At 40.1% G+C, this 144,179-nt stretch overlaps 1 long non-coding RNA gene, 1 other non-coding gene and 1 pseudogene across 2 annotated transcripts; 1 reads left to right on the forward strand and 2 right to left on the reverse strand.

Annotated features, from left to right (window-relative positions):
- Positions 1 to 4,904: 4,904 nt before the first annotated feature.
- Positions 4,905 to 115,491, reverse strand: LOC118490481 (annotated as a pseudogene).
- Positions 58,638 to 63,630, forward strand: LOC118490646. Its single transcript, XR_004889760.1, has 3 exons — positions 58,638 to 58,972; positions 59,413 to 59,486; positions 63,407 to 63,630. It is a non-coding gene; the product is annotated as an uncharacterized LOC118490646 (long non-coding RNA).
- Positions 96,852 to 96,957, reverse strand: LOC118490941. Its single transcript, XR_004890166.1, has one exon. It is a non-coding gene; the product is annotated as a small nucleolar RNA R71 (small nucleolar RNA).
- Positions 115,492 to 144,179: the final 28,688 nt, after the last annotated feature.

The raw sequence follows: 144,179 nt of genomic DNA on the forward strand, positions 1-144,179 counted from the left end.
AGATACAAATGGCCTTGGGTGATGAAGACAAAACGGCATTCGTGACAAACGAAGGACTTTTTTGTTATACCAAAATGCTGTTCGGATTAAAGAATGCCGGAGCAACTTATCAGAGGTTGATGGATAAAGCATTTAAGGGTCAAATCGGAAGAAACCTGGAAATTTATGTGGATGACCTAGTCATAAAAAGCGACGCCGAAGATAACATGATTAATGACATACTCGAAACCTTTACTAGGCTTCAGAGTATCAACCTCAAGTTGAATCCTAAAAAATTTTCTTTCGGTCTAGAAGAAGGTAAGTTTCTGGGAGTATGGATAACTCAATCCGGAATCCAGGCACATCCGGATAAGTTTCAAGCTGTCATCTCCATGCAACCTCCAAAGACAGTTAAAGAAATCCAGTCTCTAAACGGCAAGCTTGTAGCTCTTCACCGATTTATCTCCAAAGCGGCTGATCGTACCATTCCTTTTATGAACGTACTAAAAAAGCGAACTGGTAAAGGTCAGGTAGAATGGACAGAAAAGGCTGATTCGGCATTTCAAGAGTTAAAAGTTTGTCTTGGATCCTTACCCATATTAACCGCACCAATCACCGGAGAAACTGTCACCCTATATCTCTCCGCCTCCCATTTCGCCATCAGTGCAGTACTAGTAGTGCATCGCAATCAAGCTCAAATACCGGTCTACTATGTAAGCCGCATCTTAAAAGACTATGAAACTCGGTACCCAATGATAGAAAAACTGGCACTTGCCCTGGTACACGCATCCAGACGACTCCGAAGGTATTTTCAAGCTTTCAACATAGAAGTACAAACCAACCTCCAAATTCAACAAATCCTAAGAAAACCGGAGGTTTCCGGGCGGCTCACCAAGTGGGCAATCGAGCTCAGCGCTTTCGATATTACCTATCGAACCAGAGGTCCAGTAAAAGGTCAAGCAGTAGCGGATTTTCTTGCAGAAGTTCCCACAGGAGAAATCACCAAGGAAAAATCTAACTTACCAAAAGTTTGGAATCTGTATACGGACGGAGCTTCTAGCAAGGAAGGGTCCGGAGCATGTCTAATCCTAATAGACCCAGAGGGGATAGAATACACTTACGCTCTGCGTTTTGAGTTCAAAACGTCAAACAACGAAGCAGAGTATGAAGCTCTTCTGGCCGGACTCCAAATAGCGGCAAAGGCAGGTGCAAGCTCCGTCCTGGCCCACGTTGATTCGTTACTAGTTGCCAACCAAGTCAACGGAGAATACGAGGTGTGAGAAGAAAACATGATTCAATATCTAAGCCAGGTCAAAAATTTGACGTCTGCGTTCGATTCATGCAGGGTGGTTCATATCCCCAGAAGTAAGAATAAGAAAGCTGATGCTTTAAGCAAGCTTGCATCCGTCACGTTTTGTCACTTGTCCAAAGAAGTACTAGTCGAGACCCTACAAGCTCCGGCCATCAATCAAACGGAAGTCGTAATGTCAGTCTCCATTCAAGAAAAGTCATGGACAACTCCGATCTTGGATTACTGATGTCTGTCGTTAAGGACATGCAAAAACCAACTAACTCTATAGCTAGGGTAAATCGGATATCGAACCAGAGGAGGATTGTGGAAAGTGTGTAATGCTCAGTTTTAATTAACTACTAGTGAAAAAGTAAAACTCAGTTGTTGGTTTGATTGTTTGATTAACTAACAAACTACGAAAATACGAGGTTGTAAACAGTTGGAGAGAACAATGGTTCCTCCGGATTTCAGGTTTGTAGCTAGATTCAATTATGTGTTTAATCGAAACACTCACATAGACATAAGTGTTTAACTTAATTCATCAATTGTGATAATCAACGACTAAGTACTCCGGTCAATACATAACGGGAGGTTATCAAATAATTATCAGTTACAATTACCAACCCTAATCCCATAGCAAATATATCCCAATTACTAGAACTCTCGGGAACTGAATGATCAAAGATTAAAGTTAAATAAAATGCAAGCGGTTACATTTGATTAATCAAATCAAAGGTGAAAAGCATCGAATGCTTAGATCACCGAGTTATACGATTGTCAAAAACACATAAAATTATCCAACTTACAAAAACCCTCCATCCGGAGGAAACCATAAAAGACTAGCCGCTCATCTTTGCACAAAAGATCTTCAAAAGCTTGATACCCGGTTGAAACCCTCATTAATCTAATAATAATCAATATACTTCGATTAATGATAATGATATGATGTTGTCGGCTACTTTTCACGTGAGTAGAATTGATGATGTGTTAAGGTTCCCTCCAAAAGTCCTCCTCTCTATGCGTGCCTCTTCCTCTTATCTGCCTATGTTCGCCGCCCAAAAACCTTTGCTGCCGTCAAAGAGAATGATGATGATGTTGGACGATGTGATGATGATTGATGGTGTTCACAAGTGACGGCTGCCAAAAAGATCCCCCCAAAATTCTCGGTCAAAGATGATGATGTGATGTTTATGATGTTGTCACCATATATCGCTGCCGTCCAATCCAATCCCTCCTTCACACATATGCGGCCCACTAAAAATCCAACAAGTCCACTCTATTTTCAACTATAGCCGCCCTTGACTTTTTAGTGCAATTCCCTTTTCTTAGCAACCGTAATCTACGAAAGTGAAACGTAAGCTACGATTCGTAGCTTCTATTTCTTTTGATGATTGCTGCCTTTTTACAACCGTAGGCCACAGTTAAAATTCCGTAGCCTACGTCCATTCTTTCAAACTCACGTAAAACCACTTTATGACTTTCACTTAATGACCAATTAGCCCCTAGACTTCAATGTTTCGCGTTTCTTGTATGTTCAAGCTACGTTTCAGCTGCGAACCAGTCCCGAATGATATGATATCTCTTTAATAATCATTCATGGTTGTTCCGTTTCATCACTACGCTCACTAACTTCATCTTTAACCATCGTAAATGCATCGAGTTATGTGTTTAACTTGAAAATCAACAAATTCTCATAGTTACTTCATTCTAAGCAATAAACACATCAAATATACATAAAACATCATATTTAGACACTCTAAAGCTCGGGTTTCACCCTCTCCATCACATTCCCACACTTGCATTTGCTTGTCCTCAAGCAAACCAATTAGAACTAATCACCATAGCAACACCACCTCTAAACTCCCTAACCGGTTCAACCTATTCAGTCCCAAATCATACCCATCCCATAGACTGACACAATCGAGATTGACAGTCTGACAAGTAATTGATGCACTTAAAAAAAACATTACGACTTGTCTATCTAAAACTAACATGTTTACAATTAGACACATGCTACACACCCCTCACAATGTACTCTCCTCTCGGGTTAATATCTGGACTAGCGTGTAATGTGCTAGTATATAAACACTCAATAAGCAAACATGAAATCCTGCAATCATAGGTTTGTATGACAATCACACCTCCACTGTATCATCTAACTTGGCACATATCAAAAGGACTTTCGGGTTTTGGCTTAGGGTAAAGGTAGGAATATATTTTTAGGTTCTTTTTCTTTTCTAATTGGCTTACAAACAATAACCAAACCGTGATACTTTATTCAAACACATCTTATACTATTGGGTTGGTTTCTGCCCAAGAACATAAACTATATTCACAATACTTATATTTTTTTTCTTTCTTTTCTTTTTCATTTTTTTTCACATATTTTTTCTATTTTTTTCTTTTTCAACTTTTTTTTTCTTTCTTTTTTTATAGCAATATCATCACGGCCAGTTTTTCACAATAGACAATGGGTAAACAAACGAAAGGTAGATAGGCTCAACAGGGCTACTAAGGGAAATTTGGTGAATAACACAAACGAAACACAAACACAAATGGTGTAACAGGAAAATCCTAATGCCTTTATCACACATGTGCACATGTCAAACCCACAGTCTCAGCATGCATCGAATCATACAAGTTCTAACACAGAATGACACGTAGCCTACACTCAACAAATGAATTCAGCATATAATTATCCTATCCATCTACAGGCTCAAGATCTCACCAAGAAAAGGTAAAAAGGTTGACGACATGTAGCATATGCAATTAAAACATGTTACCCCTAGATAGACATCTCTTTTCAACTTGTTTCCTATAAAACACTTGTCAAACCTACTCTCATGAAACTTAAAGGGATAACCATGACAAGGGACTAATTTAGTCTACTACCAGTAAGAAGCCTCTTAGTGATTGAAACTTCAGATTTTCGTATCCAATTAGCTTGTTTAAGGTGATGAAAAATTTTAAAATTTTCAATTTCATTTTCATCGATTTCAACCACTTTCAATCGCTTCAAAGCTTTATCCACAAATCCCTTCCCGGGCTCCCCCATCCCCACACTTGGGATACATTGTCCCCAATGTATGGTGCTTTTAAAATATAGCCCGGGAAAACAAACAAACTATCCTAAATGAACGGCTAACTCATAACAAAACAAACAAAACACATCCCCTAAACAAAACAAAGTTTCACACCACCCAAAACAACAAAACACACCAAAGACAAATTAAGATAGATAAACACATGCACCTGATCATGTGTCTGTAGTGATGCGACTGTTGTGCTTTAACCGGAATAGACGTATTCCATAGATTCTTTGACATCTCACCGGGGATGTTGCGAAACATCCCCACACTTGAATTATTGCATCCGTGAAGATAGAATCAAGAACCTGACAAAACACAAACACAACACCAACACAAAACAACACAAAACAAGGTACATTGCTCTACATCCTCGAGCTGCCTCCCGAGAGCGCTAAGTTTTAGGTCTTCAGCCAGACCTCTCAAGACCCTCAGTCAGTCGTGTATTCCGGTGCGCCTTCAAGAAAGCTCACCTCTTCGGGTAACGGATTCAAATCATCACCGTCTAGATACGGTTTCAACCGATGACCATTAACTACTTGTCTTCGTTAGTCCTTCGGATCCTCGATTTCCACATCTCCGTATTGTCCGACTCGTGTAATGACGAACGGTCCGGTCCATTTACTCCTTAATTTACCTGGAAACAGTTTAAGGCGAGAGTTAAATAACCAAACTCTTTGACCTACTGAAAACGTCAAACACCTCAGCTTTGCATCGTGCACCGCCTTCATCTTGTCCTTGTATGCGGCTGCGGTGTCATACGCCTCATTGCGTAATTCCTCTAATTCACTCAATTTTAACAACCTGTGGGCACCTGCATCAGAATAGTCAGTATTCACTTGTTTAACAGCCCACAAAGCACGATATGCAATCTCTAAGGGTAAATGACAACCCTTTCCATACACCAAACGATAGGGTGTAGTGCCGATAGGAGTTTTATAAGCGGTGCGATATGCCCATAAAGCGTCATTCAGTTTACATGACCAATCCTTACGATCAGTTCTCACCGTCTTTTGCAAAATTTCTTTAATTTGCCTATTCGACACTTCAACCTGTCCACTCGTTTGTGGATGATATGGTGTAGCAATTCGATGGTCAACGCCGTACCGTTTTAAGAGTTTGCCAAAATTAAAGTTTTTAAAGTGGGATCCTCCATCACTAATTATCACCCGAGGAACCCCGAACCTGGAAATGATGTTTGAATGGACAAACTTGCAAACAACGGTATGATCATTTGTCTTAGTGGCAATTGCTTCAATCCACTTTGAAACATAATCAACCGCCACTAAGATGTATAGGTTACCATTCGAATTGGGAAACGGTCCCATAAAATCAATTCCCCAAACATCAAAAATATCAACAACCAAGATTGGTTGCATTGGCATTTCATCCCTTTTTGAAATCCCACCCATCTTTTGACAATTCGGACAATGTTTAACAAACTCAAATGCGTCTTTAAACATGGTTGGCCAATAAAGACCAGCTTCAAGAACTTTATGGCCTGTCTTTTGTCCGCTAAAGTGACCGCCACATGCAGATGAGTGAGCATGCTGTAATACTTCCAAGAACTCTGTCTCGGGCACACATCTTCTAATAATCTGATCAGCACCAATTCGGAACAAGTCCGGTTCATCCCAAATATAATTCTTCACCTGCGGCAGGAATTGTTGCTTCCTACGCTTATTCCACGCATCTGGTATCGTACCTGAAACAAGATAATTTGCAAAGTTAGCATACCAAGGTCCGGAACTCGCAGCCATTATAAACTCATCCGGAAAATGCTCATTGATCTCGGGTGTGAAATCCTCCACTTCAACCGGTAGTCGTGACAGATGGTCAGCAACTACATTTTCACACCCCTTCTTGTCTCTGATTTCGAGATCAAACTCTTGCAACAGTAGGACCCACCGAATCAGTCTCGGTTTGGCATCCTTTTTCTCCATTAGGTACCTGACTGCACTATGATCAGAGTAAACAATTACCTTGCTTCCACAAATATAAGACCGGAATTTATCCAAAGCATAAACAACAGCAAGCAACTTCTTCTCCGTTGTGGTATAATTCAACTGAGCATCGGAGAGGGTTTTGCTTGCGTAGTAGATAACTACCGGCTTCTTATCTACTCGTTGGCCAAGTACAGCCCCAATAGCGAAATCACTTGCATCACACATTATTTCAAACGGCTTTGTCTAATCGGGTGATTGCAAGATTGGGGCTTGTACCAATTGTTCCTTTAATACATTAAAAGCATTTAAACATTTATCATCGAATTCGAACGGAAAATCTTTTAACAATAGATTACATAAAGGTTTCGTTATGACACTAAAGCCCTTAATAAATCTATGGTAAAATCCAGCGTGTCCTAAAAAGGAACGAACGCCCTTGACATTAGTAAGGGGAGGTAAAGTAGAAATGACTCTCACTTTTGCTCTATCGACTTCTATCCTGTAACAACTCTCACTAAAAATAATACTTAGAATAATAATTATCTACTAAGGAAACCCTAATTGAGACACCCAAGTGATTCTGCATTAACCCAAAAAAATTTTCAGAACAATCGGAATCAGGATCAGGGCCCCTAAAACTCAGGGGGGTAAAACCCTAGTGACGATTATCAATAAATCTCGTTGTCAAAATTTTAAATTTAAAAACTGTCAACTCAGCATAGCTAGTCCCGAACCTGGCTAGCCTATAAATAGACTGCTTCCCTTACGGACCGTAAGGGAAGTGGCTTACGGTCCGTAAGCGTGTCCAAAAATCAATATAAATAGCAGACATTGGGACTTGCATTCTGTTGTTAGTTCGACGAAGAAATTCGTTGTGTATAGTACGTTATAAGCAGAAACAGTCCATAACACACACAATCACGAAGTACTGCCACAATCAGGGTAATAACTCGATCGCTATTACGATACAACGTCCGATCGATTATAACTATCCAACGATTGTCCGAGTGCTGCTCAAATTGAGCTTGTACTTTGATTATTCGTCGTGATTTCGACTTGAATATTTGAGTGCTGTTTGAATTCGGACTATGCTTTGTTATTCGTCGTGAATCCGTTGAATTATTAAGTATTGCACTTGTAAATCATTGTGAGGGTTTAATCTCGTGAATTGTCGTAACTGCTGTATTAGTTACTAACCCGTTTGTGTGTGCATTATTGTTAAATTAGGTTAATCAAGGCAAATCAGTAGGCTTGTACTTTGCTCGTTAATTCTGCAATGTGAGTCATTCTCTTTTTATCAACTGTTTTACAAAACTCCAAATTATTTTTCAAAGTTATAATTACAGGGATTAAGTCTTTGTAATCACCAAGTTACAGCCGGTATGTGGGGTTTTGTATACATTACTTGATAACTGTCACTATTGGACAACGAGTTAGCCAATGAGTGATATGACCATAGTCACAGACACCATCGGGCAAAGAGGCTACCGATGGATGTTCGAGTGACAAGTACTGTGGGTAGTTGGTTTGATATCAGAAACATTGTAATCGCTCTTAATACTGTAAATTATAACAAAAGTAATGTTTTCAGTAAAACTGAATGATTCACTCAGTATTTCCCCGCTGACAAAACCTTTTCCAAACATGTTTCAGGTGATCTGTTGTGATCCAAGGAAAGTGCCGTAAAGCACTACAAGCTCAGAGAAGTGGCTCAATGTGAATAAATAAAAAAAAAACATGTTTTGAGAAATAAAGATTTCCTTATGAAATCATCTTATTGTAAATTTTGGGATTTTATCCCTAAAACTTTATGTAATATATTAAACGGACATTTTTAGGATTAAAAGATCCTGTGTTAAAAGACTTCCGCTGTCACCTAAATTAAATACCACGGGTTTCCTGTCCCACGGCTCTTGAACCGGGTCAAACCGGGGCCGAGGGCCGTGACAGGAAAAGGTGGTATCAGAGCCACTGATTTAAGCCTATAAATTAAGTATTTAACAAAATACTTAATTTTACTAATTGCTATTTTGTGATTATATGTGATTATTAACTGATTATTTATTAGATACAGTATTTGTAAACAAAAGCTTTCTGCTATCTACCACAAATTAGACACTACAACCACAGAAAAAGGAACCTCTTCCTCCAAACCCCCAGCAGATCTAAAAGAAGGAATTTTTGTTCGTAAAGCAAATTATGAAAATCCTCTTACCCCAGAGAAAAGAAATTCAATTCTTAGGAAGGGTCAGGAGAAAATAAAGAAACCCCAAGTCAAGAAAGTGAGGTTTAATCCAGAAATCCAGGAATTTGTTACTAGTCCACCTTGGGAGGACGAATTAGATGAAAAATGGGCAAATCTCTATATGCTAGCCACCGTAGCAGAAAATGCAAACCTCTAAAATACCCATAGGCCTAATCTAGTAGAAAATCACTACTCCGTAAATAAATAAATTGTCACACCCCGACCACGTAAAACAACAAAACGTGGCGGAAACGTCGGGGAGTGTTGTAACAGAATTATTGTTTCACAACCATGGATTAAACAAATTTCGTTTTATTAAATTAAATGAGTTACAATGTCTTAACAACAAGGAAACACAACATAATTAACTAGTCTTGCATCTTTTAATGTCACTAAGGCCTTGTCCATTCCTATGTGAGTATACACCAATATCATCATCATATATCACCAACTATTGTACCTGAAACACATGTGAAAACACGTCAGCATAAAAATGCCGGCGAGTACATAGGTTTTGTTGAATTAGGATTCATGACTTATAAGTTGAGAAAAAGTTGTTTAACAAAAGTCAGTCATGATCCTTGTAAAAAGTTTTGTTTTATAAATCGTTTGAAAGGCGATGATAGATATGTATAGTAAAAAAATGATGTAAGGTTAAATAAATAACTAAGTAAAATGAGTTTGTATAAAACAAACTGTTTTGTAAAACAAGCCTTGTGAAAAATATGTTATTTGTGTAAAAATGTATAAGTCCAAATTGAATGAATTAAATAACGCTACGGCATGTAATATAATACAAGCACTTATATATAGGAAGTACCAGCGGCGTATCCACCATGCTTATATCACATTACATACGTCTCGTTACTTAAATCACTTACCCAAACAAACCTCCAATGTAAATTGCCCATGTCTAAACCAATTGTCAAATGTCTTTGTGAAAACAATGTCAAAATGTTTATGTCAAAATGTAGTCCATGGAATGTGTATATCGATATCAAAATGTCTATGTCAAATGTCAATCAAATAATGTGTAAACATAATGTCATGTATGGCAAGTGTAATATGTATCAACTAAACCATAGGTAAAAATGTACAAACAATGTACTAAGTAAGTGACAAATGGGCATACATAGCATGTGATGTAAAATGTACTAAGTATGATGAACATACAAAGCATGAAACGTCATGTAAAACGATGTAATAAGTATGCACAGAATGGGAATACATAGCAAAAACATAGTGAAATCATGTACTAATAGTGTACTAATGAAAATAGCAAGTGTATGATATAAAACATGGAAAGCACGAAAGTTAACAAGTAGGCACATGTGTTTCACCCCAATATGTTTGGAAAACAGTAAAAGAGGGGACTATGTACTCACTTGAGATTGCTTAGAAGTCCTAGGATAACCACCAAGCAATGCTAGAAGATCACGGAATCAAACGACACCTAGTATAGGTAACTACATTAATAACCGGACCTAACTCGGAAGATCGGATAGTACGAGGGTTCGTAAACCAAATAAGTGTGGGAACTTATGTAGTATGGTTTAACAAAGCCTACATACTAAAACGAAACTTATCCTAAGTGCTTACGACCCATTACGACCCGTTTGGGTAGCTTACGCTACTTTAACGCGTCGTCTGCGTAAAACGCGTTTGGAATGCCTAACTAGTCCTATGACAAGTAAAATATGCCTTAACATGTTTAATATTGTTGTTAAATCAGTTTAGATACCAAAAATTATGTTATATAGGCTTAAAATGAATTTTGGCGTAAAAGGGCATTTTGGTAATTTACCTAAGGCATAAGAACTACTTATCATACAACTACTTAAACGACGTGACCATAAGGTATAACCTCGGAAGGTTATTCCCTATACAACTATGGTCACCTAAAGTGTTTGGTCGGATCCTAATGATCGACCAAATGGGTCGGGTTCGAAAGTTTAAGCGATTGATTAGATCGCTTACCTTTACGACCTTAAACAAGCACAAATCTAAAAGCGACGAGCTAAACACGCTAGAACATGTTTAGTAAAGTTAGAAAACAGGTTTGGTATTAAAACAAACAGTTTTAATACCCTAGAGTAGTTTGGTTACAAAATACGCGAGGAAACGCATTTTGGCCGAAACTACGACTCGTCACTGAGCCTAGATAACGTGGAAATCAGTAGGTATAGTCATTAGGGACTATAACCATCGTGATTACGCTCACGTTATGAAGTTCAAAGGAACTTCGCGTTGACCATAAACTGGTCAAAGCATAAAGTCAAACGCAGTTTGACTTTAACGATAAAAACGAATGAAAAGAACGAAAGAATACTTACAAAAGGTCCCCGCAAGCTCTTGATCCGATTTACTCTCAGGTATGAAGCATAAACTTCAACTTAGAGAGCCAAAATCAGATTCAAGTGTGCTTTGGGAAGAAAGTGAGGGTGGGTATTTATAGATTTCCTTGAACCGTTAAGATCGTTCGTCGAAAAACGTGATTTAATCTCAACTGTACACATGTGCCCATGGTTTTGTAATACCATGGGCACCCCTAGAATGGCCCATAGTATTTTATAAACTATTAAATACCAGCCCATGGTTTTGCAAAACCATGGGTTAAAACCATCAACCCTTCAAAATTGGACTAGGTTCATTGAATCTAGTCAGAAATTTCAAAAATGGCCCCTGCACTTGTAAAACTTGATTTTTTTGCACTTTTAAGTCCCGTTAACCCCATTTCAAGGCTCTAAAATAAAGTTAATGTATAGGGATCTTAAAATATGCTCAAAACATCTCGGATGTCGGTTCGTTTGGTCGTACGGTTGCGTTGTTCGGTTAATTACGACGGAAATCGTAATGAACGCAAAAACGATCCAAATTACGCGACGAATGGAATTTTATCATGCCAATCACTAAAATAAAATATTTTAATAATTACATAAATTTTTGGATGTCCGGATATATTCAGAACGTAAGATATGCGCGAAAATGCAAACTTATGCACTTTTTGACGCTTTTAGTCCCTGAATGGCATAAAGTTTATTTTAGCACACCGAACACCTCAAAGCCTATTTCTAGGATATGTAAAGGATATTTAGGGTGTGTTTAACTTATGATCAAGTTCCGGAAGGTCTGTTACAGTACAAATTGACATACTTTCGCAGTTTGTCGAATTTAGTCCCTGTAAGCGAATAAACTCGATTTCGGCATACCAAACCATCCAAAACTTATTTCTAAGTTATGTAAGGGTTATTTAAGGTATGTTAAGCCTATTTCACTGTTCCGGAGTGTTTGTTGCATTAAACTGGTTATTTTTACGCATCAGATCGCGTATAACCTTCCAGAAAGCGATTTAAAGCCCGAAATCGAACAAGAATTAATATGTGCAAACGATACACATATTTATACAAATCCCAAGTATGAAATACAATATTTCATTGATTTGGTATTTGTTTGATGGTTGAAGTGACACAGGTGTCACATAAATCAAAACATAGTGTGTTCTTTTTCCTGATTATCCTTTGTATAAAGTGGTATGCAATAAAACTTCAATGTTTATTTCTTAAACTTTGTTCCAAAGTTTTAACTTAATATTTTTGTGCATTTTGCATATATGCTATCCAGCATGAATGAGATATCGGAAGCATTCCAGAAACTCAACCTCTATCCAGTACCAATTGAAGTCTCCCACGACTTTACTGGTTACATTGCTGACATAGAGGAACCCCTGGAATTCCAAGCTCCACCGCTGGAAAAAGCCAAACCTAAAAAGAGAAGAAGATATGTAGGATGGAGAAAAGTACGCAGGAGGAAGCCAGCCACTAGGAGACTTCCTAAAATAGAAAATCCTATGAGCAAAGGAAAAGAAATAGAAACTGGAGAGAGTTCCAAACAAGCAGAAATAGAAATAAGGGAAGATAGGAAGCAAAAGGGAATAGAGATCGGAGAGAGCTCTAAACAACCTGAGGAGATCACATTCCAAGACGAAATAGACCGTCTACTGGCGAATTGTGATGTCATAGAACCTATTAACAATAATCTCTACTCTTACCCTGCCACAGCCCAATTCCCAATAAACTTAGAACCAGCTATTCCAGACCCCTAATCCACACCCGACCTTTAGGCCAAATGGAAGAGTGGTGGACAAATGATTGGCAATTCCAAAATTTGATTAATAGTCCCTATACTTTACTTCCTCAATTTGATCTAGAACCTATCCCCAACCCGCCAATGAGCTATGAAAACCTGGCCGAACTTCATCAGTTTGGTGAAGAACTGATAGGTACAGGAAATAGGATCCGAGAAATAGGGGAACAAATCTCTTGGAAGTATGACGAGAGGGAACGTCACTACTGAACTGCCAGTTGATCAAAGAATAGTGGGGTTGGAAAGTCTGTTTGTATAATAATAGTAATAGTGAAATCTAACTCTGTAAAATGGGAAATAAAACATTGTAAGAAAGATAGTGTGTATTGACGCCTATATAATTTATCAAACAAAGTAGAAGTCGAGAAAATCGACAATTTTGGTTATAGATATGTGTTGTAAGGTTTTATGTGTTTATGTGTAATTGCTTTGTCATATTTAACTAGCAATTATTTGACACTAATAAATTACACTTATACCAATTATCAGATGGAAAACGCTAGTAATGAACCAGTTAATGAAGAGAATCAATCTGAGCAAAATCAGGAAAACCAATACATGACTAGTCAAGATATTGAAAATATCATCACTCAAGGGATAGCTAATGCTATTCCTGTAATCATGGCTGCTGCTCAGAAACCTGTTGAACCGCAGCAAATCATTCCTAGTAAACGTACCCAAGAAGACAATTTTAGTCATAGTGTAAATGGAGGCGGCAATCATGACAATAATAATCCACGACAGGCTCCACCGCCTAAGAAAATGAAAGCTGCAACGCCTGGTTGCACTTACAAGGAATTTCTTGCTTGCAAACTTGCTGAATTTGCAGGTAACGAAGGAGCAACTGCAGTACTGCGTTGGTTAGAGAAAACCGAAGCAGTAATTGCAATAGGTAAATGTGCTGAAGAAGACCAAGTGATGTATGCTTTGAATCTATTCAAAGAAGGGGCGCTAGAATGGTGGAACACAGTGCTACAAGCAAAAGGAAGAAGGGTGGCCTATGCGATGAATTGGGAAGAATTTAAAAGTCTGGTAGAAAGAAAATTCTGTCCCGAATACGAAAAGGAACAAATGGCCAACAAGTTCCTGAGTCATCGTATGATAGGCGTAGATTGTCGGGGATATACTTCGACATTCTTCGAATATGCGAGAGTGGTACCTACCCTGGCTTCGCCAGAACCGGTACTCATTTCCCGTTACATTTGGGGATTAATTAGTGAAATCCGTAACATCGTTAAGGCTGCAAGACCACGCACTATTGACGATGCTGTGGAGTTAGCTAATACTTTAACCGATGAACTGGTACGCACGAGAGAAGAAGATCGAAAGAAGGAATTGGCTCAGAAGATTACCCAAGGATTTCGTGTGGGTAATACTAAGAAAAGAGGAACAGGGCAATCATCGTCACCTCCTTTCTGCAGAAATTGTAGAAAGAAACATTTTGGAAGATGTAACGTGACCTGCAATTTCTGCAAAATGATAGGACATCGTGAGGAAGATTGTAGGAGAAAGACCAGGGTCTGTTATAACTGCGGAGAAGCGGGGCATTTCAAACCCGACTGCCCTAAATTGATTAAACCAACAGATAACAAAGGCAAACCAACTGAAGGGACAACCAAGAAGAATGCCCGAGCATTCCAGTTGACCACTCAAGAAGCCGAACTCATCCCAGATGTGATAGCTGGTACATTCTTGGTTCACGACGTATTTGCAAAAGTATTATTTGACTCTGGTGCAAACCAAAGTTTTATTAATACTTCATTCTACCAAGCTCTTAATTTACCTTTAACCACCCTTAGGCAGATTTTTACGGTCGAAACCGCAGAAGGGAATTCTGTTAACATAGATAGAGTTTTGCAAAAAGGAAAAATAGAACTATTAGGCCATAAGTTTTCTGCAAACTTATTACCTATGAAATTAGCCGGATTCGACGTGGTATTAGGAATGGATTGGTTAATAGCCAACCATGCTCGAATCCTCTGTGATAAGAATTCCGTAGAAATTCGTACCTCCACAGGAGAAGTAATTCTAATTACAGGAGATAGACATCGAAAGCCACTAAAATTCATCTCGGTAATGAAATTGGCTAGCTACTTGAGAAAACAAGAAATGGTGTATATGATTTCTGTAAGCATTAACACTAAAAGTAAGGAACTCCAGGATATCCTTGTAGTTTCAGAGTACCCAGATGTTTTTCCAGAAGAATTACCTGGGTTACCACCCGATAGAGAGGTAGAGTTTAGAATTCATTTAATCCCGGGTACTACACCAATAGCCAAGGCACCTTATCGATTAGCACCCACCGAAATGCTAGAACTGAAAAAGCAATTAGACGAATTACTAAGCAAAGGATTTATACAACCTAGTTCATCCCCTTGTGGAGTACCAGTGTTGTTTGTGAAAAAGAAGGATGGATCGATGAGAATGTGTATCGATTATAGAGAATTAAATAAGGTTACAATTAAGAATCGATACCCATTACCTAGGATTGATGATCTTTTTGATCAACTTCAAGGAGCTAGATATTTTTCCAAAATAGACTTAAGATCCGGATATCACCAACTGAAGGTACAAGAGGAGGACATACCTAAAACTGCTTTCAGAACTAGGTATGGTCATTATGAGTTTACAGTCATGCCCTTTGGACTAACGAATGCCCCAGCAGCATTCATGGACATGATGAATAGGATCTGTAAACCATACTTTGATAAATTTGTGATCGTTTTCATCGATGATATACTTATTTATTCCAAAAGCCAGAAGGAACATTGCGAGCACCTACATGTACTCTTAACTTTATTAAGAAAAGAAAAGCTCTATGCCAAATTCTCGAAATGTGAATTTTGGCTGCAAGAAGTGCAATTCTTATGTCATGTGGTAAATCACAAAGGAATTCATGTAGATCCTGCTAAAATAGAAGCAATCACTAAATGGAAGGTCCCACAAACAGCTATGGAAATTAGAAGTTTTCTAGGCTTAGCTGGATACTACCGAAGATTTATTAAGGATTTCTCTAAGATAGTTGTACCCTTGACTAAGTTGACCTGTAAAGCCGTTAAGTTTGAATGGGGACCTAGACAAGAAGAAGCTTTTAAGATTTTAAAACACCGCCTGACAAATGCTCCAATTTTAGCCTTACCAGAAGGAATAGAAGATTTCGAAGTATATTGTGATGCCTCAAGGTTAGGATTTGGATGTGTGTTGATGCAACACAAGAAGGTAATTGCGTATGCCTCTAGGCAATTGAAAAAGCATGAAGAGAATTATACGACTCATGACTTAGAATTAGGAGCCATAATTTTTGCCCTTAAAATCTGGAGACATTATTTGTATGGAAGTAAGTTTACTGTTTATACAGATCATAAAAGCTTAAGATACATATTTGGGCAAAAAGAGTTAAATATGAGACAAAGAAGATGGATGGAAACCCTAAGTGATTACGACTGTGATATTCAATATCACGAAGGAAAGGCAAACGTAGTCGCGGATGCCTTAAGTCGTAAGTATCATGAGAAGCAAAAGTGAGTCCGTGCTCTTAGATCAAATCTACAAATAGATTTAATGGAGCAATTAAAGGAAATTTAGGAAACAGCAATCAAGGACGAAGCAGAAGGAATGAAAGGTTACATTAAAGAACTAGAACAAGGAAATGATGGAATTTGGAAATTCCATAAGAAACGAATTTGGGTACCTAAGCAAGGAGAATTAAGAAATAAGATTTTAGAAGAAGCTCATAAATCTAGGTATACTATACATCCAGGAAATAATAAGATGTACCAGGATTTAAGGAAGAATTTCTGGTGGATAGGTATGAAAAAGGATATAGCCGAATACGTATCTAAGTGTTTAACCTGTTCCCAAGTTAAAGCCGAACATTAGAAACCTTCAGGACTACTACAACAATTAGAAATGCCTGTATGGAAATGGGAACTCATAACAATGGATTTTATTACTAAGTTACCCAAAACCAGAAAAGGTAATGATGCGATTTGGGTAATTGTGGACCGATTAACCAAATCAGCTCACTTTCTACCAATGAAAGAAACCTTTAGCATGGAAAGGTTAGCAAAGTTGTATGTAGATGAAGTAGTATCTTTACATGGAGTTCCGCTCTCCATTGTATCAGATAGGGATAGTCGTTTCACTTCCCATTTCTGGACTAGTTTCCAGAAAGCAATGGGAACCCGACTAAATCTGAGTACTGCATATCATCCACAAACCGACGGACAAAGTGAAAGGACGATACAAACTTTGGAAGACATGCTCCGAGCATGTGTAATAGATTTTGGTGGTAATTGGGATAACCACTTACCTTTAATTGAATTCTCCTATAACAATAGTTATCATTCAAGCATTGAAATTGCTCCATTCGAGGCACTGTATGGACGCAAGTGCAGAACTCCAGTATGTTGGGCAGAAATAGGAGAAAATCAACTATCAGGTCCAGAAATCGTACAAGAAACCACCGACAAGATAACTCAAATCAAGGAAAGACTAAAGACGGCTCGAGATCGTCAGAAGAGCTATGCAGACAACCGTCGCAAACCATTAGAATTTCAAATCGGAGACAAAGTACTATTGAAAGTTTCTCCTTGGAAAGGAATAGTACGATTCGGTAAGAAAGGAAAACTAAGTCCAAGATACGTAGGACCATTCTCAGTGATCCAACGAATAGGACCAGTTGCTTATCGTTTACAACTACCAGAAGAACTAGCTGGAGTACATGATGTATTTCATGTATCCAATCTCAAGAAATGTTTATCAGACGAATCCCTGGTAGTACCTCTTCAAGATGTAGAGGTAAACGAAAAACTAAAATTCATAGAAAAACCACTACAAATCGAAGATAGAAAAGTCAAGTTTCTCAAGCACAAACGACTAGTGCTGGTCAAAGTCAAATGGAATTCAAAGAGAGGACCAGAATACACTTGGGAGCTAGAATCAGAAATGAAACACAAATATCCTCATTTATTCCAATAAATCTCGAGGACGAGTTTTTTCTTAAGGTGGGGAGGATGTAACAACTCTCACTAAAAATAATACTTAGAATAATAATTATCTATTAAGGAAACCCTAATTGAGACACCCAAGTGATTCTGCATTAACCCTAAAAAATTTTCAGAACAATCGGAATCAGGATCAGGGCCCCTAAAACTCAGGGGGGTAAAACCCTAGTGACGATTATCAATAAATCTCGTTGTCAAAATTTTAAATTTAAAAACTGTCAACTCAGCATAGCTAGTCCCGAACCTGGCTAGCCTATAAATAGACTGCTTCCCTTACGGACCGTAAGGGAAGTGGCTTACGGTCCGTAAGCGTGTCCAAAAATCAGTATAAATAGCAGACATTGGGACTTGCATTCTGTTGTTAGTTCGACGAAGAAATTCGTTGTGTATAGTACGTTATAAGCAGAAACAGTCCATAACACACACAATCACGAAGTGCTGCCGCAATCAGGGTAATAACTCGATCGCTATTACGATACAACGTCCGATCGATTATAACTATCCAACGATTGTCCGAGTGCTGCTCAAATTGAGCTTGTACTTTGATTATTCGTCGTGATTTCGACTTGAATATTTCAGTGTTGTTCGAATTCGGACTATGCTCTGTTATTCGTCGTGAATCCGTTGAATTATTAAGTATTGCACTTGTAAATCATTGTGAGGGTTTAATCTCGTGAATTGTCGTAACTGCTGTATTAGTTACTAACCCGTTTGTGTGTGCATTATTGTTAAATTAGGTTAATCAAGGCAAATCAGTAGGCTTGTACTTTGCTCGTTAATTCTGCAATGTGAGTCATTCTCTTTTTATCAACTGTTTTACAAAACTCCAAATTATTTTTCAAAGTTATAATTACAGGGATTAAGTCTTTGTAATCACCAAGTTACAGCCGGTATGTGGGGTTTTGTATACATTACTTGATAACCGTCACTATTGGACAACGAGTTAGCCAATGAGTGATATGACCATAGTCACAGACACCATCGGGCAAAGAGGCTACCGATGGATGTTCGAGTGACAAGTACTGTGGGTAGTTGGTTTGATATCAGAAACATTGTAATCGCTCTTAATACTGTAAATTTTAACAAAAGTAATGTTTTCAGTAAAACTGAATGATTCACTCAGTATTTCCCCGCTGACTAAACCTTTTCCAAACATGTTTCAGGTGATCTGTTGTGATCCAAGGAAAGTGCCGTGAAGCACTACAAGCTCAGAGAAGTGGCTCAATGTGAATAAATAAAAAAACATATTTTGAGAAATAAAGATTTCCTTATGAAATCATCTTATTGTAAATTTTGGGATTTTATCCCTAAAACTTTATGTAATATATTAAACGGGCATTTTTAGGATTAAAAGATCCTATGTTAAAAGACTTCCGCTGTCACCTAAATTAAATACCACGGGTTTCATGTCCCACGGCTCTTGAACCGGGTCAAACCGGGGCCGAGGGCCGTGACATATCCCCTTACTTGACACGACATGTCCTAACACTATACCCTCTTGAACCATAAAATGGCTCTTCTCCCAACTGAGCACTAGATTCGTTTGGACACATCTCTCTAATACCCTAGATAGTTCATCTAAACATGTATCAAATGATGACCCAAAGACCGAAAAGTCATCCATAAATATCTCTAGGGCGTCCCCAACCATATCCGAGAATATGCTCATCATACACCTTTGAAAGGTGGCTGGGGCATTGCACAGCCCGAATGGCATTCGCCTAAATGCGAATGTGCCATAGGGGCATGTGAAGGTGGTCTTTTCTTGGTCATCAGGGTGGATAGCTATCTGATTGTACCCTGAATAACCATCAAGAAAGCAGTAAAATTTCTGACCTGATAATTTCTCGACAATCTGGTCAATAAAGGGCAAAGGAAAGTGATCCTTTGATGTGGAAGCGTTCAACTTCCGGTAGTCAATACATACCCGCCACCCGGTTACCGGCCGGGTGGCTATCTGCTCGCCATTATCACCCTTGACAATTTGAATGCCTGCTTTCTTCGGCACCATTTGGGTTGGACTCACCCATGCGCTATCTGAAATGGGATATATGATCCCATGGTCCAACCACTTGATTACCTCTTTCTTTACCACTTCTCGCATGTTAGGATTAAGCCTCCTTTGTGTATCCCGTGCAGGCTTCACATCTGCATTAGTAATAATTTTATGCATACACACAGAAGGACTTATACCTTTCAAATCAGCGAGAGTCCACCCGATCGCAGCTCGATGGGTCTTCAGCACCTTCAGTAGTGCTTCTTCTTGTTCCTTCTCCAGATTAGCTGCAATAATTACCGGGAGAGTCTGATCCTCTCCTAAGAATGCATACTTTAGATGCGCGGGCAGCTCTTTCAGCTCTACCTTTGGTGGGCTGATTAGTGACGGTTTCAACCCCGAAGAGATCTCAGCTAGAAGGCTCTCCACTTGGTGGGACCATGGAGGCCTTCTCTCTTGCACTGCTTGTGCCTCCAACTTCCGAACTTCCTCTTCCAAATCACACATGTGATTTTCTTCTACCCTGTCACAAAACAAACAACACTCGGGCATCTCATCCTCGACATGAGGATCGCATCCATCTATAATATCTGCCATGAAACATTCATCACTTTGAAACATGTCAGAAACATTAGAAAACACATTTAATCGGACCTTTCTATTGCCGAATGTCATGTCGACTGTGCCGGTGCGACAATCGATCTGAGCATGTGCAGTGGCTAAGAAAGGTCGGCCCAAGATAACATTTGGTTGATAGTTTTTATCAGTAGAAACATAGTCAAGCACCAAAAAGTCAACCGGGAAAAAGAATTCTTCCACCTTAACTATGACATCGCGAACTATCCCTCGAGGAAGCTTAGGGGTCAAATATGCCAACACAACAGTTGTGTCGGCACGACGCAGTGGACCAAAATCATATTGGTCGTACAAGCTTCCCGGAAGGATACTCACGCTAGCTCCGAGATCCAACAACGCCCTACTCATTTTAAAATCGCCAACTTGTATAGAAATTAAAGGCGTCCCGGGATCTCGTAGCTTAGGTGGAAGGACCCCATTCAATACAGCACTAACTGCATCAGTGAGATCCACTTTTTTAAGGACTTTGTGCTGCCGTTTTTGAGTGCACAAATCCTTTAGATACTTAGCATAAGCCGGAACCTGTTTAATGGCATCAATTAAGGGTAAGTTGATTTTTACTTGTTTAAATATCTCTAAAATTTCCTCTGGTTGAGGTCCCCTTTTATTGATTATTTTCGTGTTCCCGGATCCTTCAAGGCTTCAGGAAAGGGAGGTAGAATAGGTTCCCCTTCCTTAGCCTTGACTGGCTCAGAAGTTGTAGGTCGGGTGTTTTTACCATTACTTTTAACAATGTTAGGCTCCGACTCATCGTCACTCTCACCATTTTCACCTAAATCCTCCACCACACCATCTATGGGCTGTGGTGGAGTGTCGACCTTGTGATAATTCCTACCACTACGTAAAGTACTTACCTGACCGACTGGACTGCCCTTCTTTTGATGAGCGGGATTTGGTGTTGTATCACTTGGTAATTTCCCACTATTCTGCTTCAGCTCCTTCACATCAGTTGCAAGTTGAGCCATTTGTGTGTTTAGTGACTGAACAACTTTATCTCGCATCTCCTCCTTCTGAACAAGATTTTTCAATTCAAGTCTTTGATTCTGTAAGTCAAGCTGAATTGATTTCAACATCTCCATCATATCGTTACTCCCCCGAAGTGTTAGACGACCCAACTTGTCCTCTTTGATCATTTTGGTAGCCACCTTGAAAGTTGCCCTGAAATCGGTTCTGATTGAAGTTTCTTTGACCACCAGACTGATTGTTGCCTTGAAATCCCGGATTTAGCTGATTATTCACATTCCCATAGCTAAAATTCGGGTGATTTCTAAGGCCCGGGTGATATGTGTTGGATTGCATGTTGAAATTTCTTCCACCACCCCCACCTTGCACATAGTTCACATCTTCATTTTCACCAATTATGCCTGGGCATTGATCCGCTATATGCCCTAGATCTCCACAATGTCCACACAATGGAAACTGACCATTTACCTCCGGTGGATTCTCTACTGCTCTCACTGTCGAATGTCGTGCACTTCTAGAGGATTGAGCTTTGCGTTTTGACGCCCTTGCGGTTCTTTCCAAATATTCCCAATCATCCTCTTCTTAATTCATTCCAAAAGTACCATTGGATATTGAATTTACATCCCTGGCATCTTCATCTGTTAGGCCTTCGTGGAATGTATTAATAAGCTCCCATAAATATATCTCATGATGTGGACAGTTCTTGAGCATCATTTTGAAACGATTGAATGCTTCGTGAAATAACTCACCGGGCTGCTGTCGAAACGCTCGAATATCTTTCCTTGCATTGTTAGTACGCAAATGAGTATAGAACTCATCTAAAAATTGCTGCTGCATTTCGCCCCAGGTGAATATCGAAGCTGACGGTAGCGAATGAAACCATTGTTGTGCTTTGTCTTCAAGTGTGAATTGGAAAAGTACCAATTTCACATCATCAACTGAGAACCCTTGGCTGCTGATTGTGTTGCAACGTGCATCATATGCAGCAATGTGTAAATATGGTTCTTCATGTGCGTGACCATGAAACTTAGGCAGACTGGATATTGATTGCGTTCATACTTCAAATGGCCGCCCTCCTTGCAATTGCGGGATCACAACCGGTGATGGATTGTTAACTATAGCAGGCCTGAAGTGGCTTTCTATACCTCGAACTGGACCTTGATTATTTCGACGTGGAATTCCTTCCGGTAAAATCACTGGTCGGTGTAAGTTTCGTGGCAGCGGTCTTGCCTGACCCTGCATCTGAGGTGCCGGCGGTGGTAATGGAATGTCCACTACCGGCCTTCTCGGAGCAGGCTGCTGATTGAGTGGGTCAGGTTGATGATACTGTTGTGGCATCTGTTGTATAGGCGTTGGTTGCACATATTGTTGATACCCTACGTTCCCTTGATTGACTCTCTCGGCCGCACCCAATCCGACTGTTTGCCTCTCATAGCTACCCGTGTTACCCACTTGTCTCTCGTTTTGACCCATGTAGTTATCATATTCCTCATAGCCATCATCAAAATCACCTGAGTTATTTCCTTGATCATAGATGGTTGATCTATAAAGATTTGGCATTGGCTGACTTTGTTGTGAAATAACCGGTCGAGTGGCTTGTGGAATTGATGTTGCATTAGGTGCTTGAGTTTGAATCGGTTATGGAGTGTCATCGGGAATGATTCTAACGTAAGGAGACGACTGCTGTAAATTGACAGTCTGGGTTGTAGTTAGGTGTTGAAGAGATGTTGTTTGGGTGGAAGTTGATTGATTGTTATCAAAGTTTGGGAAAAAGGTTGAGAATGATGGTACTGGAGATGTAGAAGTAGGTTGTGTAGACTGTGGTGGTGGTGGTGGTGGTATGGTAGTGTTTGGTGAAGGTTGGGTAGGTGTTGGCGAGAATTGTTGCGGTTGTGAAGTTGCGGGTTGTTTCTCCGGTGTTGCTAAGTTCTCCATTGCTTTAGATGTTGGTATAGGTGATTGTAGAATCTTGTTCTCACGATGTAGTACTCGTTTTGTATGCTTTACTGTTCTCTCGATCTCTGGGTCGAACACTAATGGTGATGACTTCCCGGAATTTCGAGTATGATGCATACACTTACTAGATCACCTGCACAAACAAAAACAATAAAACCTCGCGTAAATCCGAACAAAACAAAACAAACTAAAAAGACACTATTTTTGGATTTATGGATATTTAACTAAACTAGAACTTAACACTAAGCACTTTGCGCACGCCTCCCCGGCAACGACGCCATTTTGATGTCTGTTGTTAAGGACATGCAAAAACCAACTAACTCTATAGCTAGGGTAAGTCGGATATCGAACTAGAGGAGGATTGTGGAAAGTGTGTAATGCTCAGTTTTAATTAACTACTAGTGAAAAAGTAAAACTCAGTTGTTGGTTTGATTTTTTGATTAACTAACAAACTACGAAAATACGAGGTTGTAAACAGTTGGAGAGAACAATGGTTCCTCCGGATTTCAGGTTTGTAGCTAGATTCAGTTATGTGTTTAATCGAAACACTCACATAGACATAAGTGTTTAACTTAATTCATCAATTGTGATAATCAACGACTAAGTACTCCGGTCAATACATAACGGGAGGTTATCAAATAATTATCAGTTACAATTACCAACCCTAATCCCATAGCAAATATATCCCAATTACTAGAACTCTCAGGAACTGAATGATCAAAGATTAAAGTTAAATAAAATGCAACCGGTTACAATTGATTAATCAAATCAAAGGTGAAAAGCATCTAATGCTTAGATCACCGAGTTATACGATTGTCAAAAACACATAAAATTATCCAACTTACAAAAACCCTCCATCCGGAGGAAACCATAAAAGACTAGCCGCTCATCTCACACAAAAGATCTTCAAAAGCTAGATACCCGGTTGAAACCCTCATTAATCTAATAATAATCAATATACTTCGATTAATGATAATGATATGATGTTGTCGGCTACTTTTCATGTGAGTAGAATTGATGATGTGTTAAGGTTCCCTCCAAAAGTCCTCCTCTCTATGCGTGCCTCTTCCTCTTGTCTGCCTATGTTCGCCGCCCAAAAACCTTTGCTGCCGTCAAAGAGAATGATGATGATGTTGGACGATGTGATGATGATTGATGGTGTTCACAAGTGACGGCTGCCAAAAAGATCCTCCCAAAATTCTCGGTCAAAGATGATGATGTGATGTTTATGATGTTGTCACCATATATCGCTGCCGTCCAATCCAATCCCTCCTTCACACATATGCGGCCCACTAAAAATCCAACAAGTCCACTCTATTTTCAACTATAGCCGCCCTTGACTTTTTAGTGCAATTCCCTTTTCTTAGCAACCGTAATCTACGAAAGTGAAACGTAAGCTACGATTTGTAGCTTCTATTTCTTTTGATGATTGCTGCCTTTTTACAACCGTAGGCCACAGTTAAAATTCCGTAGCCTACGTCCATTCTTTCAAACTCACGTAAAACCACTTTATGACTTTCACTTAATGACCAATTAGCCCCTAGACTTCAATGTTTCGCGTTTCTTGTATGTTCAAGCTACATTTCGGTTGTGAACCAATCCCGAATGATATGATATCTTTTTAATAATCATTCATGCTTGTTCCGTTTCATCACTACGCTCACTAACTTCATCTTTAACCATCGTAAATGCATCGAATTACGTGTTTAACCTGAAAATCAACAAATTCTCATAGTTACTTCATTCTAAGCAATAAACACATCAAATATACATAAAACATCATATTTAGACACTCTAAAGCTCGGGTTTCACCCTCTCCATCAATTACCTAAAAAACGACACGCTCCCGGAGGATAAGGCTCAAGCAGGAAGATGAAAGTGAAGGCACTACAGTACCAAATTCATGACGGAAAGCTTTATCGGAAGACGTTCTTAGGACCGCTCCTAAGATGTCTAACTCCGGAAGAGGCCAGCTATGTTATAAGAGAAATCCACTGGGGCATCTGCGGCATCCACTCCGGGCCAAGGATGGTTGTAGCAAAAGCAATGAACGCCGAATATTTCTGGACGTGCATGCATCAAAGCGCTGTTAACGAGTTGCAAACATGTGAAGACTGTCAGCGGCACGCTCCCATCAGCCATCGGGCCAAAAACAAACTCGTCCCTGTGACTTCGGCGTGGCCGTTTCAGAAACGGGGAATCGACATCGTCGGTCCTTTGCTTGTTTCCACAAGAGGAGTAAGGTTCTTGCTAGTAGCCATTGATTACTTCACAAAATGGATCGAAGCCAAGCCTCTTCGATCCATCACTGGAGATCAGATACTGAGGTTCGTCTGGGAAAATATAGTATGTAGATACGGAATGCCGTTATGTATCGTTAGTGATAACGGGAAGCCGTTTGCAGAAAAAACCGTTCAAAACCTGGTCTGAAAGAATGCACATTGAGCAAAACTTTGCTTCGGTCGCCCATCCTCAAGCTAATGGACAAGTAGAAAAGGGCAAACCGCAGCATCGTTGATGGTATAAAGAGGCGTCTAGGAAAATAAGGAGTCTCCTGGGCAGATGAGCTACCGCATGTCGTGTGGGTACTCAGAACGATGCCTAAGACAAGCACCAGAGAAACTCCCTTCAGTCTAACATATGACACGGAAGAAGTCATTCCTGCCGGAGTTAGTATCCCTACCCCTCGCATGCTCCTAAGCAAAGTTAATAACGAACAACAACTCCGCATGAACCTCGACTTGGCCGAAGAAAGAAGAGAACTCGCGGCCATCCGAGAAGCCAAATACAAAAAAGAGTTGGAAAAACATTACAACTCAAAAGTCAAAGAGGTCCGATTCAAAGAAGGAGATTATGTTATGTGGAGGAATGATGCGAGCTTGGCCGAAGGTACGGGAAAGATGTCTCCGAAGTGGGAGGGACCCTACCAAGTTAAAACCGTTGGAAAGAGTGGTGCATACACGCTCATGAAGATGGACGGAACTCCTGTTCCCCGCACTTGGAATGGGATGCACCTCAAACGATGTTTTCTCTGAAGAACTTTTAATATTTCGAAATAAATTTGTAATACCGAGGCTACGGCCCACGTTGTTCTTACTTTCCTTGTAATGCGGAGGGTGTTGCCCGCACAACTATTTTATCTTTCCATGAACTGCGGAGGGTATTACCCGCAGAGTATTATAATGTTTTTACCAAATATGTGTTAACTGGAGAATATACTCCGGGCTAACTGTCACACCCACCACATGTGGAATCCCCCGCGAGGCGTGTGATGTACCAGGATCCAAGCCACCAATCACATTGAACTCATAAATATAATTAGATAAAACTTTCATTCATTAACGTAAAGTGTTACAAACATTACATATCATTCATTGTATACAGCGGAAGCATGACCCATTTATTAACTGTTTCGTAGACCATGTGTACATAAACCATTAAGCTTGTATTGAGATTCCATGTAGCTCGACCCATGACCACTCCAGCATCCCAGACAGCAAGTTCCCAAATCCAAGATATCTAACGACCTGCGAGCATGCAACAAGTGTATCAGACAAGGCTGGCGAGTCCACAGTTTAAGAGAACGCTTGTTACCAGTTGAATGTAAAATAGTTCAATAACCAATGCAAGTAATATTGTTAATATCTCAATTCCGAACAAGACGGCTCCTGATGTACATGACTGCCCTTTCCCACGTACTCCTATCCAGTACTGGGCCCGACTGGGTCATTAGTTCACATCCGTCCTCTCTAGGAGCGGTGTGAGGGTGCCAAACCTAAGTAGCGCTGCCAACTAATACCCGTTACCCTCCAGGTAACATAATAAGGGACTTACAAAAATGATAGATGAGAATATTAACCAATATACCCGTTTTTTTACCCAAACCACTGACTGTCCCCAACCACTGGGACGCATGCTCGAATGTAGTGAACTCACCTTGGTTTTGCTCGGTAAAATTAGTTACTTGTTTACCAATTGATTTCACACGTCCTACCATGATAACCAACACTATCAGTTTCGGGTGCACATAATCCACACATTACACGTACAAATAGTTGATGCATCCCTTATTCACATACCATCAAATTACATATAGCACACACGTGTAAATCATGTCATAATAGTTAACCTATCAACCCAGTGTCACCAAATAATCACTTAGCATGAACTCGGTTCATAAGGGGATCCATCTCATAGTTTTATATTTACAAGACATTTAGCACTTAACTCCACAACACAAGAACATGCCAATTAATCAGGTTAATAATTCGCAGATTAATATTCCACTTAGGCTCGGTGTGGCCCAACCAAAATACCCCTGACGCCCTGCCCGCATCAGATGTGCGGCGGCCCACAACACTCCGGCCTGCACCCACTATTTACTCAATTTGATTTAGTTAGGCGGCCCATTTTTAGTAAAGTTCAACCCAACCCACATTCATAACTAAGCTAACAAATCATCGTACCTTAACAAGTCCTAGCAATCATGTACAGTAACTATTCTTATCAAATCATCATATATAATCATACTAACTTCATCGACCAACATGAGTCCTAAAACAACAATCAGATTGCTAGCAATTCAATAGCATAAGTCATCATCATCAACAGTAGTTACCTAATTACATCAACACAGCCATTGTTTAATCATGCCATTCTTCTTATCCACAACCACATCGATCACTTTGAATGAAACTACACAGAATGATTATTGCTATAATCCTAACATAATATAATCTAGAGCGTAACCATCCTAATCATGCATAAACAATCGTATTTAGCACAAAGCCGAGAGCATTCAATCAGATTTAAAATATAATCGCACAAATATGTATCAGTTTTCTCATCATTCTCTATTCCCAATTGGCCCCCCCTCTAATGTGAGACTCAATTGGGCGGCCCAATCATGTGTGGATACACTCCACTACCAAAGCCTTCACGTGATTATGAACTCACAATCCACTATATAATGATTGGACCACAAGATGACTTTCATAAACTCACGCACATGGTTGTCAGGTCTAGTTGTTATGTGTTAATTCAATATATTGATTGGCCCAATTATGTGTCTAATTCATATATTCATCAAATCATCATCGTCGCACATGTTGATTGGACCTTTTATTTGGTGGCAACCAATCTTGACTATTGTTCCACATGCACATCATCAGACATTATAATTTGATTAAATCACCATATGAGCCACCCCTATGATTATTCAAGATCATTAGCTTTGTTAAGCCATGTGCCCTCAAACCTATTGGACCAATACCACTACTGTCATATCAACATTGACCATGAACCACATATAGATTTCATGCACACACACACATCGATATCAAGCACACACATATATATTCTCAACTTATATCCCAATCAATCTCATAAAATTACGAGTCCAGTCACAATAAAAAAAACGATAAACCTACTTACTGGTTACTAGCATGAGAAGGAGAGATGATACTTCACAAGGATGAGAGTTCCGATGAAAGATGGGTTACCATCAATCCGTAAGAGAAGTGAGGGTGTGCTAGGGTTTGATCAACTTCCAAATCACCGTTTACGTGCCCCCTCCTATCTCTCTTGCATACGAAACCCAAAAAGGGTTTTGGGCTTAATCAACAAGTGTGGGCCGATGGGTTCAAAGAATAAGCTGGAGGTTCAAAGTGTGATCTAATACATGCATCGCTGCCCGAAAAGGAGTGTGTCGCGGTCCAAGTGTATACTAGATTCTAGTTCGGCCCAAGCGAGTGACTAGACGACACTACATTATTTACTCTTCCACGTACGTACAAATACGCCAATGCGACATAAGTAATTCAACACATGTATAACACGATTACTACACATCACACGTTCAATACATGTAACACGTTTAACGACTTCGTGTGCAGTTAATATGCAGACATAAATATCTAGTGATGTACACGTGTAATCCAGCGCCAAATATTGTGGAGTTTAAATAACGCTAACCTTAGAGATTCGGGTTGTCACATCATCCCCAACTTGAAAGAAATTTCGTCCCGAAATTTGACAAGTAAGCCCAGAAAGGTGAACTGATTCCTCAAGATTGTTGCAGATTTTCCTCAGGTGCCACACCATCCCCAACCTGAAGAGGAATTCCGTCCCGAAATTCACTCGCTTTACCAGAATAGATTGGTCGACAGGAAAAAAAAAGTTGAGGATACTTGAGCTTCATCTGATCTTCGCGTTCCTACGTGAACTCCGGTCCACGCCTTGGGTGCCAACGAACTCCCACGATTGGGATACGACTATGCTTACGCCCCTTGACTTCCTGGTCCATGTGTTCGATAAATTCCTCCAGTAAAGGTATCACACGTGTTTCATCAGACAACCACTGCCTTAGATCGAAACATGAATGACATCGCGTACATTACCCGATTCGTCGGATAACTCGAGTTTGTAGGTTACGCTACCGATTCTTTCCAGACTGTTGAATGGTCCATCGTGATGCCAGTTAAGCTCGTCAAACCTCCCAAGCATTCCACACCCTCCCAAGGTGAGACTTTCAACACGATGCGATCGCCTACAACGATCTTCCAGCGTTTCCCTAGTTTACCAGCTTTCCTGACGGTCACGCGTTGCCGCCAAACAACCTTCCCAAGAGTTTCGATTACCAGCCCTAGGCCAGTGGTTATGTTGTCAACCATCTCAGTCCAACAAGGGGATTAGTGTTATTGTTGCCGTATATCTCAACCAAAGGCAGGTGTCCTTCCAATTTTTTTTTTTACTAAGTCCGTCACTCACATGCTCGCAGCATGTCTTCGAGCGTTAGGGTGGTTCATTTACTCTGACCGCTTATCCTACGGTGATATGTAATGATCGTGTCTGGATGTGAGCTAAGGGTGTTGTGTAAGGCCTGCCATAAATCAGGTATAGATCAAAATCAGAGATGATAGTAGTTGGCACCTCATGCCCGAAACGCCGCCTCTCTCAGAGGAATGTTCACAAGCTTGTGGTAACTTGAGTCCATCAACAATCATCCAGGTGATAATGTTTTCGTTTCGAGTCATAAGTAGACCAGTGACAGAATCTATGACAGTCTGTTCTCATTCCCATATGGTGTTTCTGGTTGTTGATACTCCAACTTGACTTTCCCACAAGTCTAACATCATTCACATGCATAGCTAGGTGGGCCTTCATGCCCGATCACCAGTACAAGATTTAAAAATCCCAACATCTCTCATCAAAACCCGAACGACGAGAATATCGAGGCTGGTGTGCCTTGCTCAACACGAGTTCCCTAAAGTTGCCGTATAACGAGACCCACATTCGTTCCATGAGGTAGTGAATATCATCCGTCCTGCCAACGGTTGCTTCTCCATGCCCCACATGGGTTTAACTTGAAAATCCTCTTCCTTTAGTTCTCCAGTTTGAACAGAGTGAGTCTGATCAGGTAAGTTAGGGTCAATAGTGAGCTGCAAAGCTCGTGTATGTTCAGGACTCACAGTCGTAATCATTCAAAAGTTCTATCCAGCGATGCTATTACACGATTAGCTCTTCCGAAACAAAGGTACACGGGAGGCCCTTGTGATCGGTCTAGGTAATGCATTTGGTACCGCCCAAGTATGCCTCCAACGTAAATCCAAAGACCATAGTTTCCATTGCAGGTTGTGATTCGTGCAACTCTTCATGTAATTCCACTACGTAAGCCATCACTTTCTCGTGTTGTATCGGCGTGTAACTGGGACTCTGATTCGAATCATCATGGAATACCACTAGATCACCCGTACCCTCGGGTAAAGACGATGCTCAGTGCATTGTAGAGTTTGAAATTCGGAAACTGAAAAGACGTTCTCCTGTTTCTTCTCCCAAGAGTTCACAGCACCCCGCTGTGCCGAAGAGGTTTAAGCTGCGTAATCTTTGAAAATTACGCGATGAATCTGCGTTAGCACCTAGTGAAACCAGGAAATTGTTGTATCCCTGAAAGAATCTTTGATACCAACTTGTTTCTAACAGAATGGATCTTAGCGAGATTCACATGTATTCCACTTCGTTAATTACATGACCAAATATGTACCCCTCGAATCCAAAAGTTACGCTTAACAAGACTTCGCGTGCAGTGGCTCCTCACTCGGGAGCTATAAGATGAGATACAAATACCGCCCATGGTGTTCCTTTCTCCTGGAAATGATTCAAAGCATCATCAAAACGCGGTCGATTCATGTGATCCGTAAAGCTGTTGATGTGTTGATTACCCCAAAGGTCATGGAAGACAAAGTGGTATGGCCGTACTGCATTTGATATGCCGCTTTAGGAATATTCTTTCCGTGGACTTCCATCTGATAATAGTTCGCTCGTTAGTAATCCCCCTAATAAGAGCTTGACCCTCGCCGCTGGTCGACAGGTTGTCAATACATGGTCGAGGCAAACAGTTCTTGTCTGTCACCTTGTTGAATTCTTGATAATACATATGAGTAGACTTATCTTCATGAATATAACTAGGGCTCCGCAAGGCGAAAAGCTAGGTCTGACAAAACTTTTGTTTAACAGTTCCTGTAGTTGATTAGACAGCTCTTGCAACCCTCCTGGTGCAAGACGGTAAGAGTATAAGTAATCAGGACTACCTTTAACGTGAGATCAAACTGAGATTCCACTTAACAGTTGTGGGAGTGAACCTGAAAATTCCTTGGGGAGTACACCGAGAGAAATCTTGAACGATTGGTGGATCCTTGATCCTCTTTTCCTTAGCTTTACGTCAGTAACAGTTGTTAACATAGCAGCGTAATCCCTCCGTAGACACTCCTGGCTTTCATTGCTGAAATGACACTAACTGTTGCGCCACCCTGACGCGTTAGAACAAATAACAATCCTCCCTTAAGGAGAGGGATACGTAAAATTTTCTCCTCACAGGGTACATCTGCGTGATTCCTGGATAACCAATCCACACTAACTACCTCATTGTAACCATCCAGGATAGTAGAAGGAAGGTCGATGTCGAGGACTTGTCCCACACGACCAAGTTTGCATCCCAACGAACATATGAGGTTTCATTTGTCTTGCCATCAGCCGATTCCACATCAGGTTCGGTTTCATGAAGTATCAGGGTTAAGCAGAGTAGAGACGAAGCGAATAGCTACCCATACAAGCTACCATGTTGTTGCTATGCCTGGCGTCGCCTACGCCAATCCTAAATGTCCTTCCACGAGCACCACTACCAATGTTGTTACGGTCACGCGGATTCCCAATACTGTCATTCATCCCTTGGTTGTTGACATTTTGACTTAATAACAGTCAATCCTTGTCGAAGTCACCCTTGTTTCCATACGGTAGGCTACGATTTCGAGTACCTTGACGTCGCCATGATTGTTGCCTCTAATGCCGTGGCTTGAAACGGAGCCTTACGATCTTTCCCCAACAGGGTCCATCTTGTCACATTCCGTGCCACATCCTAAAGCGCGACTCATTGTGCTGGCAGTTACCTATGCCATACTAAGGTTAGTTGTCATTGTCTATGTCCCGATTCATTCGTACAACTTGGCTCCCATAGATCGCTGACTATGGTTACAGATCCGATTGGCGTCAAATTGCTGATGTTCGTTGTTGGTAATCAGGGTCATCCAAATACCGCAGTCGGTAAAGTACTCATCCTTTTGTCCACCGATGCTGCAAGTTGTCCGAATAAAACACGGTATGTTTCCAGAGCGTTGCAAAAGTGATCGCATTTCAGGGTCTAAGACGTGAATACACCGAGTTCTAGCAGATGGAGAGAAGTGAGACAGGTATAGACCAACTCAAGGACGTTCGTGCAAGCACCTAACATTCTACACGGTTCGCTAGGCGTTCAGATGTGTGTTCAGGTAATACTCGATAGCATCGAGATTCGAAAGCATCCAGAGAGGAGTGAAAAGATCACGTTCGAGTAAAAGACAATCACTGTTATGACCCCACATAGGTTTATTACATTTCTCATTGATTAGATTACAGAACAAAACCCCCTTTTCACTTGTTAGGGCTCACTGGGACTCGCATGCACCCCACATTATTATTATGTGTGCACCCACAATAATATTGTGATTCGCATGCTCATCTCAGTTCCTCCTAACTCATGTCAAATGGTTCTTCAAACTCAAATGTCAAACAAAGGTTGTCAAGGTAATAAAATCATAGAAGTCCAAAGAGTATGGCATGATATTGTCCGCTTTGGCATCCAGCACGCCCTCAGCGTCTGCCCCTCATGGTTTTAAAAACGCGTCATGATTTAAGAAAGTAACTCATGCAATCATACTATAATGACGAGTGTGTTCGTATGTTGTGTCATAAGCAACTGTGTACTAATCATGTAATGTATGCAACAAGTGAGAAAGACGAACCTTGCAATCTGGAGCTGAGTGTCATGGTTGTTTTCACGCATTCGGAACTGTTCGGTTATAGTCTGGTTTTACAAAAACGTTTTAAAACCAAGTTCACTATAACCAGTGGCTCTGATACCAAACTGTCACATCCCCAAAATACCACATGTGGAATCCCCCGCGAGGCGTGTGACGTACCAGGATCCAAGCCACCAATCACATTGAACTCATAAATATAATTAGATAAAACTTTCATTCATTAACGTAAAGTGTTACAAACATTACATATCATTCATTGTATACAGCGGAAGCATGACCCATTTATTAACTGTTTCGTAGACCATGTGTACATAAACCATTAAGCTTGTATTGAGATTCCATGTAGCTCGACCCATGACCACTCCAGCATCCCAGACAGCAAGTTCCCAAATCCAAGATATCTAACGACCTGCGAGCATGCAACAAGTGTATCAGACAAGGCTGGCGAGTCCACAGTTTAAGAGAACGTTTGTTACCAGTTGAATGTAAAACAGTTCAATAACCAATGCAAGTAATATTGTTAATATCTCAATTCCGAACAAGACGGCTCCTGATGTACATGACTGCCCTTTCCCACGTACTCCTATCCAGTACTGGGCCCGACTGGGTCATTAGTTCACATCCGTCCTCTCTAGGAGCGGTGTGAGGGTGCCAAACCTAAGTAGCGCTACCAACGAATACCCGTTACCCTCCAGGTAACATAATAAGGGACTTACAAAAATGATAGATGAGAATATTAACCAATATACCCGTTTTTTTTACCCAAACCACTGACTGTCCCCAACCACTGGGACGCATGCTCGAATGTAGTGAACTCACCTTGGTTTTGCTCGGTAAGATTAGTTAGTTGTTTACCAATTGATTTCACACGTCCTACCATGATAACCAACACTATCAGTTTCGGGTGCACATAATCCACACATTACACGTACAAATAGTTGATGCATCCCTTATTCACATAATGTACCATCAAATTACATATAGCACACACGTGTAAATCATGTCATAATAGTTAACCTATCAACCCAGTGTCACCAAATAATCACTTAGCATGAACTCGGTTCATAAGGGGATCCATCTCATAGTTTTATATTTACAAGACATTTAGCACTTAACTCCACAACACAAGAACATGCCAATTAATCAGGTTAATAATTCGCAGATTAATATTCCACTTAGGCTCGGTGTGGCCCAACCAAAATACCCCTGACGCCCGGCCCGCATCAGATGTGCGGCGGCCCACAACACTCCGGCCTGCACCCACTATTTACTCAATCTGATTTAGTTAGGCGGCCCATTTTTAGTAAAGTTCAACCCAACCCACATTCATAACTAAGCTAACAAATCATCATACCTTAACAAGTCCTAGCAATCATGTACAGTAACTATTCTTATCAAATCATCATATATAATCATACTAACTTCATCGACCAACATGCGTCCTAAAACAACAATCAGATTGCTAGCAATTCAATAGCATAAGTCATCATCATCAACAGTAGTTACCTAATTACATCAACACAACCATTGTTTAATCATGCCATTCTTCTTATCCACAACCACATCGATCACTTTGAATGAAACTACACAGAATGATTATTGCTATAATCCTAACATAATATAATCTAGAGCGTAACCATCCTAATCATGCATAAACAATCGTATTTAGCACATAGCCGAGAGCATTCAATCAGATTTAAAATATAATCGCACAAATATGTATCAGTTTTCTCATCATTCTCTATTCCCAATTGCCCCCCCCCCTCTAATGTGAGACTCAATTGGGCGGCCCAATCATGTGTGGATACACTCCACTACCAAAGCCTTCACGTGATTATGAACTCACAATCCACTATATAATGATTGGACCACAAGATGACTTTCATAAACTCACGCACATGGTTGTCAGGTCTAGTTGTTATGTGTTAATTCAATATATTGATTGGCCCAATTATGTGTCTAATTCATATATTCATCAAATCATCATCGTCGCACATGTTGATTTGACCTTTTATTTGGTGGCAGCCAATCTTGACTATTGTTCCACATGCACATCATCAGACATTATAATTTGATTAAATCACCACATGAGCCACCCCTATGATTATTCAAGATCATTAGCTTTGTTAAGCCATGTGCCCTCAAACCTATTGGACCAATACCACTACTGTCATATCAACATTGACCATGAACCACATATAGATTTCATGCACACACACATCGATATCAAGCACACACATATATATTCTCAACTTATATCCCAATCAATCTCATAAAATTACGAGTCCAGTCACAATAACAAAAAACGATAAACCTACTTACTGGTTACTAGCATGAGAAGGAGAGATGATACTTCACAAGGATGAGAGTTCCGATGAAAGATGGGTTACCATCAATCCGTAAGAGAAGTGAGGGTGTGCTAGGGTTTGATCAACTTCCAAATCACCGTTTACGTGCCCCCTCCTATCTCTCTTGCATACGAAACCCAAAAAGGGTTTTGGGCTTAATCAACAAGTGTGGGCCGATGGGTTCAAAGAATAAACTGGAGGTTCAAAGTGTGATCTAATACATGCATCGCTGCCCGAAAAGAAGTGTGTCGCGGTCCAAGTGTATACTAGATTCTAGTTCGGCCCAAGCGAGTGACTAGACGACACTACATTATTTACTCTTCCACGTACGTACAAATACGCCAATGCGATATAAGTAATTCAACACATGTATAACACGATTACTACACATCACACGTTCAATACATGTAACACGTTTAACGACTTCGTGTGCAGTTAATATGCACACATAAATATCTAGTGATGTACACGTGTAATCCAGCGCCAAAGATTGTGGAGTTTAAATAACGCTAACCTTAGAGATTCGGGTTGTCACATCATCCCCAACTTGAAAGAAATTTCGTCCCGAAATTTGACAAGTAAGCCCAGAAAGGTGAACTGATTCCTCAAGATTGTTGCAGATTTTCCTCAGGTGCCACACCATCCCCAACTTGAAGAGGAATTCCGTCCCGAAATTCACCCGCTTTACCAGAATAGATTGGTCAACAGGAAAAAAAAAGTTGAGGATACTTGAGCTTCATCTGATCTTCGCGTTCCTACGTGAACTCCGGTCCACGCCTTGGGTGCCAACGAACTCCCACAATTGAGATACGACTATGCTTACGCCCCTTGACTTCCTGGTCCATGTGTTCGATAAATTCCTCCAGTAAAGGTATCACACGTGTTTCATCAGACAACCACTGCCTTAGATCGAAACATGAATGACATCGCGTACATTACCCGATTCGTCGGATAACTCGAGTTTGTAGGTTACGCTACCGATTCTTTCGAGTCTGTTGAATGGTCCATCGTGATGCCAGTTAAGCTCGTCATACCTCCCAAGCATTCCACACCCTCCCAAGGTGAGACTTTCAACACGATGCGATCGCCTACAACGATCTTCCAGCGTTTCCCTAGTTTACCAGCTTTCCTGACGGTCACGCGTTGCCGCCAAACAACCTTCCCAAGAGTTTCGATTACCAGCCCTAGGCCAGTGGTTATGTTGTCAACCATCTCAGTCCAACAAGGGGATTAGTGTTATTGTTGCCATATATCTCAACCAAAGGCAGGTGTCCTTCCAATTTTTTTTACTAAGTCCGTCACTCACATGCTCGCAGCATGTCTTCGAGCGTTAGGGTGGTTCATTTACTCTGACCGCTTGTCCTACGGTGATATGTAATGATCGTGTCTGGATGTGAGCTAAGGGTGTTGTGTAAGGCCTGCCATAAATCAGGTATAGATCAAAATCAGAGAAGATAGTAGTTGGCACCTCATGCCCGAAACGCCGCCTCTCTCAGAGGAATGTTCACAAGCTTGTGGTAACTTGAGTCCATCAACAATCATCCAGGTGATAATGTTTTCGTTTCGAGTCGTAAGTAGACCAGTGACAGAATCTATGACAGTCTGTTCTCATTCCCATATGGTGTTTCTGGTTGTTGATACTCCAACTTGACTTTCCCACAAGTCTAACATCATTCACATGCATAGCTAGGTGGGCCTTCATGCCCGATCACCAGTACAAGATTTAAAAATCCCAACATCTCTCATCAAAACCCGAACGACGAGAATATCGAGGCTAGTGTGCCTTGCTCAACACGAGTTCCCTAAAGTTGCCGTATAACGAGACCCACATTCGTTCCATGAGGTAGTGAATATCATCCGTCCTGCCAACGGTTGCTTCTCCATGCCCCACATGGGTTTAACTTGAAAATCCTCTTCCTTTAGTTCTCCAGTTTGAACAGAGTGAGTCTGATCAGGTAAGTTGGGGTCGATAGTGAGCTGCAAAGCTCGTGTATGTTCAGGACTCACAGTCGTAATCATTCAAAAGTTCTATCCAGCGATGCTATTACACGATTAGCTCTTCCGAAACAAAGGTACACGGGAGGCCCTTGTGATCGGTCTAGGTAATGCATTTGGTACCGCCGAAGTAATGCCTCCAACGTAAATCCAAAGACCATAGTTTCCATTGCAGGTTGTGATTCGTGCAACTCTTCATGTAATTCCACTACGTAAGCCATCACTTTCTCGTGTTGTATCGGCGTGTAACTGGGACTCTGATTCGAATCATCATGGAATACCACTAGATCACCCGTACCCTCGGGTAAAGACGATGCTCAGTGAATTGTAGAGTTTGAAATTCGGAAACTGAAAAGACGTTCTCCTGTTTCTTCTCCTAAGATTTCACAGCACCCCGCTGTGCCGAAGAGGTTTAAGCTGCATAATCTTTGAAAATTACGCGATGAATCTGCGTTAGCACCTAGTGAAACCAGGAAATTGTTGTATCCCTGAAAGAATCTTTGATGCCAACTGGTTTCTAACAGAATGGATCTTAGAGAGATTCACATGTATTCCACTTCGTTAATTACATGACCAAATATGTACCCCTCGAATCCAAAAGTTACGCTTAACAAGACTTCGCGTGCAGTGGCTCCTCACTCGGGAGCTATAAGATGAGATACAAATACCGCCCATGGTGTTCCTTTCTCCTGGAAATGATTCAAAGCATCATCAAAACGCGGTCGATTCATGTGATCCGTAAAGCTGTTGATGTGTTGATTACCCCAAAGGTCATGGAAGACAAAGTGGTATGGCCGTACTGCATTTGATATGCCGCTTTAGGAATATTCTTTCCGTGGACTTCCATCTGATAATAGTTCGCTCGTTAGTAATCCCCCTAATAAGAGCTTGACCCTCGCCGCTGGTCGACAGGTTGTCAATACATGGTCGAGGCAAACAGTTCTTGTCTGTCACCTTGTTGAATTCTTGATAATACATATGAGTAGACTTATCTTCATGAATATAACTAGGGCTCCGCAAGGCGAAAAGCTAGGTCTGACAAAACTTTTGTTTAACAGTTCCTGTAGTTGATTAGACAGCTCTTGCAACCCTCCTGGTGCAAGACGGTAAGAGTATAAGTAATCAGGACTACCTTTAACGTGAGATCAAACTGAGATTCCACTTAACAGTTGTGGGAGTGAACCTGAAAATTCCTTGGGGAGTACACCGAGAGAAATCTTGAACGATTGGTGGATCCTTGATCCTCTTTTCCTTAGCTTTACGTCAGTAACAGTTGTTAACATAGCAGCGTAATCCCTCCGTAGACACTCCTGGCTTTCATTTCTGAAATGACACTAACTGTTGCGCCACCCTGACGCGTTAGAACAAATAACAATCCTCCCTTAAGGAGAGGGATACGTAAAATTTTCTCCTCACAGGGTACATCTGCGTGATTCCTGGATAACCAATCCACACTAACTACCTCATTGTAACCATCCAGGATAGTAGAAGGAAGGTCGATGTCGAGGACTTGTCCCACACGACCAAGTTTGCATCCCAACGAACATATGAGGTTTCATTTGTCTTGCCATCAGCCGATTCCACATCAGGTTCGGTTTCATGAAGTATCAGGGTTAAGCAGAGTAGAGACGAAGCGAATAGCTACCCATACAAGCTACCATGTTGTTGCTATGCCTGGCGTCGCCTACGCCAATCCTAAATGTCCTTCCACGAGCACCACTACCAATGTTGTTACGGTCACGCGGATTCCCAATACTGTCATTATTCCCTTGGTTGTTGACATTTTGACTTAATAACAGTCAATCCTTGTCGAAGTCACCCTTGTTTCCATACGGTAGGCTACGATTTCGAGTACCTTGACGTCGCCATGACTGTTGCCTCTAATGCCGTGGCTCGAAACGGAGCCTTACGATCTTTCCCCAACAGGGTCCATCTTGTCACATTCCGTACCACATCCTAAAGCGCGACTCATTGTGCTGGCAGTTACCTATGCCACACTAAGGTTAGTTGTCATTGTCTATGTCCCGATTCATTCGTACAACTTGGCTCCCATAGATCGCTGACTATGGTTACAGATCCGATTGGCGTCAAATTGCTGATGTTCGTTGTTGGTAATCAGGGTCATCCAAATACCGCAGTCGGTAAAGTACTCATCCTTTTGTCCACCGATGCTGCAAGTTGTCCGAATAAAACACGGTATGTTTCCAGAGCGTTGCAAAAGTGATCGCATTTCAGGGTCTAAGACGTGAATACACCGAGTTCTAGCAGATGGAGAGAAGTGAGAAAGGTATAGACCAACTCAAGGACGTTCGTGCAAGCACCTAACATTCTACACGGTTCGCTAGGCGTTCAGATGTGTGTTCAGGTAATACTCGATAGCATCAAGATTCGAAAGGATCCAGAGAGGAGTGAAAAGATCACGTTCGAGTAAAAGACAATCACTGTTATCACCCCACAAAGGTTTATTACATTTCTCATTGATTAGATTACAGAACAAAACCCCCTTTTCACTTGTTAGGGCTCACTGGGACTCGCATGCACCCCACATTATTATTATGTGTGCACCCACAATAATATTGTGATTCGCATGCTCATCTCAGTTCCTCCTAACTCATGTCAAATGGTTCTTCAAACTCAAATGTCAAACAAAAGTTGTCAAGGTAATAAAATCATAGAAGTCCAAAGACTATGGCATGATATTGTCCGCTTTGGCAGCCAGCACGCCCTCAGCGTCTGCCCCTCATGGTTTTAAAAACGCGTCATGATTTAAGAAAGTAACTCATGCAATCATACTATAGTGACGAGTGTGTTCGTATGTTGTGTCATAAGCAACTGTGTACTAATCATGTAATGTATGCAACAAGTGAGAAAGACGAACCTTGCAATCTGGAGCTGAGTGTCATGGTTGTTTTCACGCATTCGGAACTGTTCGGTTATAGTCTGGTTTTACAAAAACGTTTTAAAACCAAGTTCACTATAACCAGTGGCTCTGATACCAAACTGTCACATCCCCAAAATACCACATGTGGAATCCCCCGCGAGGCGTGTGACGTACCAGGATCCAAGCCACCAATCACATTGAACTCATAAATATAATTAGATAAAACTTTCATTCATTAACGTAAAGTGTTACAAACATTACATATCATTCATTGTATACAGCGGAAGCATGACCCATTTATTAACTGTTTCGTAGACCATGTGTACATAAACCATTAAGCTTGTATTGAGATTCCATGTAGCTCGACCCATGACCACTCCAGCATCCCAGACAGCAAGTTCCCAAATCCAAGATATCTAACGACCTGCGAGCATGCAACAAGTGTATCAGACAAGGCTGGCGAGTCCACAGTTTAAGAGAACGTTTGTTACCAGTTGAATGTAAAACAGTTTAATAACCAATGCAAGTAATATTGTTAATATCTCAATTCCGAACAAGACGGCTCCTGATGTACATGACTGCCCTTTCCCACGTACTCCTATCCAGTACTGGGCCCGACTGGGTCATTAGTTCACATCCGTCCTCTCTAGGAGCGGTGTGAGGGTGCCAAACCTAAGTAGCGCTACCAACTAATACCCGTTACCCTCCAGGTAACATAATAAGGGACTTACAAAAATGATAGATGAGAATATTAACCAATATACCCATTTTTTTTACCCAAACCACTGACTGTCCCCAACCACTGGGACGCATGCTCGAATGTAGTGAACTCACCTTGGTTTTGCTCGGTAAGATTAGTTACTTGTTTACCAATTGATTTCACACGTCCTACCATGATAACCAACACTATCAGTTTCGGGTGCACATAATCCACACATTACACGTACAAATAGTTGATGCATCCCTTATTCACATAACGTACCATCAAATTACATATAGCACACACGTGTAAATCATGTCATAATAGTTAACCTATCAACCCAGTGTCACCAAATAATCACTTAGCATGAACTCGGTTCATAAGGAGATCCATCTCATAGTTTTATATTTACAAGACATTTAGCACTTAACTCCACAACACAAGAACATGCCAATTAATCAGGTTAATAATTCGCAGATTAATATTCCACTTAGGCTCGGTGTGGCCCAACCAAAATACCCCTGACGCCCGGCCCGCATCAGATGTGCGGCGGCCCACAACACTCCGGCCTGCACCCACTATTTACTCAATCTGATTTAGTTAGGCGGCCCATTTTTAGTAAAGTTCAACCCAACCCACATTCATAACTAAGCTAACAAATCATCATACCTTAACAAGTCCTAGCAATCATGTACAGTAACAATTCTTATCAAATCATCATATATAATCATACTAACTTCATCGACCAACATGAGTCCTAAAACAACAATCAGATTGCTAGCAATTCAATAGCATAAGTCATCATCATCAACAGTAGTTACCTAATTACATCAACACAGCCATTGTTTAATCATGCCATTCTTCTTATCCACAACCACATCGATCACTTTGAATGAAACTACACAGAATGATTATTGCTATAATCCTAACATAATATAATCTAGAGCGTAACCATCCTAATCATGCATAAACAATCGTATTTAGCACATAGCCGAGAGCATTCAATCAGATTTAAAATATAATCGCACAAATATGTATCAGTTTTCTCATCATTCTCTATTCCCAATTGCCCCCCCTCTAATGTGAGACTCAATTGGGCGGCCCAATCATGTGTGGATACACTCCACTACCAAAGCCTTCACGTGATTATGAACTCACAATCCACTATATAATGATTGGACCACAAGATGACTTTCATAAACTCACGCACATGGTTGTCAGGTCTAGTTGTTATGTGTTAATTCAATATATTGATTGGCCCAATTATGTGTCTAATTCATATATTCATCAAATCATCATCGTCGCACATGTTGATTGGACCTTTTATTTGGTGGCAGCCAATCTTGACTATTGTTCCACATGCACATCATCAGACATTATAATTTGATTAAATCACCACATGAGCCACCCCTATGATTATTCAAGATCATTAGCTTTGTTAAGCCATGTGCCCTCAAACCTATTGGACCAATACCACTACTGTCATATCAACATTGACCATGAACCACATATAGATTTCATGCACACACACATCGATATCAAGCACACACATATATATTCTCAACTTATATCCCAATCAATCTCATAAAATTACGAGTCTAGTCACAATAAAAAAAACGATAAACCTACTTACTGGTTACTAGCATGAGAAGGAGAGATGATACTTCACAAGGATGAGAGTTCCGATGAAAGATGGGTTACCATCAATCCGTAAGAGAAGTGAGGGTGTGCTAGGGATTGATCAACTTCCAAATCACCGTTTACGTGCCCCCTCCTATCTCTCTTGCATACGAAACCCAAAATGGGTTTGGGCTTAATCAACAAGTGTGGGCCGATGGGTTCAAAGAATAAGCTGGAGGTTCAAAGTGTGATCTAGTACATGCATCGCAGCCTGAAAAGAAGTGTGTCGCGGTCCAAGTGTATACTAGATTCTAGTTCGGCCCAAGCGAGTGACTAGACGACACTACATTATTTACTCTTCCACGTACGTACAAATACGCCAATGCGACATAAGTAATTCAACACATGTATAACACGATTACTACACATCACACGTTCAATACATGTAACACGTTTAACGACTTCGTGTGCAGTTAATATGCACACATAAATATCTAGTGATGTACACGTGTAATCCAGCGCCAAAGATTGTGGAGTTTAAATAACGATAACCTTAGAGATTCAGGTTGTCACACTAACTAAATAGAATGCTCAAAATTTCTAACATTAACAAAGTTGCAACACACAAGTTATCGACGGCCGAATCAGGGATGCTAACCCTAAAAAGCAAGAACGAACTGACATCGTTCGTATTCTTTCTTTCATCTAAAAAATTATCCTAAAGGTAAAACAAATCGGACCCGTACATTAAAAAGAACGTTCTAAAAAAGAAAATGTCAGCATTAAAAGCATGGACGCATGCAAAACAAAGTAACTACATCAAAAATAACCGGATCAAATATAACCGGAAGTCACGCAAAGCCATTTACATATTAAGGGATAATTGTCACTTACACAAAGAACGGTAAAAACATCATTACATTCGTTCCGAATTAAAATAAGGTGCATACCCCAAGTTGCCGGATATGTCCATCTTCTAAAAAGACAGTTAAACAAACTAAGAAATTTCTTCAAGGTGCATACCCCAAGAAACAGGACATGTCCACCTCATTCCTTCGGAGATTCGCCGCCCGCAAAGAAGAGAGCATCCTTGATCTTAGAAAGCGGCTCGTTAACAAGCTTCGGAAGATCTTCTATTACCGGAAAGGTAAGGGAATCAAAACAAGCAACCGCTGTATTTAACTCCTCATCAGCATTGCGATTCAGCAGCGGAACTTCGGCATACGGAGTCTTCTTCTTCAGAGCATGAATATATCCGTGTTGAAGACCAGAGTTAACACCTACGGCGCTCATCTCATTATTTACAGCGGCAACAACCGCAGTCATCTCCGGACCTTTATGTATGTTCTTAGCAAGAAGTTTTGCTCCTTCTGAAAGTAGCCATGTTTTTGTTGCTTGGAGATCTTCCACCTTCGCCTTTAAAGCAGCATTCTCCACCTCGATCTCCTCATTATGCCCTTTCATCTCTTCAATTTGAGCCTTCAAGTCGGCCTCCCCTTTTTTAAGCACATCCCGCTCTGACCAAAGTGTTAGAAAGAAACAATAAAATAAAAAGGAATTAAAACAAGTAAGGTACGCACCTGCCATCATATTCGCGTAGGCCAAACAGGCGTTTGTGAAAGACTCCTCCATTTTCCATAAAACCACCTTGTGCTCCTCATCTTTCTTCTTTAAAGATTCAACAAAGTTTTTTAACTCCGCTGATATTCTATCACGATCTTCCGCCGCAGAGGCAGCAGCTGCTTGGGACGATTGATTTTGGGTGGTCAAGGATTTAACTTTCTCCCGCTGGGACTGAAGATCTTGGGTAAGCTGGGCAATCTTTTTCTCCACATCCGGAGCCCTCTGAATCTTGCGTTTCAAAGAGAGGGTCTCTTTCTCCAAGTTTTCCTTCACCGACTCCGCTTCAACCCATCTTCGGTAAAGCTCCGTCACAAAAATATTGGATTGAGCTTGATTGGATAGAACCATGGCACCCAGATCTTGGTTTTTCATTTTTCGGCTCCTAGCATGATCTAACGGAGTGCTGATATTGAAAAGAAGAGTTCTTGCAACAAGCTCATCCATCACCGAATCTTTATTCCGGATATCCCAATCCGGAACGAACTTCTCATCAGCTGTTGCAGGGTCAATCTCCATATCGTCCGAGAATGCATCTGCATATCGAAAAAAGGACATCAACTCAGGCCCGAACCAAGATGGAGAAAGAGAGGACACTTGGTCTTCCTCATCATCATTAAAACTGTTCGGACCCAAAGATGAGCCCAAAATCATACCTGAAACAGTCACCACCTTCGGCTCTCCACGAGTCTTTTCCTCTCCCTTGTTCGTAGTTTCTGGATTTTCCACCTCCATATTTTCCACTTCATTGACAGGAATAAAGCCGCCAGAAAAAGTAGGAGTTGGTTCAGAACGAGCCCGTGCGGCTTCCTCCCTAGAAAACTTACCACCAGTAAGGTGTTCATCCAACTCAACCATCACGTCACCACCAGAGTGGGAAGAACCTCTCTTATTTTTTTTTGGCCTCGGCATAGGAAGAGGACCGGATGAGCGGATTTGTAAGGGTTCATTCTTCCTCTTACGAACAAGAGCCTTCTGATTGACATCAGACACAACACTTTTAATCTTCAAAGAAGCAGAGGAAGGACGATATTGTAGGGCTTCATCCAAACTGCGTACCTTCGGGTCACTATCCACGTCATCTAAGATAGATTTCTTTCCAGCTTGGGATCCAGAAGAACCAGCGGTACCCTTCGTAGATGTTGGAATAGAAGAGGTAGCTTCGGCAGCAGATGGTTCGGATGTATCCTGAGTAATCAGAGGACGGATCTCCTGAGCCGCATAAGCCACTTGCTTCATAAGGGGAACTTTTCCCTCGCCTTGATCGTCAAAATCAAGAACATCGAAATTGGGAACCTTCAGAGCATCCCTGAGAGACATTTCGACACCTGCATTTTCAAAATAAAAACAAGTTAGCAAAACAGGAAAAATAAAATGCCGAAGGGGGAGGTAAAGGGCCGGAAACTTACGTCCTCGCTTCATACGAATGACCGGCCAATCCCTATCCCCTTGGCCCCAGGAAAAAACAGACATGACCCAACAAAAGAAAATGTTCGTGAAGGGGACGGATCGGGGATCTATGATCAATTAAGGCACGAGCCAGTTCTTTATTGAAAACAAAATCATCTCCTAGGTCAAAGGACATAGTCTGGTCCTTGAACCTCCAGGCCATCTCCACCGGAAGACAACGGTCGTCTAACTAGAAAAAGTTGTCCTTCCAAATTTTTAAACTGGACCGTTCGTCTCCGGAGGGAGGAGGAATACCCTTCCGATGGGCGAAAGTGTACCAGTCCCCGGCAGAAATAAACTTGTAAAAATATCGGAAAACGTCTAAGTCCGGCCTCTGATTCTGGGCCCTACAAGAAATCTCAAAATGATTCACACGGCTTAGACCGAACGGATTAACCTGACAGATGTGAACCCTAAAAAATTAGAGAACCCTAATTAAAAATCGCGAAAACGGAACCCTGTAATTCGCAAAATTGCAGACACGAGTGTAAAAAGGGAACTTCCCCTGACGGAAGGGATAAATGGTTTCATCTTTGGAAGGAAGGACTGGATGGAGATCTAGAGGGATCCTATACTCTCGAATAAACTTATCCAACTGTCGTTGGGTAAGAATGCTCACACTCTCCGACAGATTATCCTTACCCGGAGCCATGGAGATAACCAGAAGAAGGAACTCACCTTTTTAAGAAACAAAAGAAGAAGAAGATGATAGAACCAAGAGGGTAACAAGCGAGAGAAGAAAGAGAGTGTAAAGGTAAAAATGAAATGGCAAAATGAGATTTTATAGAAAAGTAAGGCGGTTAAGGGATGTCTAATCAAAAAACCGTCCCATCAGGAGGCGGTCATGATTCCCAAAATGGGATCTTGTTACGGTCACCCATCGGTGACCGACAGCCATATCCTTTACATCACCTGCGCCACGTCAGAACCACTTTCCACACGCCACGTCATCGATCAATAGAATCTTATGCAAACATTTTATCAAGTTCTTTACAAAACTTAATAAACTGGGGGACTTGAAGATACATATCCGGACCCGGATATGATCATCGGAGGACGAATCAAACCACATTTGGACGGACATTCTAAAGATGTCTGTTCCCATATAGCCGAGGACGAACATCCATTCAAGTGCGTCCGGACGAATGACGTCATGCCAGTTGTCCATTATAAATACCCCATCAAGTACAAGGCCATGTACGATTTTCTGAACCTTCATCCTTATTTTCTCTCTCTACTCTCTCTCTCTACCAATACTTATCCTCACGCCGGAGGGTGGTCGCAGAGGGGCCCTCCCATCTCTGCGGCGAGCCTAACGGTTTTCTGTTTTGCAGGACGATTCTTCAACTCTCGTACAAGGTCCAAACCCTCATTTACAGGCTCCGACCTTAAATCGATTCTTTGGATCTTCAGCTCTATTGCCTTTTCGACCAACAACCATAGCCACAACCGTTATCTCCATAACTGCCGCCGCCTAACCCTATATCCGCAAAACCTTAGAGCCATCACATCCAGACTTTGAATACATCTGAACACCCATCAACGAACCATTGATGAAGATCCAAACATCGATTTGCAAGAGGCAAGAGAAAAAACTAATTAAGGGGAGTAGGTAGAATTGATAACATGTTCACTTCTGAACTTCTGATCTCCAAAAACCAAGATGAAAGGGAGGCGGCTGTTTTGTTTTTATTAGGGTAACTTGTTATTATGGGCCATTAATAACTTAAAACAGAATTGGGCCTAGGATGATGGGTTATTTTGAAGGCCACGTTACTTGTAACATAATATTTTTTGTATTATATTTAATTTTATTTTAATTTTAATTGAACCCGAGGCATGAGCATGCAGATGGGGATAGGTCGACACATGCTGAAACCCTATATCGGTTCGTCGGAAAGCTGATTCGGACCCTCAGCTGCATACAATGACATCTTCTCATCCACATAACTCGAATTCTGATGCCGGACTTCAGAACCACCCCTACATCCCCTTAGGCGGTTTCGATTGGCTTGTCGGAGATGCGATTCCGAGTTCCGACCCAGGTTGGCTCCTGTTGTTGACAGCCGTCATCACAGCGACCCTTTTTCGTCGAAGGTGGTTACGTAGACGAACGTGTGGTGGCAACGGTTCTTTGGGGTAGGGATGAGCTCGGTAATGTCCAGTACCGAACTGGTACCGGTACTGAAAGAACCGGAACCAAAAATCTCCAAAAGTGGGTACCGGTACCGAATATACCTGGTTCGGTACAGTTCGGTACCGGTACCGGTACCGGTATTTGAGGGTAAATACCGGACCGGTACCGAAAATGCTAAAAGTCGGTACCGAACCGGTACCAAAAAAGTACCCGATTCGGTAAATTCGGTACCGGTACCGGTTCCGTACCAGTACCAGGAACGATTTGCTCATCCCTACTTTGAGGTGGGGTGAACTATAGAGAGAGATGGAGAAAGTGTGAGTTTGGGTGTGTGGGATTAAAATTTAAGATATTGGTAAATGTGAAAAGGAGATGAGAATGTTAAAACGGGATTCAAATTCTTCGTTTCACATCCGTAAATATTTTTTTTGAACTGCAATTGACTATTGACTATATATTGATAGAGCAAAAAAAAACAAGGAGTTGCAGATACACACAAAACGAAAGAAGTTATACAAATGAAGAAATGTCAAAATGTTGCCAACGTAAATATTTACTTCCAAACGGGGATTCTAATTAAAAAATATGAATAAGTTATTCTCTCTTACCTTTTTTTTTCATTTATTTGATTTAACACATAACGTTAACTTAATTTGTAAAATTTTATGACCATTTTTTTATGAAATAATTTTCTACGTAAATCATTTTTGAAACTCTAAAATTATGTTGTTTATAGTGTTTGAAGCTTTGGGATATATTACAATACCAAAATTTCGAGTTTCTATGCATTTGACATAACGGACCTCTTGGGTTAAAGAAAAGGAAAAAGGTGATTTATGTGATCATTTTCCTGACGGTTTGGTGTCATTGGAGATTGAGAAACGAGGTTATCCTAAATCAATCTCCAATGTCGGTAACCATAGTAAACAAAGAACTGAAGGCGTTGGGTATCACTTCGTTAAAAATCAATCCAAAGAGGCCTTGGTTACGTGGAGCAGGTGGTGAAAGTTTGGAGTTTTCTTGTAATGTACTGTATTTTCTTTCAATTTCCTATTTGGTGTGTTAGTTTCTAATACTTGGTGGCCCTTTGTAAATTGGATACCTGTACCTTACAAGTGTTGATGGAATACAATTATGTTGTCCTTTCAAAAAAAATAAATAAATAAATAAATAAATAAATAAATAAATAACAACCAAGTTACATTTAATTATCCATTGTAGTAACGCATGATTTGCTAAAGATTTCGACTTGTACATGTAAATATGAACATTTTTTATTAAACATTCCACATATATTTGCTCTTTTTTAATTTTAAAAATACCCATTGACGGGTATAGAACTAGTTATCAAGGTTAAAATCAGTTAAGCCAAAGAAAACTGATTCATGAAATCGTGCTACGCTGGTAAGCTATCAGAAACCAAGCAAAGTAATCCAAACACCAAAGTTGTCTATTTGATAGGAGTATTTAAATGTATGAAATAAATGATTGGTAGAAATGAAACATCCAGCCAAACGAAGGAAAAGAGAATAAATAATAAGACATAACTAATGTCATTTTACCCAAATTTTATGTATGTGTTTGGACTTAATAACCAGTTTACCACCTACCAAGAGCATATTCTTTCCTTGACTCCTGCACAAGTATAACCAGAGCAAGTTCATTAGAAGAACAAAATTATTAATTACCAGAATCTAATTAATTCTATAACAATTTGCAGGAAAATATGAATAAGTAAAAACAATAAGGTAGATATTTTTCTTACCCTACCGTACATGGCATCAACTCTCTCCAATCCAAAGCTGCTGAGTTTAACAAAGCTAGGACTATAAGTCCTTATCGGATCGCCGTAATATCTTATCTTTAGGTGTAGATTTGTATTCGTTGTAAGACAATGCACTATCAGTTCGTATGGACCTTCAAGGCTGGCCATCAAAATACTAGCACCTTTTAAACCATCAAAGAGACACACGGGACGAAATCCATAACCAGACAAATGACTTATATCTTCTTGGAGAGTTATCTCTTTAGACCAAGATTCCTCCTTCATCACCCAAACCTCCAATCCTAACGAACACCAAGAAACTCGACTTAACCTACCTTTCAGAACTCCCAACATTTTCTCCGATTCTTGGTTATCCCCCGGAGGGGATGGAAATAACTCAAATGTCTCTGTATTCAAATCAAAATCGTAAATTTGGTCATCCCCAAGACAATACACGTGACTATTCACAAATACACCACTATTTGGCCCAGGCTTTAAATTAAGGTTTAAAGGGGTTTGTCCCAAAATTCTCCATTGACCAGTGCCAAGGGTGTAAACCTCGATCTCAACCGCCTCGATCTTATCCTCGTCATACAGATTTGGAGTCGAGGATATTCTAGCGCAAATCCGGATCACTTTGTATTCCCCTCCCCTTGAAACTCCGAAACCATAACCTAATTGGCTCAAATCTTGTCGCGGTTGAGGGAGGATCATGTGTTCTTCCAACACAGGATTGAATATGACTACCTGCTGGTCGTCTTCTTTGGAGAATTGAAAGGAGCATATCAAACCATTCACTGAGCCCACTAGAGTTTGGTAGTAATCAGCTACAGGAGCACAACCCATAAGATCAAGCCACTTCACACGCACGCACGGGTTTTCAGCTTCGTGTCCGAGCTCTACCCACTTTAATATTCCAGGCCTACTAGTGGTAAGGATCATCAGGGCGGCGTCACGCGATCTGGAGAGATGAAGATGAACAAAGTAAGAATCGGAAACAAGATCACGCCACTTTTTGCACACGCACTTGCAGCGGATGATTGTTTTCACAGGAAGTCTTGATATAACTTCGCACATCACATTGTCAGGTAATATTTCTTCCATGGATGAATGTTGTCGAGAAAACATAACTAGGGTTCGGTGATTTTCGATATGCAGGAATGATTAATGAAGGCATTGGTCTTCCATGCAGAACATATTATATAACAAAGCCTTTCAGGGCTAGGCCCAATAACATATTTTGAGCCTGAGAGAATTTGATTAAACGTTATTTATTTACTAATATATAAGTGAAAATAGATTATAATTTCGTGTATTACACGGTTTGAATAATTAAAATTGAATGTTTGTAGAGCACTAACAAAATAACTAAGTGCGTCTGATAATTATCTTACAAGTTTGAAATCTATTGCTCATAGTTATTAAATACCCAACCCGTTTATAAATTGCTTAACATTTGGATTATATTTGAAGTATGCGTCATATTTTTATAACGTAATTAAAATAAATACCATTATTATTATAAATCTAATTTAATAAAAACTGAGAAAAATATGTTTTTGTAAGTTTATTTTTGTAAGAGAAAGAGATAATATATGTGTTATATATATATATATAGGGAGCCGCTAGAATGAAAACCACCCCGAGTTGTAAGAACCGCGAGAACTACACCTCACGGAGCGCCGTTCGCCATGATTTTTTTTTACAAGTAGATGTGTGTATTATAAACACAGCCGTAAAAAATCATGGCGAACGGCACTCCGTGGGGTGTAGTTTTTTACACCACAAGTTTGGTGTTTTTAATTTTTTATATTTGTTTATTTGAGTAAATTAATAAATATGGTAATGGGTAAAAAGACTAATTTTCCCTCCTATAGGTCCCCTTGTCAGATTTAACCACGAAAACTAACTGAGTTAGGTTTAAAAGACGTAACGTGCAAGGGTTTGCAAACAACGAGTACGCTTTTTGTACTTTTTGAAGAAAAAAGAACATAATTTGCAATATGGTTTAAATATAAAGGACACATTTTGTAATTTACTTGTTTCTTAAAAGTAACAATATTGAGTACTAAGAGTTTCAAGTAATAAGTTGAGTTTTATCTTTTTGTAAGAATGTTGGGTACTAAGACTAGCCCGTATTAAGTTTTTTTTGTTAATTTTAAGTAAAATGAGTTAAATACCCTTGACTAAGTAGATGGACTATTTTCTTTTTAAATAGTTGCAAGTTAAAATAGAGTAAAACATTGACTTATCCAAATTTTTATAATTAATTAAATCTTTAAAAAATATTTTAAGTTTAATTTTTTTTATTTCTTTTATTGTTTAACTAAAGTTCCTTTTTAGTGTTTAAACCAGTGTTGTAAAAATCGCGACTAGGCGACGATTAGTCGGCGATTAATCGCTAGTCGTCCAGTTACTGAGTAATTTTTCTTAAATCGGTCCATTAACCGACTAGGTCCGACTAGGCCCGACTAGGTCCGACTAGGCCAGCCAAAAGTCGACGATTCCAGCAAAAAACCTGTATATTCCGGCCAAAACCTCTAAATTCCGGTCAGTTTCCAACCAAATCATTTGAATTCCAACAATTAATCATGTATACTTAAATAAATGAGTTGAGTAAGATTTAAAACCTAGCTACTTAAAATATTTACCTATAAAAATGTATATATTTATACATAAAACTGAAAATTACATATAAAAAACCCGATCCGATTAATCCTGATTAATCCCGAGTAATCCCGAGTAGTCGCTAGTCCCCACTTCACCGGCCGACTAGCGACTAGCGAGTTCTCCAACCTTGGTTTAAACTAAACGATTTGACTACAACTGCTATAGTACTTTTAAAACTTATTTGGCATGATCTACTAGAATTGCATCTCTTTAAGGACATTGTCGAGGATTGAACTTTTGAAAACGTAGAATTAAGGTTAAGGATTTTTAGGTGGATGGTTAGGTGTTGTTCTGGGCTTTTAGCTTAGTAGCTTAGTTTTTCAATTTATATAGGCGATCTTTACATGTAATTGTTACTCTATATGTCTATTTGGTGTGTTACTTGTCTATATCTTGTGTTTTATACCTTATCTTATTTGTGTAGATTTTTTTGAGTAGCTATGTGTGTTTTATTTAACTTTTATGGATAGACGTGTATTTAGAGCTGAGGTCTCATTAGAAGTAGTTTCTTTGTCTCTCAGGTAGAGGTAAGGTTAGCTTACATCTCACTCTCTCCCCATACCCTACTAATAGCTTGGCTATTAGTAGGGTTATATGGGCATGGTCATGGGCGGACCCACATGGTGCGGGTTGGGGTCCACGGACCCCAATGTTTTAAAAAAAAATAGTAGAACCGGTATGTTAAAATTTTCAAGGACCCCATAAAATAAATTAGTTGGACCCCATAGTATTAAAAACAAAGATGGTATGATGAAAAATCCCCTTGTGTTCCAACAAGTAAGTCTCAAGTTCTTACTTCTTTTGTTTTTTAGTTTATATTTTTCATCAAAACTAAACTAGTGTTTCAAAATAGCAAAACCATCCATTACCCTCTAATTTGCTTCTTTAATAAATTTCATGTCTCCGAAGGATTTTATTTCACATTTTATTACCAAATAAGACTTTCAACATATAGTGGTGTTCAAAAAAAAAAGTTTAAACAAAAATTTGAAGTTATGTAAAGTAGTTGTGTTGTTTAGGTAACTATTGGTTTCAAACAACTTATTAATCACCACAATTCTACATTATTTCCTAGCCCTGACCCGACCCGACTACGATGACCGATCTGAAAATTTTAATATTTGGTTGTGAAAAATTCTAACACAAAAAAAATGGATCCCAGTGGAAAAAAATCCTGAATCCTCCACTGAGCATGGTTGTTGTTATAGTATTTCTAATATGTTTACTTTATTTATCTAAATTGACTTTAAATTTAGTTTGATCCAGTGAACCAAATTAGGTGAGACTTTCTCATATAGTTCGATTGCATTCACCTAACATTTTTCATCTTTTTTGCGAGATTAAATGATTGCAAATTCAGAAATATAAATTATTTTTTATCATATAAATAGAATCAACAATACACAAAAAGTTGTGAAGTTATAAAAACGATTTGGTGGTTTTGACGGTTTATTTGTGGTGGGATGGTGATTGCAAGTGGAGATGGTGGTTGTCGACGGTATTAAGGTTTCAGAGTGAGTGAAACTGGTGGTTCTCATTGACGGTGGAGAAGATGGAGAAAGACCGGATTTGGTGGCGGCTAGGCGTTCTAGTCAAATTCGTAAAGATCGGTAACCCAAAGATAGTGAGGTGGTGTGTGTGTGTGTGTGGGGGGGGGGGGGTGTTGCGTTGGTGGTGCTATGGGGTTTGGGGTGGGGATAATTAAACATTTTGTTTTGATAAACTTTTATATTTCATTTCTATTTTCAGTGATTAGGGTATTTTGGTCATCAGTCAATTGGACTAAAACTGTTACATATTTAAAAATCAGGTGATAATTAAAAAAATTTATTTTAACTCAAATAAAAAACACAAAAAACATAGAGACTCAAATAGGAATTTATTTAAAGTAAATTTGAATTACAGATATAAGTAAATAGATAAAAAAAAGAAAATGAAACATATAGACTAGGGATAATTCTTTTCATCGAATACTAGTCCCTTATCGGTTTCGTATCAAACATCTAATCGGTATAGTTAGCGTACCGTACCAAACATCTAATCAGGTTTGTTATTACAATTTCTTGATTCCAGTAGTTGGTGAAAACGACATTGGTGCCGATAGTTTTCTCAGTATTTCGGTAAGCGATTTAGAATGTGAAGAGTTTTTATAGGAAATTTCTAAGGATGTAAACAAGAGCCCGGTCCGATGCGAGTTTTGTTTATAAAGCTCAAGCTCGGCTCATAGGTAGTTTTTCAAGATCGAGCTCGACTCGGATTCGATTCGTTTATTATTTACTTTATATTAATTAATATTATTATTTTATATATAGTTTAGTCATTTTTTATAATTTTATAATCAGTAATTATCATTATTTAAATATATATTTAATATATTAAATTAATAGTGGGCTTGTTTAGGATCGTAGGTCACCTCAAGCTCCATAAGCAAAGCTCAGACCGGGGCTCGTTTACTAAACAAGATTTTTAGGCTCGAGCTCATATAACCTAGGCTAATTTTCAAGCTTTTTTTTTTTTCAAACCGAACTTGTGTAGCTCACGAGTAGCTCGACATGTTTTCGCCCTTAAAAATTTTCATAACTATCTCCTAAAGATTTTGTTGATATATCCCAAACCTCCATTTAAAATTCACATCCCCGGCTATTTTACACTAAATCAATGGGACGCATCTTCCCAGAATAGAATAGTATAGAATACGTTGTTTTTATCTTAGGCAATTGAGTTCTTATATGCAATTAATTGAACATTCAGTAATCAGTATAAGTTGATTTTATCTTAATCTTTCAAAAAAAAAAAAAAAAAAAAAAGTTGTTTTTATCTTAGACAAAACATTTTTGAGTTTGTATATGCAATTAATTGAACATTCAGTGAATAATTGATTAATGGGTTGAAATTGACTTCTTATCTATAACAACAAAATTCAATGAATCGAAATAGCTTGAATGGAAACAGAATGTCAAAATAAATAGAACAAGGATCAGGTCTATGGGCTGATGATGGGTTTGAATTGATGAGTTTAAAAATTACTTGTCAATATGTGATATACTTATTATTATTTATTTATTTTTTTAAGTTTGGATATGCGAGTAATTCAAATGTGATATTGCATTCACTTTGCACCCAATTCGATTCAGAGGCAACCAACTAATTAAATGTATACCTGATGTTAAAGGGTTATGAATCATAGATCTCGATTTTATTAATATTATTATGAAAATTTAAACTAATTTATAATATAATGGTTTGTATCGGTCAATAATTAAGATTGGGTGAAAGAGGGGAAACACCAGAGTGGTAAACTAAAACCGGTATGGTACAGGTGAAGGCAGTGAATAGTGAATCGGTACATTCGGTACGGTATTGATATAGACTTCTCATCAATTACAATGTCGGTTTATTCGGTACCAGTATTGGGACGGTACTTGTCACATCCCTAATATATGTGAAAGAACAATAAATAATAAATTAGAAAAATCAGCTTTATTATTCTAATTGGATAGTCAATAGTCCTTGTTCTGCTAGTGCAACTGAGAGAACAAAACCATCTCACAAAAGAAATCCCGGAGATCACGCTGGTGAACGTCAAATAGTCTTTTCACCGTTCAACTATAAAACCGAAGCTTAGTCCTCCTAAACACCATCTCCGCTCCTTCACTCCATCAAATTTTCCGGTTTGAGTCTTACATGGTAACCGAGGTATGCTATTAACCTTATTTGATGTTAACGGTTGTATCTATGCTTATTAAACTCGCACTTAAATATGAAACCACAAATGCGTATTTTCCGACGTAAATGATAAAGATGACTGCTTTCATTTTTATTAATTTGTTTTGCTTCTCTTGAAAACTAAACCTCAAATTCACTGCATTTGATGTAACTTATAAAATAATTATTTAATATAGAGTAAACGAGGTTTGGTCACTTTTGCCACTTTAGTCCAAAACTCAAATCTTTTGAATCTGGATGTCTGTGGTTTCAATTTTATTGCCATTTTCATCCAAAAGCAAAATCTGGTCAGATTTTTCAGTTAACATCCAGTTTTTTTTCCTCCTTTTTGTTTAAATAGTCCAAGGACAAAAGCATAGAAACATCTTCCTTTTCAAGTAGGTAAAAAAAACATTGTTATTCAAATGTGTACCCTTCAAAATTTGCAGATTACAAACTTTTCACATTAAGTTTTGAGAGTGAAAACTTATAAACTTTATATGATAAGATCGGGTAGAAATTAGAATATTATTGAAAACATTACAGATTTCCATCCATGACCCAGCAGGTCGAAACCCACCTCCATGGCCCACACCCTCGAATACCAAATGCACGAAGCCGTTGTACCCCAAATAGTCCAAGAATACATAGCCTATTTCAGTTTGAAGACAAGACCAGAAGCCCTAATGAAGAAAGCCCTTATCGAGATCTGTAGTGAAGTTGACTCTCTCCTTACCGGAGAACTGCGTTGGAAAATGAATGAATGCAAGCGGAGGAAGTTAAGAAGATGACTAGGGCAATGGACCTGATAAACTCAAACCCCTCTTTATCAGGTCCATTGCCCTGGTCATCTTCTTAACTTCCTCCGTATAATTACTGCGATCCATCCTCCGCTTGCATTCATTCATTTTCCGGCGCAGTTTTCTGGTAAGGAGAGAGTCAACTTCACTACAGATCCCGACAAGGGCTTTCTTCATTAGGTCTTCTTGTCTTGTCTTCAAAATTGAAATAGGCTACGTATTCTTGGACTGTTTGGGGTACAACGGCTTCGTGCATTTGGTATTCGAGGGTGTGGGCCATGAAGGTGGGTTTCGACCTGCTGGGCCATGGATGGAAGTTTGTAATATTTTAATAATATTCTAATTTCTACCCAATCTTATGATATAAAGTTTGTAAGTTTTCACTCTCAAAACTTAATGTGAAAAGGTTTGTAATCTGCAAATTTTGAAAGGTATACATTTAAAAAACAATGTTTTTTTACCTAATGTGAAAAGGAAGATGTGTCTATGCTTTTGTCCTTAGACTGTTTAAACAAAAAGGAGGAAAAAGACCGAAAAACCGGACGTTAATTGAAAAATCTGACCAGATTTTGATTTTGGATGAAAATGGAAACAAAATTGAAACCAGGGACCCAGATTTTAAAGATTTGCGTTTTGGACTAAAGTGGCAAAAGTGACCAAACCTCATGGACCATTTTGACAGTTTACTCTTTAATATAAGTATATAAATCCGTAAGTAAAATGAAGTAAAATTTAATCAATCCTTTTCATTCAATGTTCTTAATTTTCCATTCTGTTTCATCTACTTTTCTTTATTCTTCCTTGAAACCCTAAAACAACCCAGCCACTATTTACACTCCTTTGTTTCTCTTTTTTGAATTTCTTACATACACAATTTCAACAACCTGTAACACTATCATTATTGCATTTCATCTAATACTCTGTTTACATACAATTTCACACCCTTTTTTTTCACATATCATCCACAAATGATAACAGATCTTGAGATAGAGTTGTTGGGTTAAATTTCATTTACATGGGTTTCTATTACTTTATTTTTAGGGTGTAAAAAAAGGGAAAATGGTAAAGAAGCAAATTTACTTGCAAGTATTTCGATCTTTTGGTTACTCACAATTAAATTAACAATAGTAGTTTAATTATAAATAAGATATATGGTTACGTCAAATTTATTTTAAGTTCTTGTAACCAGTTAAACAAATAATTTATATATAGTGTTCAAATCAAATACAAATAAAAATTAACGTGCGAAATATAGAAGTGAAAGAAAATCTACCAGGTTGCATTTTTATCCAATATTTTCTTTTGACTCTTGAGTCTTTGATATATGTTTACTCCTGGATCCAAATATTTTCTTGTGACTCTTGAGTCTTTGATATATGTTTACTCCTGGAGGTTTATTTTGCTTGAGTATATGTATTTTAATAGTTGTTCATACTTTACAACCATAAACACACATTCGAAAGATTCTTTAAATTTCGAGCCAATACTAAGTCTAAACAGCCAATATGCCTTTTTTATTTGAAACATAACATAGAAACCTTCATGACATTTGATTTTCCTCATATTTCGTTCTTCCTTACTTCCACTTGTATCTATCATCAGGAATATTACATTGGTAGCATGCACGACGTTTTTCTAAGCTTTAATTAAATTCGGAAATACAAGTTGTAATCAACAATCAAGGTATGCGACGTGTTTATGTTTATAACTTGTGTGTTATTGAATTATGAATCTCAAAATGATGTAATACATTATTTCAATATTGTAGAATTGATGAGTTGTCTACTTATTTCTAGGTATAATAAAATTAAATAAGTCAACTAGTGTGCCATAGTGTTTATAATTTCTAAATCCTCATTACTAGTCGTTTAATATATGATTTCTTTTTACTTGTATAATACAAGAGTTTCTAACCTAGTGTGTGTGTATGATTTCTACGTACACTATTGCTAATAGATATTCATTTTCTCTATAGGTTTTACTTTACATGTTGTGATTTATGTTTTCCAATGCAATTGCCTACTTGGTTTAATGATACTATTGAAAAGTATTTGGTAACATGCTTTGATTTTTTCCTTTTGTCATCCTACTTTTAAATACTAACAAATTTCTCTTTTATCAAGCAATATATTATTCGAGAATGTAGTTGGCCAATCCATACCACATCAAGAGAGAATATTTGTAGCAACTAAAAGAGGTATGTAAACATACATTTAACTATTTAAGACAATATATATATATATATATATATATATATATATATATATATATATATTGTCTAGATTCTACTGAGTTTTTTTGTGTTGTTGTTTTCTTGTTTTTTTTATAGATCTAGTGGGTGATAAGCTACAATTGATCCACGTGAGTCCATGGACCATGGTTTGTTTGAAACCATGAACCCCCTAATTCAGTCATCGATTTGCTTTCGCAATCTGTTTTTAAATCTTATTTTTGGTCGGTTTGTTAATAAGTTTTCAATACATACCAAACGGTTCTGAAACTTAGGGTCATCAACGTGTGGGATCTACAAAACTGAGTCCTTTTTACATTCCCTTTCGGTTTTGATTTAATAAACTAAAAGGGAGTCTAAAATTACCATTGCTACTGAAATTATTACGATAAAGAAAGTCCACTCATCTGAGTATTAGTTATGTTTTGCCTAAATAATCTTTATTTACCATATTCTTTTTATTATTAGAGTTAGGAAAATCATTGTTTATTTATTTAAAAACAATCAACCCAAGTCTATTGATCTCTATTTTAATTTTATATTATTTTAATTATAAAGGTAGAATAAGTTTAAACCGTAAAACCAAAATGAAGCCAAATTGTCAGTAACCATTTGGTTTGGTTTGTTTTGGTTTTAATTTTTAGCAGTTTGGTTTCGATTTAAGATGATAAAAAAAAACCTTTACTAACGGTTTGCATTCCTTTGATCACTCCTTTCATCTTCATCCAAGACGAAAATATCATGGTTTGTGTAATTATTTTGACTATTTAGTGTTTCATGTTCTCCATTCCCGCATACTGTTTTCATAGAATGTAACATCACGACTTAATATGACTTTTTTTGTAATAGATAAAACTTTGTGCGGTTTTGAGTGTTCACTATATCATGTAAATGCGGTTTTTGAGTGTTCACTATAACATTTTCTGATTTATCCTAAGTTTTCCCCTAACTTGATTTGGTAGAGATGGGAAAATGCAAGACACCCAAAGATTCTTCCATGTTTAACACATGGTTTGCAACTGCTCCAAACCTCATGATGTTTGGTATTTGATAAACTTTTGGTGTGGGGGTACCCTTTAGAAGATACGTAGCACATGCCCTCTGCCCAAAATTTGTTTGGTAGATTCTTAAATTTTAGCATGCCTCTCCCTATTTCAAACAAAGATCGATTTATTTCCTACGACTACCCTTTTTGTCGAGGGGTATATGGAGTTTCAATCTGATGATAAATGCCATTTTCTTGTAAGAAAGCAGTAAGTTCATTGCTCTTGCACTCTCCTTGATCAAGCTTGGTATAGGTGAAAGATTGGTTGTCGTTGTCATTAGGAGATTCACCCTCTTTCTCATCCAACAGCTTGGGGTCAGTTTCTAGAACTGTAAGGTCACTATCATTCAAATCCAAGTGCTCCCCCTCTTCGTGCCAGACCTAGTTCTTTTTCAAGGACCGGCGCCCGAATGAACACCCTTCTTGCTCTTACTAGACTTCAAGGAAACATGAGAAGCAATGTTAGTAGGAGGATCAAGAACTCGGACATCTAAAGTAGGAACGACTGCCTCGGTAACCTCCTCTTGCAAACCCACCTACGTGATGTCATACTCGCCACCATCATTATAGGCGGGAACCGTACTCCATCTGATCAAAACGATAACCTCATGCTTTACTTTGTTCCTCCCTTTCTCGTCTCTCCTTATTAATTTCCCTTCATAATGTAACTTTACCTTAGAAACACCTAATCTTAACCTTGTCCCTAGGTATCCCTAAGGACATGCCTTCAATAAACATACTCTTACTTGCTTATTTTTGGAGCATTAGGGTTTGCTATACTTGTTGTGATTTAGGTTTTCTGATGCAATTACTTAGTTCATCTGATAAATAAATCACATTTTTTCTTTTATCTTTTGTCATCCTACTTTCTAAATACAAACACATTTTTCTTTTTCAAGGCATTTTACAATTTAGGGATGTAGTTGGTGCGAATGTCCTTCCAAACCACATCAAAGAGAATTTATGGTGAGGTTGAAATATGTAAGTAAACCTACATTTAAATATTTAATACAATGATACATTCCCACGATGTCAAGCATAACTTCAAAGATATCCACGTTTCATAATTCTATGTACATGTTCCCCTTATTCATTTAGTTACTTTGCATGCATGTGTTTTTACAAGTAGTGGAGTAGTGGTTATTATTTCCATTTTCCAATTTCCATTTCCTATGTAAGGTTGATGTTGGGTCAAAATACGTTGTATTTCATAGTAGTTTGCGTTGATTTTTAATGTGTTAAATATGTTAATCCCATGTTGAATGCAATCGCGAAAGAAATGCTATACGGTTGCTGTGGAACAAGGCTCCTAGGAATTCAACCGCTTAAAATCAGGGGAGTCGGTTCCGTTTCTCTTATGTTTCGATTTATGTTTGTAGATGAGTCGTGAGGTTTGCTCTCCATTGAGGACAATGAAGGAAATAACTGTGGGGAGGGAGACTAGCATCTAGTTGTGTCTTAACTGTTAATTAGTGTCAGTGTCAAGTTATTATGATATAATAAAAATAAAAAATAAAAAAATTGAAAATTTTGAAAATATCTCGTAAAAGTTTTTGCAATAAAATGGAAGATGATAGGTATAATCAGTTCTTGGCATTTGATTACTATATATATGAGATAACAAACGGTCAGTCACACGTCTAACTTAGGATATGTGGGTAGGCCCAGCCAGTTGATGAGTTCCTTAGGATTGATATAATATACCGTAAAAAATAGGAGTCTTGTGGTTTCTCACATTAGGAGCTATGGCAAAGCTGAAACTGTGGAGAGTATAAGGGGTACGTCATAAGTAAAAGCTTATAAGTTTTCCGATTAAATTGGCACACCTGTTTCTTTTTATGAAAATAAATCCGAAACAACGTGGCGCCCAAAAAAAACATTCCATCCATTCATTTGAGCTACATGTATGAAAAAAAAGGAAAAACAAAGCCTATGGTATTAACCACTGGGATGGTGACTCGGGTGGGGTATACCCGCTAGGTGGAGTTAGAAAAAAATATTTGTGAAGTTTATGGCATTAACCACTGGGATGGTGACTCGTGTGGGGTATGTCCGCTAAACTAATCATAAGCTAAACATGTAAAGCTCGCAACATCATCCATCCATCATAAGTTTAATCGGAATTGCATAAAAGTTTTTTATATAAGACGATAGATATTATCTTTTAACCTTATAAGCTTGAAGTGGGATTAGGCGGCATTGTAGTCTTTTGAGTGTGAGACCCATAGATGACTATAATCACTTGAACTTAATGAATCGTGAATAAGGGCTCAGAAATTGGCGGTTAGGTTTAGGTGGATCTAATACCCGCAATCTTGGTTAACGTGTGGTTTGGTTTGTTAATAAATTAATTGAATATATTAAGTGCCAATGTTTCTGATTGTGATTCCATTGCAGAGAATTTTTTTCGGGACGAAAAAAGATAAGTGTGGGGATGAAGAGAAAATCAGGTTTGGGTGAAAAATGCCAGGGCTATGCGTTTAACCAAAAATTTCTCGTGGATATGATCCCTACTTACGCTATCTACGTAGTTCAAATAGGTTTTTGATTGACCCTTACGACAGTCATCAAAGGCTATATAAGTGGTAGATTTGTTGAGATTAGTATAAATGAAATGTAATAAATTCTAAGATATTCTCTCTAAAATTCTTTCTGGATTCCTTCTTTATTTCTTTGGCCAAGAAGATATTCTCTCTAAAATTCTTTCTGGATTCCTTCTTAATTTATTTGGCCAACAATTGATTGTTGGAACCACATAATTGATTATTGGAACCACGTCATACAACAATTATTTAGTTCGAATTCCATTGATCATTGTGTGTCTTCTATGTTTGGTTTATAGGTATCAAGGTTTCTCATGGACGAAATGCTATAGACGTGGAACAAGGTTTCAGGAGCCACCATTGCTATTGTCTCTACACCTAATACTAGGCCCCACAATCAAGCGTGTCTTAAGCTTTGAGGTATACCTTAGGCATTTGAGATGGCAAGAAGTACCACCTCGAACCCTGACTCTTCTAACAGCCGTGTCGTCAGATAGTTTGGTGTTTGCTGGCTGTCTTCCGAGCTCATACCTTACAAAAATAATATATATATATATATATATATATATATATATATATATATATATATAGAGAGAGAGAGAGAAAGTATAATGTACTTCAAGGCTTAACCTACATTAACATACATGACAAAAAATATAACATGCGTTATTATCATAGAACGTGTGTGATTATAGTCCCATGCGTGATTATGTGGTCCCATGCGTGATTATACCCCTGATCCAACGGTTACCATTGTCTCCTACGTGATGTATGATAAGGCTTTTTGTATGTTAACCTTACTCTCTCTCTATATATATATATATATATATTTATATAATATACGCATGAATGAAAATGTGCAGAACAAAGTATTTGAGGAAAGATGACTATTTGTAGTAGCACTAGTGAAAAAACTTTTATCAAACAGAAATATTTAGTACCAATACTCTATAATAAGAATACAAATCTTAATAAGACTTATTTTAAGCAAAAAAAATGTTCATATACACAAAAGGTAGTTTTCAAGAAGTTCTCTAATAACAATGAAACTATGAATAAAATGTAGTAAAAAAATGATTCATTTCTACTAGTCAAAATCTACCAAAATGCCCTACAATCATCATATAGCTATGCAAAATTGCTAGCAATAAAGATTCTGTTACCAATCAATTTTAAAACCACATCATCATAATTGAAATCAACAAATTAAAAGAAATAACAATAGAGTACAGCCAAAGTATGCACAAATAGAAAAACAAACCATAATGTGTTGCATTTTATCAGGTTTTGAAACTATACGAACCCTAAGTGGTGTATGCAAATATAACAACCCATAAGTCGTTTCTATATCTCAATCCTAAACATATAGAGGCTTCGAATCATAACACAACAATCGAGAAAACTGTAGAAAACAGAAACTGGTTTAGATGAAAACTTACTTTCGCTTCTTTCTCCAGGCCTTCTTCTTGCCTCCAGTGGCCCGCCTCTTGTGCATAGAGTCTTTGGATTTCCCTGAAAATAGCAGAAAATTGTCAGTAGGGTGCACATAATGATAACATCGCAATGATGAGGATGAAGAAACAGTGTAGTAGATCAAGCATATGAAATGTAGTTAGACATTGATGAACATACCCATGTTTGCAGATCACAAGGAAGCTCCGCCTACCTCAACAAAGAAAGTGTAGGGTTTGGTTACGGAGATGATCAAAACCCTAGCCCAGTGTTATTATAGGGCTCGTTGTAGGTACAATTTGTTTGATCAAAACACTCTTTTTCCAACATTAGTACTTAAAAATGGTTAGTTTTATGCCTCATTTGATGTAATTTATATGTTGCATTTTACACACATCAAATACCCCCACACTTGAATCTTTGCTTGTCCTCAAGCAAAACTCTTTAATATGTGGCTTACACTCCCAAATGGAATGGGTGGAAGAGAAGGTTTTGGCTTGTCATAGAGTGTCGGGAATCCAAGATCTTTATTGGGTTTTATTTTTTATTTATTTACAATCCTATTCGTTATGATTTATTTAGAACGTCTCATAAGAGAAATTACTTATTTGGGCATAGCATGCCTTTTTAAAATTCCATTTATATACAAGTTCACATACCTCACGGGAGAAATCACTCACACTCGGCCGAAGGTGTATATTTTTTAGTGAATCACTCGAGAGCGGCATGGAACTTATTCCTACCATAGGCTTGCCAAGCAATCAATCCTCCTCCTTTTTAACTTTTTACCTTTGTAAATATCAAGAGGACTTTTTGGGTAAAGGCTTGGGCTAAAGGTGGGTAGTTTGGTTAGTGGTTAGTAAAGGGCGAAAAACGTAAAACATTTTTGTTTTAGTGACTTTTTATTCCTAATGAAGTATTTCTTCAAACAAGCTTTTGTTTTAAGAGCTTTGTTTATTTCTAACTTCATTGTTTTTTTTTAGTCACATGAAAACGAGCTTGTTACTAAAATAAAGAGTAAAAATAAAAAGGGTTTTTGGTGGGTAAAAAGGGTTTTGGGTTAAGAAATGAAAAGGTTTAGGCTCAAAGGGGTTAACTAGGGGGAGTTTTTGGGTAGGTGGAAAGAAAAATAAAAAATAATGGTTTTGAAAGAAAAAGGGTTAGTCCTAATGCCTCTATCATTTACTTACTTGGGTTTAAGTTGGTAAGGACCGGGAATGAATTGTCGTGGCAAGTTCTAGAGTCGTAAGAACCAAGCGGCTATTCACACAAGAAACGAAAAATGAGCATTTAGCTTAAAGATGTATATTTATATGCTCAATAAAGGCTCAAAACTCACTTTTTGTGGGAATGGGTTTTTTGTGTGATCAAGTATATATAATCGAATTTTAACTAAGCTTGTTATGCCGTTTCATAATTTTCTTATGTTGGTTTTTTTTATCACGACGCTATCGGTTGTAAATTTGTAAAAATATAACCTTGTTAGTCTTAGAATTCCCAACTTAAACTTTAGACAAGTAAAAAAAATTGAAAATTTTTGAAAAAAAATTTGGGGTGATTAGCGGTTCCAAAAGAGTTTTGTGTAAGGCTTGTTATTAGGACTTGCAAAATTCAAGGTTTTAGCATCCCCCCACACTTAAATTACACATTGTCCTCAATGTGTTCCAAAAATAAATTTTTAGGTTGATTGAATGTGTAACATGGTGTTAAAAGCAAAACTTTATGTTACTGGCAGTCTGGACACGGCCCCGTGTCCGTTGGACACGACCCCGTGGTAAACTGCCAGTAACGAAAACTTACAGAAGATGGACACGGGGGCGTGTTGGCTAGGCACGGCCCCGTGTCTGGCAAAAATCTGCAGGAAAGTAACCAAACAGCAGGTCTGGGAGGTGTGCACGGGGGCGTGTCGGCTGGACACGTCCCTGTGTGGACAGTCTGTAAGCCTAAAAAATAGATTCCTTCCTCCGGTTTTTCCATCCTGGCTTTATGAGTGCTAATGCTTAGCATTTTAAGCCTTGGTTTGTACCTGTTTCATCACTACATACCACACCAAGTAATACCAACATCCTACATTACCATCGTTAATTGTTCAAAGCATAAAGTAAAAGAAAATAAAAGCAGAAAATGAAAGTAGTTAAGGAAAGTAAATTGTTCAACACTTGGCACGCAGGCCACAAACTGTTTCGATAGATAAAGGGACTTTAACCTGTGGGCTCGCCATCAACCCACTCTTGCTCCTTCAACCCCCTAGTCCATGTCCTCATCACTGTCATCACCTCCATCCCCATGACCCGCCATATACTCCCGGATGCTGCCGATGTCATCTTGTATATCGTTGATGTTTCGTTCGATAGCTCCGACCCGGTGGTATGTATTGTTGGCAAGGTTGTAGGTGTTCCTGGTGCACATGAGATTTTCCTGCAAAAGATCATGTAAACTTTGAAAGTTAGGAAAACCGCCTCCTTGTGAGGAGGATTGACCCGGATCACCATGGGGTTGATACTGGTAGTGAGGAGGTGGTGCGTGAAGAACTAGGGCCTCCTGCGGGTTCCATGCATGGCCTTGCATCCTCTGAAAGCTCACTGACCCGTCTTCCGCCTCATAAAGTAAGTTCATGGCTCGACAAATGTGATAGTCAACTCGTCCCGGCCATGGGCTTCTTTCAAAGGACCTAGGGATGCGCGTGAAGTGCTTGAAGAGGCGGTACACCCACCCTCCAAAGAAGATAGGTGTTGGAGCACGAGCAAGGCGGTTCAGATGCATGTTTCGCAGCAGGAGATAGGGAACATCAAGGGGCCTTTGGTTGTGGATGCAGTGAAGGACTACCAAATCTTTCAACCCCACAACGCCACTACTGTCGTGACGTTGGCTAAGAGAGTAGGTGAGGAGCCTGTGAATGTAGCGATAGAGTGGATCCCTCAGCTTAGTACTCTTGGTGCTGCTAGGGTTGTAGATTCCTTCACCGATTTGGGCCCATGCGACTTGACGTTCATTTTCGTCCAAATCTCTTAATCCCCCGATATTTTCCTCATTTCCCGATTCTTCTTCAGCGTACAATCCCACTATTGCTCCGAACTGTGCCATAGAGATCGAGTACCTCGTCCCACCACATCGAAATGTAACCCCTTCATTATCAAACGGGTCACACCTTGAAGTGAAGGTAAAAGTACTATAGAACTCCATGGTGCATTGATGCACAAACCGAAGCCGAGTGGTTAATGCAACCCTTAGTGGTCCCGTAACGATGTTGTTGAATCGGTCCAGCTGGTTTACCAAGGTTAACAAGTCCGTGCACGCTCGTCTGGGGTACTCCTCGGGCCTTGTTTGAAGTAGCTCGTATCTTGCCCTAGCATCGAGCTCAATTGCGTTGAACCTTGTGAACTTTGCCATCTGAAAGAATACACCAAAAGTTAGCACGAAACAGTGAGATTTTGAAAGAAACTGCAGACAGTGGGCTGGACACGGCCCCGTGTTCAGCGGGCACGACCCCGTGTCCAGGCGTCTGTTACTCAAAATCTTCATTTTTCGTCCCGGTCCCGAAAATCTGAAAATTTTTAGCCAAGTAGGAGCGGTTTCCCCCGAAAATGAAACCCCAAGTGCCGTTTTTCCCAAAACAACCCGTTTACCCTTTCAGTTTTATCTTTTTCGGTTGAAAAACAAGGGTTTGAGGTTTTAGTGAGAAATCGGGCAAATCTATCAACAATACAAGTGTATTTACTTCCCATTACACTAATCTAAACTAATACTAACAGATTATATCAAAAATTTGAAGTTCGATCCGGATGAACTTAAAGAATCCTAGATTCTTCCCCAAATTTTTGATGTTTAACTACATGCAAGTAACTAATCTAACTACTAATGATGATAGAATCATACCTTGATGTTGTTAAACGTGGAGGTAACGTCGGAAATCTGCGGAAAATCGCCTTGAACCAGAGCGTTTTCGGCAAAACGGGGTGTGTGGAATGAGGTAGCTGTTATGAAATTAGGGTTTTATCCCGACAGTTGCGTCGACACGGCACCGTGTCCAGCGGACACGGCCTCGTGCCAAGCAAAAATATTTTTTTTTATTTTTTATTTTTTATTTTTTTTTGTGCTCGTGTGAGTGCCCATTTTTCCGAAAACATGATTAGAAGACTTACCGGTTTCGATGTATACTCACTTGTTCATAACATACCGGGTATGATGTGGGTGCTTTTTATTCGTTACCGTTTGAAGTGAGATCTCTTCCTCTTCATCCTCAATGGATCCTCGGTAGAGTTTCAGCCGTTGGCCATTGACTTTAAATGGAATCCCATTTCGAGTTTTAATTTCTACTGCACCGTGAGGAAAAACATGGGTGATGGAAAAAGGTACTGACCACCTAGATTTTAGTTTACCAGGAAATAATCGAAGTCGTGAATTAAACAACAGAACTTGGTCTCCTACTCGAAATTCATTAGGCTTAATATATTTATCATGTAAATTTTTCATTCTTTCCTTATAAATTTCGAAGTTAGAGTATGCATAATTCCTTAATTCATCTAATTCATTCATTTGACAGAATCGATTTTTACCTGCAGTTTGTAAGTCTAAGTTTACGCTTTTTATTGCCCAGTAGCCCCTGTGAGCTATTTCTACTGGCAAGTGACAACTTTTTCCATAGACGAGCTTATATGGGGTTGTGCCTATAGTGGTTTTATAAGCAGTTCGAAAAGCCCATAAAGCATCATCTAATTTATCAGCCCATTCCTTTTTATTTAAACCTACGGTTTTTTCAAGTGTTCGTTTTAAACCTCGGTTAGTCACTTCGGCTTGTCCATTTGTTTGAGGGTGATACGTTGTTGAGACCCGGTGATAGACCCCATACCTTGTTAAGATTTTTTCGAGTTGATGGTTGCAAAAATGGGTACCTCTATCACTTATCAAAGCTTTTGGTGTTCCAAAACGAGAGAATATTTTTTTCAGAAATTTTACCACTACTCTTCCATCATTTGTTGGAAGAGCTTTGGCCTCTGCCCATTTAGACAAGTAATCAACCGCCACAAGTATATATTTGTTTCCTTTTAACGGTGGGAAGGGTCCCATGAAATCGAGCCCCCACACATCAAAAATTTCACAGACGAGAATGCCATTCTGAGGCATTTCGTTCTTGGAAGAAATATTACCTGATCTTTGGCAAGCGTCACATGTCTTTACAAGATCTTGGGCATCCTTGTAAATGGTTGGCCAATAAAATCCTGAATCAAATACCTTTCGTGTGGTACTAGTGGCACCATGATGTCCTCCGTATGGACCTTCATGACAGTGGTGGAGAATTCTTAGTGCTTCACTACCATGGACACACCTTCGGATGAGTTGGTCGGCACACATTTTGAAAAGATAAGGGTCTTCCCAAAAGTAATGCTTTACATCAGCAAAGAATTTCTTTCTTTGATGATGCGGCCATCCTTTGGTGACTATACCGCTAGCTAAGTAATTAGCATAGTCGGCATACCATGGTTCTTGTCTGCTCTCCACCATTTCCAGGGATTCTGTGGGAAATTTTTCGCTGATCTATTCGTCTCTGGTTGCCTCAAAGCTGGGTCTTCTAGGCGTGAAAGATGATCTGCAGCAGTGTTTTCTGCTCCTCTTTTGTCTTTGATTTCAATGTCGAATTCTTGGAGGAGTAGAATCCATCTGATCAAACGGGGTTTTGCGTCTTGTTTCTTGAAGAGGTATCGGATAGCTGCATGATCTGTATAGACTATAGTTTTAGAAAGGACAAGGTAAGAACGGAATTTATCAAAAGCAAATACCACAGCTAGTAACTCTTTTTCAGTAGTTGTGTAATTTTCTTGTGCATCGTTAAGTGTTTTACTAGCATAATAAATTGGGTGGAAATGCTTTTCTTTTCTTTGTCCCAAGACTGCTCCAACAGCAAAGTCACTTGCATCACACATGATTTCGAAAGGAAATTTCCAATCAGGGGCTATCATGATAGGTGCATTGACTAGCATTTCCTTGAGGGTCAGAAATGCTTGATTGCATTCCTTGTCAAAGATGAAAGGTGCATCTTTTTCAAGTAATTTTGTTAGAGGTCTTGAAATTTTCGAAAAGTCCTTGATAAACCTTCTATAAAATCCGGCATGCCCTAGGAAACTTCTGATTGCTCTAACGGAGGATGGTGGAGGTAATCGAGAAATAGTTTCTATTTTTGCTCGATCAACTTCCATTCCTTCGCTTGAGATTTTGTGACCGAGTATTATTCCCTCTGTTACCATGAAATGGCATTTTTCCCAGTTAAGGGCGAGGTTAGTTTCCTCACATCGGGATAGCATTCGTTCAAGGTTATCGAGGCATTGGTCATATGAGTCTCCAAAGATAGAAAAGTCGTCCATGAAGACTTCCATTGTTTTTTCTATCATGTCATGGAAAATGGCCACCATACAACGTTGGAATGTTGCAGGTGCATTACATAGACCGAATGGCATGCGTCGATAGGCGAAAGTTCCGTAGGGGCATGTGAAAGTTGTCTTTTCTTGGTCTTCAGGTGCTATCGGGATTTGAAAGTAACCTGAAAAACCATCCAAGAAACAGTAAAATTTATGACCGGATAGTCGTTCTAACATTTGATCAATGAAGGGCAAAGGAAAGTGGTCTTTCCTTTTTGCTTCATTTAATCGTCTATAGTCTATACAAACTCTCCATCCTGTGACGGTTCTTGTTGGTATTAATTCATTTTTTTCATTAGTTATTACCGTCATACCTCCTTTCTTTGGGACTACTTGGACGGGACTTACACATGGACTATCAGAGATAGGATAGATTAGTCCGGCGTCAAGTAGCTTGATGACTTCATTTTTAACCACTTCTTGCACATTGGGATTTACTCTTCGTTGTGGTTGTATTACTGTTTTGTAGTCATCATTCATTATAATTTTGTGAGTGCACATGGAAGGATTTATTCCTTTAATATCTACAAGCTTCCAAGCGATCGCATTTTTGTGTTTTTTTTAGAAGATTAACTAATTTTTCTTTTTCTACGCTACTTAATTTAGACGAAATAATTACAGGTAAATTACCACCTTTGTCTAGAAAATCATATTCCAAACCTTTAGGAAGTTCTTTGAGCTCAATGGGTGGGTCTTTAGGAGACACCTTATTTTGTGGCTCATCTAGATCAAGAACCTTAAAAGTTTGTTCTATGGCGACCTCTTCTTCAACAAAGTGGTTATCTTCTTCAGTTGTATCGGGTGGCTCATCTTCATCTTCAATTAGGGGGTCATTATTGCCAAAAGGATATTTCATTGAACACTCAAGATCTATGTTCCTTTTGAGTGCCCCTAATTGAAGAGGTAGATTGTTGAATTTCCGGTTTTTCAAAGCTTCATGAGTTTTCACAAAAGGTTTTCCCAAGACTAGAGGAGCGTCATCGAGGATGACAAAGTCGGTTGGAATAACCATTTGATTTGCTTGAACCAAGACATCCTCAACTACACCGATTGATTTTATTACTTTCCGATCGGATAGAAAAATGGGTATTTGAAGTGGAGCGAAATCACTAATACTTAACTTTTCAAAAATGTAGTTAGGCATTATGTTAACACAAAGATCTTTATCAATGGTGATATTACTAATAAATGAATTTTGAAAGAAACATGGAACCGGTGTAATGTTAATTTCAAAAGGATCTTCTTTTATTAGCGAAGTTTGATCATTAGTTAACTTAACACTTACCATTTCTTCAATTTTAGTATTAGTGTTTAGCTCTTTTAAAAACTTAGCATGAGGGGTTACTAAACAATGATTTTCAAAAGAAGGTGACAAGAGATTTTTTTTTTCTAAATTAGACTCTTCTTGTAATTTAACGTTATCGACCTCACCCCTTTTGTTGTTTAACTCATGTGTCGGTTTTTCACTTATTTGTTCTTCCATTTTTACATTTTCAACTATCTCTACGTTAATGTTACAGTTTAATTCTTCTCTTGCGCGGGACTCCTCTTCCCTTGCGCGAGATTCTTTTATGCAACGTTCGATAGTTTTAATGTGTTCTAATATCCTATCGGTCACTTCGGTGATAGAGAAAGGATCAGGATCCTCAAAGCTTGAATCCGGTTGTTCGATCCTTGGCTCCTCATAGTACCCATATGAAGTCGATGGTTCACACCAATGTTCTTCATTGTAAGTATATGATGGATAAGGGTTGAAGTTTTGTTCTTCATAGTACTCGTATGAGGTGGGTTGTTCACGCCATGGTTCCTCATAATAAGAGTATGAAGGTGGTGGCTCATATCTTGACTCTTCAAAGTATGAGTATGAAGGCTCATACCTTGGTTCATCAAAATATGAGTATGAGGGAGGAGGTTCATACCTTTGGTCTTCATAGGATGTATATGAAGTTGATGGCTCGTACCTGGGCTCCTCATAATGGTTGTAAGAAGTGGATGGTTGAAACAAGTTACAATATTGTACCGAGTGCGGGTTTCCACAATTAGTGCAATAATCTCTCATATAATCATCCTCTTCATAGGTGTAGTTGTAGCCTCCTAAGTATTGATTCATAAGAATCATTCAACAGACCACAACTGAGTCTCGGGACCAGAAAACAAAAACAAAGCTGGAAACAGAAGCTGGACACGACCCCGTGTTCAATGGACACGGCCCCATGTACAGGATCTGTATCTGGGCGTTTTAATTAAAGTTACTGGTCTCGTTGGACACGGGGGCGTGTTCAGTGAGCACGGCCCCGTGTTCAGACTCTGTATCTGGGTATCTAACTAAAAATATGCAGCACGGGGGCGTGTTCAGTGAGCACGGCCCCGTGTTCAGGCTACTGTAAATGCAAACTAAACTAATATGCAGAAAAATGTGCGCGCGTTTTAAAAAGGTTTTGAAAAACTGATTAGGCCATCGATTTTAAGCTTTCTTAAAATCCTTGTGTCCCCGGCAACGGCGCCAAAAACTTGATGCGTGTCAGTGTGTATATGTTTTAGATGTATATTTTAAGCCCTTTTTACACTTTTAGTCAAGTTTTAAATTTATAAAACACGATATTCACTAACACTAAACACACATATGGGCAAGTGTACCCATCGTGGACGTAGTATAGTGTTGGTAAGATATCGAGGTCGTCCAAGGACACAAGAGCTTTTAGTACCGGTTTATCCTCAACGTCTAACCAAATCAAAATGTTAGAAAAGATTTTTAAACTAAGAAAATAAAAACTAACTAAATGCTGAAAAATAAAATAAAAATAAAAACAGATAGATAAGATGAATCACTTGGATCCGACTCGTGTATTAGTATAACCTTTGATTATTTTCGCACTTTTGCACTTGTTTAAGAGATTATCTTAGTTATTGTAGTAGGCCCCTCTTTTGAAGGTGGCGTTACCCTCAACCCAGTAGTTTGAGTCAGCAAGGATACAATCCTAAAGGATTGGATTATTGAAAGATAATGAATTAAGTTATTAATGCAAATTATGGTAGGCGCCGCTTTTGGCGGTGACGTTACCCTCGACTAAGTAGTCTGAGTCAGCAGGGATACAGTCCTAAATAGCCGGGTTATAGTATTAATAGTAGTTAACTTATGAGGGGGTCAAAGAGTTTGGATCCCCGCCATCCAATACCTATGGGTATTGAAGGAGATCCTACTAAATTTGACCCAGGTCCCTTGCAGGACCTCTAAACGCTGAACAAGGGCAAGACCCTTACCAAACCGTTCCCTTAACCCCCGACCAGATAGCCAACGTACCTCCATATAGACCGTGGAGATATGAATGGTGAAAATCTTTTATTTTATATAGACGGTAAAATAATGCCAAGACACCACGGACAAACGATAAGGAAAGATCACCTTCAACATAAGCAACTAGTTATTAAAGTCATTAATACAAAACCAAATAAAAAGTGCAAAAGATTAAAAATAAAAAGTATTATACTAAACACTTGTCTTCACCAAGTGATGTAAGAGACTTAGGCAAACATGGCCTTGATTGTCAAGAACTCTTACGATCAATCTTGGATCCCGAGATGACTCACACACTCTATGATGGACAATGGATGATGGTGGTGGATGATGGTGTTATGGTGGTGGTGGGTGGTGGGTGAAGTGTGAGAGAGGTGGTGTGCCAAGGGATGAGTTGCAATGAAACCAAGCACTCCTATTTATAGGCTGAACAGAAGGCTGGGCACGGCCCCGTGCTTGTCTGACATTCTCTCTCTTCATTAATTGTAATTCGCAATTACAATTAATGCGCCTGCAGTACTTTCGCCACGCCCTCGTGTTCACTGGGCACGGCCCCGTGGTGGGCAATAGAAGCTTCTACTGGTTTATCTTTTCTGCTGCTTCTTGGGCACGACCCCGTGCTGGCTGAGCACGGGGCGTGTTCAGTCTTCTGCCTTCTCTATTTTGCTTGGGAGGATGCTGTCGAGGGGTCGGGCAATCCACTTATGTTCCTTTTCTTGTATTTATGTTAGATTTACCTGTCTTTTTGCTTCTTTTGTTAATTTGAGCTCATTTAATCCTGAAAATACAAAAGGAAGACAAAAACACTCTTTTCCCAACATTAGTACTTAAAAAGGGTTATTTTATGCCTCATTTGATGTAATTTATATGTTGCATTTTACATACATCAATTCACCTTAGTTTATTACAGAAATATCATCCTTACTGAATTTCTTTTCAAAATAATAGCTTAGAAATCTTGGGAACAGTAAGAATGATTTTGTTTCAACATTTTTAACCATGTCATTAAAGATTATCTGGGAATAATTAAGTTTTCTTCTTGAAGAATAGCATACCCCAGGTTTTGAATCTTTAATGGTATTTCATTAAAAGAAGTTGTTTTATTTAAAGCACACATTAGCAGGGTATGGAATAAAAATCTTGTTGCAGGAGGGAAGAAACCTTTTTGTAAGGTATCCCTCTTCATCATTGTATCAGCATACCCTCTTTCAATGAAGTCAATTTTTAACTCATTTTTGAGAAAGGAAGTTTTACCTTCTTGATCATTGAGTGCAAAGACTTCAGAGATAGATTGTGGTGTGATTTTGACAGCTTTGCCCTTTAAGGAAGAGTTAATGGTAGTGACAGTCTCACCTTGTTTTCAAGGGTTGCATTTTTCCAAAACTCTCTTTGGGTCGTCAAGTAAATTGGTGCATCTGCTGTTAACAAAGTTTTGTACTTTGAAGCAGTGATCATATCGAGGATGGAATCGAAAGCATCTGTTGTGCCGGGTTTTGTGAGAAGACCCAGAAGATTGTGAGAAGGTCTGTGTGGAATTTCTGTGGTTTTGGCCTTTTGAGAGGCTTCTTTGGAAGATGATTTTGCGGAAGACTTCGATTTAGTCATTTTGAAGAAGACGATCGAAGAAATTTGTGAAGGAATTTGATGAAATGTGAAGGAAACTGCTTTGAGAAGAGAATTTTTAAGAATTCAATTCGACAGTAAAACCCTGTTTAGGGTTTTGAAAGGGGGTTTTATGGAGAAAAAGTGAGTGCTGACGTGGCAGCGGTTACAAAAGGTCTGACCACTATGTACTGTCCACGTGCCATCCCCCTGATAAAGCGAAGGACAGTACTTTTGTGAAAACTACTGATGAAGGCAGTGATTGCAACGGTAATGAAGACAGTGGATGATTTTTACTATCAGTGGATAGCACATCAGTGGATACAACACTGCTTATCAAAGGAATATGGGAACATGGGATGACTTTCAGCAGTGGACATACTTTTGAAGTAGAGCAGACTTTTGAACTCATCAGTGGTTATGGCAGACTTTTAGGATTTTAATGAAAAATTCATTTTTAGCTATTTTTAAGGATGAATTTTTGATTTTCTGAAAACATTTTAATGCTTTTATTCATAGAAAAACAGGATTTTGCCTGTTATTCCATGTTTAGCATGCCAATCCTAGAGATCAAGCTTTCAAAGGTGGATGTGTCTAATGCTTTGGTTAGCACATCTGTCAGCTGATCCTTAGTTGGAACATGATGCAGAGAAATCAAACCTTTTTCATAGCAATCCCTCACAAAGTGATGTCTGATGTCGATGTGTTTGGTGGTTGAATGAGAAACTGGATTTTTGATGATATTTTCTGCTGCCTGGCCGTCCAACATGAGTGGTGTCTACAAGGCAGTGATACCAAAATCCAGCAACTGATTTTGAAGCCAGAGCAGTTGGGCTGTACAGCTTGCAGGAGCTATATATTCTGCCTCAGCAGTGGATGTGGAAATGATCGAAGTGTCGCGCTCCGGTCAAAGATAATATTTATAAGCCCAAATTACCCTTAACAATGTGTTAGTGGTAGTAAGGGGTCGATCCACAAAGAGTATGTGGTTTATGTATGGATTTGACTGAATTATAAAGACTTGTCACAATTATGAAGCTTGCCAGATATTTTTTTTTATTTTTGTTTAGAAGAAAGATGTGAATTTGGACTACTGAAATTGAATTACTTAATTAACAACTACTACTTAACGATTGCAAGAATTTCTGGATACGAGAACAATAATATGAAAAGGGAATCACACCCGGTTTCGGTAATTATTAACCTAGGATTTCTACAAGTTCTAGTTTCAACTCAAATGCATTTGATTAACGGATTTAGTGTACCGTGACTTAGGTGCTACTAACTATCAATGCCCCGAAGAACAGACAAAAAGACACTTTGTAATCAACACAAGTAAATCCTAACAATGACAATGTACAATTACATATCACCGTTTCGCAAAATCATAACTTTTAACATCGCTCGACAATTCACGAATTCGTAACAAATGTAATACTATTGTCAAGAGTTTCAAAAACCAAATACAAATTGTCACTAAGTTAAAACAAGAACAATTCGAAACCCTAGAATTAACAACTACCTACACCGGGGTGAAACCGAGATGATTAGCCGCTCATGGTTGATGCAACTTGATCACCGGATGCTTGGAATGCGGAAGGATTCATCTTGAAGCTTGATTGGATGATTGGTGAATGATGAAGGTTGGTGATGGATGATGATGGGTGAATGGATAAATGGATTGACGGCTAGGGTTAGGAATCAAGATTGTGATGAATGATGATGGTTGATTCTTGATTCGGGTTGGTGATGATATGATAGATGGAATGGTCGGTGAATTGTGTGGTGAATAAGGCTCCAAGATCAAGATTCAAACTCCCCAAGGTGTGTAACTCCCGAATTGAATAGTCAACCACCAATAAGAATCGATCCCAACACCTCAAAAACCCCAAATTCGCGTATCTGGTTTTGACAAGCCGTCGCCGACGGCCCTCAACCCGTCGGCGACGGGCTTTGGTTTTCTTTTGTCCATCCGACGGCTAAATCACCTGGATACGGATATTTGGTGGCGACGGGCATTTCCAGAAGGCGTCGCCGACGGGTCCCAGGCCGTCGGCGACGGGCTCTTGTTTGCACGATTCTTGTTTTTCGCTCCAACACTCCCGGTTGATCCGTAACGTATCCCGGTGCTCCGGTTTTCGATCCGGTGACCCGCAAAGCTCCCGAAAAGCTCCTTAAACTTCATTAAACCTGCAAAACACAAATCTAATTAAAAGTAGGCTATTCGAGATTAAAAGCCAAGTAAAAACATCAACTTAAGCATTAACGAACGCCGGTTTTCAACCACGCATCACATCCCCACACTTGTCTTTTGCTTGCCCTCAAGCAAATCTGTTTTTCGCTTTCACGTGGGTCGAACAACAAATGCACATCCCATTCCCGAGACAGAGGTTAAGGTCTATTGTCATACAAAAGTTCAAACTCTTTATAAATTTCACATATTTACCAGTTAAGTGAATAATCACATATACTAATGGTTATCCAAGATTAACTCGCCCGTAAAACTAACAACTCATGCATATCCCTCACAATGTGCTCTCCACTCGGCTTAAAAATTGCTAACGTGTATAGTGTATTAGCGTTTCAACAATTACTCGCTCAAAACCGATTAGAACACGTACCCGTATAGGCTTGCAACTCAATCATTCTCCACCACCGAACACAAATACTAAGCACAAGTCAAAAGGTCTTTGAAGGGTTGTAACGGGGCTAGGCGAAGGGTAGGAAATAGGATATTTTTAAAGTGGCTAAAGTGATGAAAATTCGACTTTTTATTACACAGACTATTCTAAACAAAAGTAAACTATAAAAATCACTACAAGGCAACAACTTAAGCCTTTTATTCAACAACTACTAACACTTCTTTTTGTGTTTTTCTCAAAGCTTTTTCAATCTTTTTCGCAATGTTTTTCTCTTTTTTTTTTAATTTTTTTTTAGGAATCATAACAACTATACAAACGTAAGCTCCTATAATCGAATTTTCATCACACGGGTTTAAAAAGAAAAAGGTTTAAGGTTTATGGGCTATAGGGTGGTCAAACGAAAGGTTTAGGCTCAAAATGGGCGACTAGGGAGTTTGTTCGGGTAAGGATAGTAAAATGGTTTTAAGAGAAAAGGTTTACCTAATGCCTTAATCATTCTCGTGCTTGTATTTGGTCTATAGTCTCAAACGTATCAAAAGTTGCAAGTTCTACAATACGCGACTAATGGTCCACTCAAACAAAGAAACATGTAAATGTAAATCTATGATATATAAGTGGCTCAAACCTCACGTATAAGGGTATGATATGTGATATGCATAAATTGCTAGTTCCTTAGGCGAATTATTCCCAAATAACCACCCGCTAAATACCCGCTATGCTTATTAATTTGAACTTGAACATGACAAAAGACCAAATGGTTTGTGACATCCCTCGTTGACTTGGTTACTTGTGCTTTTGAGATTGCTTTGAAAACAAGACATTTTTGAAAAATTTTTAAAATTTTCCCCCATCCCCACACTTGAGGTAAACATTGTCCTCAATGTGTAGTGTTTAAATGAACGGGTCAAAATCGAAAATTTTTACTACTCCCCCATCCCCACACTTGAAGTACATATTGTCCTTAATGTGTAAGAACTAGAGTTTTAGAATTGCACAAGGGATGTGACACGACTAACCTTCCCAAATTTTCACCCCGGAAATTAAAATACACATTACAATCCACTTATTCTAAACTACCAATCAAAGTAAAAAGAAACGCATGCACCTGATTTTTATCGCTTGATGCTCATATCCTTCGTCTCTTCATAAAAATGGTTGTCCCACAAACATGTTGTACCTACAAATTCTAATCCTTGTGTAGAAGCATGCTTCTCACAACCATCAAAATTTGTTAGTACATAGTTCTACCCTTTTTATGAACATATTACCAAGTCATGCATTATTTTACTTTGATTTTTATGTGGAAAATATTTTACAACAACAACAAGCCTAACTCACTTTCGTAGGAATCACGGTTGCATTTAGCTTATGCAACAAGCCCTTTTAAACCCCCCAATAGCTTGGGAGGACGAGAGGTCTCGTGAGGGTTATATAGGGAACACACCCACAAAGTTCATTTAACTAGACATAAATTAAATAAAAACGAAAAGAAATAACGGAACAAAATATACAACAACAACAACAACATAAAACATACCATACCTCTACCGCTGATATCGCTCGTTTGGATCCATTGGCGGGTTGGGTTGGTATGGATAACCAGTGAGGGCCTCGAACATCTCCCTATAGTTATCTAGGGGGCTTTGCTCCCCTTGAGGCGGCGGTTGGTACGGGATCGGAATGAAGCTAGATCCTACCGCTTCGGGCCAATGTGGAGTCGGGTTGGATGGGCCTTGTGGGTAGGGAAGATCGGGGTAATTTGTCCACCCCGAGTGCTCGGCGTATGGGAGGCCAGCTTGGTAGTCTCTTTGGTGCCGCTCCTGGTCATGCAGCACTTTGGGGTTATTAATCGCCATTTGTTGAGAGACGTACAGGGCACTCCAACGGCGTCGGTTCAATTCTTCTTCTTCCTGTCGACGCGCTGCTTCTGCTTCTTCCCATACCCGTCTTCGGGCTGCCTCATCCTCCTGCATCTTTGCCAACTGTTCCATGTGTGATCTTTGCATTGCTTGGAACAGTTCCTGCTCTTCCACAAATTTGTTCATTCTTTCTCTATGGGCTTCTTGAGCTGCCCAATACCCTTGCATTGAGGATCCATGGGACCCCTCCCAAGCTTCTCTTTTTTGATTGTATTCCCGTCCTTCACCTATGCACGCGGAGACATTGTCATATATCTCCTGCTGCCCCCGATCGAAATTTTTGTAGGAGGGCACCCGTCTCCTGGTCACAAAACCTGCCACCTTTGCGTTAATTTCCCTATGTGGCCGCATATATCGTTGCCTTGGTCTTTGTGCACCGGATCTCATACTTGTTCCCCAAATCATCGGTCACAACGTACTTGTTTCCCGAGAACTTGACTTCGATCTTCCAATTCTTCCGCATGTACCCCAAATTAAACTCCTCCACCGGCTTAGAAACCCATAGTGATTCCGGGGGTAAACAATTTTGTTGCACAATCATGGCGCTAATGAGGCGTGCATACGGAATAAAACGCCTCTGGGACGACTCCCTGGTAGCCCATGTGTTCATCATCACTATATGTCTCCACGACAGTGTTGGGGTCCCATACAGTAAGGCGTGCACCACCCTACAGTCACTCACTCTCACTCCTCCACGATCACCAAACCTTGCCAAGATGTTCTCAACCGAGATCCCTTGAAGAATCTTTCCCTCATGCGACATTTGCTTGCGTTTCATTTCTCCTCCTTGGTGGGTCGGTAAGATAATATCTATCAGTTGCTCCGCATCATTGATGTTCAAATGATTATCCAAAAAATGCTCGATGGATGGGTAATCATATGCTTGTACTCCCAAAGAGTCGAAACGAGCAATACGATTCATGGTCTCGAAAGACATTGTCATGCTCCCTCGAGTAGTCTTCCCCACCAACTTCCACTGTGAAGGAGATTCATTCTTGTTCACGAGCTTCAAGGTAGATAACCATTCACATACCTCCGATAAGTAAATCCTGGAGGTATTATCTTCGCACCAATCAAGAACGCTTTCCCATCCTAAACGCTCAAACATTTGCACAATCCCGATGTGACAAAATTCTTCCACGTTCACTACCCTTTCACATATTACCCTTGTTGGCACTGAGGTATTCACACTGTTCACCATCTTCCACTTCCACAACTTAGCCTCTAACTTCCTGTCTTGGTAGTGGGACAACGGTTTGTTCTTCTCGTCATCCCAAATTTTAGCACTTTGGCTATCCCTGAACTTTGCCCACTCCCAATCCTGCCTGTACAACCTCGGATCATTCTCCTCCACGGAGCTTAGTTGCTCCCACTTCTTCGGTATTAAACCGGAAGAAGAACCAACCCCGGATGATGAAGCTTGGCCTGTAGTCTTTTGTCTTTTTCCTCCCGCCATAACTACAATCACAAACAAGCAAACATCAATATAAATTCAACCTTCATTAACTCCCAAACTTTGAACATGAGGTATGATGTTGATAAGATAGGGTCCCATCCATTTGCTTCGGAGCTTTCCGGGAAAGAATTTGAGCTTTGAATTGTAGAGCCACACCTTTTGACCCACTTCAAATTCTTTCTTCCTCAACTTGGCATCATGCGCTCTCTTCATTCCGTCCTTGTATTGAGATGCGTATTCATATGCCACCTCCCTTAGCTCCTCCAATTCACACAACTTGAGCTTCCGTTCCTTACCTGCATCATCATATTGCACATTAACCTCTTTAATAGCCCATAACGATTTGTGCACAAGTTCAACCGGTAAATGGCAGTTTTTACCGTAGACCAACCGGTAACGTGTAGTGCCTATGGGTGTCTTATGTGCCGTTCGGTAGGCCCATAAAGCATCGTTCAATTTAATTGACCAATCCTTACGGTCCGCCCGCACGGTCTTTTGCAAAATCTGTTTGATTTGCCTATTTGACACCTCAACTTGCCCACTTGTTTGCGGGTGATAGGGGGTAGCAATCCTATGGTCAACAACAAACCGCTTTAGAAGTTTCCCAAACCGAAAATTTTTAAAGTGGGATCCTCCATCACTTATGATGACACGTGGAATCCCAAACCTTGAGAAAATATTGGTTTGGACAAAGTTGCATACTACGGAATGGTCGTTCGTCTTGGTGGCTATTGCTTCGACCCATTTTGACACATAGTCAACGGCCACCAAGATATACAAATTGTCATAGGAATTGGGGAATGGGCCCATGAAATCAATACCCCATACATCGAAAACATCGACTACAAGGATTGGTTGCATGGGCATCTCATCCCTTTTTGAGATACCCCCTAATTTTTGACATTCTATGCAATTTTTGGCAAACTCGTTTGCATCTTTGAAAATAGTAGGCCAATAAAGGCCACTATTCAACACTTTGTGACCCGTTTTGTGACCACTAAAGTGACCACCACATGCAAACGAGTGTAGATGTTGCAGCACGCTCGGAATCTCTTCATCATCAATGCATCTTCTTATAACTTGATCCGCACACTCCTTCCACAAATGCGGTTCTTCCAACCGATAGTACTTGATTTGGGACATGAAGTGTTGCCTTTTCCGTCTATCCCAATGTGCCGGCATGTCACCTGTAACAAGATAATTGACAATGTTAGCATACCATGGCAATTTATCTAATTTCATTATATGCTCATCTGGGAAAGACTCATTGATCTCTAAGGCTTTCGGATCATCTTCCACCATCAACCGGGACAAGTGGTCCGCTACCACATTCTCAATACCTTTCTTGTCCCGTATCTCCAAATCAAACTCTTGGAGCAACAACACCCATCGGATTAACCTCGGCTTCGCATCTTTCTTCTCCATGAGGTACCTAACCGCAGTGTGATCCGAGTAAATAATCACTTTACTACCCCATATATAAGACCGAAATTTATCCAATGCATATACCACCGCAAGTAGCTCTTTTTCGGTGGTTGTGTAGTTCAATTGTGCATCCGAAAGAGTCTTGCTTGCGTAGTATATGGCAACGGGTTTCTTGTCAACCCGTTGTCCCAACACGGCCCCCACCGCATAATCACTTGCATCGCACATTATTTCAAAGGGTAAAGACCAATTTGGCGATTGCAAGATTGGGGCCTCCACTAACTTCTCTTTTAAATTGTTAAAAGCATTTTGGCAATTTTCATTGAAATCAAACAGTTGGTCTTTTAGCAACAAATTACATAAAGGCTTTGTTATATCACTAAAACCCTTAATAAACCGCCTATAAAACCCCACATGACCTAAAAACGACCTAACACCCTTAACAGTCGTGGGATATGGTAAAGTAGAGATGACTTGTACCTTAGCACGATCTACCTCTATCCCACGACTTGACACCACATGCCCCAACACAATTCCCTCTTGAAGCATAAAATGGCTCTTTTCCCAACTTAGGACCAAACTAGTTTCAACACATCTTTTTAACACTTTATCTAGTTGGTCCAAACAAGTCTCATACGATGATCCAAAAATTGAGAAATCATCCATGAAGATTTCCAAAGACTTTCCCACCATATCGGAGAAGATACTCATCATGCACCTTTGGAAGGTGGCGGGAGCATTACATAGTCCAAACGGCATCCGCCTAAATGCGAAAGTACCGTAAGGACATGTAAATGTAGTCTTTGATTGATCTTCCGGATGGATGGCAATTTGGTTATAACCGGAATAACCATCTAAGAAGCAATAAAATTTTTGCCCCGATAATTTCTCAACTATTTGATCTATGAAAAGGAAAAGGAAAATGATCTTTGGAAGTTGCGGTATTCAACTTCCTATAATCAATACAAATTCGCCACCCGGTTACCGGCCGGGTAGCTACCTCTTCACCTACGTCGTTTTTGACGACTTGTATACCGGCTTTCTTGGGAACCGTCTGTGTTGGGCTCACCCATTGGCTATCCGAGATCGGGTAAATGATACCCGCATCAAGCCACTTCAACACTTCTTTCTTCACGACCTCCCGCATGTTCGGATTTAACCGCCTTTGTGCATCTCGAACGGGAGTCACATTCTCTTCCGTGATGATTTTATGCATCACCACCGAGGGACTAATACCCTTCAAATCCGCAATGGTCCATCCAATCGCCGCCCGATTGATGACCAACACTTCCATCAACTTTTTCTCTTGCTCCACGGTTAAATTTGATGCAATGATAACCGGGAGAGTATTGCCTTCTCCAACATAAGCATACTTGAGATGCTTTGGCAATGCTTTCAACTCCACTTCCGGAGGCTCTACTAAAGACGGCTTCAATTTAGTATCAATGCTCTCCGGTAAGCTTTCACCTTGGTGCGTCCATGTCGGTTTTCCTTCTCTAACCGCAAGCACCTCCAAACTCCTCACTTCCTCGTCCATGCTTTGTTCCACCTCCAACTGTGACCTGTCAAACATATAACAATCCTCCATTGTGTTTTCCCCATAAACGACTGTGTCGCAAAGAGGTATACACGTGTCAACAATGTCTGCCATATAGCATTCATCATCAACTGGAGGGCTCATAAGTCCGGAAAAAACATGCAACCTCAACCTCCGGTTTCCAAATGTCATGTCAACCGTTCCTGTTCTGCAATCAATTTGAGCATTTGCAGTTGCTAAGAACGGTCGACCCAAAATCATCGTAGGTTGTTTGGTTGGGTCCTTGGCCACATAATCAAGTACAAGAAAGTCCACCGGATAGTATAAATCCTCGATTTTCACTATCACATCCGAAACAATTCCACGGGGTAGTTTAGGTATCAAATCGGCTAACACCACGGTGGTGTTTGACGATTGAAGTGGACCAAACTCGTATTGGTCATACAAACTACCCGGTAAAATGCTTACACTAGCACCAAGATCTAGAAGTGCCCGGTTGATTTTAAAATCGCCCACTTGAATTGAAATGATAGGCGCACCCGGATCTTGGAGCTTAGGTGGAAGTGCACCCGAAAGAATCGAACTCACGTTTTCGGTTAAATCTAATTTTTTTGGAAATTTGTGAGTGCGTTTTTGGGTACACAAATCTTTCAAGTACTTAGCATACGACGGTACTTGTTTAATTGCATCCAAAAGAGGTAAATTAATTTTTACTTGTTTGAAAATTTCCAACAACTCTTCTTGTTGTGGACCTCTTTTGTTTACAACTTTTTTCATCGGTCCTTTCAATACTTCGGGATAAGGGGCGGTATTAACCTCCACACCCTTTTCCTTAGCCTTGGGGATGGGGATGGTCACAACGGGAGTAACATTATTCTTTCTCAAATCATTTTTATTTTGACCCGTTTGACCATCCTCAAGCTCTTCATCACTAGCATCTTCCACCACCCCTTCAACATATTGGGGTGGTGGTGTTTTGACACCATTATCAACAACTCGACCACTACGTAAGGTAATTTTATTAATAGGTACCTCACGTGTGTTCCTCGAGCTCGACCCTTGATGCTTAGGGTTCATGGTGGTGTCACTTGGAAGCTTCCCCATGCCTCCCTTTATTTGGGCCACTTCTTCCGCTAGTTGACCCACTTGTTTCGCCAATGCCTCGTGTGCTTTGTCTCGAATCTCGTTTGCCTTCTTTATCTCTTTAACATCACTGTGAGTCTCCTTTTGCATGTTTAGCAAAGCATCCATCTTGGCACTCAAGTCATCACCATCGGTTTGGTTGTTTGACCCACTTCCGTTACCGCCTTGGTTATTGTAATTCTTTTGGTACCCACCTTGGTACCCTTGGTTGTAATTTCGTTGGTAACCTCCTTGGTTACCACCTTGACGGTTTTGATATGATGACCCACTTCCTCCTTGATTACCCGACTGGAAATTCGGGTTCATTTGATTTGAAGCATTGCCATACCGGAAATTGGGGTGATTTCTCAAACCCGCATGGTAAGTGTTGGAGTTCATGTCATATTGTTTTCTATCCCCATACACTTGATTGACTTCTTCGGTGTAACCACTCGACCCCATTGAGCATTGCTCGGTTGCATGCCCAATATCTCCACATTCTTCACAAACCGCAAACTGAACCGCATTTACCTCCTTCTTCTTTTTCAGTTGGGCCATTTCCCGTTCTAAGGTGGAAATCCGATCTTCAGAATCGAGATCGGGGAGTGACCGGGAAACTGGATGTCTTTTTGCTCTATCGACCGATTCTTTTTCCTTGGATCGTTTGCTCATCCTTTCCAAAAATTCCCAATTATCATCTTCATGATTGCTCAAGAGTGTACCATTGCTTGTTATCTCGAGACGATTCCAAGTGGCATCATCCAACCCCCGTACAAAGCATTTCACCAACTCCCATTTTTCTATTTGGTGATGTGGGCATCTCCTCATTAGTTCTTTGAATCGGGTAAATGCTTCATGTAAAGGCTCACTCGAAAGTTGACGAAACGACCGAATTTCATCTCTAGCATCGTCGGTCTTTGCCATAGAATAGTATTCATCCAAAAATGCTTGTTGCATTTGTTCCCAAGTTCGAATACTGTTGGCCGGAAGTGTAAGGAACCACTGTTTTGCCTTGTCTTTCAACGAAAATTGAAATAACCGAAGCTTAACTTCCTCTAGTGCGAAATTGTGCCCCCCAATAGTATCACAAATGGAAGAGAATTCCGTTAAATGTGTGTACGGCTCATCATTGGACCTCCCATTGAAGTGAGGAAGTATGTTGATGTAATGCGGTTTACAATCAAACATCCTCCTTTCGCATACTATCGGAGAATTATTCTCGGCCACTATCGGGCGGAAACGGTCATTTACTCCCCGTGGAGGTTGTTGACGACGTTGTGGACCATTAACTTCTTGATCGACCGGTCTTCGATTATCCCTTCTTTCACCTCTTTGATCCCCCCTTCGATTATCCCTTGGGTTACCACCTCCCACGAAACGAGGAATCCGGTTAGGGTTTGCATTGTTATTGTAAAACCCATCATTCCGGTTCCGTTGGTTATTGTTTCGTGGTTGACGGTTGTTCCCATAACCATCATTTCTTCCACCTCCGTAACCGTATTCGTCGTCCCCAACATAATTGGCGTTTTGGTAACCAAATTCCTCATCGTCATACCTTCTAGCGTTGTAGACGTTTCCCCTATTCACGTAGCCCCAATCTTCATCATCATTAGCCCGATCATTGTAATACCCCCCATCGTCCGAATTTTCCGTATGAATGCTTACGTGTTCCGGCGATTGATAACCGGGAACACTATACGGTTCATCATCGGGAATTGCATTCCTTAAATCGTCGATGTTGAAAAACGGGTCTTCATTTGCGGGATTGCCGCGATAACCTTTACCTCTACGATCGGAGTTGACATTCCGATCATCAAGGTTGACAGGTAACGATGCTTGTCGGTGAAGGGTTTGTTGTTGAGGTGTTCGTTGGGTATTGTTAGTATTTTGGTTTCGGAAAGGTGGCGTGGGTGGTCTTGCGTTGGTGTTACCACCCGGTTGTTCTTGGGGTATAGGTTGGGTGTTTTGAGCGGGATAGAAAGTTCCTTGGGATTGGAATTGATTTGGATTGAGGTTTTGGTTGGGATTAAAGTCTTGGTTGGAGTTGTGGTTTGCCATTGAATCGGTTTCAATGGTCGGTGTGAGTGGTGGTGTTTGGTTGGTTTGATTAGAAGCAAGAGTTGCTTCTAATCGTCTTGCTAGGTTCCTTCTTGCGAGTCTTTCGATTTCCGGTTCGTAGACTAAAGGTGAAGTCCTCCCGGAGTTTCGTGTACGCATGCACTACCTGTAACCTGCACAAGTAACACACCCCGCGTAACAAGGAAAAAGACAATACAAAAAGAAAGCTAAACAAGTTAAACTGATAATCACGTAAATTCAAACAATATCCAAACACAAAGCGCACGCACTCCCCGGCAGCGGCGCCAAAATTTGATCGAAGTGTCGCGCTCCGGTCAAAGATAATATTTATAAGCCCAAATTACCCTTAACAATGTGTTAGTGGTAGTAAGGGGTCGATCCACGAAGAGTATGTGGTTTGTGTATGGATTTGACTGAATTATAAAGACTTGTCACAATTATGAAGCTTGCCAGATATTTTTTTATTTTTGTTTAGAAGAAAGATGTGAATTTGGACTACTGAAATTGAATTACTTAATTAACAACTACTACTTAACGATTGCAAGAATTTCTGGATACGAGAACAATAATATGAAAAGGGAATCACACCCGGTTTCGGTAATTATTAACCTAGGATTTCTACAAGTTCTAGTTTCAACTCAAATGCATTTGATTAACGGATTTAGTGTACCGTGACTTAGGTGCTACTAACTATCAACGCCCCGAAGAACAGACAAAAAGACACTTTGTAATCAACACAAGTAAATCCTAACAATGACAATGTACAATTACATATCACCGTTTCGCAAAGTCATAACTTTTAACATCGCTCGACAATTCACGAATTCGTAACAAATGTAATACTATTGTCAAGAGTTTCAAAAACCAAATACAAATTGTCACTAAGTTAAAACAAGAACAATTCGAAACCCTAGAATTAACAACTACCTACACCGGGGTGAAACCGAGATGATTAGCCGCTCATGGTTGATGCAACTTGATCACCGGATGCTTGGAATGCGGAAGGATTCATCTTGAAGCTTGATTGGATGATTGGTGAATGATGAAGGTTGGTGATGGATGATGATGGGTGAATGGATAAATGGATTGATGGCTAGGGTTAGGAATCAAGATTGTGATGAATGATGATGGTTGATTCTTGATTCGGGTTGGTGATGATATGATAGATGGAATGGTCGGTGAATTGTGTGGTGAATAAGGCTCCAAGATCAAGATTCAAACTCCCCAAGGTGTGTAACTCCCGAATTGAATAGTCAACCACCAATAAGAATCGATCCCAACACCTCAAAAACCCCAAATTCGCGTATCTGGTTTTGACAAGCCGTCGCCGACGGCCCTCAACCCGTCGGCGACGGGCTTTGGTTTTCTTTTGTCCATCCGACGGCTAAATCACCTGGATACGGATTTTTGGTGGCGACGGGATTTCCAGAAGGCGTCGCCGACGGGTCCCAGGCCGTCGGCGACGGGCTCTTGTTTGCACGATTCTTGTTTTTCGCTCCAACACTCCCGGTTGATCCGTAAGGCATCCCGGTGCTCCGGTTTTCGATCCGGTGACCCGCAAAGCTCCCGAAAAGCTCCTTAAACTTCATTAAACCTGCAAAACACAAATCTAATTAAAAGTAGGCTATTCGAGATTAAAAGCCAAGTAAAAACATCAACTTAAGCATTAACGAACGCCGGTTTTCAACCACGCATCACATCCCCACACTTGTCTTTTGCTTGCCCTCAAGCAAATCTGTTTTTCGCTTTCACGTGGGTCGAACAACAAATGCACATCCCATTCCCGAGACAGAGGTTAAGGTCTATTGTCATACAAAAGTTCAAACTCTTTACAATTTCACATATTTACCGGTTAAGTGAATAATCACATATACTAATGGTTATCCAAGATTAACTCGCCCGTAAAACTAACAACTCATGCATATCCCTCACAATGTGCTCTCCACTCGGCTTAAAAATTGCTAACGTGTATAGTATATTAGCGTTTCAACAATTACTCGCTCAAAACCGATTAGAACACGTACCCGTATAGGCTTGCAACTCAATCATTCTCCACCACCGAACACAAATACTAAGCACAAGTCAAAAGGTCTTTGAAGGGTTGTAACGGGGCTAGGCGAAGGGTAGGAAATAGGATATTTTTAAAGTGGCTAAAGTGATGAAAATTCGACTTTTTATTACACAGACTATTCTAAACAAAAGTAAACTATAAAAATCACTACAAGGCAACAACTTAAGCCTTTTATTCAACAACTACTAACACTTCTTTTTGTGTTTTTCTCAAAGCTTTTTCAATCTTTTTCGCAATGTTTTTCTCTTTTTTTTTATTTTTTTTTTTAGGAATCATAACAACTATACAAACGTAAGCTCCTATAATCGAATTTTCATCACACGGGTTTAAAAAGAAAAAGGTTTAAGGTTTATGGGCTATAGGGTGGTCAAACGAAAGGTTTAGGCTCAAAATGGGCGACTAGGGAGTTTGTTCGGGTAAGGATAGTAAAATGGTTTTAAGAGAAAAGGTTTACCTAATGCCTTAATCATTCTCGTGCTTGTATTTGGTCTATAATCTCAAACGTATCAAAAGTTGCAAGTTCTACAATATGCGACTAATGGTCCACTCAAACAAAGAAAAATATAAATGTAAATCTATGATATATAAGTGGCTCAAACCTCACGTATAAGGGTATGATATGTGATATGCATAAATTGCTAGTTCCTTAGGCGAATTATTCCCAAATAACCACCCGTTAAATACCCGCTATGCTTATTAATTTGAACTTGACCATGACAAAAGACCAAATGGTTTGTGACATCCCTCGTTGACTTGGTTACTTGTGCTTTTGAGATTGCTTTGAAAACAAGACATTTTTGAAAAATTTTTGAAATTTTCCCCCATCCCCACACTTGAGGTAAACATTGTCCTCAATGTGTAGTGTTTAAATGAACGGGTCAAAATCGAAAATTTTTACTACTCCCCCATCCCCACACTTGAAGTACATATTGTCCTCAATGTGTAAGAACTAGAGTTTTAGAATTGCACAAGGGATGTGACACGACTAACCTTTCCAAATTTTCACCCCGGAAATTAAAATACACATTACAATCCACTTATTCTAAACTACCAATCAAAGTAAAAAGAAACGCATGCACCTGATTTTTATCGCTTGATGCTCATATCCTTCGTCTCTTCATAAAAATGGTTGACCCACAAACATGTTGTACCTACAAATTCTAATCCTTGTGTAGAAGCATGCTTCTCACAACCATCAAAATTTGTTAGTACATAGTTCTACCCTTTTTATGAACATATTACCAAGTCATGCATTATTTTACTTTGATTTTTATGTGGAAAATATTTTACAACAACAACAAGCCTAACTCACTTTCGTAGGAATCACGGTTGCATTTAGCTTATGCAACAAGCCCTTTTAAACCCCCCAATAGCTTGGGAGGACGAGAGTCCCGTGAGGGTTATATAGGGAACACACCCACAAAGTTCATTTAACTAGACATAAATTAAATAAAAACGAAAAGAAATAACGGAACAAAATATACAACAACAACAACATAAAACATACCATACCTTTACCGCTGAAATCGCTCGTTTGGATCCATTGGCGGGTTGGGTTGGTATGGATAACCAGTGAGGGCCTCGAACATCTCCCTATAGTTATCTAGGGGGCTTTGCTCCCCTTGAGACGGCGGTTGGTACGGGATCGGAATGAAGGTAGATCCTACCGCTTCGGGCCAATGTGGAGTCGGGTCGGATGGGCCTTGTGGGTAGGGAAGATCGGGGTAATTTGTCCACCCCGAGTGCTCGGCGTATGGGAGGCCGGCTTCGTAGTCTCTTTGGTGCCGCTCCTGGTCATGCAGCACTTTGGCGTTATTAATCGCCATTTGTTGAGAGACGTACAGGGCACTCCAACGGTGTCGGTTCAATTCTTCTTCTTCCTGTCGACGCGCTGCTTCTGCTTCTTCCCATGCCTGTCTTCGGGCTGCCTCATCCTCCTGCATCTTTGCCAACTGTTCCATGTGTGATCTTTGCATTGCTTGGAACAGTTCCTGCTCTTCCACAAACTTGTTCATTCTTTCTCTATGGGCTTCTTGAGCTGCCTAATACCCTTGCATTGAGGATCCATGGGACCCCTCCCAAGCTTCTCTTTTTTTGATTGTATTCCCGTCCTTCACCTATGCACGCGGAGACATTGTCATATATCTCCTGCTGCCCCCGATCGAGATTTTTGTAGGAGGGCACCCGTCTCCTGGTCACAAAACCTGCCACCTCTGCGTTAATTTCCTATGTGGCCGCATATATCGTTGCCTTGGTCTTTATGCACCGGAGGGTTCAACTTCCTCCTCTTCTTCACCTATTTCCTCATCTTCTTCCGCTACGGGTGGTGCTCCAGCAGTACGGATCTCATACTTGTTCCCCAAATCATCGGTCACAACGTACTTGTTTCCCGAGAACTTGACTTCGATCTTCCAATTCTTCCGCATGTACCCCAAATTAAACTCCTCCACCGGCTTAGAAACCCATAGTGATTCCGGGGGTAAAAAATTTTGTTGCACAATCATGCCGCTAATGAGGCGTGCATACGGAATAAAACGCCTCTGGGACGACTCCCTGGTAGCCCATGTGTTCATCATCACTATATGTCTCCACGACAGTGTTGGGGTCCCATACAGTAAGGCGTGCACCACCCTACAGTCACTCACTCTCACTCCTCCACGATCACCAAACCTTGCCAAGATGTTCTCAACCGAGATACCTTGAAGAATCTTTCCCTCAAGCGACATTTGCTTGTGTTTCATTTCTCCTCCTTGGTGGGTCGGTAAGATAATATCTATCAGTTGCTCCGCATCATTGATGTTCAAATGATTATCCAAAAAATGCCCGATGGATGGGTAATCATATGCTTGTACTCCCAAAGAGTCGAAACGAGCAATACGATTCATGGTCTCGAAAGACATTGTCATGCTCCCTCGAGTAGTCTTCCCCACCAACTTCCACTGTGAAGGAGATTCATTCTTGTTCACGAGCTTCAAGGTAGATAACCATTCACATACCTCCGATAAGTAAATCCTGGAGGTATTATCTTCGCACCAATCAAGAACGCTTTCCCATCCTAAACGCTTAAACATTTGCACAATCCCGATGTGACGAAATTCTTCCACGTTCACCACCCTTTCACATATTACCCTTGTTGGCACTGAGGTATTCACACCATTCACCATCTTCCACTTCCACAACTTAGCCTCTAACTTCCTGTCTTGGTAGTGGGACAACGGTTTGTTCTTCTCGTCATCCCAAATTTTAGCACTTTGGCTATCCCTGAACTTTACTCACTCCCAATCCTGCCTGTACAACCTCGGATCATTCTCCTCCACGGAGCTTAGTTGCTCCCACTTCTTCGGTATTAAACCGGAAGAAGAACCAACCCCGGATGATGAAGCTTGGCCTGTAGTCTTTTGTCTTTTTCCTCCCGCCATAACTACAATCACAAACAAGCAAACATCAATATAAATTCAACCTTCATTAACTCCCAAACTTTGAACATGAGGTATGATGTTGACATTTAAATTAACAAGTGAATGTAAAATCGCCTCTTTAAACTTCCAAAGTCGCTCACTTTATCATAAACTTATTAATTTTCTTGTTAATCTTACAATCTCTTATAATTTCAACAAAAGTCAACATCACCTTCCTGTTCAATCATGTTCATAACAGTGTAATCACTTCACTATGGTTATGACATACTCAAATTCCATTCAAAACAACTAATCTTACTCAAAATCATGCTAACACAACATACATTGTCTAAACAACCTACTCTTAAACCAAAAAGTTTAAAATTTCAGAAGAAAAACACTAACATATGATAATCAAGCATAAATTTAAGAAGAATTCATACCTTTGTTGTTGTTAAACAAGAAGAACTAAGAAAAGATGGCAAATAAGCAACTTGATGAACACCCTTTCCAAAAACCCTAAGTAACACGCCCAGAAATCTCGCACAATCGCAAGAATTGATGAAACCCGTGTTGGGGGTTTTGTTCCTCTTGAAAAATTACCCAAGATAGACTCAAAAATCAGTTGATTTGGTGAAGTATTGAGAGAGTTATGGAGTCTTGAAGGTTTTTAGGGTTCTTTGAATGAGAGATGGAGAAGATGAATAGAGAGAATGAGTTAGGTGAGAGAGAGAGCAGGGTTTTAGTGGTTGTAATTGATGTGTAATCGATGTGTAACAATTATGTGGTCACAAGTGCACTGACGGGTGGTCCTTTGGACAACCCTTAAGCATGTTAAAAGACGAAATAATCCTCCACTTAATCGTGTAATTATCTTGAATTAGATAACTACGGTGCTTATGTTTCAGGTGCGGTTTAGGAGCTAAAAGACGGATTAAACGCAGCTTTGGAGGCTTTGGTGATGAACGGGTCGAGCGTGGAGCAAGAGACGAAAGAAAGAAGAACATTCAGGTCATCACCGTAAATTACGGTCCCGCCGTAATTTACGGTGGACCTGAAAATCAAATGGTTCCCACCGTAGCACAGACTATTCTCACCGTAACACTTTCATGTTCACCGTAAATTACGGTGATGCCGTAATTTACGGTGGAATCTGCGAAGAAAACTTGTAACTGCCACTTTTAAGTTATTTTTGGGGTGTCTTTTCATTATCTCTCATCATTGGACGGTTTTGGATCATCATTGGGGCGATTTTTGGCTGCTTGCTTGCTTTGTGAACAATTCTTATCATCCGGTTTGTATCTTTGATTCGTATGAACATTGGTTTGACTATGATGATGATTCACCGAGCCATGTCCGGCTAAACTCTTCGGTGATCATCTTAGGTGAATGTTTCTTGAACTTTTGTGTGTTTAATTTCTGAATTTCTAGAATGATAACTTGCGTTGCTTGAATATCATGGTGTATGTTTGATTGCTTGTAGTTTGTTAATCGATAGTGCAATTTCTAGTCTTAATCGTACGTTCTTGGTGCCGTTGGCAATCGAGATATCACGGGAAGGGTTAGGGTTGGTTATTGATTAATCGGTCATCGGGAAACAACCTCGCGTTTATATAATCCGAGTACTTTGTCCCCTTTTATCACTTCAATCATCTATATACGAGTTATGTCTATGTAACTCTTTCTAGTTGGAATTACACACAATTGTTTAAAGAAACTGAAACCTAAGGTGATCATTGTTCTCTCCTAATTTGTTTTACAACCAACTTTGATTTGAATTAGTTTTTAATTTAGTTTTCTAAATCAACAATCCAAACTCTTGAATTTTAATTTCTGCAATTTAGTCTAATATTAGTTTAAGTACAAAGCTATACAATCAACACAACTTCCACATACTCCCTGAGTTCGATACCCTACTACCACTATCTATAGTTGTTTGGGGATTAAATTTACGTGACCCACGACATCACGTCAAATTTTGGCGCCGTTGCCAGGGAGTAGTGCGCAACGTGTGTTAGTTTAATAGTTTTGTTGTTATTTTCGGGTTTACGTTGGTTGTGTTTAGTGTGCAGGTACTTCAGGTGTATGCATACTAGAGGCTCTCACAGGTCATCACCGCTATCGTTTGATCCGGAAATTGAAAGAACGCTAAGACAAAACCGAGTTTTAGTGCGAGAAAACAAAATCATTGGTTCACCCACTTCACCCATCACACCGAGAAACATCATGGCTGATTCCCAAATTCCACCTACAACGGGTCAATCATCCTCAACCTTTATACCTACTTCGACCCAACCATCACCAAACACTACATTACCTAATACCACCGCTGAATTTACACCATCCAATGTCACCCAACCAATCACCACTCAAACTGAGCCTACCATCACCTACAATCCATCCACCACAATCCCACCATTATCTCACTTCTTTCCCCCAACTACGGGTCAATCATCATCCACCTTCACATTGCACCCAATTCAACTATCGTGCATACTACTTCATCTTTTAGACCACAACAACAACAATCGGGCTTTCAGTATTCGACCATCCCATTTGGGCAGACCTCGGGAATTCAAGGAGATGGTTATGATGAGGGATTTGAAGATTATGAGGGTTATGAAGATGATGGGTACGGTTATGGAGGTTATGGTGATCAAGGGGAGTTTGGGTATTTGCAAAGTCAATCCCAAGGGATGGCAAGTGTTGGTGGAATGCAACAACAACAAATTATACCACAACACATTCGGCCAAGACCACAAGGGCCAACAATACAACAACCTATTCCATTGCAACAAGTTCGGCCACAACATGTACAACAACAATTTCAAAGACCACCTCAGCGCCCACCGATGCGACAACAACAGTTTCAACAACCGATCGCACCACAAGGGCAAGTACCAAGGCCAAATGGTCCTATGATTCCAAGAGGTAGGTATGGTGTACCAAGGAGACACCTTAGAGAAAATGTGAGGGGCATTGAAGCACATTTTCGGCCGGTAATCACGCAATACCCTTCACCGGTAGTCATTCCTCATAATGATCAAGGGCGAACATTTGAAGTAAGAACCAACTCTTTGCAAAGTTTACCGAAGTACAAGGGGTTGGCAACGGAGGAGCCGTATTTTCATTTAGAGGCTTATGACTCTATTTGCAACACTCTTGGGAGTCAAGGGTTTTCAGCCGACTATATCAAATTGGTTTTGTTCCAATTTTCCTTGGAAGATAAGGCGAAGAAGTTGTTCTACACGTTACCTTCGGCATCCATATATACATGGGGGGAGATGCAACAAACCTTCTTGGATGAGTTTTACACCGCCCAAAAGACCAACGATGCAAGGAAGGGGTTGAGAAGCTTCCAACAACAACATGGTGAGATGTTTCATGAGGCATTCGAGCGTTTCAATATGATGATTAAGAATTTCCCTCATCATGGAATTGAATTGTGGGAGTTGATGAATGCCTTCCACGAGGGGTTGAGTGCCGAAGATGCACGTGATTTGATGTCTATTGCCGGTGGGACCTTCGGAACAAATTATGAGAATGATGATTGGGAGTTTTTAGAAAGCATGGCAACTACATCAAAAAGAAAAGCTCAAGCCTCGAGAAGAGCCCGACCGACCACTACCCGACCGCAAGTGCACGCCATAGATGATGGTAATGTTCAAACCACTAACCAAATATATGATGTTTGTGCTTTGTGTAATGAAATAGGTCATGCGGCTGAAAATTGCCAAGGGATGTTGGAAGGGCAATACGAGGAAGTCCATGCGGTTCAAGGTCAAGGTCAAGGAGGAGGTGGTAGGAACTACAACAACATGAATTCTAATACCTACCACCCCGGATTGAGGAACCATCCGAACTTTAGATATGGGAACCCTTCAAATCAAGCAAACCCAAATTTTCAAGGTAGCCAAGGTAATTTTGGTTCACGACCATCTTACAATAATCAAGGTGGATACCGAGGCGGAAATAACCAAGGTTATCAAAAGCAATACCAAACGGGTCAAGAACAAGGGGGGTCTTCGGGTGGAAACGAGGTGATGGAGATGCTAAAGAGCACGCAAATGGAGATGCAAAAACGGAACCAACTTGATGAAGTGCGAATGCAAAAAGATGAGGTTCGTGATAAAAGCATCCAATCACTAACAACCCAAATGGGTCAATTAGCAACCGATGTGGGCGGAATTGAAGAAAGGTAAGGGTCAACTTCCAAGCGACACTAAGGTAAACCCTTCACATGGTTCGTCACGAGGTAATGTTAATATTAATCATGTTAGTGTTTTAAGAAGTGGGAAAGAATTTAAAGCCAATTTGTCACCCGAATTGGTTGAGGGGGTGGTTGAGGATATCACGGGAATTGAAAGTGATGATGAACTTTCACCGGTTAAACCAAAAGAAATAATTGTTAAAAAACCGGGCTTGGGTGAAAGTGAAAAGAATGAAAAAGTTGAGGGTGAACCGAGTCAAGTCCCATTCCCATCGGCCTTACTTGACCCGGGAAAGAAAAATTTTATTGTGTCGAGAGGTCCTCAAAAAGAGGAGATGTGGGATATGTTCAAACAAGTAAAAATAAATCTCCCACTCCTCGATGCAATAAAACAAGTCCCCGCTTATGCAAAATTCTTAAAAGAATTATGTACACAAAAAAGGCAAAACAAGAAGAAAGTGCCTAAGCGGGTGGATTTGACCGGGCAAGTAAGTGCGGTGTTGAATGGAGAGCTTCCTCCTAAGCTCCAAGATCCGGGCACGCCATTGATTAATGTACAATTTGGTAATTTTCAAATGGCTAAGGCGTTGCTAGATCTCGGAGCCGGAGTTAGCATTTTACCGGGGGGCTTATATGACCAATATGACTTTGGTCCATTAGCAAGGGTGGAGACGACGGTTGTTTTGGCCGATTTGTCTCATAAGTTGCCTCGGGGTATGGTTCAAAATGTAATTGTAAAAATTGATGAGTTTTATTACCCGGTGGACTTCTTAGTTTTGGATTACTCATCGGCGGACCCTAAACAACAACAAAATATAATTTTGGGTCGGCCATTTTTAAGCACCGCACATGCTATTATTGATTGTAGATTTGGTACAGTTGATATGGCGTTTGGAAATCGAAAAATGCGTTTGAATGTTTTTACTAACAATTCTAACGCTAACGGTGTTGATGAGTGTTTCATGGCAGACATAGTAGATGGATGCAACCCGCATGAGTATGAGGAGGATGGTTTGGATATTTGCCTGTGTGACTTTTCTGAACAGGTGCATGCTTATGCACTACGGGTTGAAAAGGAAGCACAAGATGCTATGGCAATGAAAGAAGGTAGACCACCATGGACCCACCAATTCGAGGGTTTACCGGTGGAGATCGATTCGGGTACAAAACCATCATTGGAGGAACCACCAAAGTTGGAGCTCAAGGACTTGCCTAGCCATTTGAAGTATGTATTTTTAGGGGATAATGACACTTTACCGGTCATTATTGCCTCTAATTTGGAGTTGGCACAAGAGCAAGCATTAATGGAGGTTTTAAAAGCGAACAAAGGTGCTATTGGATGGACGATTGCCGATCTCAAAGGAATTAGTCCATCCGTTGTCATGCATAAAATCATCACGACCGAAGACGCCAAACCGACACGAGAAGCTCAAAGGCGGTTGAACCCGAACCTAAGGGAGGTAGTTAAAAAGGAGGTAATTAAATGGTTGGATGCGGGAATCATCTATCCGATTTCGGATAGTGCTTGGGTGAGTCCCACTCAAGTAGTGCCTAAGAAGGCCGGCATTCAAGTAGTCAAGGATGAAAGTGGTGAACAAATTGCCACCCGACCAGTTACCGGGTGGCGGGTGTGTATTGACTACCGAAAATTGAATGCCGCCACTTCTAAGGACCATTTCCCGCTACCTTTCATTGACCAAATTATTGAAAAATTGTCGGGTCAAAAATATTATTGCTTCTTAGATGGGTATTCGGGTTATAATCAAATCGCCATACACCCGGATGACCAACACAAGACCACCTTCACATGTCCATATGGCACCTTTGCATTTAGGCGAATGCCATTTGGTTTGTGTAATGCTCCGGCAACGTTCCAACGATGTATGATGAGTATTTTCTCGGACATGGTTGGAGAGTCGCTCGAAGTATTTATGGATGACTTCTCCATTTTTGGCACTACTTTTGATAATTGTCTCAACGAATTGCAAAAGGTTTTGAAAAGGTGCGTTGAGAAAAATTTAGTGCTAAGTTGGGAGAAAAGTCATTTCATGGTGCAAGAGGGTATTGTGTTGGGGCATGTGATTTCGGAAAGGGGGATGGAGGTGGATAAGGCAAAGATACGGGTAATATCATCGTTGCCACCTCCTAAAAATGTTAAGGGTGTAAGGTCATTCTTGGGACACGCGGGTTTTTATAGACGTTTCATTAAGGGTTTTAGTGTTATCACCAAACCCTTATGCAATTTGTTATTAAAAGATGTCCCGTTTGATTTCACTAACGAGTGTATGCAAGCTTTCACTGTTTTGAAGGAACACTTGGTCAAGGCGCCTATCTTGCAACCACCCGATTGGTCAAAGCCGTTCGAGATAATGTGTGATGCGAGCGACACCACTATTGGTGCAGTTTTGGGTCAACGGGTTGACAAGAAACCGGTGGTTATTTACTATGCAAGCAAAACTTTATCCGAAGCGCAACTTAACTACACCACAACCGAGAAGGAATTACTAGCAGTGGTGTATGCTTTGGATAAGTTTCGCTCGTAAATTTGGGGGAGCAAGGTAGTGGTTTATTCGGATCATAGTGCGGTCCGGTACTTGATGGAGAAAAAGGATGTGAAGCCGCGTTTGATTCGGTGGGTCTTATTATTACAAGAGTTTGATCTAGAGATCCGAGACAAGAAGGGAAGCGAGAATGTAGTAGCGGATCATTTGTCTCGGATTCCGGTGGAAGGGACCGATGATGTGAGTGAAATCAATGAAAGTTTCCCCGATGAGCAGTTGTTAGCCGTGTCCACTTTCGTTGCACCGTGGTATGCTCATTATGTCAACTATTTAGCCACGGGTGCCATTCCAACTCATTGGACCAAAAAGCGTCGACAACAATTTATGGTCCAAGTGAGGCAATACATTTGGGATGAGCCGGATCTCTTCAAGATCGGACCGGATCAAGTTATACGGAGGTGTGTGCCCGAGACGGAAGTGTTGGAAATCTTAACTCATGCCCATTCGTCCGCTTGCGGGGGTCATTTTAGTGGGCATAAAACAGGCTATCGGGTACTTTCTTGTGGGTTTTATTGGCCCACTATTTTCAAGGATGCAATTGAGTTCGCCCGAAATTGTATAAATTGCCAAAAGATGGGTAGCATATCGAAGAGGGATGAGATGCCACTACAACCAATCTTGGTTGTAGAGATATTTGATGTATGGGGTATAGATTTTATGGGTCCGTTCCCGAATTCGAATGGCTTTCTTTACATTCTTGTGGCGGTGGATTATGTCTCGAAGTGGATTGAGGCTATTGCAACACGAACGAACGACCACTCGGTTGTTTGTAAATTTGTTCAATCCAACATCTTCTCTCGCTTTGGAATCCTGCGGGTTATTATAAGTGATGGTGGTTCACATTTCAAGAACTTCAACTTTGGAAAATTATTGAAAAGGTATAGCGTGAACCACCGAGTCGCCACACCTTACCATCCGCAAACGAGTGGACAAGTCGAAGTGTCCAACCATCAAATCAAGGAGATCCTCATGAAGACGGTAAGAACGGATAGAAAGGATTGGTCGAGCAAGTTGGATGATGCTTTGTGGGCGTACCGTACGGCCTACAAGACTCCTATTGGCACAACACCTTACCGAATGGTGTATGGTAAGGGTTGTCACTTGCCAATGGAGTTGGCGCATCGGGCACATTGGGCGATCAAGACAGTCAACGCGGATTACGATGAGGCGGGTAAGTTGAGAAAGTTGCAATTGAGCGAGATAGAAGAGATTCGAGATGAGGCGTACGAATGTGCATCGGCTTATAAGGATAAACTAAAGAAAGTGCATGATGCGAAATTGCGCAAGAAAACGTTCGAAGTGGGGCAGAAAGTTTGGTTGTACAACTCACGATTGAAGATGTTCGCGGGCAAGCTTAAAAGCAAATGGATGGGTCCGTATGTTATTCGAAGAGTTGGGCGATTTGGTGATGTAGACATCCAAGACGAGCAAACATTAAAACAACAAACGGTGAACGGTCACCACTTGAAGCCGTACTTGGAGGGAAATGACATCAACAACTTGGAGCTTGACAAAGCGGGCTACATCTTACGCCCGGTCGATGAGGAACAACCATGAGAGGCCCAGGTTTGGTGGTAGTGTACATAGTAGTTTTGTTTTGTTTTGTATAATTGCACAATTGCCATAGTTCCTCAAAGTCTGTGTTCGAAACAAGTGTGGGGATGTTCGGGTCACGAATTGTTCTTACATGGTGTTGAGGACAACACGGGATTTTTGAGGGGGTAGGGTAATTTTTACAAGTTTTTGAAAAATTAAAAAGAAAAAAAAACAAAAAAAAAATCTAAAAAAAAATCTAAAAAAAAATTTCACATAAAACCTCAATTTTTGGCAAAACAGAGATGCCCAGTGTGCACCGTAATTTACGGTATAGCCGTAATTTACGGTGGCTATTACAATCTTTTGGGCTTTTACGGTGAAAATCTACTGAATTACGATGTAAGAATGGATGTTCAGCGTTCACCGTAAATTACGGTCATACCGTAATTTACGGTGGAATTAAAATGTGTTGAGGCTTTACGGTAGAAGTCTACTGTGTTACGGCGAAAAATTGATGTTCAGGTCTCACCGTAATTTACGGTGAGACCGTAAATTACGGTACGCAGAATTTTGCTGTCGGTCGTTTGGGGTTCCGCTCATATATATAAAAAAAATAAATAAAATCTAATAAAAACAAAACCTGGTCACGTGAAGATAACCCCATCCACCCATTCTCTTTCACTTTACAATCATCTTCTTCTTCTCAAGTCCCACCACAACTCCCCAAATCTTCTTCTTCTTCCCAAATCTTCCATCCTCCATAACTAACCAAATTCCTGTCCAAATCAAGTGAAATCTTGGTCTAACTTGACTAATTTTTCACAAGCTTGTTAATTGTGAGGAGAGATTTCAGAGAAAACGCAAGTTTGGGGTCCGAATTCGAAACCCTAATTCGAGATAATTTGGGGGTTTTGGAGTTTTTGGTTTCACAAGCACTCTTCCATCTTTAAACAAAGGTATGAAAGCTTATTGTGTATATTTTGGTGCTACATTGTGAAAAGTAAGGGATTTAGGTTAATTGTTCATGCCCACTTGCTTGTTCTTAGATATGAATATGAAATTGCTTATTTGAGCATGGTTTTGGTTGTAGATGTAGGATTTGTGGTTAAAGTAGTGAACTTTTGGGATGTTCTACATTGTAGAGACTTCATGCCCAATTTTTGAAAAATTTTTGAGATACTTTTGGTTCACTAACATCTACAACCATGATAACAAGAAAGTGTGGGGATGATTTTGAAGAGAGGGTTTAATTTGGTGTTTGCTTTTGTTGCTTGTCTCATGTGTGTAGGAAATGGCTAGGACAAAGGAACAAGCGGGTTCAAGTTCGTCTTCATCAAAAGGCAAGGGCAAACAAAAGGAGCAACCACCAAGAAAGAGGCAATATATGGGTAGGGTTAGTGAAAGCGAAAGTGAAGGCGAAGAAGAGATGGAGTTAGACCCGAGTGAAAAGCCGGTATGGAACTCGGGGTCTTTGGATGATCAACCCGAGATTTGGCAGCCAACACTTTATAATGATTGCATGAATAAGTTGAAAAACAAGGCAGCCGCGTTTATTTGTGAGAAAGAAGTTGATGAGCCCCGATTTGGCCAGTTCGGGGTGTTTGCTAAGTTTCGCGCTTTAGGTTGGGAAGGGGCGCTTAAATGCTTCGACAAAGACAAGAGTAACCTGTTTATGACAGAGATTCAAGAGTGGATGGCAACCTTACAATGTCACAACTTTAACAAGCCATCATAGATGAAGTTGATCGGGAAGGTACATGGGGTACCGGTGGAGATGTCATTCGACACGTTGAAGAGGCTGGGGAAGTATGACAGTCTCCCGGCTAAGGAGTACATGATTCCCACACTTGATGACCTATTGCTTAAACCAGAAAAGCATGTGAGATGGAACGACATGTTGGCAACATTGTTTTTACCCGGTAGATACAGTGGTGTTCTATACCGGAAGAACTTGAAGATAGAAGCTAAATTGCTGCATACAATCTGCCTTCTCAATGTCATTCCAAGAAGGGGAGACAAAGAACAGGTGAGGTACCCGGAGATACCCGTTCTCTATTCGTTGATGCATGGGTCCCCACGCTTCCCGATACGTTACCTTATCATGCACCACTTATGGATCTGCCGGAACAAATATGGAAGAGACATCGTCCCGTATTGTCGCATAATTACAGGTTTGATGAAACAACAGAAAGCGCTAACATCCGAAGACCGAGGTTTGACAAAAAGGCACCAGCCTTTTACATTGGATAGGTTGGGGAATGTTTGGACGTATACTCAGTCGAAACGTTATCATAAGTTGAAATCGGAAGGTCAACGGTGGAGGGCATTAAAATTGGGTGCAAGAGAGTTGTTACCGGGAGAGCCGGATGAGCCGGAAAGTGATGAAGAAATGGTTCCGAGTGGGGACGAGGATTATGCGGACGAGCCGCATGGTGGTGCAAATGTTGGTCTAGGGGGTTTTGGTGGAGGTCATGGTGGTATGTTCTACGACTATGCGCATCAACCTTATGAGCCGGGGTGGGCTTATAGCGGTACAATGCAAGAGGTGATTGAAAGTCAACGTCCGCCGGCATCTATTTTTGATACATGGTCGGGGTCGGAGAGGACGTTGTATGATCAAAACACGAGGAATAGTGCAAGCATAGAGCGGTCGTTAAAACATAGCTTCGATCGCCATGAGGCATGGAACTGTACCTTCGCATATTCTCGAGAGGTGGATACTAATAATAGATATCATGATGATCAAATGAGGCGGATGCATGCGGATTGGCATGCCGGAAGGCCGGTTGTTGAGGATCCACAACATGTGGACTATGCTTCATTGCCGCCTTATGATGGTAGCATTTCATATCCGACTCCACCACTCCACCATTCTCAATGGCTTGACCCAAGGCAACAGGAGGGAGCGCAACAACAAGCAGGGAGTAGCAGCGGCGCATTCGGATTTGGAGAGTGGAATGATATGATGTCATCCATCTTTGGACCTCCAGGACCGCGCTACTATTAATCAGGTGGTATTCTCTCTTGTGTATAGTTTGTACATATTTTTGGTTTTATGTTGGTTATGGTTGGGAGGATGGGTGGTGTTTGATTATGTGGTTGATTGTTGGGTTGGTGTTTTGATGAAACAACAGAAAGCGCTAACATCCGAAGACCGAGGTTTGACAAAAAGGCACCAGCCTTTTACATTGGATAGGTTGGGGAATGTTTGGACGTATACTCAGTCGGAACGTTATCATAAGTTGAAATCGGAAGGTCAACGGTGGAGGGCATTAAAATTGGGTGCAAGAGAGTTGTTACCGGGAGAGCCGCATAAGCCGGAAAGTGATGAAGAAATGGTTCCGAGTGGGGACGAGGATTATGCGGACGAGCCGCATGGTGGTGCAAATGTTGGTCTAGGGGGTTTTGGTGGAGGTCATGGTGGTATGTTCTACGACTATGCGCAGCAACCTTATGAGCCGGGGTGGGCTTATAGTGGTACAATGCAAGAGGTGATTGAAAGTCAACGTCCGCCGGCATCTATTTTTGATACATGGTCGGGGTCGGAGAGGACGTTGTATGATCAAAACACGAGGAATAGTGCAAGCATAGAGCGGTCGTTAAAACATAGCTTCGATCGCCAGGCGGCAATGGAACCCTTTTTTTTTTTTTTTTAAACACGACACCACCAACAAACACCAACCCAACAATCAACCACATAATCAAACACCACCCATCCTCCCAACCATAACCAACATAAAACCAAAAATATGTACAAACTATACACAAGAGAGAATACCACCTTATTAATAGTAGCGCGGTCCTGGAGGTCCAAAGATGGATGACATCATATCATTCCACTCTCCAAATCCGAATGCGCCGCTGCTACTCCCTGCTTGTTGTTGCGCTCCCTCCTGTTGCCTTGGATCAAGCCATTGAGAATGGTGGAGTGGTGGAGTCGGATATGAAATGCTACCATCATAAGGCGGAAATGAAGCATAGTCCACATGTTGTGGATCCTCAACAACCGGCCTTCCGGCATGCCAATCCGCATGCATCCGCCTTATTTGATCATCATGATATCTGTTATTAGTATCCACCTCTCGAGAATATGCGAAGGTACGGTTCCATGCCTCATGGCGATCGAAGCTATGTTTTAACGATCGCTCTATGCTTGCACTATTCCTCGTGTTTTGATCATACAACGTCCTCTCCGACCCCGACCATGTATCAAAAATAGATGCCGGCGGACGTTGACTTTCAATCACCTCTTGCATTGTACCACTATAAGCCCACCCTGGCTCATAAGGTTGCTGCGCATAGTCGTAGAACATACCACCATGACCTCCACCAAAACCCCCTAGACCAACATTTGCACCACCATGCGGCTCGTCCGCATAATCCTCGTCCCCACTCGAAACCATTTCTTCATCACTTTCCGGCTCATCCGGCTCTCCCGGTAACAACTCTCTTGCACCCAATTTTAATGCCCTCCACCGTTGACCTTCCGATTTCAACTTATGATAACGTTCCGACTGAGTATACGTCCAAACATTCCCCAACCTATCCAATGTAAAAGGCTGGTGCCTTTTTGTCAAACCTCGGTCTTCGGATGTTAGCGCTTTCTGTTGTTTCATCAAACCCGTAATTATGCGACAATACGGGACGATGTCTCTTCCATATTTGTTCCGGCAGATCCATAAGTGGTGCATGATAAGGTAACGTATCGGGAAGCGTGGGGACCCATGCATCAACGAATAGAGAACGGGTATCTCCGGGTACCTCACCTGTTCTTTGTCTCCCCTTCTTGGAATGACATTGAGAAGGCAGATTGTATGCAGCAATTTAGCTTCTATCTTCAAGTTCTTCCGGTATAGAACACCACTGTATCTACCGGGTAAAAACAATGCTGCCAACATGTCGTTCCATCTCACATGCTTTTCTGGTTTAAGCAATAGGTCATCAAGTGTGGGAATCATGTACTCCTTAGCCGGGAGACTGTCATACTTCCCCAGCCTCTTCAACGTGTCGAATGACATCTCCACCGGTACCCCATGTATCTTCCCGATCAACTTCATCTGTGATGGCTTGTTAAAGTTGTGACATTGTAAGGTTGCCATCCACTCTTGAATCTCTGTCATAAACAGGTTACTCTTGTCTTTGTCGAAGCATTTAAGCGCCCCTTCCCAACCTAAAGCGCGAAACTTAGCAAACACCCCGAACTGGCCAAATTGGGGCTCATCAACTTCTTTCTCACAAATAAACGCGGCTGCCTTGTTTTTCAACTTATTCATGCAATCATTATAAAGTGTTGGCTGCCAAATCTCGGGTTGATCATCCAAAGACCCCGAGTTCCATACCGGCTTTTCACTCGGGTCTAACTCCATCTCTTCTTCGCCTTCACTTTCGCTTTCACTAACCCTACCCATATATTGCCTCTTTCTTGGTGGTTGCTCCTTTTGTTTGCCCTTGCCTTTTGATGAAGACGAACTTGAACCCGCTTGTTCCTTTGTCCTAGCCATTTCCTACACACATGAGACAAGCAACAAAAGCAAACACCAAATTAAACCCTCTCTTCAAAATCATCCCCACACTTGCTTGTTATCATGGTTGTAGATGTTAGTGAACCAAAAGTATCTCAAAAATTTTTCAAAAATTGGGCATGATGTCTCTACAATGTAGAACATCCCAAAAGTTCACTACTTTAACCACAAATCCTGCATCTACAACCAAAACCATTCTCAATGGCTTGACCCAAGGCAACAGGAGGGAGCGCAACAACAAGCAGGGAGTAGCAGCGGCGCATTCGGATTTGGAGAGTGGAATGATATGATGTCATCCATCTTTGGACCTCCAGGACCGCGCTACTATTAATCAGGTGGTATTCTCTCTTGTGTATAGTTTGTACATATTTTTGGTTTTATGTTGGTTATGGTTGGGAGGATGGGTGGTGTTTGATTATGTGGTTGATTGTTAGGGTGGTGTTTGATTATGTGGTTGATTGTTAGGTTGGTGTTTGTTGGTGGTGTCGTGTTTAAAAAAAAGAAAAACATAAAAAAAATATAAAAAGAAAAATACAAAAAGAAATTTGGGGTTTGAGAAAAAAAAGCTTTTGTTGATGGTGAATGAGTTTAGTGATCAAAGCCTCCCAAAGCCATACATTGGGGTCAATGTATCCCAAGTGTGGGGATGGGGGGAATTTTTTGGAGTTTTTGAAAAATTTTGAGCCAAGCGGAATGATGTGAAAATTTAAACGCCCTAATTTACCCCAAGTTGATGCACCGGCAACCCTTGATACCTTTTTCATTCTTGGTGAGAGTTGTAGCCACACTTGTACATAAATAATGATTGTCTTTGATGAGAGTGGCTATGGGTGGGGGTGCATTAGAACTTGTGCTTGAATGCGGTTTGAGTCCTTAGTTGAGCATGAATGTAGAAAGGATAAGGGCATTTAGGAAAGCCTCATCATAGTGTGTGCGAGTGTGGGATTTGGGTGGTTGGACCTCATTAATTATATATATGAGCTTGGTAGTGAGAGGGGCGGGGGTTTGGACATTTAGTTGCCCATTTTGTGCCTTTAAAGCTTATCATTTGTTCCCCCTAGCTACTTACTTAAAAAAAATTTACCCAAATTTGGCACGGTCTTATAGTGTTTTGTGATAGTAGTAGTTTGCTAGTTTGAAGAAAATATGGTTAATGCGTTGTTGTTTAGTTGTTTGCCTAGTTTTGAAAAAAAAAATCAGAAAAGAAAAAAAAAAGAGAAGTTTATTGTCTTGTATATAGTAGTTAAGTTTGTTTGTTTGTTTGCTATGTTTGTAATAAAAAGACCGGGCCGAATTTTCGCTACTTCATATATATTCCATTCCCTACCTATACACCTAGCCGCGTTACAACCTTGAAGTCCCTTTGATTTGCATTCATGTTTGACCCATTTTAGGAGAATGATCGATTTAGGTACAAGCTTATGATTGTGCATCCACCCGTTTGCCTAGTGTGTGTCTAGCTTATCTTTGCTAGTTTTCACTTGTAGCCGAGAGGAGAGAATTTGAGAGGGGTGCATTGCTTGGGTGTTAAAAAGGGGTTGGTAAAGAGATTGCATGTTTGCTTGGTTTAATTTGATCACTTGTTTTGAAATCATTTTGATGAGTTGCTTGGGAGAAGCAACGGTTAAGTGTGGGGATGTGACGGGTGGTCCTTTGGACAACCCTTAAGCATGTTAAAAGACGAAATAATCCTCCACTTAATCGTGTAATTATCTTGAATTAGATAACTACGGTGCTTATGTTTCAGGTGCGGTCTAGGAGCTAAAAGACGGATTAAACGCAGCTTTGGAGGCTTTGGTGATGAACGGGTCGAGCGTGGAACAAGAGACGAAAGAAAGAAGAACATTCAGGTCATCACCGTAAATTACGGTCCCACCGTAATTTACGGTGGACCTGAAAATCAAATGGTTCCCACCGTAGCACAGACTATTCTCACCGTAACACTTTCATGTTCACCGTAAATTACGGTGATGCCGTAATTTACGGTGGAATCTACGAAGAAAACTTGTAACTGCCACTTTTAAGTTATTTTTGGGGTGTCTTTTCATTATCTCTCATCATTGGACGGTTTTGGATCATCATTGGGGCGATTTTTGGCTGCTTGCTTGCTTTGTGAACAATTCTTATCATCCGGTTTGTATCTTTGATTCGTATGAACATTGGTTTGACTATGATGATGATTCACCGAGCCATGTCCGGCTAAACTCTTCGGTGATCATCTTAGGTGAATGTTTCTTGAACTTTTGTGTGTTTAATTTCTGAATTTCTAGAATGATAACTTGCGTTGCTTGAATATCATGGTGTATGTTTGATTGCTTGTAGTTTGTTAATCGATAGTGCAATTTCTAGTCTTAATCGTACGTTCTTGGTGCCGTTGGCAATCGAGATATCACGGGAAGGGTTAGGGTTGGTTATTGATTAATCAGTCATCGGGAAACAACCTCGCGTTTATATAATCCGAGTACTTTGTCCCCTTTTATCACTTCAATCATCTATATACGAGTTATATCTATGTAACTCTTTCTAGTTGGAATTACACACAATTGTTTAAAGAAACTCAAACCTAAGGTGATCATTGTTCTCTCCTAATTTGTTTTACAACCAACTTTGATTTGAATTAGTTTTTAATTTAGTTTTCTAAATAAACAATCCAAACTCTTGAATTTTAATTTCTGCAATTTAGTCTAATATTAGTTTAAGTACAAAGCTATACAATCAACACATCTTCCACATACTCCCTGAGTTCGATACCCTACTACCACTATCTATAGTTGTTTGGGGATTAAGTTTGCGTGACCCACGACATCACGTCATGCACTTGGGTTATGTTGTAATAGGTCTTGGAAGGGTTTTGAGTCGAGTTTAGATGCCTTAGAACGAGCCAGCGTCGGAGACAGAATGGTAACCCATCGCCGACGGGTCCCACCCCGTCGCCGACGGGCAAGGGAAAACTCAAATGTGGCGACGGGCTAATTGTCTGGTTACGGGAAAAAATCAGCCGACGGGGTTATTGAGAACCCGTCGCCGACGGTCATCACCCCGTCGCCGACGGGTAAAGGTTATTTTTTATTTTTATTTTTTATGAGGAAAAATATGATTATTTAATAAAAGGACTATGTACATTAAAAATTCCTAAAAATTATTAAAAATGTTTTTGTGATTTTTATAAGTTAAAAACAAAACTTACGCATGGCATGGACGTCGTTAACGGCCGGCCCTACCACCCCCCAAAAAAATCGTGTATTGTCCTCAATACACATAAACAAGTCTAAAAACATACCTTGTATCTTCATGACCCGTTCGTAATGTCTGGACTTCACACAATCAAGAAGGATTAGTAGGAATTGAAAACGATAATCCTCGAAACACACAAACAATTAAACAGTTATACATAACTTTACACAAAGTGTTACCGATCCTTTTCATTCGACCTCGTAAACCGGGAAACTTACCACGAAACTTACCGATTCCTTGTTTGCATCCACTTTCTCGTTACCCTCGAGAAACGGTTTTAGCCGATGACCATTTACCGTTTGCCGTACCCCATCCTTCGGGTCCTCGACACCCAATTGTCCAACCCGGGTGACAACATAGGGTCCCATCCATTTGCTTCGGAGCTTTCCGGGAAAGAATTTGAGCTTTGAATTGTAGAGCCACACCTTTTGACCCACTTCAAATTCTTTCTTCCTCAACTTGGCATCATGCGCTCTCTTCATTCCGTCCTTGTATTGAGATGCGTATTCATATGCCACCTCCCTTAGCTCCTCCAATTCACACAACTTGAGCTTCCGTTCCTTACCTGCATCATCATATTGCACATTAACCTCTTTAATAGCCCATAACGATTTGTGCACAAGTTCAACCGGTAAATGGCAGTTTTTACCGTAGACCAACCGGTAAGGTGTAGTGCCTATGGGTGTCTTATGTGCCGTTCGGTAGGCCCATAAAGCATCGTTCAATTTAATTGACCAATCCTTACGGTCCGCCCGCACGGTCTTTTGCAAAATCTGTTTGATTTGCCTATTTGACACCTCAACTTGCCCGCTTGTTTGCGGGTGATAGGGGGAAACAATCCTATGGTCAACACCAAACCGCTTTAGAAGTTTCCCAAACCGAAAATTTTTAAAGTGGGATCCTCCATCACTTATGATGACACGAGGAATCCCAAACCTTGAGAAAATATTGGTTTGGACAAAGTTGCATACTACGGAATGGTCGTTCGTCTTGGTGGCTATTGCTTCGACCCATTTTGACACATAGTCAACGGCCACCAAGATATACAAATTGCCATAGGAGTTGGGGAATGGGCCCATGAAATCAATACCCCATACATCGAAAACATCGACTACAAGGATTGGTTGCATGGACATCTCATCCCTTTTTGAGATACCCCCTAATTTTTGACATTCTATGCAATTTTTGGCAAACTCGTTTGCATCTTTGAAAATAGTAGGCCAATAAAGGCCACTATTCAACACTTTGTGACCCGTTTTGTGACCACTAAAGTGACCACCACATGCAAACGAGTGTAGATGTTGCAGCACGCTCGGAATCTCTTCATCATCAATGCATCTTCTTATAACTTGATCCGCACACTCCTTCCACAAATGCGGTTCTTCCAACCGATAGTACTTGATTTGGGACATGAAGTGTTGCCTTTTCCGTCTATCCCAATGTGCCGGCATGTCACCTGTAACAAGATAATTGACAATGTTAGCATACCATGGCAATTTATCTAATTTCATTATATGCTCATCTGGGAAAGACTCATTGATCTCTAAGGCTTTCGGATCATCTTCCACCATCAACCGGGACAAGTGGTCCGCTACCACATTCTCAATGCCTTTCTTGTCCCGTATCTCCAAATCAAACTCTTGGAGCAACAACACCCATCGGATTAACCTCGGCTTCGCATCTTTCTTCTCCATGAGGTACCTAACTGCAGTGTGATCCGAGTAAATAATCACTTTACTACCCCATATATAAGACCGAAATTTATCCAATGCATATACCACCGCAAGTAGCTCTTTTTCGGTGGTTGTGTAGTTCAATTGTGCATCCGAAAGAGTCTTGCTTGCGTAGTATATGGCAACGGGTTTCTTGTCAACCCGTTGTCCCAACACGGCCCCCACCGCATAATCACTTGCATCGCACATTATTTCAAAGGGTAAAGACCAATTTGGCGATTGCAAGATTGGGGCCTCCACTAACTTCTCTTTTAAATTGTTAAAAGCATTTTGGCAATTTTCATTGAAATCAAACAGTTGGTCTTTTAGCAACAAATTACATAAAGGCTTTGTTATATCACTAAAACTCTTAATAAACCGCCTATAAAACCCCACATGACCTAAAAACGACCTAACACCCTTAACAGTCGTGGGATATGGTAAAGTAGAGATGACTTGTACCTTAGCACGATCTACCTCTATCCCACAACTTGACACCACATGCCCCAACACAATTCCCTCTTGAACCATAAAATGGCTCTTTTCCCAACTTAGGACCAAACTAGTTTCAACACATCTTTTTAACACTTTATCTAGTTGGTCCAAACAAGTCTCAAACGATGATCCAAAAATTGAGAAATCATCCATGAAGATTTCCAAAGACTTTCCCACCATATCGGAGAAGATACTCATCATGCACCTTTGGAAGGTGGCGGGAGCATTACATAGTCCAAACGGCATCCGCCTAAATGCGAAAGTACCGTAAGGACATGTAAATGTAGTCTTTGATTGATATTCCGGATGGATGGCAATTTGGTTATAACCGGAATAACCATCTAAGAAGCAATAAAATTTTTGCCCCGATAATTTCTCAACTATTTGATCTATGAAAGGTAAAGGAAAATGATCTTTGTAAGTTGCGGTATTCAACTTCCTATAATCAATACAAATTCGCCACCCGGTTACCGGCCGGGTAGCTACCTCTTCACCTGCGTCGTTTTTGACGACTTGTATACCGGCTTTCTTGGGAACCGTCTGTGTTGGGCTCACCCATTGGCTATCCGAGATCGGGTAAATGATACCCGCATCAAGCCATTTCAACACTTCTTTCTTCACGACCTCCCGCATGTTCGGATTTAACCGCCTTTGTGCATCTCGAACGGGAGTCACATTCTCTTCCGTGATGATTTTATGCATCACCGCCGAGGGACTAATACCCTTCAAATCCGCAATGGTCCATCCAATCGCCGCCCGATTGATGACCAACACTTCCATCAACTTTTTCTCTTGCTCCACGGTTAAATTTGATGCAATGATAACCGGGAGAGTATTGCATTCTCCAACATAAGCATACTTGAGATGCTTTGGCAATGCTTTCAACTCCACTTCCGGAGGCTCTACTAAAGACGGCTTCAATTTAGTATCAATGCTCTCCGGTAAGCTTTCAACTTGGTGCGTCCATGTCGGTTTTCCTTCTCTAACCGCAAGCACCTCCAAACTCCTCACTTCCTCGTCCATGCTTTGTTCCACCTCCACCTGTGACCTGTCAAACATATAACAATCCTCCATTGTGTTTTCCCCATAAACGACTGTGTCGCAAAGAGGTATACACGTGTCAACAATGTCTGCCATATAGCATTCATCATCAACTGGAGGGCTCATAAGTTCGGAAAAAACATGCAACCTCAACCTCCGGTTTCCAAATGTCATGTCAACCGTTCCTGTTCTGCAATCAATTTGAGCATTTGCAGTTGCTAAGAACGGTCGACCCAAAATCACCGTAGGTTGTTTGGTTGGGTCCTTGGCCACATAATCAAGTACAAGAAAGTCCACCGGATAGTAAAAATCCTCGATATTCACTATCACATCCGAAACAATTCCACGGGGTAGTTTAGGTGTCAAATCGACTAACACCACGGTGGTGTTTGACGATTGAAGTGGACCAAACTCGTATTGGTCATACAAACTACCCGGTAAAATGCTTACACTAGCACCAAGATCTAGAAGTGCCCGGTTGATTTTAAAATCGCCCACTTGAATTGAAATGATAGGCGCACCCGGATTTTGGAGCTTAGGTGGAAGTGCACCCGAAAGAATCGAACTCACGTTTTCGGTTAAATCTAATTTTTTTGAAAATTTGTGAGTGCGTTTTTGGGTACACAAATCTTTCAAATACTTAGCATACGACGGTACTTGTTTAATTGCATTCAAAAGAGGTAAATTAATTTTTACTTGTTTGAAAATTTCCAACAACTCTTCTTGTTGTGGACCTCTTTTGTTTACAACTTTTTTCATTGGTCCTTTCAATACTTCGGGATAAGGGGCGGTATTAACCTCCACACCCTTTTCCTTAGCCTTGGGGATGGGGATGGTCACAACGGGAGTAACATTATTCTTTCTCAAATCATTTTTATTTTGACCCGTTTGACCATCCTCAAGCTCTTCATCACTAGCATCTTCCACCACCCCTTCAACATATTGGGGTGGTGGTGTTTTGACACCATTATCAACAACTCGACCACTACGTAAGGTAATTTTATTAATAGGTACCTCACGTGTGTTCCTCGAGCTCGACCCTTGATGCTTAGGGTTCATGGTGGTGTCACTTGGAAGCTTCCCCATGCCTCCCTTTATTTGGGCCACTTCTTCCGCTAGTTGACCCACTTGTTTCGCCAATGCCTCGTGTACTTTGTCTCGAATCTCGTTTGCCTTCTTTATCTCTTTAACATCACTATGAGTCTCCTTTTGCATGTTTAGCAAAGCATCCATCTTGGCACTCAAGTCATCACCACTGGTTTGGTTGTTTGACCCACTTCCGTTACCGCCTTGGTTATTGTAATTCTTTTGGTACCCACCTTGGTACCCTTGGTTGTAATTTCGTTGGTAACCTCCTTGGTTACCACCTTGACGGTTTTGATATGATGACCCACTTCCTCCTTGATTACCCGACTGGAAATTCGGGTTCATTTGATTTGAAGCATTGCCATACCGGAAATTGGGGTGATTTCTCAAACCCGCATGGTAAGTGTTGGAGTTCATGTCATATTGTTTTCTATCCCCATACACTTGATTGACTTCTTCGGTGTAACCACTCGACCCCATTGAGCATTGCTCGGTTGCATGCCCAATATCTCCACATTCTTCACAAACCGCAAACTGAACCGCATTTACCTCCTTCTTCTTTTTCAGTTGGGCCATTTCCCGTTCTAAGGTGGAAATCCGATCTTTGGAATCGAGATCGGGGAGTGACCGGGAAACTGGATGTCTTTTTGCTCTATCGACCGATTCTTTTCCTTGGATCGTTTGCTCATCCTTTCCAAAAATTCCCAATCATCATTTTCATAATTGCTCAAGAGTGTACCATTGCTTGTTGTCTCGAGACGATTCCAAGTTGCATCATCCAACCCCCGTACAAAGCATTTCACCAACTCCCATTTTTCTATTTGGTGATGTGGGCATCTCCTCATTAGTTCTTTGAATCGGGTAAATGCTTCATGTAAAGGCTCACTCGAAAGTTGACGAAACGACCGAATTTCATCTCTAGCATCGTCGGTCTTTGCCATAGAATAGTATTCATCCAAAAATGCTTGTTGCATTTGTTCCCAAGTTCGAATACTGTTGGCCGGAAGTGTAAGGAACCACTGTTTTGCCTTGTCTAATAACCGAAGCTTAACTTCCTCTAGTGCGAAATTGTGCCCCCCAATAGTATCACAAATGGAAGAGAATTCCGTTAAGTGTGTGTAGGGCTCATCATTGGACCTCCCATTGAAGTGAGGAAGTATGTTGATGTAATACGGTTTACAATCAAACATCCTCCTTTCGCATACTATCGGAGAATTATTCTCGGTCACTATCGGGCGGAAACGGTCATTTACTCCCCGTGGAGGTTGTTGACGACGTTGTGGACCATTAACTTCTTGATCGACCGGTCTTCGATTATCCCTTCTTTCACCTCTTTGATCCCCCCTTCGATTATCCCTTGGGTTACCACCTCCCACGAACCGAGGAATCCGGTTAGGGTTTGCATTGCTATTGTAAAACCCATCATTCCGGTTCCGTTGGTTATTGTTTCGTGGTTGACGGTTGTTCCCATAACCATCATTTCTTCCACCTCCGTAACCGTATTCGTCGTCCCCAACATAATTGGCGTTTTGGTAACCAAATTCCTCATCGTCATACCTTCTAGCGTTGTAGACGTTTCCCCTATTCACGTAGCCCCAATCTTCATCATCATTAGCCCGATCATTGTAATACCCCCCATCGTCCGAATTTTCCGTATGAATGCTTACGTGTTCCGGCGATTGATAACCGGGAACACTATACGGTTCATCATCGGGAATTGCATTCCTTAAATCGTCGATGTTGAAAAACGGGTCTTCATTTGCGGGATTGCCGCGATCACGGTTACCTCTACGATCGGAGTTGACATTCCGATCATCAAGGTTGACAGGTAACGATGCTTGTCGGTGAAGGGTTTGTTGTTGAGGTGTTCGTTGGGTGTTGTTGGTATTTTGGTTTCGGAAAGGTGGCGTGGGTGGTCTTGCGTTGGTGTTACCACCCGGTTGTTCTTGGGGTATAGGTTGGGTGTTTTGAGCGGGATAGAAAGTTCCTCGGGATTGGAATTGATTTGGATTGAGGTTTTGGTTGGGATTAAAGTCTTGGTTGGAGTTGTGGTTTGCCATTGAATCGGTTTCAATGGTCGGTGTGAGTGGTGGTGTTTGGTTGGTTTGATTAGAAGCAAGAGTTGCTTCTAATCGGCTTGCTAGGTTCCTTCTTGCGAGTCTTTCGCTTTCCGGTTCGTAGACTAAAGGTGAAATCCTCCCGGAGTTTCGTGTACGCATGCACTACCTGTAACCTGCACAAGTAACACACTCCGCGTAACAAGGAAAAAGACAATACAAAAAGAAAGCTAAACAAGTTAAACTGATAATCACGTAAATTCAAACAATATCCAAACACAAAGCGCACGCACTCCCCGGCAGCGGCGCCAAAATTTGATCGAAGTGTCGCGCTCCGGTCAAAGATAATATTTATAAGCCCAAATTACCCTTAACAATGTGTTAGTGGTAGTAAGGGGTCGATCCACGAAGAGTATGTGGTTTGTGTATGGATTTGACTGAATTATAAAGACTTGTCACAATTATGAAGCTTGCCAGATATTTTTTTATTTTTGTTTAGAAGAAAGATGTGAATTTGGACTACTGAAATTGAATTACTTAATTAACAACTACTACTTAACGATTGCAAGAATTTCTGGATACGAGAACAATAATATGAAAAGGGAATCACACCCGGTTTCAGTAATTATTAACCTAGGATTTCTACAAGTTCTAGTTTCAACTCAAACGCATTTGATTAACGGATTTAGTGTACCGTGACTTAGGTGCTACTAACTATCAACGCCCCGAAGAACAGACAAAAAGACACTTTGTAATCAACACAAGTAAATCCTAACAATGACAATGTACAATTACATATCACCGTTTCGTAAAGTCATAACTTTTAACATCGCTCGACAATTCACGAATTCGTAACAAATGTAATACTATTGTCAAGAGTTTCAAAAACCAAATACAAATTGTCACTAAGTTAAAACAAGAACAATTCGAAACCCTAGAATTAACAACTACCTACACCGGGGTGAAACCGAGATGATTAGCCGCTCATGGTTGATGCAACTTGATCACCGGATGCTTGGAATGCGGAAGGATTCATCTTGAAGCTTGATTGGATGATTGGTGAATGATGAAGGTTGGTGATGGATGATGATGGGTGAATGGATAAATGGATTGATGGCTAGGGTTAGGAATCAAGATTGTGATGAATGATGATGGTTGATTCTTGATTCGGGTTGGTGATGATATGATTGATGGAATGGTCGGTGAATTGTGTGGTGAATAAGGCTCCAAGATCAAGATTCAAACTCCCCAAGGTGTGTAACTCCCGAATTGAATAGTCAACCACCAATAAGAATCGATCCCAACACCTCAAAAACCCCAAATTCGCGTATCTGGTTTTGACAAGCCGTCGCCGACGGCCCTCAACCCGTCGGCGACGGGCTTTGGTTTTCTTTTGTCCATCCGACGGCTAAATCACCTGGATACGGATTTTTGGTGGCGACGGGATTTCCAGAAGGCGTCGCCGACGGGTCCCAGGCCGTCGGCGACGGGCTCTTGTTTGCACGATTCTTGTTTTTCGCTCCAACACTCCCGGTTAATCCGTAACGTATCCCGGTGCTCCGGTTTTTGATCCGGTGACCCGCAAAGCTCCCGAAAAGCTCCTTAAACTTCATTAAACCTGCAAAACACAAATCTAATTAAAAGTAGGCTATTCGAGATTAAAAGCCAAGTAAAAACATCAACTTAAGCATTAACGAACGCCGGTTTTCAACCACGTGTGGGAGCACCTTTTTGCCTAGGAATTGGCACCCTGCTGAAGTGGACTTCCTTGTTTTGTCACATCCAGCAAAGTCACTATCTGAGAAATCTGAAAGCTCAATTTTACCATCAGCTGGATACCAGATACCAAGTGTGGGAGCACCTTTTAGGTATCTGAATATCCTTTTTACAGCAATAAGGTTTGACTTTCTAGGGGCTGATTGGGATCTTGCACAGACACATGTTGCAAACATGATATCTGGCCTAGATGCAGTCAGGTACAAATAAAGACCCAATCATGCTTCTATATAAGGTCTGATCAACCAAATCATCGTTCTCATCAGACATGACTAATTTATTGGTTGCAATGGGTGTACTGCATGGCTTACAATCATCCATATCAAATTTCTTTAAAAGTTCTTTGGCATATTTGCCTTGATGGATAAAAGTGCCATTTTGCAGTTGTTTTACTTGGAGACCAAGAAAACACTGGAGTTCACCCATTGCACTCATTTCAAACTCAGCTGTCATTAGTTGTCTGAACTCCTCACACATTTTGTTACATGTGCTTCCAAAAATGATGTCATCCACATAAATTTGGACAATCATCAAATCCTTCCCTCTCCATTTTAAAAACAGTGTTTTATCAATTCTGCCTCTGGTGAAACTAATGGAAAGTAGAAAGGTGGAAAGAGTTTCATACCAGGCTCTTGGTACTTGTTTCAAGCCATACAAAGCTTTATTTAGCTTGTAGACATGATCTGGATTAAATGGATCCTCAAAGCCTGGAGGTTGACAAACATAAACCTCTTCTTGAATCTTACCATAGAGGAATGCACATTTAATGTCCATTTGATACACCTTGATGTTGTGGTTGACAGCAAAGGCCAGAAATAATCTGATAGCTTCAAGTCTAGCTACAGGGGCAAATGTTTCATCATAGTCAATGCCCTCTTCTTGTCTGTACCCTTGAACCACAAGCCTGGCTTTATTCTTGACAACAATGCCCTTTTCATCAGTTTTGTTTTTGAAGACCCACTTTGTGCCAATAGGACTTACATTCTCTGGCAGTGGTACAAGCTCCCATACTTGTTGTCTTTTAAACTGTTGGAGCTACTCTTGCATGGCTTCTACCCATCTATTGTCTTTCAGTGCTTCTTGGTACTTGACTGGCTGATGGAGTGATAGAAAAACAGCAAAAAAACAAATGTTTTGGGTTTGGCTTCTTGTGAACAACCCTTCATTGATGTTGCCAATGATTTGGTCAGGTGGATGAGATCTCAAGAAGATTAAATCTCCTTGGTATGGGACGATGGCATTTGTTGGTGAAGGCTGCAGATGTGTATCATCTGAGCTAACCACTACTATTGACTTTAATGATCCAGCAGTGGCTTCAAAAGGTGGTGGAATAGGAGGTAAAGATGTGGACACATGCTGACTTTGATCAACTGTTTGAAGACTTTTATCAACAGTGTTTGATGATGTGGAAGCAGGGGTTAATGGGCTACTTTGGTCAACAACTGTTGAGGTAGCAGTGGTTGAGCTTTGACAGCTGTTTTGAACACCTGCTGCTCTTCCCATTTTGACAGACTTTTGAGGGATGATGATTTCATACCCATAGTCTGGTGTTGAATCCTCTGATGGACATGCACTGTTAGTCTTGACAACAGTGTTTTCAAAAGTGAATTTATCAAGATCAAACAAATCAGCAGGATTTGCTGGGATTTTCATTGATGAAAGTTCATTGAACTTTACATTCAAAGTCTCCTCCACTGCCTTGGTCCGTGTATTAAACACTCTGTAGGCCTTGGCAGTGGTTGAGTATCCCAGGTGATACCCACAATCTACTTTGGCTGCAAATTTTGAGATGGAATCTTTTAAATTCAAAATAAAACATGGGCAGCCAAATACTTTAAAGTATGAGATCAGTGGTTTGATTTTATACAGAATTTCATAAGCAGTCTTTTTGTGCCTGGGGTTGATTAAAACTCTGTTTTGGACATAGCAAGCAGTGTTTACTGCCTCTGCCCAGAAGGTCAAAGGTAAACCTGCCCTTTGGTATGATGGTTGTCCTTTACCTCTCCTGAATTGATTTGCAGGAGGTGCATCAGTCACTTGAACATCTCTTTGAACAGATGTTTGATTCAGCTGTTTTGTGACAGCTGTTTGGAATGGGACAAACAGTGGTTGTTTCTTGGTGAATTTGACAGATGATGCTGATGAACTTAAGGATGTTTTTGCAATGTACTCATTCTTTTTCTCATCAACGTTTCTGAGATACACGCATTCCTTAGTTTTGTGGTTATTTTTACCACAGATGGTGCAGCTTTCAGCAGGTACAATGACACTTGTTTTGTTTAGATCATATGCTTTTAGATGAAAACAGTCTTTTGTTAGATGATTCCTTTTTTCACAAAAATCACAAAACAGATTTTTAATCTTTTCTCTCTTCTTCCTTTTCTCAGATTCCTTTGCAACAGAGTTTTGAACCACTATTGGGATATCTTTGATAGGAATGATCTTTGCCTTTGGAGCTTTTACACCATCAGTGGTTGTGAAATCCATTGGTTTGAAGTTTTCCAGGATGTCACACTCATCAGACCATGTGGGTTTAAATTGATATTTCTCAATCTCCTCAAAAGTTGAGGATCCTACAGATCTTTCCAGAGTAATTTTATTACCAAGTTTGTCAATTATTTTAACCTCTTGGCCATTCTTGTTGGTTGGTATTATTTCAGTTGAACCAGCTTGTTTTTCAGCTTCTATGTCCTATACCAAACTTGACATTGCTTTCAAGCTGTTTTGCAAGTATAACCTCATACCCTTTACAAGATTCCACCCATCTTTCACAGGTGATCTGGGTGGACTCCAACTCCTTTTTGCAAACTTGGTATTTTTCTACCATAGTTTGGAGTTGAGTTTTGGTTATGCTCTGCTCTTCTTTGAGACTGCTGATCACTTTATCTTTTCAGCCAATTTGTTTCTAAGTTCTTTTAATGACTTTTCAAATTTGACTTTATCAGACAAGACTTTATCCCTAAGGTTTTCATTTACCTCTTTAATGTTAGCAAATGCAATAATACATTTGTCTTAACACAGTTTTTCAAGAACTTGAGTTGTAACCTTGGCAGCAGCCATCATGGCACAATCACGTTGATGATCACCTTCTTCATCTGCTCTCCCTTCTTCCTCACCAGCTTTCTTCACTTCTTCTTTCTCTTTGTCTTCTTTGGAACAAGGGTCAGACAGTGGTTCAATCAGGGTTTCTAAATTTTCTCCCAGCAGTAGTTCACAAGCAACTGCAGTAACCACTGCTTCAGCAACTTCATCCACTGTTTCAGCACTTAGCTGTTCACCTTCAGTTTCTACCCCTTCTGGTATTGACTCTAATGCCATCAAACAAAATTCATCATCATTAGAAGCATAGAGAGCAAAATTTTCATCACCAAGTTCATCAGGCATGTTGCTCCAATCAACAAAGCCTTGTGTGGAAAAGCTTTGCTGATCTGGTTGTGCCACTGTTGGAGCAGCTTGTTGAGGTGCAACAGGTTGCACCTGTGCCTGAGGAACATGGGCCTGAACATACTGAATTTGTGGAACAGTGGTTTGAACATAATGCACAGGCACAGGGGTTGCAGCATAGTGAGCAGTGTTAACATGTGCTGCAGGGGTATATTGTGTATAGTGCACAATGCTTTGTTGTTGTGGTCTAGGGTTTGAGCTGGGATGAGTAATTATTGGACCAGTGGTTTGACTCCTGCATTCCCTAGCAAAATGACCTAGCCTATTACACTTGTAGCACTTAATTTTTGACTTATCCAACCCCACCTTTAAATTCCCATGAAGCCCTGAGAATTTTCTCCCTGTTCTTTTGTAGAATTTGCTTGTTCTAACACTAAGCAAAGCCAATTGATGCAAAATGTCCATCTCTTCTAAGTCAGTGGGATCAAAATGTTGCAAATCATTGAGTTCAAAGCACAAGTTATCTGACATCTGGTTTTCACAGTTTGCAGTGAAAGCATAATTTGCAGAGTGAGAATCAGAGTTGTTAAAATTTCCACCAACAGTTATGTCTATAAAATGATCATAAATCTGATCCTTACTACTGCTACCAGATTCTTCCTGACCAAAAAGAGCTGTGCTGCCAAATGAGTAATCATCAGCAACTTTACCAGACTCTTGCAACTTCCTTTTCTGGTTTATCTCCCTTTCATAGGTCAGGAGTCTACCATGGAGTTGGGTTAGGGTCAGATCTTTGAACTCACCTGAATTTCTAATGACAAAAGAAATTGTGTCCCATTTTTCAGGTAGTGATCTAAGAAACCTGCTATTTTGAGTTGCATTTGGAAATGTAACTTTAACAAGCTTTAGTTTACTAACGAGACAGCTAAAACGTTCAAACTGTTGGGTTAATGATTCACCATTAATGTGACAAAATGTTTCATACTGCTGATTTAGAATTTCCCTGTTGTTTTCAATAACCTCTTCCGTTCCCCCAAATTGTACCTTCAATGCATCCCACAATTCTTTGGCATTGTTACAATGTAACAGCCCAGCATAGATTTCATTGGGTAATGCAGATGCTATGATGCTAAATGCTTTGGCATCGAGTTCGAACTTTTGAAATCAGTTTCAGTATAGTTTTCAGTTGGTTTAGGTACGAACTTCTTTGTATCCTCAGCGCTTGGCACCATAGGAACATGGGGACCAAAAACAACAGACCTCCAACATCCAGTATTCTGTTGAGCAAGGATGTGACCCATCCTTCTCTCCCAGATGTTGTATTCATTAGGTTTAAGCATAGGTGGTTTGAAAAGAGAGCCAATGTTATTCTTATCATCTTGCGATTGTGACGTCATCCTGGTTGTTTTACAGGCACTGATTAATCAACTTTGATGGTGATTAAACCTTGCTCTGTTTTTCAACAAAACGAACAAACTATCAGTATCAACGATTGCGAGCTAAACTATTTATGTCAAACTGATTGTTAAATCAAATTTGACTGTCCAAGCTCTGATACCAATTGTTAGGATCTGAGTTTGGTTTTGATTGTGTTTTACGTTTGAATTAAGATGAAGATGAATGAGTTGTGCAGCGGAATTATAATGGAAACGAACTTTGTACACAATCAAACAGGATAATTGCTTTAATCAAAACATTTTCAACAAAGAACCGAAAGATTGAATTTATTTCAATAACGATTACAATGCATGAATGAATACAAACTCCCCTTCAGCCTGAGCTCATAGTATTTGTTCGTGCAGGAAGAAGATGGTGAAAGAGCTAATAGAACAGTACAGAGCACTGTTCTATTTATAGGCACGAGCAAACCACTGAAGTATCTAAGCTGACGTCACCATGAAAGTGACATCTAACCTCCTAACAAACTCTAACCTTTGATCTATACAACCTCTGCTATGCTAACTACTGATATTACAATACATTACATAAAGTAAACAAAACTACTGCTGCATCCTTCCACTGCTGTGAACCCAGTAGTACTTGTCATGATCAGCAGTGCTTGACTCAAGGCAGTAGATTGGGCAGCAGGGCTTTAGTTCTTCATCAGTCTTTGACTAGATCAGCAGTTGTAGGTCAGCAGTTTGTATGATCAGTAGATATGAGGTCAGTAGATGTTAAAATCACTTTCAAGGGGAGAGACTTGTATGAATAATATCTACTTATTCTGGATCCACTGACCTGATTCAGTTTTGGCTCTAATTATCTGTTCCTCTGATAGGGTTCAATCCCAACATATATCATCACCACTATACAAACCATTATGCATAAATTACAACAACAATTATTATATCTATATATAATTACCACTATACATACCATAATGCGTATACTATAACAACCATTGCATCAATATGTTGCAAATTATATCTAGAGTTAATTACAGCATTAGTTCCTATGGTTTGTGGAAAGTAACAACTTTAGGTATTAATAATTTAAAGTAACAGTTTAAGGTTTTAACATTTAATTTTGTAACATTATAGGACCTTAAGGCTAATGGTTGTTAAATACTAACTGAAGACTCAGGGTATTTTCATCATCAACATGTATGCTTTTGTTGAATTGGTAAATATGATTCATATATCCATGTATAATAACATCAACTAACTCATACGATAAATAATTAAAAATCATCCTATTTCGCTTATACTATATACCAAGAGATGGAATATAACGTTACACTAATAAATATATAATAAATAAAAAATATATTGTCTAGTTATATAATTATTATTTTAATTAAATAATAAAAGAAAAATAAAAACTGTGTTTTAAATATTATAAGAGGTTAATTTCGTGGTTAGTATTTGTGGTTTCTCCAGAGTTTAAGGTTGGATACTAAGTTCTCAGATAGTTTTTAATGACAGTTAGCCTTAAGGCCTTGGGATGTTACAAAATCAAACATTAAAACCTCATATTGTTACTTTTAACTATTAGTATATGAGGTTGGTAGATTGCACAAACCACAAGGACTAATGGTGTAATTAACTCTTATATCTATATATAATATAATGGTGTGCATGATGGTTTCAAACTCTATATCGATTCATGTTGGAACCGATTAAGGTTTTGGTCAATTGAGTCGGAGCCGGGTCAAGAGAGGAACCAATTTGAAGTGCTAGAAAACCCTGATCGCATTGCATTGGTTTGGGATCGGTTCATGTTCAAAACCATATTATAAAACGATTGGTAAAAAAATGTTTTTTCTTCATGAATTAAAAACTAAATATATATAACAAGAATTAAAAACTAAATATATAAAGTTAATAAAAATCATCTCTTATTTATTTGGGATTTTATAAACAATAAAACAAAAATTTATGTAATTACGATACAGATACATTTTATTTAGATTTTTAAAATATAAAAACTAAATACATAACGAAAACAACATAAAATTCATAATTTTATTTATTTTTGTAATTTTAAAAGTAACAAAACAAAATATTAGAAATTACTAGGGATGGGAGTGGTACAGTACCCGTACCTATACCCGTACCAGTACCGAAAATACCGGTACCGAATTTGAACAAAACTAGGTACCAAATACCGTACCAAATATATAGGTAAGGGACGGGTACGAGTACGGGTACTGGTACGGGTATTTTCGGTACAGTACCCGCTTGGTACCATTATGTTTTTATTTATTTTTTGAGCACTTGTACGAGTACTAAATAGGTAAAATTGACATGAGTACCAATATAATACGAGTACCAAATAGGTAAAATTGGTACGAGTACCAATACGATACGGGTACCATATAGGTAAAAACAATACGAGTACACTATAAAAACCATAATATGAAATAACACATAAAACAAAAAAACTTTTAAAGGTATACATAGAATTCGGTACCAATACCCGTTTTTACCCATACCCGTACCAATACCGAAAGTACCGAATACCAAAATCAATAAAACTGGGTACCGACACATCTACCAAATACCTAAAATCGGTACGGGTACAGGTACGGGTACGGGTACGGTACGGGTACGAGTACGGGTATTTGGGAAAAAAAGCTCATCCCTAGAAATTACATATGACTTACATGTTATATTTTGATATTTATTCGTTATCTTTGGCGTAGTTGTCGTTTAGGGTTTATTCTTTGACGTCACTTTTATTTCTTATGCATATCTGATGTCAAGTTTATTGCATATTATTGTGTCTTGGGGATCCACGGCTGCCTAGGTTCTTCACGCCAATGGGTTGTAGCCTAGTATCGCCACCAGTATTAGACTCGCTCTTCAGGGCTTGAGACTAATGCACGCTATTGTCATGAGTCTTATATTTAGTTATTTGTGTTGATAATTGATTATGTATTCTCGTTTGGTATATATGGATATATTGATATGTTGGCTATGTTGTTGATATGAGGCCATTTTCATATAAACTTTGAAGTGTATGTTAAAAATATTTTTTAAAAATAAATATAAAACTATTTTCTATAAAACGTGAAAATTGCTCACCAATATATTTGTTGACCCAAAAATATATTTTTCTAACGTGGTGCAGGTATTCAAGTGATGAAGACACGTAGCATGGGCCTTATAAAATTAAATTGAAAACTTATGATACGTTTTGCTCTTGAACAATGTATGAATAATTTTGATTATTATATGTTATATGACAATTTAAATGGACATATTTTAAATATCGTAACAATGATTAGTTATCAAGAGCTATTGGCAATCATCATGCCCCGTACCATTCCATTGCGGGTCGGTGTGTGATATGAATTGCATGCTAGGGCCAATGATATGGGTATGGAGGTTAATACCATCCCATATCCTTTGGATCTACTAAAACCAATTAAGGCATCAACGTTGAAAAAACGAAACCCACCAAAGGACGGGAGGTGGGAAAATTTTAAACAAGCAAAAATCAATTTACCATTAGTTTATGCCATGAAAAAGGATCCTGCTCATGTAGAATGTTTGAATGATTTAAGCACCGAAAAACGGCAAAACAAATTACCTGAACCGGTTGATTTGATATCTCATGTCAGTGTCGCTTTACCGAAAAACGAATGACTTGGTGAATCTTTCGTAAAAATGGTAAAGAAATGGATTAACTAATGAGAAATGATTTTTTGTGAGAAGTTTGCTTTATTAATATTTGTAGGTACATCTATGTTCATTATGGGACAACCATTTGGATTGGAAGACCGAGGAGCACATGAAGAATGAGCAAAAGTAGGTGCATATGTTTCTTTTCTTGACTTTGATTATTTAGTTAGTGAATAAGTGCATTGTATTTTGTAAATTTTTGACCGAGGTGGAATTTTGGAAGAAGAGTCGTGTCATATCCTTTGCGTTTTGAAAAGCCCTCATCCATAATACTACACATTAAGGACAATGTGACCTCAAGTGTGGTGATGGGGAGAAAAAGTTTAAGATATTAACCCTTCATTTAAACACTAAGGGGTTGTTTGTTTACCTCTTAATAAGGCTCTTAATGGTTCAGACATCTTACTGGTTCAGCACTAAATGGTTCAAACTGTTTGTTTCACGAGCAGATGTCTGAATGGTTCAGACATTTGCCTCTGATTGGTTAAGATTTATACAGAGTCTGAATGGTTAAGACCTCTAATTTGAGTTGGTTAGACATTTGCCTCTGAACGGTTAAGCATTATACAAGCTCTTAATGATTCAGACCTCTTACTGGTCCAGCACTTAATGGTTCAAACCTCTTACTGTTTCAGCACTTAACTATTCAGATGTTGTCAAACAGCCCCTAAACCTTGAGAACAATGTTTGACCTCAAATGTGAGTATAGGGAAAAAAATAAAAAAAAAATATTCAAAATATCCTCTTTTGAGTATTCTAAAAGAATGATTAACTAAGTCAACAAGGAATTGTACGACTCATTTAGTATTTTTTTCATGGTCAAGTTTCGAAAATTATCATAATGTGCGTTTTAATAAAACAATTACGGGTAATTATTTAGGAATAGTACGCCTAAGAAGTTATTCATGTTACTTTAGTAGTGATTGTATTGTTATTATGAACATTTATCCAATAATCACATTAAAGTCGTGTTTTGGAGTTCAACGAATGTCTTGTTTTTATTTTAAACCAATTTCAAACTTTCGTGTCATTGTTTGTGATAGAAGCTTTTCCCTTTTGTGATAAAGCGATGTCTTTTAACTTATTACTTATCAACTTTTTATAAGTCATAAGTCACAAATTTTGATTTTCTCCTTTTTAAACCATATAAAACCTTTATCCAAACACTATCAACTATCAAGGTATTTCTTAAAAGAAAAAGTTTCTTAATGAATTCAAACTTTACTATTTTTTTAATGAGGCTGATGCACACGCATTTAAGTTTTTACAGGCTACTTTACACTAGATTACATGATTTTAGTAATTTTATAACCAATTAAACACGTTGACACGAATTTCAACATTGTTGATGAATTAAGCTTTTCTTACTTGCGCAATTCTCTAAACTTGAAGTGATTTAACATTTTTAGTGAATAGATACTTGATAGATTACGTCATGATTCTACACGATTTTCCCTCTTTACTCGATATAGCCATTGTTTGTTACTTTTTTCAATGGGTGCGAACCCACTTGTTCCCAGCTAATTAAGCAAAATAACAATGTGAACAAATATTGAGAGATTCAAGGTTGGGGAATACTAACCTTCCTTACATAGAAAATGCCACACATCGCAGGATCAGGATGTGTAATTCTGAATTTTTGCCCGTGTTTTCATAGCCGGACCGGACAACGGCCCGTCCGCCCCGCCCACAACTTTTCTTTCTTGACAAACTTTCTAGTTTAAATATCCTGCTTTCAAATAACAACTGGATCCAAAATCACACAGCCACCATTATCATCCACAATCATCGTCACCATGGCTCTATTGCCGTTTCGACCAACAACCATAGCCACAACCGTTATCTCCATAACTGCCGCCGCCTAACCCTATATCTGCAAAACCTTAGAGCCGTCACATCCAGACTTTGAATACATCTGAACACCCATCAACGAACCATTGATCAAGATCCAAACATCGATTTGCAAGAGGCAAGAGAAAAAACTAATTAAGGGGAGTAGGTAGAATTGATAACATGTTCACTTCTATCTCCAAAAACCAAGATGAAAGGGGTGGTGGCTGTTTTGTTTTTAGTAGGGTAACTTGTTATTATGGGCCATTAATAACTTAAAACAGAATTGGGCCTAGGATGATCGGTTATTTTGAGGGCCACGTAACTTTAAACATAGTATTTTCTTTTGTGTATATATTTAATTTTATTTTAATTTTAATTGAACCCGAGGCATGAGCATGCAGATGGGGATAGGTCGTAGACACATGCCGAAACGCCGAAAAGCCGATTCGGACCCTCAGCTGCATACGACGACATCTTCTCATCCACATAACTCGAATTCTGATGCCGGACTTCAGAACCACCCCTACACAAAACGAAAGAAGTTATACAAATGAAGAAATGTCAAAATCTTGCCAACGTAAATATTTACTTCCAATTACGTGGATTCTAATTAAAAAACATGAATAAGTTATTCTCTCTTACCTTTTTGATCATTTATTTGATTTAACACATAACGTTAACTTAATTTGTAAAATTTTATGACCATTTTTTATGAAATAATTTTCTACGTAAATCATTTTTGAAACTCTAAAATTATGTTGTTTATAAGTGTTTGAAGCTTTGGGATATATTACAATACCAAAATTTCGAGTTTCTATGCATTTGACATAATGGACCTCTAGGGTTAAAGAAAAGGAAAAAGGTGATTTATGTGACCATTTTCCTGACGGTTTGGTGTCTTTGGAGATTGAGAAACGAGGTTATCTTCAATCAATCTCCAATGTCGGTAACCTGAGTAATCGAAGAACTGAAGGCGTTGGGTATCTTTTGGTTAAAAATCAATCCAAAGAGGCCTTGGTTACGTGGAGCAGGTGACGAAAGTTTGAGGTTTTCTTGTAATGTACTGTATTTTCTTTCAAGTTCCTATTTGGTGTGTTAGTTTCTAATACTTGGTGGCGCTTTGTAAATTGGATACCTGTACCTTACAAGTGTTGATGGAATACAATTATGTTGGCCTTTCAAAAAATAACCAAGTTACATTTAATTATCCATTGTAGTAACACATGATTTGCTAAAGATTCCGACTTGTACATGTAAATATGAACATTTTTTATTAAACATTCCACGTATATTTGCTCTTTTTTAATTTTAAAAATACCCATGGACGGTATAGAACTAGTTATCAAGGTTAAAAGCAGTTAAACCAAAGAAAACTGATTTATGAAATCGTGCTACACTGGTAAGCTATCAGAAACCAGGCAAAGTAATCCATGTTGGGGATCAGAACTTGAATTTGCAGCGGAAGTATTAACATCATTCGAATACATATTTGATAATGAACCGAAATGGATTTGCATAATGTGTTTGTGAAGAAATCAAGATATAGGACAATGGTGGACAGATCGTTATGGAATAAGGAAATGTCTTGGTACCGGATGTTGTTTCCGGTGACATCAATTTATACATATAAGTTTTGCCAGTTCGGGAATTGGCGGGTAACTGTCCTTGACAGTTATTTGAAAAGCTTTCCCGCTTATCCCCTGATTATTACATAAGCTTATCATTAACTAACTTAATAAGTGTTTCTAAATATATATATATATATATATATAGGGTTGAGTTCATTTCAGAACTCTAAATAACTACAGAACTTTCAGAACTCCTAATAAACAATCATTTTACATATAAGTTTTTTTATTTAGGATCTTTTTATCATCTATTATATGTATTTCTTTGATTACATACATGTCAAAAGTAGTTTACATATGTTTAATTGCCAAAATTATATATATGTGTCATAACTAATTACATATATGTAAAAAAACTAGTTTACATATGTGTAATTATAAAATTACATATAAAAAATGATAAAATTACTCTTAAGATGTATGTAATCGTAAAAATACACATAATAAATGATAAAAATATCCTAAACATAAAAATATATAAATAAAAAGATTGTTTACTAGGAGTTCTGCGAGTTCTGTAAATATTTATGGTTCTGAAATGATCCTGGCCCTATATATATATATATATATATATATATATATATATCCGAATAGAACATAATAACATAAACATAACTAGTTTAATAAATCTAACATAACCCCCCTTAAACTAGGTTATGTTTACGAGCTTGATCCAGTACGCTCCGATTTGCTTCATCCATTGCCCATTTTGCATAGTTGAAATTAAAACGCTTCCTTCGTTTTCCTTTATTCCAGTCTTCATCATCAACTCCTGCAAATAAGGCAACTGGTTCCATCTCGGCAGAATCTTGTTTAGTAACTCCTGCATTCTTTGAACTTTCTTGACGACCGCCGGTGGATGTTCCTTCTTCCAAAACAGTCTTCTTGTCCTGCATTTCCTTTTGAGCCTGCTTGAAATTGTAGTAATACACTAGGACATCAAGATATGCAGCATATGTGACTCTCATGTAGTCACCGTCTTCATAATTGAAACCCATATCCTTGGCTATTGCAGGCCATATGTTCTATGTTGTTACATTTCGATAACCTTCGTCCATGGCCACGAGTAGATACAAACTCAGTAGATTAACCTTCCTCATATATGAAGCTATTGGCGGTACCGGTCTAGTTTTTATTCCCATGTAATCGAATAAGAACCATTTGACCAATTCCTCAAACTTTGAATCAAGTATATGTTTATACTTGAGAACAAAGTCTCGATCATCCAATAGATTCATAAAGGCTCTGCAGTCTTCGAATTCTTTGAACTCCATGGCGTTAATAATCATGATACTCCAATCTGTCTCTTGTGAAGACAGATGAAGTTCTTCAAAGTAGGAATTCAAATAATGTTGCTTGAATTCTTCATCAAGAACATTTTCTTCAATTATCTTTTGTTTTTCCTGTAATCCAATCTCCTCTTCTCTTATCATCCCACTCGCTTCATTGAACAAATTATTCACCGGACAAGAAAACATTGGATAAATCCTACAAGTATCACCGGCCTTTTTTGACCGTAAATCCTTGTAGCGTCAATTGATCTAAACTCAATACATTCCGATCGAGTTCCGGTGAATAAAAGACGCTTTGAATTCTCATGTTTTCCTTACCGGTTTTTATTTCTATTGATCCAACCCCCGTGTGAACAAGAAATTATGTTCACCAGTGCGTGTATCAACCCCAATGATGTGTTTAATTCGTTTAAACACGTTCAAGTTCCCGGCAATATGATGTTTAAATACAGAACTTACGTACCAAATGTCGTTCCATAACCCTCCTTCAGTACCGACAACAATCATTTTCTGATGATTGTTAACATCTCCTTCTTGTCTCTGTATTCCCTCATTTACTGCTTGCCGTATTAACTGTGTCGCTTCATCGGTTTCTTTCCTTTTACACGCGTGAATCTGATGCCCTGGTTGGTGACAATAGTAACATGTCTTTTCTCTCTGATTTCGTTTGATTTTGTCTTTTGCTTCATCCGTGCAGTGTTGACAAGGGAGTAACGTGGAACTGGGTTTAATTTCGGTTTTGTTCATCTTCCCCAACACCGCTCGGATACCACTATGTTGGAGATCAGAACTTGAATTTGCAGCGGAAGTATTAACATCATTCGAATACATATTTGATAATGAACCGAATTGGATTTGCATAATGTGTTTGTGAAGAAATCAAGATATAGGACAATGGTGGACAGATCGTTATGGAATAAGGAAATGTCTTGGTACCGGATGTTGTTTCCGGTGACATCAATTTATACATATAAGTTTTGGCGGTTCGGGAATTGGCGGGTAACTGTCCTTGACAGTTATTTGAAAAGCTTTCCCGCGTATCCCCTGATTATTACATAAGCTTATCATTAACTAACTTAATAAGTGTTTCTAAATATATATATATATATATATATATATATATATATATATATATATATATATATCCGAATAGAACATAATAACATAAACATAACTAGTTTAATAAATCTAACAATCCAAACACCAAAGATTAAGTTGTCTATTTGATAGGAGCATTTAAATGTATGAAAAAAATGATTGGTTGAAATGCAACATCCAGCCAAAAGAAGGAAAAGAGAATAAACAATCAGACATAACTAATGTCATTTTACCCAAATTTTATGTATGTGTTTGGACTTAATCACCAGTTTACCACCTGCCAAGAGCATATTTTTTCCTTGACTCCTGCACAAGTATAACCAGAGCAGCTTCATTAGAAGAACAAAACTATTAATTATTGGAATCTAATTCTACACCAATTTGCAGGAAAATATGAACAAGTAAAAACAATAAGGTAGATATTTTCCTTACCCTATTGTACATGGCATCAACTCTCTCCAATCCAAAGTTGCTGAGTTTAACAAAGCTAGGACGATAAGTCCTTATCGGGTCGATGTAAATCCTTATCTTTAGGTTTAGATTTGTATTCGTTTTAAGACAATGCGCCATCAGTTCGTATGGACGTTCATGGCTGGCCATCAAAATACTAGCACCTTTTAAACCATCAAAGAGACACACGGGACGTGATCTATTACCAAGCAAATGACATATATCTTCTTGGATAGTTATCTCTTTAGACCAAGATTCCTCCTTCATCACCCAAACCTCCAATCCTAATGAACACCAAGAAACTCGACTTAACCTACCTTTCAGAACTCCCAACATTTTCTCCGATTCTTAGTTATCTCCCGGAGGGGATGGAAACAACTCAAATGTCTCTGTATTCAAATCAAAATCGTAAATTTAGCCATCCCCAAGCCAATACACATGACTATTCACAAATATACCACTATTTGTGCCATGCTTAAAATTAAGGTTTAAAGGGCGTTTGTCCCAAAATTCTCCATTGACCAGTGCCAATGGTGTAAACCTCGATCTCAACCGCCTCGATCTTAACCTCGTCATCCTCCTCGTAATAATCGTTCTTAACATCGTAATACAGATATGGAGTCGAGGATATTCTAGCACAAATCCGGATCACTTTGTACTCCCCCGCCCTTGAAACTCCGAAACCATAACCTAATTGGCTCAAATCTTGTCGCGGTTAAGGGAGGATCATGTGTTCTTCCAACACAGGATTGAATATGACTACCAGCTGGTCGTCTTCGTTGGAGAATTGAAAAGAGCATATCAAACCATTCACTGAGCCCACTAGAGTTTGGTAGTAATCAGCTACAGGAGCACAACCCATAAGATCAAGCCTCTTCACAGGCACGAGCGGGTTTTCAGCTTCGTGTCCGAGCTCTATCCACTTTAATATTCCAGGCCTACAAGTGGTAAGCATCATCAGGGCGGCCTCACGAGATCTGGAGAGATGAAGATGAACAAAGTAAGAATCGAAAACAAGGTCGCGCCACTTTTTGCATACGCACTTGCAGCGGATGATTGTTTTCACTACAAGAATAGAACACCTTTAGCGGCGACAGTTATCGCCGGTATTGATGACATTTGTCGTCGCGATTGACTTTTAGCGGCGACATATCGCCGCTAAAGGGTCGCCGGTATTGATAGGTCGCTATTGACCTGTTGTCGCCGCTAAAGGTCATTGTCGCCGCTATTGGTCTTAGACTTTTAGCGACGACATGTGGCCGCTAAAGGGTCGTCGGAGATACTCATGGCCGGTAAAGGTCTCAGGCTCGGAGATACTCATGGCCGCTATTGACCCTATCCTTGTCGCCGCTAATACCTGTTAAATCCCCAACCGTTAGATCAGGATTTTGATCAACGGCTGGGGTTTGATCTCAGGCTCTGTGACGTGGATCGACCAATAGCGGCGACACGTGGCCTGTCGCCGCTAATGGTGTATACTTCTTGTAGTGTGACCGGAAGTTTTGATATAACTTCGCACATCACATTGTCAGGTAATGTGTCTTCCATGGATGAATGCTGTCGAGAAAACATAACTAGGGTTTGGTGTTTGTCGATGGCTAAAACTATCCACACACCCTATCTGCCTATTTAGACACCGTTTGTCTCGTATATGCCTAGGGTTACATCAAATTCAGTGTCTGACTCATGTCAGTTCTGGTTTGACTGCTCCTATATGCCTCGTATAGGCCTATACAGGGCGTATAAGCCCCCTCGTATAGGTCTCATATATGACCCATGCCCCATATATGCCACGTATAGGCCTATATGGGTTGTATATAAGGGTTTTTTTTAACAAACATTTTATAAAATGTTAATCGTTTTAGCAAACTTTTATACAAAAACAAGTTTTCTATTTCAAATAAATAAAAACAACAAGTACATGATATGATACAACACCTGTATAGGCCTATACGAGACCTAAACCATACCTGTATAGGCCTATACGATGCGTATAGGGTTACATCAAATTCAGTGTCTGACTCATGTCAGTTCTGGTTTGACTGCTCCTATATGCCTCGTATAGGTCTCATATATAACCCATGCCCCATATATGCCACGTATAGGCCTATATGGGGCGTATATAAGGGTTTTTTTAACAAACATTTTATACAATGTTAATCGTTTTAGCAAACTTTTATACAAAAACAGGTTTTCTATTTTAAATAAATAAAAATAACAAGTACATAATATGATACAACACCTGTATAGGCCTATACGAGACCTAAACCACACCTGTATAGGCCTATACGAGACCTAAACCACACCTATAGTCCTATGCGAGACCTATACTAGTTATTATAATTAATATGAGTTTTTTATAATTAATATTAGAGTTATTATAATTAATATGAGTTTTTTATAATTAATATTAGAGTTATTATAATTAATATGAGTTTTTTATAATTAATATTAGTGTTATTGATATTAATATGAGTTTTTTATAATTAATATTAGTGTTATTATAATTAATATGAGTTTTTCATAATTAATATTAGTGTTATTGATATTAATATGAGTTTTTTTATAATTAATATTAGTGTTATGGATATTAAAAAGAGAAAACAAAAAAAATTAAAAATATATGCCTCATATAGGGCTAGACTAGGCGTATAGTGGGGTCCAAAAGACCATTATAGCCCTGTTTTGCCCCCAGTCTAGGCCTAACTCAGGGGTAAAATGGTAATTTTCATTATATACATACGCCTCATATAGGGATAGACTGGGTGTATAGTGTCACACCCTAACCGATGGCGGAATCATCGGGGCGCGACACTGAGCGAAACAGATTGTCCAGAAGTTTCCATAACAACTATATTTACCAAATATTTAAAGCGACACGTCCCATACCTTGTCATATAAGATAATACAATTATTACAGAAAAGATCTAGGCAAATTGTTCTGTTCCGACAACTCAGATTTTTATTACGGACAATTGTTTATTGTTTCTAGACCTTCCCTAGCCTCGATTTCATCACCGTGCACATAAGCATCCTAGCAACTTAAGCACCTGTCACATACGTTAAAGTAATAGTCAATACACATAGTGTAAAGGCGAGCATACAAGTTTAATAATAGCATATAGAGTTCGAAATAGTTTACGCATAACCAACACGTACACAGAGTGAAATGAGGCATGTTAGTTATCGACATGAACCTATCGATACCAATGACTGCGGGTTGACTACCCAAGGCAGTTCGTAATACATGATCACCACTGTAATCCATGCAAATAATTGTCCTTAATAACCCCTGCGTCAGCAGGTGCTAAGTCCAAACTATAGTACTATCGTCGTTAAGGCAGGTAGACAGCATTCCATGTGTAAACATAACAAACAAACATTCATTTAGTCACGTATAACATGCAGTAACGGTTAGCGTTTAAAGTATTGCGTAGTGTGTTCGATGTGATTTAGAATAAGTAACGTATGTAACACCCAAAACTGCGTAAAGAAAAAAGGGATCGAGTATACTCACAGCGATTAATGGATTGAAGGGAGCGCTAGAGAGTAAGGTTAGCCTGAACAGTTCGATAGCAAAACGATAAGTGACGCGCAAAATGATGCAAGTACAAGTGGGTCGGACAGCAGTTCGATCGGATAGTAATCCGATCGGACAGCCAGTCGTACGGGTGGTAGACCGTTTGGACGGTCGTCCGGTCGGATGGTCGTTCAAGTGGATTGTTTCTTCCTCTAGGAAGGATGTGTTAGTGTATGATGGCTTGACTTTGAAGTTTTCGTTGCAGCATTTGAAAACATTGTAGTATCTCTACCTTTCAGGTCGGTCGATCGAACGGTCGGTCGATCGAACGGTCGTTCGATCGGACAGCAACCCGATTGGCTGGGCACTTCAGTGAGAACAAGTTCCCTGCAGGTTGTCACACAATCGGACGGTTGTTCAATCGGGTGGCATCCTTTATGCATTGAACATGTTGAAAATTGTTTAAGTGTGGAAGTTTAAATGTTTCATAATACGAATGGCAGTTCGATCGGATGGTAGTCCGATCGAACAACAATTTGTTCAACACTCAGACTTCAAAGATTGGCAAAAGTGGTTAAGTGTGGGACCCAAGGTGCAAGTCGTTCGGATTGCCCAGTCGTACGATTTGGCTGTTCGATCGGACAGTAGTCCAATCGGACGGCACCCCGTCCTGGTCGTCCTGTTCGTCTTACACTTGGTCGCTTTTGATTTTTTGTCGTTTTATCGAGACGTCTTGATAACATGTTAAGCAACAGAAACTTTGTCAATACTTGGTACCCCTGATCGGACAGGAATCACCCACCCCGGTCAGTTAACGGTTCAAGATGGTGTTCCATGTTTAACCCGAAATCGGTAGTCTCTTAGTTAGAATCCAGATCTTGAACCAACACAACCACAAGAATGAGTAGTAAGTCGGCACAAGCTCTGATTCTACCGGTTTTGAGTGCATTGAGTGCAAAAGAGTTGAAAGAAGGTTGGAAAACCTTCTTTCAATCCTTTTCATTGTGAATATGTTTAGATCTATGAAAGATCTTTATTTATTTATATGGAAATCGGTTAGATCCAAGTTATTCTTGGTGGATTGAGGCCAAAACATGAAGTTCTTCAAGAACACATGATGATGTCATCCTAGAATACCTTGAATCTTGATGATTTCACGGTTAAAAGTTAAGATTCAAAAGATAGAAAGGTGTAGGAGTGCTTGTAGATTAAGGAAATACAAGATTTAGGACGAGATCTTACCGGAATCGCGAGAAATCTGAAGAAAGGTGGGGAGAACGAGCTGGTCGGACGTCAGTTGCCAAAAGTAGAAAGTTTGAGAGTGACAAGGGGTATTTATAGGGTTACCCAAAGTAGAAAAGGGATGGAGAGGGGCTGGTCGATCGGTTAGCCAGTCCGATCGAACAGCCGGTCGTTCGACCGAGCGGCTGTTCGATCGGCCGGTCTCCTGGTCGATCGGCCTTCTGAGTCGGGGGTTCGGTGCGACGAGTTTTGCTGTTTCGATCTCGATTGCGAGCATTGCGATACGAGAGAGTTTCCTAGTCAAATTACTTTTAATCCCAACTACTCATATCTCGCACTATCTCTTCTCTACCAATTATCATACCGTTTCGATTGCGATTCAGTTTGACTACCACACATAACATAAATAAACATGCACAAGTAACACATAAGGCACACACACACGTATAACAATAACCAAAATGCGTAATTCGAGTTGCGAGTTCGATTGCGATTCGATGTTGGTTAGATTAGACTGATTAGCATTTAATTGGCTTTATCGCATTGTTACTTCCTATTGCTCACAGTAGTAAGGCGATTCATAGCGATAAATATACATCGATTACTGTGATTCTTAACTATTACTCCACATAATACAACAAACGGAAGGCATAAATTAAACTATTTACGAGTCAAAGAAGTCAAAACAGGAATTGAGCAAGGAGAGACAGATCGCAATAGCAATCTTTTCTTCCTTTGACTTCAATCTTGACTTTGAATTTCGAAACACGGGGAGTTACAGCCTCCCCTAGTTGAGGGAATTTTGTCCCGAAATTAGGCCGAAGCCGTAACAAACAACTGCGGATACTTCGCCTTCATGTCGCTTTCGAGTTCCCAAGTGAACTCTGCACCTCGTTTGCCTTCCCATCGGACTTTCACGATAGGAATACGCGAGCATCTGAGCTGCTTGGTTTGGCGATCCATGATTTCGACAGGCTTCTCCACGAAGTGTAGTGTTTCGTTTACTTCGAGGTCATCGAGAGGTACAACTAAATCATGCTCAGCCAGGCACTTTCGGAGGTTTGAAACATGGAAAGTTGGGTGGACATTACTAAGTTCCTCCGGTAGTTCAAGTCTGTAGGAGACTTTTCCGATCCTTTCCAGAATCTTAAAAGGTCCAACATATCGAGGCGCGAGTTTCCCTTTCTTGCCGAATCTGACCACACCCTTCCAAGGTGATACCTTTAGGAGTACGTAGTGGCCAACGTCAAATTCAAGGGGATTGCGTCTTCCATCGGCGTAACTTTTCTGTCGACTTCGAGCTTCAACAAGTTGTCTCGAATTTGGAGGACTTTGTCAGTTTGCGAGTAACTGATCTCGTGCCATACAATAGGTGATCGAAATCTTCTTCCGTATAGAGCCTCAAACGGTGCCATTTGAATGCTGGAATGATAACTGTTATTATACGAGAATTCGACCAACGACAGGTAAGTGTCCCAATTACCACCGAAATCTATGACACACCAACGGAGCATGTCTTCAAGGGTATGAATCGTTCTTTCCGTCTGACCGTCGATTTGAGGATGGAATGCAGTACTCAGATTAAGCGTAGTACCGAGAGCCGCTTGAAACGTTTCCCACAGTCGTGAGGTAAACCGAGCATCATGATCAGAGATGATGTCGCGAGGCGTCCCATGATTACAAATGATCTCATCAGTGTAGATTCGGGCTAATCGTTCTACCTTGTAGTCTTCTCGTATTGGTAGAAAGTGAACAGATTTGGTCAAACGGTCAACAACAACGCATATGCTATCGTGACCTGTTGACGTGTGCGGGAGCTTGGTTATGAAGTCCATAGCTATACTCTCCCACTTCCACATAGGGATTGGAGGTTTTTCGAGTAAGCCAAAGGGCCTTTGATGTTTCGCCTTAACCTTCGAGCAAGTCAGGCACTTTCCAACGTAGAGAGCGATATCCCTCTTCATGCCCGGCCACCAGTACTTGTAGCGAAGGTCCTGGTACATTTTGTCGGCACTGGGATGAATAGAATACCGGGATTTATGGGCTTCGTCCATTAAAATCTGTCGCAAGTCAGTCCGTTTAGGGATCCAAATTCGGTCCAGATAATGGAATATCCCATTCGACTTATTAACAAGTTGGGCTCCGTCGTGGTGTATCCTCTCCTTCTTCAAAGTGCGTTCATTGAAACATGCATGCTAGGCTTCGCGGATGAGAGTCTCGAGATGATGCTGGGCTTGAACATTGGGGATGCTATGCAGATAACTTCGTCTGCTTAGTGCGTCGGCAACAACATTTGCTTTTCCTGGGTGATAACGAATCTCACAATCGTAATCGTTAAGAAGTTCCACCCATCGGCGTTGACGCATATTAAGTTCTTTCTGGTCAAAGATATGTTGTAGGCTCCTATGATCGGTGAAGATCGTACACTTGGTACCATACAGGTAGTGTCGCCAAATCTTTAACGCAAAAACAACCGCGCCTAGCTCAAGATCATGGGTTGTATAGTTCTTCTCGTGGATTTTCAGCTGACGAGATGCATAAGCTATAACCTTGTCCCGCTGCATGAGAACACAACCAAGACCAAGGTTCGAGGCATCGCAATAGACTATAAAGTCGTCGTTTCCGTCGGGTAAAGCGAGAACAGGAGCATTGCAAAGCATATACTTGAGGGTTTGGAAGGCAGAATCTTGTTCAGTTCCCCAAACAAAAGGCTTGTCTTTATGAGTGAGAGCGGTAATCGGCACAGCGATCTTTGAGAATCCTTCGATAAATCGTCGATAGTAGCCCGCTAGTCCGAGAAAAGAACGGACTTCAGACGGGTTCTTAGGTGTAATCCAACTCTTAACGGCTTCAATCTTCGCTGGATCAACGTGGATACCTTGACTATTTACAATGTGACCCAGAAACTGAACCTCCTCCAGCCAGAATTCACACTTGGAGAACTTGGCATAGAGTCGATTCCCCTGGAGTAGTTCGAGAACCAAACGTAGATGTTGCGCGTGTTCGGCCTTCGAATTGGAATAGATCAAGACATCGTTGATGAATACGATGACGAAACGGTCGAGATATGGTTTACACACTCGATTCATCAGATCCATGAAGACCGCGGGTGCGTTGGTTAAACCGAAAGGCATAACAACAAATTCATAATGGCCATAACGGGTGCGGAACGCGGTTTTGGGTATATCCTCTTCTTGTATTCGTAGCTGGTGGTAGCTTGAGCGTAAATCGATCTTCGAGAAACATGTAGCACCTTGCAGCTGATCGAACAAATCATCGATGCGAGGTAAGGGGTAACGGTTTTTGATGGTTAACTTATTCAGTTCTCGATAGTCGATGCACATCCGGAACGTCCCATCCTTTTTTTTAACGAAAAGGACTAGTGCGCCCCAAGGAGAGGTGCTCGGGCGAATGAAGCCTTTCTCAAGTAATTCCTGAAGCTGACTCGAGAGTTCACGCATTTCAGACGGTGCGAGTCGGTAAGGAGCTTTGGCAATAGGGTTGGCTCCAGGAATGAGGTCGATACGAAAGTCGATATCACGAATTAGCGGGAGCCCGGGAAGATCCTCAGGAAAAACGTTAGGAAATTCTCGAACCACTGGAACATCGTTTACTTCTGGCCTGCCTTTCTTTTCCTTCTCCGCTACTACAATGTTAGCCAAGAAAGCTCTGTATTCCTTGCGGAGATACTTGCTAGCTTGGACACATGACATGAGTTTGAGACCTTTCGAAGCAGTTTCACCATAGAAACACAATAAATCACCATTCGCGAGCGAGAATCAAATCATCTTATCGAAGCACACAACTTCAGCATGGTTTTCACGAAGAAAGTCCATGCCTACTATGACGTCAAAACTTCCGAGTTGCATGGGAATAAGGTCGATTGGGAAGATGTGATTGTTGAGCTCAAGAGTACAATCACGAAGAACAGAATTAACGGTGACAGTTCTTCCGATGGCGACTTCTACATCGAACGTCGAGGGGAGATGGGAGCGCTTACGACTAAGAAGCTTCTCGAACTCAGACGATACAAAGAAGTTATCGGCTCCAGTATCAAACAAACATGAAACATAAATACCATTCACAAGGAACGTACCATTGACTACGTTGTTCTCAGTCTGGGCTTGGCGCACGTTGATGTTGAAAGTTCTAGCGCGAGCGGCTTCTTGCTGTTGCTGTTGAGGTTGTTGCTGGTGATGTTGGTGATGCTGCTGCTGCTAGGGCTTTTGTTTCACAACCCTGTTCGGGCACATGTTCGCAAAGTGGTTGGGATCACCACATGCGAAGCAGACTCGGGAGTTGACCGCGGGTACCCGAGCCGCATGTTGGCCTTGAGGGGCTGGGAGCAGAGTTTGATGAGCAGTGGCTTGAGCTGGGGCTTGTCGAGGATCAGTACGGCAGTTAGCAGTGAAGTGGCTGTACATATTGCAGTGAGCGTAGAAACGACAGGCGAGACCCACCGGGTGATGATAAGAACATGTTGGGCAGACAAGGTGGGGGCCTGTGTATGCACACTTTGCAGGTGGTGCATAGGTAACTAGTGTTGGGCGGTGGTAAGATTGCTGCTGAGCCGGTACGGCTTGAAGTGGAGCAGCAGTGGTAGTGGCAACACAGTTCTTGTTGTTGGAGCTGCTGTTGTTGTTCTTCTTCTTGCGGCGTGAGGACTTTGACAGTTGAGCGGCGGCGGTTTCAGCGGTTGGTGCGGCGGTGACTTGGTGCAAGTTCTTCGAAGTTTTATCCCAAAAACCAGCTTTTACCCACTTTTCGTTGATTTCAGCGGCAAGCAAGTAAGTTTCTTCGATTGATGTTGTCTTCGCGGCATGCACAAAATCCGCAACACAGTCGGGTAGAGCTCGGATGTACTTCTTGATTGCCATGTCGGGCGTCTTTACTTGATCGGGACAGATGATGCTGAGCTGCTTAAAGCGAGCAGTCAGGGCAGCGTTGTCACCTTCCTTCTGCTTAATATTACAGAATCTGTCCTCTAGCTTTTGCGTTCATGGGGAGGGCAGAATTCGTCCATCATGATGACCTTCAACTCTTCCCATGTTAGCTCATAGGCTGCATCATTTCCGTGTTTGTTTCTCTCGGCCATCCACCAGTCTAATGCGCGGGACTGGAAGACGCCGGTAGCGTTTAGAGTGCGGTGATTTTCCGGACATCCACTCTGGCGCAGAGTGACTTCGACGGAATCGAACCATTGAAACATAGCCGTCGGGCCATCTTCTCCAGTGAATTCCTTCGGACCGCAAGCCTTGAACTGCTTGAAGCTGAAAGCAGTCTTGGTAGCAACTTTAGGAGCTTCGGTTCTGGAGCACAACCTTGGCCACTTGTTTAGCGAGGATGGCAGCAAGGCATTTGTCCCTCTGTTCTTGGCCAGAGAGTCGTGGGTGACGGGGTCCAAATGATGGTCCAGTTGACATTGTCTGCAACAGACATCGACATAGATCTCAGACACGTCAAAATCGAATCTCACCTCACGCGTCTTAGTACCACTAAAGCTAAGGAATACATTGAAACATGTATCACATAAACACATAGGCACATAGTCACAGATTCGTAGCGACACATAAGCACATAAACACATAAGCACGTAGGGCACATAAGCACATACGCATGTAATCACAGAGGCAGTCAGAATACAGAAACCTATCATTCAAGGTCCGTAAGCGTTCGAGAATAGCGATCGCGAATAACTTATCGAGTAATATAGCGAGTAGTATAGCTTATGCGTATAACATAGCATAAGGTCGTCCATAATTTAGCGATTGGTCAGCGTGATGTAGTGAGTGTTGTGAGATCAGCGGAAGCAAGAGGTGTTAAATCGAAACCAGTGATATCTCAAAACGCTAACAAAT

The sequence above is a fragment of the Helianthus annuus genome, chromosome 3 (genome assembly GCF_002127325.2).
Source record: "Helianthus annuus cultivar XRQ/B chromosome 3, HanXRQr2.0-SUNRISE, whole genome shotgun sequence".
Taxonomy (NCBI): Eukaryota; Viridiplantae; Streptophyta; class Magnoliopsida; order Asterales; family Asteraceae; genus Helianthus; species Helianthus annuus.